General features: G+C 49.3%; 4 protein-coding genes across 11 annotated transcripts; 2 read left to right on the top strand and 2 right to left on the bottom strand.

Annotated features, from left to right (window-relative positions):
• Positions 1-12,260: 12,260 nt before the first annotated feature.
• Positions 12,261-24,267, top strand: Csrnp1 (cysteine and serine rich nuclear protein 1). 3 transcript variants are annotated; one of them, XM_034484301.2, is made up of 5 exons: positions 12,261-12,541; positions 18,780-19,163; positions 21,847-22,106; positions 22,641-22,955; positions 23,147-24,267. In XM_034484301.2, the coding sequence occupies exons 2-5, from the start codon at positions 18,821-18,823 to the stop codon at positions 24,101-24,103; spliced, it is 1,875 nt and encodes a 624-aa protein (XP_034340192.1). In that variant the 5' UTR covers positions 12,261-12,541; positions 18,780-18,820; the 3' UTR covers positions 24,104-24,267. The 3 variants fall into 3 exon arrangements, with proteins under 3 accessions (XP_034340192.1, XP_034340191.2, XP_076773858.1); XM_034484300.2 differs by lacking the exon at positions 12,261-12,541 and adding an exon at positions 13,123-13,416; XM_076917743.1 differs by lacking the exon at positions 12,261-12,541 and adding an exon at positions 17,721-17,860 and having other exon boundaries at positions 23,147-24,248.
• Positions 24,268-28,834: 4,567 nt separating this feature from the next.
• On the bottom strand, positions 28,835-63,306 carry Ttc21a (tetratricopeptide repeat domain 21A). 2 transcript variants are annotated; one of them, XM_034484117.2, is made up of 29 exons: positions 63,146-63,306; positions 61,491-61,620; positions 60,278-60,388; positions 59,461-59,627; positions 57,448-57,570; positions 56,179-56,336; positions 54,293-54,377; positions 52,344-52,442; positions 50,858-51,050; positions 45,980-46,077; positions 45,654-45,854; positions 44,730-44,859; positions 41,749-41,906; positions 41,315-41,530; positions 38,767-39,005; positions 37,751-37,823; positions 37,539-37,649; positions 37,134-37,272; positions 36,900-37,006; positions 34,023-34,211; positions 32,739-32,849; positions 32,135-32,216; positions 30,780-30,930; positions 30,452-30,613; positions 30,112-30,304; positions 29,793-30,017; positions 29,301-29,421; positions 29,105-29,172; positions 28,835-29,023 (listed from the first exon to the last, which is right to left on the bottom strand). In XM_034484117.2, exons 1-29 carry the CDS (start codon positions 63,170-63,172, stop codon positions 28,946-28,948), a joined length of 3,945 nt encoding a protein of 1,314 aa, XP_034340008.1. In that variant the 5' UTR covers positions 63,173-63,306; the 3' UTR covers positions 28,835-28,945. The 2 variants fall into 2 exon arrangements, with proteins under 2 accessions (XP_034340008.1, XP_076773856.1); XM_076917741.1 differs by lacking the exons at positions 45,654-45,854; positions 45,980-46,077; positions 50,858-51,050.
• Positions 63,307-63,330: 24 nt separating this feature from the next.
• Gorasp1 (golgi reassembly stacking protein 1) lies at positions 63,331-73,791 on the top strand. 4 transcript variants are annotated; one of them, XM_034484561.2, is made up of 9 exons: positions 63,331-63,438; positions 67,219-67,299; positions 67,730-67,819; positions 70,152-70,238; positions 70,356-70,486; positions 70,715-70,925; positions 71,515-71,653; positions 72,044-72,196; positions 72,369-73,791. In XM_034484561.2, the coding sequence occupies exons 1-9, from the start codon at positions 63,379-63,381 to the stop codon at positions 72,629-72,631; spliced, it is 1,215 nt and encodes a 404-aa protein (XP_034340452.1). In that variant the 5' UTR covers positions 63,331-63,378; the 3' UTR covers positions 72,632-73,791. The 4 variants fall into 4 exon arrangements, with proteins under 4 accessions (XP_034340452.1, XP_034340451.1, XP_076773861.1 ...); XM_034484560.2 differs by having other exon boundaries at positions 67,730-67,933; XM_076917746.1 differs by lacking the exon at positions 63,331-63,438 and adding an exon at positions 64,072-64,264 and having other exon boundaries at positions 72,369-72,780.
• Positions 73,792-75,525: 1,734 nt separating this feature from the next.
• On the bottom strand, positions 75,526-105,032 carry Wdr48 (WD repeat domain 48). 2 transcript variants are annotated; one of them, XM_034484559.2, is made up of 19 exons: positions 104,926-105,032; positions 97,820-97,960; positions 96,638-96,716; positions 95,702-95,784; positions 95,489-95,618; positions 93,692-93,780; positions 93,130-93,231; positions 90,953-91,177; positions 89,457-89,531; positions 88,197-88,299; positions 87,070-87,167; positions 84,000-84,107; positions 83,656-83,752; positions 82,049-82,144; positions 80,837-80,942; positions 79,857-79,944; positions 77,553-77,629; positions 76,237-76,426; positions 75,526-75,715 (listed from the first exon to the last, which is right to left on the bottom strand). In XM_034484559.2, exons 1-19 carry the CDS (start codon positions 104,971-104,973, stop codon positions 75,620-75,622), a joined length of 2,031 nt encoding a protein of 676 aa, XP_034340450.1. In that variant the 5' UTR covers positions 104,974-105,032; the 3' UTR covers positions 75,526-75,619. The 2 variants fall into 2 exon arrangements, with proteins under 2 accessions (XP_034340450.1, XP_076773857.1); XM_076917742.1 differs by lacking the exon at positions 104,926-105,032 and adding an exon at positions 104,566-104,778.
• Between the last annotated feature and the right edge of the window lie 1,714 nt (positions 105,033-106,746).

Genomic DNA, 106,746 nt, shown 5'->3' with positions numbered 1-106,746 from the left:
GTCACATGCTTTTATTCCCAGCACTCGGGAAGCAGAGGCAGGTGGCTCTCTAGACTCAAGGCCAACCTGGTCTACAGAGTGAGTTCCAGTGCAGTCAGGGCTAGATAAAGAAACCCTGTCATGAAAAACAAAAAAAGAAAACAACAAAACACTTTACAGAAGCAGTCAGCCTAGCAGTGATGGACCACTGATGGACCAAATGAATGTCATCTTAGCACATTTCAGTAAGAAGGACTGGATGATGGATGGATGATGGGTGGATGATGGATGGATGATGGGTGGATGATGGGTGGATGGATGGATGGATGTGTAGAAAGTGTGTGGGTCAGACAAGCTGTCTGCCTCTGGGCTACACCCTCAGCTATTTTTTGCAAATAATTTATCAATAAATTAATTAATTATGTTGAGTCAAATTCCCTTATAGCCTAGAATGATCTTGAACTCCTCTGTCTCCACCCCCAAAGCACTAGGGTTGCAGCTGTCAGCCACCGCAAACCAGGCATACTTCTTATTTTCCCCTTCCCTTTTCCCTCTCTGGTATTAATTTATTATATGTAAGTACACTGTTGCTGTCTTCAGACCCCCCCACCCATAAGAGGGCATCGGATCTCTTCAGACCCCCGTAGAAGGGCATCAGATCTCATTACAGATGGTTGTACGCCACCATGTGGTTGCTGGGAATTGAACTCAGGACTGCTGCAAGAGCAGTCAGTGCTCTTAACCGCTGAGCCATCTCCCCAGCCCCAGGCATACTTTTTATTTTGAGCCAAGACTTGAACTGTTTTTTGTTTTATTTTGTGTTTTGAAACAGGGTTTCTCTGTATAGCTCTGGCTATCCTAGAACTTGATTTGTGGACCAGACTGACCTTGACTCATAGAGATCTGCCTGCCTGGGCCTCCTGAGTGCTGCAAGCAAAGTTATGGATCACTGTGTCCAGCAGGCCTTGAATTTGTAATGACTGTGTCAGCCTCTGGAGTAGCTAGGATTGTAATCATGTGCTATCAGTGTGTGTGTGTGTGTGTGTGTGTGTGTGTGTGAGAGAGAGAGAGAGAGAGAGAGAGAGAGAGAGAGAGAGAGAGAGACGTGTGACATGTGTGACAAAGGATAGTGGGTACACTGAGTTGACTACTAGACAAGGCTGCCATAGCTCATTTCACAGAGACAGTATCTGGAACATTCCTCAGAGAATGCCATCCTACTCACTGCAGGTGAAAAGCTGCATTCAAAGCCACTTCCAGCCTGCCCTCTGGGTAAATTGAACTGAGTTATTGCCCCAGGCCAACTTAGCTGTTTGCAATGATAAACTAGGTACACGTGAGACCTGTGACTCTGCAGGACTGGGGAAGAATTGCTAGGCAGACAGGTGTTTCATTCAGGACATCTCAGAAGTGTGAGATCAATGATATTGTCATAGAAGTCACTGTTTTTGTAGTAGCTGTCCTGTGCTTGTGTGCCACCAGATTGGAGTTGGCCAGTTCGAGGCCAAGCTCATACTCAGTAAACAAACAAACAAACAAACAAAAATGAGGCCATCTACTGTAAGTCAACTAGTTAAAATATGCTCACACCATCTTCACACTCCTGCTACGACGGTAATGTTTTTTTTTTTTTTGGTTTTTCGAGACAGGGTTTCTCTGTGTAGTTCTGGCTGTCCTGGAACTCACTCTGTAGACCAGGCTGGCCTCGAACTCAGAAGTGCTGTAATGTGGTAGTGTGGCTTCGAATCTTGAAGATGTATGAGAGAATAAAGGTAATCCTTGCCAGAATGGTGTGCGAACCTTTAATCTCAGCACTCGGGAGATAAAGGCAGGTGAACCTCTGTGAGTTTGAAGCCAGCCCAATCAATATAGTGAGTACCTGTGTCAAAGAGGGGGTGGATAAGAAGCACAGACATGAGCACCTGAAGCTGGTGTCTGTTGTTGTTTGAACAGGATCTGGAGTAGCCCAGGTGGATCTTGAACTCACTATATAGCTAAGAATGACTCAAGTTCCCGATCCTCCTGCCTTAACCTCCCAAGTGCTGGAATTCTAGGTATGTATCCCCTAGCATAGTTTTCTGTGGTGCTTGAGGGTGGGGCACGGGGATTTGTGCACTTGGAACAAGCATTGAACCAACTGAGAGCTACATCCCTGGCCCTGTGTTATGAAATCTTGTGAAATGCTGTGAATCCCTCTGGGGCCCTGGTTAGCAGTTAGAAAACAAAGTTAGTATGTTCCCAGGACGTGGGTAAAATTAAGCGTGTGTGTGTGTGTGTGTGTGTGTGTGTGTGTGTGTGTGTGTGTGTGAGTGTGTGTGCGCGCGCTTGTGTGTGTGTGTGTGTTCATGAGGTTTTTTTCAACATGAGGGAGAATAAAGCCCTTGAAGCCTCCTTGAAACTGTTCAACGTGCATTGGAAATCACACAGTTCATTTGGGTGGGGCTTATATAAACCGAGCCATGGGTTGCTGAGAGACATTATGACCAGAGAAAAAGGGCAAGCTCGCAGTAAAATTAGTTGATCAAATAACCCATTTGGATGACACATAGAATCAGTGGCACACGCTGCCATCCAGCCCCCAATGAATGCCAGCAGATAAGAGGCTGCACTGCCAAACTGCCAAATAAAACACTGGAAGTGAGCCTCGCCATGTCAGGGGGAATTCACCCCATCCCTTCTTTCTTGATAACAGACCCTTCGCTTTGACCTGTGCACACACACTCTCCAAATCAGGCAAAAAAAAAAAAAAAAAAAAAAAGTTTTAAATCAATCTTGACCATTCCATTTCCCACTGTGACAATTCCCCTTGCTGCTGCAGGAGATGAATTCTTGGCCAATGAAATAGGATAAAATATCTGCTGAGGGTCCTCTTGTGGCAATTTTTATTTTCGTTCATTTTTTTTTTTTTCCCGAAAGACTGTGTCATGTAAACTGGGCTGTGGTGGTGCAGATTTTTAATCCCAGCACTTGGGATGCAGGGGCAAGCAGATCTGGGATGGAGTCTAGCTGTCTCTATAAAGCGAGTTCCTGAATACCCAAGGCTATACAGAGAAACTCTATCTCAGGAGAAGGGGAGGAGGAAGAGGGGGGAGGAAGGAGGAAGAGAGGAGGGGGAGGGGAAAGAGAAGGGGAGGGGGAAGGAGAAGTGGAGGAGGAAAAAGGAAGAAGAAAAGGAAGAAGGAAAAAAGAAAAGACAAAAGCCTTCACCTCCAAAAGGGAGGTGCTGGGATTACAGATGTGTGCTGAGTATCAAACCCAGGGCTTCGGTCATGCTACCATATAGGTATTTAACCCCAATCTAAACTTTTGTTTCTTAATAAATACAGTGTATGGGTTTCTTCATATTGTCCTCTCACCCACCACACACACACACACACACACAGGGGCACACACAAGTACACACACACACACAGCCCTGGGTGTGGAGTCGGTGGAGCCTGTGGGGATTGAGACCATCTCCAGTCTAGCTAAAACTATGAGTTCCATTCAGTCAGAGAACCTGTCTCAAAAAAATAAGGTGGATAATAGACTTTGTTGCTACTGAAATATTCCTTGATTGACTAAAGAACCATACGTGACGTGGGTCTGAAATGTACGTGCACACAAGAGTGCACACACACACATACACAGCACACACATAGATTAGAGTCACGCTGTGGGTCTTGATACGTACTTTTAGTCCCAACACCTAGGAAAAAGAGGCAGGCTGATCACTGAGTTCAAGACCAGCTTGGTCTACATAGTGAGTTCCAGGGCAGCCAGAGCTACATTATCAAATCCTGTCCAAAAACCAAACCAAACCAAACAAACAAAAAAAAAAAACAAGAAAATGTTAGAGTCTCACTCTAGTTTCCAGGTGGCTTCGGCCATAAATAAGTACCCCCAACAGGGAATAGGGATGGGAGGAAGAGAGACTGGGTATTCCTTCCGGCCAATCACTACGGATTATACAGCCCCCTGCCAAGAGAATTCTATAGAGTCTCCCTTCCTTCTGGTGAAGCCCGGTCTCCTCCTCTTCTTTCCCTGAGACCTATCAATGACAGCAGGTCTGACTCTTCCGGAGCTTGTCCCCCAGGGAGCTCCAGAACCTTCACTTTTGTAAATAAGCCTTCTTTATAACCCTCCTATCTTAATCTTTTATTTATTTATTTATTTATTTATTTATTTATTTATTGGCATACTGACTAGTCCAACACTAAGTCACAGATTTATTAAAACAAAACAAAACCCTGCATCTGAGTGTCAATGCACCTAAAACAAAACCCTGTCAATGCACATTCTCCTACCTAACAGCCATCTGCTGTCAGGTGACAGTCTGGCTCCTCATTTTGAAATGTACAGCACGGAAATCCAATGGTCTCCATTCATGGCCTCTGGGTATTTTTAGAGCTCTGTGTGGAGAAGTGGATGGTGTCTGCTGAGGGAAAGAGACTCCCAGGAGGGTGTGTTGTTATCTCTTGCTTTTGGTCATCCTGAGAATCTCATACTTACTTGGCAAAGTGTTCTACTATATAACCCATCATTTTTATATTTAATAAATTATATATATGTGTGTGTGTATATATACATACCTATGTGTATATATATACATACATATGTGTATATATATATATATACACAATATATATGTATATATACATATATATATATATTGTGTTTGTGTATGTGTGTAAAATTGTACAACACACTGGAGGAGGCTCTATGTACGCTTGACTGACCTGGACCTCAAGAGTCCTCCTGCCTTCCCAGTGCTGGGATTTAAGGTGTACACCATCATGCCCAGTCTGTGCTTTCAATTTTTGAGACAAGATCTCAATAAATTCCCCAAACTGGCATTGGACTTTTGATTCTCCTGCCTCAGCAGCTAAGGACACCTGTTTTGTGCTGGATTCTGTTTTGCATTCTGGTGGTGGTGTTGAACCCAGGCCGTGCCAAGTAAGTATTCTATAACCATGTCACATCCCTAGCCCACAGTCAGTATCTTTTTTTTTTTTTTTTAATTTTATTTTATGTGTATGAATATATGCCTGAATGTATGTAATTGTGCTATGTTTGTGCCTGGTGCCCTTGGAGGTCAGAAGATATCCTCTGATCCCCCAGAATGGGAGTTACAAGACAGTTTTGAGCCTCTCTGGAGCCATGTTGCCCACATTTTTTTTTTTTTTTTTTTTTTTTTTTTTTGGACTGGTGCTTATGTGGCAGCCTCAGCTCAGTGCTTCCTGATGCCCTTCAATTTGCTCTTTTACCTGAGATGTTTAGGTAACAGTATATCCTTATGTACGTAACAGTAGGGCATCCCTTCCCATATCAGCCAGTGTAAACAGCTTTTGGTTGTAAGGGTGAGTTTACCCCAGTTACACTTGCTGGATAACTGACACAGTAACCTTCTTTGTTATCTTATCTTCTGCTTTGCCTCCAGTTACAATGCAACCACTTTTATTTTGTTTACCGTGATAAGCGGTATGTGCACGTGCTCGTACTTTTGTGGCTTAGAATCTTCTCCTCCCCCCACCCTGTGGTTGCTTTTTTTTTGTAGCTATTTCTGCTAAGAAACGAACAAAGAGCTCAATTCTCCAAGGCTAAAGTTTGGCATCATAGTTTTGTCTTCGAAATCTCGGTGTCTCTTCCTCAACAGGAAAGATGGTAATAGCTTCTTCTTCAGGCCAAAGATCCAGAGGGATGCAGACACTGAACCCAAGGGCAGGAAAAGATCAATAGTCACCAGCACTTGTTACTCACTCACCACGAGATGGATCCTGGGACCCATGCAATAAGCCAGGCATCTCACATGCCCTGACACCCTAGCCCCAAGATGGACAGAGACAGGAGTGCTGGTAACTTGCTAGCTTCCAGCCTAGCCTAGAAAGTGTGAACCCCAGCTTCAAGAAAGGCTCTGTCTCAAAGAAATAGGTGGAGACAGAGGAGAGGACCCAACACTTTATTGTGGTGTGTACAGGTATGTTCCTCCATACACGGTTTCATGTACTCACAGAGACACATACATGCACATAACAGAAACACATAAACAATGCACATAAGAATTCAGTTTGTTTAAAGCACATCTTAAACTAGTAAAAACAAATACCCTTAATGGAACATCTGTATCAATCCCCCTCCCTCACTGGTCACCAGACCTCAGGGAACAGTGCAGAAGTGGGGATGGAAAGGACACAGATGCCAGAGGATGCAGAAGAGAGTTGTTCAATGCTCTCTCAGACACTTTACACTGAACTCAAGCAGCTGCAGTTACTTGCACTAGACCAAGTCAGTCAAAAACCCCAGGGAGGGGCTTAGACAGCTCGCTCTGATCTGAGCTTTTAGCTATTGCTGGCTGCTGGAGAGGAAGAGTCAGTCTTCTTAGAGGCGTGGCCATTGGTAGATTGCTGCTGCTCCAAGGGAGGCCTCACAGCTATTTGCATACTGGCAAATACCGGGACTAACTGGACTCAGCTGGTTTGTATTTCGAGACAGGGTTTCTCTGTATCTCTGGCTGTCCTGGAACTCACTCTGTAGACCAGGCTGGCCTCGAACTCAGAAATTGTTTTTTGTTTGTTTGTTTGTTTGTTTGTTTTTGTTTGTTTTTAAAGATTATCATGAAGTTGGGAGAGGGAATTTATGCAGTCAGGAGTGGGACTAGGGAGAGTTGGAAAGGGGAGTAGTGGATATAATAAAAATAAATTGTATACCTGTATCGAATCACTCACACACACAAAATAAAAACAAAGGTTGAGGTGAGAGGGCTCCATGTGTAAAAACACTTGCTGCAAAGGCTGAGAGCCTGAGTTCAAGCCCTGGGTACCATGAGGTAGGAGAGGCCCAGCTTCCAAAAGTTGTCCTGTGACCTCCACTCGGGTGTCCCGTGGCACATGCATATTCCCCCCACACAAAATAATTAATGAAAAGAAATAAAAACCAAAAATGCAAAGGGAAAGGTAAATAAGAGAAAGATGATAGTAAAATGAACAATTAGGAAGCAAAAAATACAGTAGGAATTCTATTCCTTTTCCCTGCCAAAATCACTAAATGCAAGATGGCTAGAAAGGTCAACTTTCTGTGATGGCTTCTGCTTTTAATCCCAACTCCCAGAAGCAAATAGAACTCTTGAGTTCCAAGTCTGCCTGGTTACAGGGACCAGTTATGGACCAACTATGGCTACACAGTGAAACCCTGTCTTAAAACAAAACATAGCTAAAAAGTAACATCTTTAATTTTCATTTTTCATTGTTACTTTGTTTTGTTTCAGAGACAAGAGTTTCTCTATGTAGCCCTGGCTGTCCTGGAACTAGTTCTGTAGACTAGGCTGGCCTTAAACTCAGAGAGCAACCTGTCTCTAACTTCCAGATGCTTAAAGGCATGGGCCACCACCATCCTGCTCTCTGTCTTTTACATATATGTATCAACATAAAACCATAAAGAAAAACAATGAATTTGTACTATAATGGAGAACAGAGCCCTCACAACTCAGGATCTCCAAGGTAAATATGGCAGCTGTATATGGTATTACACCTCTGTAGTCCCAGCATTTGAGAGGTAGAGGCAGGAATATCAATTGTTCATGGTTATCCCCAGGTGTATATATCCAGTTTAATATCAGCTTGAGCTACCAGAGTTAAAACAAAAATTGAAATAAAATTGCCAAACTCCTTATTTTTCCAGCAGATGAGCGGGGCCAGAGAATGCGATGACCCCCATCCAGGGAGGATCTTGGGTAACAGCCACCCCAAGCCATTTGCTTGTAAGTGAAATTGGTGAATTTCGGGAAAAGGCAATTTGATAGTATACATAAAAAGGCTTTTACCCAGAAAATCCAGAAACCAATTAGTAAGGTTTTTTGTTTGTTTGTTTGTGAAGCAGGATTTCTAGGTAGTCCTGGCTATTCTCTAAAGACTGAAGGCTGTCCTTGAACTCACAGAGATCCGAATGCCTCTGCCTCTCAAGTGCTGCAGGGATTAAAGGTGTGTGCCACCACCTGGCTGGGGGCATTTTTTGTTTTTTGTTTGTTTGTTTGTTTGTTTGAAGACTGGGTTTCTCTGTGTACCCCTTTGCTGTCCTAGAACTCAGTTTGTAAACCAGACTGGGCTTGAACTCATGGTTCTGTCTGTTTCTGCCTCCTAGGTGTTGGGATCAAAGGCATGCGCCACTGCCACTGCCCAGCTAAGTTTTTAATTCACAAGATGTATACACAAAGTCTTCCCATTTTTAAAGCTGGGCCAGAGCTGGACAGTGGTGGTTCATATCTTTAATCCCAGTACTTGAAGGCAGAGGCAGGTGGTTCTCCAAGTTTGAGTCCAGCCTGGTCTACAAAGTGAGTTCCAGGACAGCCAGGGCTACACAGAAAAAGCCTGTCTTGAAAAACTAATGAGTAAATAAGAGATAAATAAATGAATAAATAAATAAAGCTGGGCTATAGCCAGAAAAGTGAGACATGACTGGGCTGCATAGTGACGCTCTGTCTTAAAATAAAACAGCTTTTTCCTTTTTTCTAACTTTAAACTTGCTACACAGCTGAGGTTGACCAGAAACACCTGATTGCCCTGGTTCCACCTTCCAAGTGCTGGGATCCAGGCCTGTAGCTATGATACTCACCTAAGCCTTCCACTTACTCTGATAGACAGCCTCCCTAATAATTTTTCTTCCTTCTCCTTAGCTCAGTGGGTCTTAAAGTTGACAGGCAACAGGTCATGTAGGGTACTTGATATCAGAAGCTGCTGGAGCCTGCCCAGGGTTACCAACTCAGCCAGTCTAGGAGAGTCTAAGAATCATTCAGCCTTCAAGTTTTCAGAGGACAATGAAGGGTGAGTGTTCAGGCCCAGTCTCCAGCGGCTCTGCCTTAGGCTGCCAAGAGTCCTAGGAGGGTGGAGGGATGGGGGTGGGGGGATTCCTTTAAGTAATGGAGACAAAAAAAGTGGCATGGAGCTGGTCAGAATTTGATCCAGGGATGAGGAGGTCACTGGGTTGAGGCTCCTAAGGAGATAGGACTGTGGCCCTCTTTCCCAACTGCAGTCAGAGGCACTAGCGTCCCCCAGCTACTCCTCTCAGCAAAGTAACCCACAGTGGCACAAAGAGCATCTGTCCCATGAACAGAGCTTGGGCTGTGACAGCTTACAGATTCTGCTCCGGCAGAGAGCACATCTCATTTTATCCAGATCTTCACTAACCTGTTAAACTCAGAGAGCCCACTAAGCTCAGAGACCTCCCCCCCTTAACTCAAGACTTCTTACCTGTAAAGTCTATAACAGTAAGAGTTGTTGGATCTCCTTAACCGGCTTCCCCGGCTTGTAGTGGCTGATGTTTCTAGGAGTTATTTCACTCAGTGCATTCAAAAGAATATTACTTAAAGTCAGGCAGTGGTGGTGCACACCTTTAGGCCCAGCACTTGGACACAGAAGCAGGCAGATCCTGGAATTTGAAGCCAGCCTGGTTTATAGATCCGAGTTCCAGGATAGCTAGAATTACACTGAAAAACCCTGTCACCCCCTGCCCCCAATAAAACCCCTCAAAACTTATAATTTTAATTTGCCTAAATAATAAAATTCTTAGTAATTGCAGGTCTCCAAGTATTCAGAATTTCCTTGAGGATTGAGGACATATGGGTCTTTTTGCCTGCGAGTGTGTGTGTGTGAGCACATTGTATAATTGTATAGTGTGTGTGTGTGTGTGTGTGCGAGCGCGCGCCATACTTACAGATGAGTGCTCCACACCCGACTCTGCCTGCCTTGGAACAGATACTTTATTCCCCACCAACAGGAAGAGTTCAGATGAGATCCCTGAGGGAGATGTTTCCCATCACCAGCAACATCTGGGCAACATCTGGTGAGCCATCCCAGGACAGGGAGTCACTTCTCTGCAGAAATACATCACTTATTTGATTATATATATATATATTTCCCTTTAATCTCCTTCTCCTGCTTGCCAGACTCCCTCACCGGTCAGGTTCCTAGATCTAAGTCCCAGTACAGTCCTTGCCAACTCCCTGCCCTGGTTTTCAGCCTTGTCTGTCGGTTTCCTGGATACAGAGCCTAGCAGGATGCAGACCTAGGTAGCTCCAGAGAACCTCATTAACTCTAGAGTAGAGCCCTGCTCAGCTCCCTCATCAGCATCTTGCAGAATCAGAGGCAAAGAATGTTGCGGCTGGCTGGGCTCCGTGGTCCAATATTCCCATTTTATGTGCTAGAAGCAGGAGCTGAAAAGCAGCGCTTGTAGGCCTCTTCAAAGCCCTCCTTCTGGGCTGGAGAGGTAGCTCAGTCTGTAGAGTGCTTGCCTAACATACACAAGGCCCTGGGTTCTACCCGCAACACTATATAAAGTCTGCACTAGGGTACCTGCCTGCAGTTCCAGTACTCAGGAGGTGGAGGCCAGAGAACCAGAAGGTCCGAAGCCATCCTCAGCTGTACAATGAGCTGAAGGCCAGCCAGTCTGGGGTACATGAGACCCAGTCTCCAAAACAATAAACTCCTCTGCTGGTGAGGAGGAGGAAGACTGGTAGTGCCAAGACTGTTGGATCATCAAGAGCTGCAAATCTGTGGGCACAGGGAGAGATGGGCTAAACCTGGTGGTGGGGAAATGTGGGGCCTGGAGGGACAGCCCTGAAACCTATGTCACCTGTATAGACTGACATGCAGTTCTCTGATGTGTAGATTTTGTTTGCTTTTTTTTTTTTTTTTTTTTTTCTATGTAGCTTTGGCTTTCCTGGAAGTCACTATGTAGACCTGGCTGGCCTTGAACTCACAGAGATTCCCCTTGTCTCTTGAGTACTCTACCCCCAGTACCTCTTGAGTACTGGGATTAAAAGTGCAACATCATGCTAGGCCATGATTTGTTTTGGAGTTTCTTTGTGTAGCCCTGGCTGTCCTGGAACTCACTCTGTAGACCAGGATGGCCTGGAATTCAGAAATCCGCCTGCCTCTGCCTCCCAAGTGCTGGGATTAAAGGCGTGCGCCACCACTGCCCCACAGCAGCGTCTGGCTCTTGAATGCTGGAGTTAAAGGCCTACATCACCACCACTACCACCACCGATCTGCCATGTTTTATTCTCAAAATGGGCGGTGGAACACCTGCCCGGAAAGTGCCCTACCATTGAGCTACGTACATCTTCAGCTAGCTCTGTAGACTACTATTTCCTGGAGCAGACTCAGCCACTCGGCAGCTTCAGTGTACCAAAGCCCTGTATTCAGGATCTCATCTGGCCCCCAGACTCCAGATTATCACAGATAAAGGGCAGGCTGACCCCTCTCCCCCTACTCCCCTTCTCTGTACATGTACATCCAGGACTGAAGACTGAAGCAAGGACCCGCCATCCTCCCCACCCTCGGTGTCATTTAGGCACGACAGAAGGTCACCTCCCTACTGCACCCGGGGGAGGGGGGAATGGAATCCTGAGGGCTGGCCTAGCCACTGACTGGCCTTCACCTAGGACAGTCAGAAGAACCCAGAATGCAGCGGGAGCGGGGCTGGGAGGGGGAGGGTCGAGCTTCCACGAAGGCTTCCAGGAGGAGGAGGCAGTACTTGCTGAGCCATCGTAGGCGTTGTTGGGATTCCCTCAGGTGAGTAGAGAGAGGGTGAAACATTCCAGGTGGTGCAGTCAGAACAGGAGAGAAAGCTCTCTAGTTACTGGGTCGAACTGGCCCCGCCGTGGGCCGACGAGGACTCGGGTGGGCTCGTGAGAGAGAAGTTGACTGCTAGAACACACTTTCTTCTGCCTAGTAGTACAGGGAGTTGGCTGCGAGCTTAGGGAAGGTCTTGGCGGGAGCAGAGAAGGCAGCAGGCCTCTGTAAGTAGCCAGGGTCCTGCCTAGGAGAAACCAGATTCCTTTTTTTTTAAAAAAAGGAGGGATGGGGGTGGGGAAGCTGGTTCCTGTAATCTCTACTTTAGGTATTGTTCGGGAGTAAGGGCTCTGGCCCGAGGGCAGAGGTGAAGGCTAGGCCCTGGGATGACCTTTTCTTCTCTCCTTATCCCTGGCTGGTCTCCAGGCTGGGCTAACTTTCTGCGGGATCTGGGAATGAGAGGTAGGGTGAGGGAGGGCCCGGGAAGGGTCCTCAGACTGGATTGATAATAAACTGCCCTGGGCGGGTGAAGGCAGGGGGAGGGGCTTCCATCGCTCGCAGCCTCAGTCTACCCAGTCTGCAGCTCGGGACTGCTCGGAGTGGAGAGGCGGACATCTCTAGGACCCGGCTCTGCACGAAGCTCGGCTCCGCGATCGGAGGAGCCGAGCGCGGAGCAGCGGCGCCGGAGCCCCGTCCGAGTCCGCGGGGAGGCTCGAGGAGGGGGGAGGGGGCGGTGCCTCCGGGGCGGGGCCGCGAGCTGCGGGCTGCGGGGCGGCCTGGCTGGTGGCCCGGCGTGCGTCAGCGCCGTGAGCCCCGGAGTTTTCCAGTGACGAGGAGGGCGGAGCTGCGGGCGGGGCCGGGGCTGAGCCAGTCTCTCCCGCCGCGGCCGGACGCGCAGACCTGGGCCGGCTGCACCGACGGCCGCCTGGCCGAGCGCACTGCGGGTCGCTGCGCTCGCTGCGACCCCGGGGCCGGCACACGAGTGGCTGCGGTGTCTTGGGCGAGCGCTGCTAGGTTAGGTGAGTGCCGAGAAACCTGAGCGTCGCCGGATGGGAATTGGGGCTGGGGGCGTCTCGGGTGAGTGGCGCTGTCACTCCAGCTCCCCGCTGATCTCCCTTGGGTCCTCCGGAGGGGACGCCGGGATCAGGCCTCCCAGCCCGGCTGGAGATCGCGCGCCTGGGGTGGGAGCCCACGGCTGCGAGGTGGGGGGGAGGCCAGGCTTCCCCTCCCCCGCCTTGCTGTGGTTACCCCGAGATGTCCAGGCGCCCCAAAGCCGGGCCCAGGTGCCAGAGGGACGGGGCGCGCGTGCCCACGGGTGAGTTTCCTTTTGACCTAGTTGCCTGAGAACTTTTCAGAAGTTACTCGCGTGGCCGGGGCAGGTGACATTGGTCGTCTTCCTCCTCCGGCTCTCCAGGGGGAGGGTGCCGGAGCTGCGGCGTGTGCCGGGCGCCCCCGGCAGGCGGGGGTCAGAGAGGGTGTGGAGGGATGAGTGAGGAATGAGTGAGGCTTGGTGAGTCACGGACCCTGGGAGGGAGGGAGGGGGGAGGAGGATTGTGTCGTATGTTCACCTGTCACCGTCACACGCAGAGGCCACTGCCGTGAGTCACGGGGCGCAGCTACACCGGCCACCCGCGGGCACACGTAGGCTCTCTCCCACGCACCTCTACTCCTTCTTCTGCATGCATTTCCTCTCCTTCCTCAGTTTCCCCTTCCCGGAGGTCCTTTCGCCTTCACTTACTGTAGAAATGCCCACACCACAGCAACGGCCACACACTTGCCGATACAGTCACTCCCGGACGTAGCCTACCTTCCTCACAGCAGAGAATCCCTCCCTGTGAGATCTCTAGCTGCCCACCCAACACCTCTGGACGGAAGTCTCAGCCTTTTGCGGAGAGTAAGTCAGTACTCCCTGCCCCCAAATCTTTGACAGCCCCGCCCACATCTCTCGGGCTGACACCAAATCCACCCCCTTTTCTCCTCTGCGCTTGTCCTGTCACCTGGCCCTGCCCTGTGTGTCCTATGGGTCACACCCTCTCCTTGGCGCGGATCCATCTTTCAACCATGCAAATCTAGAATTGTCAGTCCCTACTTACACCCTTGGGTGCCTTCCTGTGCCCTCTGGGCTAACACAGGCCCTCTTAACTGCATCGCCACCAGAAGGCGCACTGGCTGTCCTTGCTTCAGCCCCTGGTCTATGCTGTGACCCCCCATCTGGAACTCTGCCAATGTCCCTCCTTCAGAGGAGCCTGCCTCGTCTCCAGTTGTACCCTTCTTGCCTATCTCCTGTATAACTCCAACTTGAGAGGTGTTGGTTGTAGGTCCTTTCCCTGGGTGCCCAATGTCTGCCATAGTGCTTGGAATCTTTTGGAAGCTTAGCCAGGATTTGATTGATGAATGAATGAATGAATGTGAAAAACTGGCTTAAAGCAGAGGAAGGGGAAACTGTCAAATGCAGTTTTCCCTGGGTAGAACCAAGTATTTCATATAGCCAGCAAACATTTGGCACTTACCCAGGGCAGGGCCCTGGAGACTGAATCGAAGGAACTGTCCCCTCCCCCCATCACTTTCTGAGGCATGGATGGGGGAGGGGTACGTCAGGGCTTCCTGTCTGCTGTCTCTTGAGCTGCCCAGCACTTTGTTTCCGTGAGGTCCAGAACTGCTTGGAGGTGATTTTCCGCATCCCAGGAAGCCCTTCAGGAGGGTCTGGGGTTCTGTGACCCTAGGTGTTGGGGGTGGGGGCATGACTGATCAAGACCTGGGGTTCTGAGGTCAAAGGACACATTCTTCAGATTCCTGGAAGGGGGATAGAGGCAGCTAGGGGGCTGGGGACTGGAGCACACTGGTGGGCTGAGGCTTCCCATAGCTGCCCCTTGTTGCCTGGGCGGAATAGCCTTTGCTGGTTCAGTGTACTAGATAACTATGGTCACTAGACTGGGGTGACATTCCGTTCTCTGGGCTGTCAGCGCCTGTGTGTGGTGGCAGGAAGGGGGCGGCCCCAGATTCTCAAGCTGCTACCATCCCGGAAGGAGCCCAGTTCTCTTTGATTCCGGGGCCTGCCTCTGGGGCTCCTCAGGGGGTGTGGTGTTTCTGTCTGAGCCAGCTCCTGGGAATGGCTTTTCCTTCCTCCAGGACCCTAGGACAGGACTGTGTTCACCCTGGGAACAGGATCTTGATTCCTGAGTCGCTGCTGCAGCCCTTCCCCCACCCCCTGACTCACTGTCTGGCACTTTTCTGGGGCTCTTCAGCTATCTTTCACTCCGTTTTCTTTCTTGGCCTCCTCTCTGCTGCGCAGTCTTTCTGTCTGCCTTCTTTCAGCCTCTGGATCCCAGGTGGCACTCTTCCCTCCCTCCGTCTCCTCAGACCCAGCCAGGGGTCCAGCACTCATGCCTGAAGCAGCCTTGCCTTTCCAGAACTCTGCCCGAAGCTTTGAATGTTAACACTCTTCAGCCTTAGCGCTTATCTTGGGTACACTTGACTGTGGATCTCTGTCCAGTCCACACCTACCTCCCTGACATCTGTTTACTCTTGAGGAACCCGGAGCCTCTGAGATGCCACCTCACACTTGCACCCGAGTGAGCCAGTGTCCCTCCCCCTCCTCCTCCCCCTCCATCCCCAAAGCCACCTTTGAACACTGTTCTTGCTCAGCCAGCGCTGAACCTGGCTGGGGGATGGGCATGTGTCTCCTCCTTAGATTAGCTTTCAGGGGCAGGAAAATGTCACACTAAGACCCCTGGGCTAAAGCACTGTCTGTATGGCTGTCCTGCCCACTCTTCTGGGCCTCTCTCTGCCAGACTATGGCCATGCAGAGGTAGCATTTAGCCTAGCCTTGAGGGAGGAGAGGCTGCTACACCATGGTCACTTACAGCTCTTAAAGAGTTGAACCCAGGGTTTCATGCGTGCCAGACAGCTGACCTATGTCCCTGGTACATGTGTCTGGCATCCCAGCACTTGGGGGGTGGACACTGGAGGATCAGAATTGAGACCATCAAGGGCTACACAGACCCTCTCTCAATCAAGATCTATTATTTTCCTAAAGCACTTGCCTCCAAGGTCATGGCATGGGTCTTTGATTTGGGACTATTTTTGTTGGAAAGTGTTCTGTCCATAGCAGTATCCCAAAAAGGCAGAAAGGGGGGGGGGGGGCTTTTGAGGTTCTTTTGGTAATGCCTTTTTGGAGGAGGACATTTTTCTCTGTAAATCAGGTTGGCTTAAAACTCCAGGCAATTCTCCTGCCTCGTTTGTGATTGGATAAATGTGAGCTTCGATACTCAGCTCAGAAATGACTTCTGGAAGGGTGTAAGGCTCGGTGGGCTGTTCCAGTCTGTGGAAAACCCTGGGAGGGTAGTAGGGACATGGCCTTGTGGGGAACTACAAACAGTGGTGTTCAGCATGGGGACTGCAAACAGTGGTGCTTAGTATGGGGGACTGACTGCAAACAGTGGTGCTTAGCATGGGGGACTGACTGCAAACAGTGGTGCTTAGCATGAGGGCCTGATGCTCAGCATGGGGACTGCGAGGTGGTGTTTCTGTCATTTGGCTGCAGGGTACAGGGTAGCTCAGAAGAGACACGGGTGGTAGCAGGTGGGGGCAGAGACACTGAACAGGTGAGAAGCTCAGTGTGTGTGCTGAGAAGCCACCTCAGGGCTTTGCAGGAGCACTTCAGGGAGCTCCACCATCAGGTGACCTACATAGAATGCATACAGTATAGGAATGTCACTTGCAGTGGAGGAATTGTTAAGCATTTAACACCCTTGCAAACTACCACCCAGGCCAACCTCTAACCATCATCCTATACACACACACACACACACACACACACACACACACACACACACACACCAGGAAATCCCCTCACAACTGTCCCCAGGTCACACACACCCCCTCCTGGACTATCCTGTCCTCTAGCTTGGCTGTGTAGAGGGCGGGTACAGTGCCCCTCTGATTCTGTTCTCCCCTTTGTCAATCTCTGCTTGCATTTTCTGGTGCATTCACCCCTGTGTCTCTGCTCATGGGTCCTAGGGCTTACTATTTTTTCACACTCACTGAGCACAAGATTCACTGAACTTGACATGTGTTGATTTCTGTATTCCTCCCCTCCTGGTGAGGTTCTAATGTGTATTTATTTCCTTCAGGTCTCAAATAGCAGAGGGTGATCTTGAACTCTTGATTCTCCTGCACCTACTGAGTGCTAGGATCTATATTAAGTGTTCACCATCCTGTCTGGCCTTCTGGGGCCTTCAAACAATTAGAGACAGTGACTTAATGAACCTGGCCAGGATCACCCAGCCAAGGTCCAAATTCAGGCAGCTGATTTGGGCTCTAGGATACCTCTCAAGTCTGCCTATCCTGTAGGTGAACTTCCAGGACTAAGGCTGCCTGGGTGTGGGTGCAAGAAGAGGGGAGGGAGAAGCTGAGGGTGGCTGCAGGCTGCAGGTTTCTGGCTTGAGCAACTGGGTGGGTGGCAGCAGTTACTAAGACAGGGAACACAGGAAGAGGAACAGATGGCATGGGGGGGGGCAGAGAGGTTCAGTTTGGGGCCTGTGGAATTGTGTATTTCCAGAAGTGGGTCCTTGGTTTTGGGGGTCTCAGACCTGTGCCTTTTGTCTCATGGGAAGCAACTGGAATTGAGGGGGGGCTTCCTCCCTTCTTCCCCCTCATGCATTAGGCTGTGGTGGTGACTGGATGTTTAGGGGCTACCTGTCAACTTGTGTATATATGAGTGTGTCTGTGGTAAGGGTGCGTGTGCACGTGTGTGTGTGTGTGTGTGTGTGTGTGTCCGACCAAACACCCTATCTCCTGGGAGAGTCTACAGGTTAGCTGGGCTGTTTGTGTTTGCGGTTTGACTCTGGGAGGTCGTGTAACCTAGCCTGAGAAACTGCCCCGGAAACACCTGCTTGTCGTCCTTCCCCCCAGGCCTGGGGTGAGGGCTTGGCCTGGTAGTAAGACTTTCTTGAGCCTCTCCCATGGCTGCCTGGAGGAGATGGCTGTCACTCTCATGAGTACTTTTATCCAGTGAAGTTGACAGCTGGTGCCCTCGGATTTTGGGACCTGCTGGAAGGCTAGGAGAATGGACCAAAGGATAGCTCAGTGGAGGAGACCTAGACAGATTTCTGCTTAGTTTTCCTGACTCTTTCACTTCCTGTGATGGTGGTGGGGGAGGGGTCCCCAGCTGTGGGCATTCAACCCTGAATGAGTGAGCACCCGCAGACTCAAGCCAGTCACACAGCAGGTAGCTGCACTCAGCCACCATCCTTGAACCCTCTGAGGGTCCCCAAGTCCTGGACTTGTCCAAGCACTGGGGGGTTAGGGAGGGAGCTTTCATCCCTCCAGCCTGACTGGTAAGTGATTGCATCTTAACAGGATCCAGAGAAGCGTAAAAGAGTAAGGGAAACATAGGATAGCAGCTTTCCTGGTTTGTTTCACTATTAGAGGTTTTGTTTTGTTTTAAGGAGAATTAACCATAGGGGTTAGATATTGGAGGTGAGTTTAAGATCAAAGTAAAGTCTCCTGCCACAGTCCAGCCTAGAGTAGGGGACTTTTCTCCTGTGGCATGGGGGTTTCTGAGGGAAAGTCTAAGCTCCATCCCAGGGAGGGGAGGGGCTGGGGAAAGTCCTTCTGCTGGGAATTGAGACAACCAGTCAAAACCAGTGCCTGTTCTCAGAGCTCCTGGTCAGCCTGGCCCAGGAGTGCTGACCAAAGCTGTCAGTGGGCAAGGCGGTGGACCTGTGTCTGTGTGGTTGGAGAGGAGTGTCCTCCCCCCTAGAGGGGGGCTTTGCAGATTTCAGAAGGCCCTGCACAGACAAATGTACGAAGACCTGAGAGTGCCTGTGAGTCAGTGAGTCAGCCTCCAGGATTCCTGTGAAGATGAGCCAGGCTGGGAGTTCTGTCAGTCCATCTGTTGGTCTGTCTGCTTGCTGGCTCGTGTGTGTGTGTGTGTGTGTGTGTGTGTGTGTGTGTGTGTGTGTGGAGGTGGCAATGGGGGAAGGTACCTGGCTGTTTTCCAGAGAAGGCTTGTTATCATGATGGGGCCAGGTCTTAGGAGGCCAAAGTCTCTGGGATTTGGATTTGCATGTTAGACTCATTTGAGGGAGGAGGTACTGTGTTGTTTGGGGCTGGAGACACTACCATGAACCTACAGCTTCTGGCCAGCCTGGAGGGTCCAGAGTCTGGGAGATACCATGGAAAGTAAGCTGAGGATGGGGAAAACATGGCTAGGCTGGAGCCTGCTACTTAACAGCTCCATTATCTTCATTGCAGGCCGTCTGTCCTCAGCTCCTGGAACCCCCCAACATCCCACTATGGCTGGGCTACTGAAGAGGAAGTTTGACCAGCTGGAAGAGGACGACTCTAGCTCCTCCTCCTTGTCCTCTGGCAGTCTCTCTCTCTCCTGTTCCCCTGCCTCTTCTGCCTCCTCTGCCTGTTACTCCTCCTCCTTGTCCTCTGGCAGTCTCTCTCTCTCCTGTTCCCCTGCCTCTTCTGCCTCCTCTGCCTGTTACTCCTCCTCCTTGTCCTCTGGCAGTCTCTCTCTCTCCTGTTCCCCTGCCTCTTCTGCCTCCTCTGCCTGGAACTCTGATGAGGAGAGACCGAGTGGTCAGGCACCCCACCCTGATCAGGACTCCTGTGGCCTCCAGAGTTTCACTCGTGAGTCTTCATTCTGGGCACCCCCCCCACACACACACACCCCTTCCTCCTTCTTTAAAGCTGAATTTGGCCTTTTAGGCCCCCTCAGGGCGCTTCCTTCTGTGAAGTCTTATGACTGCCCCACTCTGCAGAGACACCTTGACTTCCTGTTGACCATAGGGGTTGTGCTGTCAGAGACATTGCTCCCTGAGTGGCTCTGGGGCCTTTCCGGGGCACACCCTGCCCCTTCCAGGAACCCCGCTGGGGCTCATCCCTCTCCTCACACACCCCATGCACAAAGGCCTGCTAAGCCACTTCCGTCTTCCTTGCTTTTTTAGCTTTTTTCTGATCATCCCCCAAAAGGGTTTTTCCTGAATAGTTTTCTTCCTTTTTTAAAATTTTATTTTATTTTATTTAAAGTTTTGAGAACAGACTCTCGTATAATCCATGTTGTCTTCCAACTGCGTGGCATCTGCCTCCTGAGTACAGGGATTACGGATGCGCTCCACCATGGCTGACTTCCTGGTTATCTTCCAAGCTTGTATAATTTTGATTTCAAACTGAAAGATGGTTCTTGTAAAACAATGACTTTGGTTTTTGAGATATATAATTATATCGTTTACCCCATCCTCCCCTCTCTCCAAATATTCCCATGTATCTGTTCTTACCCTCTTTCAAATTCGTGGTCTCTTGTTTATTAATTATTGTTACAGAAGTCTACACAAATATTTTCCTAAATATATAACTACAGCCTGCCTTGTCTTTATAATGTAAAGACAGCCTTTGATTTTCATCATGCTCTTTCTACTTCAAGAACCATTTTAGACAGTTCTCCCCTACAAGGGGAATTTTTTTTTTTAATGTATGTGATTACACTGTCACTGTGTTCAGACACACCAAAAATGAGCATCAGATCCTATTACAGATGGTTGTGAGCCCCCTTGTGGTTGCTGGGAATTGAACTCAGGATCTCTGGAAGAGCAGTCAGTGCTCTTTAACTGCTGAGCCATCTCTCTAGCCCAAGGGGAATGTTTTTAAACATAGGATTACGTCTCCCTATGAAGTTTTGAAACCATAGCTGTTCCCTTCATCCTTCTATGTCTTGTATGCATACCTGTGTGTTACATATTTTTTTAAAAAAAAACAGTATGATTTTTAATGCCCAGAATCTAATATTACAAACAGAGAACCTTTAGAAGGAATTTTCTCAGGTAGTTGAGCACAAAGTTAATATGTTAAGTTGAAATCACTCAGTGTAGTGGCAAACACCTATAATCCCAGAACTGGGGAGGCAGGAGGCCTAGGGACTCAATGTTTCTTGCTATAGAACCAGTCCTAGCCAGCTTGGGATAAACGATGGTGTATGCCTTTAATTCCGATTCTTGAGAGACAAAGCCTGGTGGATCAAGGCCATCCTGGTCTATGTATCAAGTTCTAGGACAGTCAGTATTACATAGTGAGACTTTGTCTTAAGAAAGCATAAACAGGGCTGGAGAGATGGCACAGTAGTTAAGAGAATCTTGCTCTTGCAGAGGACCCACGTTTGGTCCTTAGCACCCCCATCCGATGACTCACAACCTATAGCTTCTCACTCTAGGGATCTGGCACTTTCTGAGTTTCAAGGGCGCCTACACCCAGACGGCACACATTCACACATGCACTTGGTTTTGTTGTTGTTTTGTTTTTCGAGACAGGGTTTCTCTGTGTAGCCCTGGCTGTCTGGAACTCACTGTAGACTAGGCTGGCCTCGAACTCAGAAATCCACCTGCCTCTACCTCCCAAGTGCTAGGATTAAAGGCATGCACCTCCACTGCCCAGCACATGCACTTACTAAAAATAAGTTTGAACTGAGTGGTGGTGACACATGCCTTTAATCCCAGCACTCTGGAGGCGCAGAGACAGGCAGATCTCTGAGTTCAGGGCTAGCCCAGTCTACAGAGCAAGTTCCAGAACAGCCAAGGCTACACAGAGGAAACCTTGTCTTGGGGGAAAAAAAATCATGTATAAAACCAAATAAATTTTGAAACAACAAAACCATTAATACCAGTGAGGTGGCTCAGCAGGTAAAGGTGCTTGCTGTGGCCAAGCCTGATGTCCTGAGTTCAAACCCACCTGGTGGGAGAGCCAACTCTTACAACTTGTTTTTCATATGTAATCAATAATTTCAAAGAGAGAAGGAGAAGGGGGCTTTCTGGGTCTGTTGCAGAATACTTAAACTATAAAGAAAAAGATCAGTAATATATGTTTTTTAATTTATGTGTATCTTGCCTGTGGGTATGTCCATGTACCTGAGGAGGCCAGAAGAGGGCGTTAGAGCTCCTGAAACAGTTCCTTGGATGCAACCTCTCATGTGGGTGCCAGGGCTCTTAACTGCTGAGCCATTTCTCCAGTTCTTTGATATATGTTTAAACACGGGATTATATTGTCTTTATTACATATGAAGAATAAAAATTACAGAAAGCTATTCAAAGGATTTATGAATTCCGTGGTAAGGATGGCAAGACACTTCATCTTTGAATGCAGTTCTTTGGGCTAATAAATGACAATAAGCCAGGGTTGGGTTGGCTGGGTTATTAGTCTCCAGATCCAGCCAGGCCTAACTTTTAAGTCCAGATCTAAAGTGGGTGGAGAAAGTGAATGGGTACACATCTTCCTAGAGATTTCACAGCATAGAGAACTCAATCCCCTCTCTTGTCCCTTTCAGCCCTGTCCATCCTGAAGCGGGCTCCTCGGGAGCGTCCAGGTCACGTGGCCTTTGATGGCATCACCGTCTACTATTTCCCACGGTGTCAGGGATTCACCAGTGTGCCCAGCCGTGGTGGCTGTACTCTGGGCATGGCATCTCGTCATAGTACCTGCCGCCTTTTCTCCTTAGCTGAGTTTGCACAGGAGCAGGTCCGGGCTCGGCGTGAGAAGCTCCGTCGTCGTTTAAAGGAGGAGAAGCTGGAGACGCTGAGGTCGAAGGTACGGGAGGCCCAGGATGCCGGTTACAAGTGCAGAGTTGTTACCGGCCTGTGTTGTTGTCAGGCGAGGTTCAATGGCCGGGGCTGTAACTCAGGCAGGAAGAGTGCCCGCCTAGTGGGAAGGAGGTCCTGGTGCCCGTCACCATCACTGCATAACCCGGGCGTCTTGGTGCATTCCTGTCTTCTTGGAACTTGGGTGGTGAAGGCCGAGGAATCTGGAATTCAAGGTCATCCTTAGGAAGCTTGAGGGCCTTTCTCAAAAGAAAAGTAGTCGACTTTAGGCAAAAGAGTAGGGCCTGGACCTAATGCTTGAATCTTTCTTTCTAGCTGAATCCGATCAGCTCTCTAGACTGATCTGACACTGCCAGTACGTGGATCTAGTTAGAGAAGGGGTTTGTGTCTGAGCTAAGAGGATGTAAGAGCTCCTTGGAGATGCTGAGGACAGTGTGTTCCCCTCCCCCACGTACACTGAGCGCCCCTCACTCTGGGAGAGCTAAGTCTCTGTATCTCTCACGCTCCTCTCCTGTACTTGTAGCTTTCAGTGGCTGGAGTTCCGAAGTCAGGGGCAGGCGTGCCTCTCACAGTGGATGCCATCGATGATGCCTCTGTAGAGGACGACTTGGCAGTGGCCGTGGCAAGTGGCCGCCTGGAGGAAGCGAATTTCCTACAGCCCCATCCACCTCGGCAGCGACGGGCCCTACTTCGGGCTTCGGGTGTTCGAAGGATTGACCGAGAGGAGAAGCGTGAGCTGCAGACACTGCGCCAATCGCGGGAGGATTGTGGTTGTCACTGTGATGGCGTCTGTTACCCTGAGACCTGCAGTTGCAGCCTGGCCGGCATTAAGTGTCAGGTGTGTGGTTGGACTGGGTAGGATAAGGGGTTGTGCCTATAATCCCAGCACTCAGGCGGGTGTCGGAGGCTGGTGGATTTCTGAGTTCCGCAGCAGCCAGGGCGACACAGGGAAACCCTGTTGGTGGGGAGCTGGGTCTGCTGGCTTCTTGCACCCCGAAGTCCTCACTCTCGGGTTGTCTTTCTCTGCAGATGGATCACACATCCTTCCCCTGTGGCTGCTGCAGCGAGGGCTGTGAAAACCCCAATGGTCGAGTGGAATTCAATCAGGCAAGAGTGCAGACACACTTCATCCACACGCTCACCCGCCTGCAGATGGAGCAGGGTGCCGAGAGCTTGAGGGACCTGGAGTCCCCCGTGGAGGACACTCCGGTTGAACAAACGCTGGTTTCTCCCTTTCCGCCTTCCAAGCCCCCTGTGAGCAGTGAGCTGGGAGACAATAGCTGCAGCAGCGACATGACAGATTCTTCCATGACCTCGTCCTTTGGCAGCAGCGAGCCTCCAAACCACCTTGCCCACCCCAGCCTGCCAGGTCCCAGCTTCCGGTCTGGCGTAGATGAAGATAGCCTGGAACAGATCCTGAATTTAAGTGACTCTGACCTCGGTATTGAGGAAGAAGAGGAGGAGGGAGGGTGTGTGGGCAACTTGGATAACCTCAGTTGCTTCCATCTGGCTGACATCTTTGGTAACGGTGACCCCGGCAGCCTGGCCAGCTGGACTCACAGCCAGTCTGGCTCTAGCCTTGCACCGGGCATCCTAGATGAGAATGCCAACCTGGACGCCAGCTGCTTCCTTAACAGCGGACTTGAAGAGTTGAGAGAAAGTAACCTCCCTGGCAGTTCTGGGTCCCCTGAGGGGGAGGCCATCCAGAACAGCTTATCCTCCTGTGACTCCTTTGAGCTTCTCCAGGCTCTGCCAGATTATAGTCTGGGACCTCACTATACTTCCCGAAGAGTATCTGGCAGCCTGGACAGCCTTGAGGCCTTTCACCCTTTGCCCAGCTTCTCTCCACCAAGGGATGCCAGTGCTTGCTTCCTGGAGTCTCTCATGGGCCTGTCTGAGCCAGTTACAGATGTCCTGGCACCCCTTCTGGAGAGCCAGTTTGAGGACACTACCTTGGCACCTTTGATGGAGCCTGTGCCAGTGTAAGGATTTAGGTGCCTTTTTCCTGCCCCGAGACCCTGTTGCTGCTTTTTCTGTGATCTTGGGGTTCCCCGAGGTCTATGTATGTAACGGTCTCCCATGGGCTGGTCCTGCCCACAGTGCCATGTGGGCACCCTCTATTTTTACATTAACACTCTGAATTTATTTATTTTTTTATGTTTTTCTGTACTGAAGGGAGGGTGGGGAGGGTAGTCCTCTTTCAATGCCTGGTCTCTTTATGTCCAAACAGAGGTCTTCCACCTCCTACTGTATGCCTGGAGGAGGAAGGGGCGGGGGTTCTCCTGGAGCCTTGCATATCCCCTCTCTGTACTGTAAGATGCTCCTTGGTTCAAAGACAGCGACAGCTGAAAGCAGGGCCTTCCGGTTTCCTGTGAACCATAGGAGCTAGGTCTTCTGGACTGTGAAGATGTAATTTATTTCTGTAATTTATTTGGAGTCCTGACACAGAAGTGGTTGAGCCTCTCTGTCAGGTGGGCAGTGTTGGGGCCCAGTCTTCAGTGTACCCTGCCAGTCTTAGGCTTTGGTGTGGCGTGTGGGTTCGAGCTTCTGATCTCCTATATCAAACAGTGGCCTGGCTCAGCTAAGCAGCCAGAGGCTGTGCTTGACCAGCGGTGACCAAAACCCCCCTCTTCTCCCTTGCCCAGACACTCTCCATGCTCTCTGTCCAGTTCTCTCTCCCTCAGGCCATGGGTTATAAAGCCCCTCTGTAGGATGGGGAGCTAGAGGCCCCAAGAGGGGTAACAGGCTTGCCTAGGACATGAAGCATACCCCAGATTGTTGTCTTAGGCCTTTCTGGGCACTGAATCCATCCTGGCCCACCACACGCCCCCAGGCAAGTTGGCAAGGGGTGGCTCTTGAGGACTTTGATGCCCTTCATTAGCTGATGTCGGATTTTATATGCATTTTTATATTGTCTCTAAGTGTCAGAACTATAATTTATTCATTTCTTTGTGTGTGTGTGTGTGTGTGCCAAGAAATGCAGGCTCTGGGCCTGCCTCCTTCCTCAGGAGGCCTTGCCAGCCTGTGTGCTTGTGGGAACACATTGTACCTGAACTGACAGGTACCAATAAAGACGGTCTATTTTTAAGTGTGGTCTCCTTGGTGGGGTGGGAAGCATGATGAACCCCCCAGGAAGCATGTGGGGTGGAGCACTGCAGTGTAGCATGGACAGAAGCTATACTGAGGCAGGAGGACAGCATGTTGGGCTTCCTTCCAGGCGGGCCAGTCAGGCTGTAGGCAGAGAGCCAGCTGAGAGGTTGGCTGGGCAAGTGGAACAGTTTTCCCTCTGGATTAACTCATTCCTCCATGATGCTGTCTGGAGTTGTAAGGAGGCAGAGCTGTCTCTTTGGGCTGGGTGAGGGTACCCTTCTTTGCATACATACACTGTGGTCTGGGTCCAGGAAGGGCAGCCTAGTGGAGGCCTGGCCTGGTGACAGGCTGCTCAGGCAGCTGTAGTCCCTGGGGACTTGAGCTCCGGAAGTATCTCTACCAGCCAGACCTGCCAGACCTGTCCTGAGGCAGCCAGAATAGGGCTTAGGTCAGGGGTGCCGAACAGGCTGCTGCACTCCATTCTGGGGAACCCGTCTGGAGTCTGTTTGCTAGTGATTTGCACAGGTCCTCCAGAGAAGGACCACAGACCACAGGAGAGAGCCTTTCTATGCTGTAGCTCCTGTGCTGTGTTGTACCCAGAAGATGGATTCAATCCCAGCTCTCACTGCCCAGTGAGGCTATCTGTAGATTACCCACTTAGAGCCTGGGTTTCTCCAATCCTGTGCAAATGATTCCTGCTCCTCTCAAACTGGCTTGGTTCATGCGCGTGCAGCATCTTGAATGCCTGGGTCACGATTCTGTTTGTGACTTCCTGCTTTTGACAATCAGGGACTTATGGCAACACCAGTGACCACCAGAGGGTCGAGGGCTTGGAGCATTGCCTGTAGTGGGGCCACGTGTACCTGTGACTGACTTATTTGTTTTGACCTCTCGGGATAGTGCTCTGGAACATCCTGTTGTCCTGTCTCCTCTCTATCACTGGGGCTGGGGAACACTGCTTGTCCAGAGATGGAGCTGGTATATAGCATCTACATCTCTTCCAAAGGCTCTGGAAGGTTTCTCTGGTAGTTCAGGGCATCTGGTGGGAGCTTCATCACTCCTACCGACTCCCCCACAGACTCTGTCCCTCATCAGACTGAGGCCTTCCCAACTCCCATCTAGGGCCGTAGGGTCAAGTCCTGGGCAATCTTGTTTGTGGAGTTAAGCTTGTTTGTGGAGACAGATAAAACATGATCAACACACAATCTCTTTATGGCAAAGCTCTCCCAGAACAGACTTAACTCCTAAACCTGTCTCAACAAAATGGCTGTGAAACAGATCATGGGAAAAGGAACCTGGTGTCCCTATAGGAAAGGGTAGGAACCTGGGGGAAGTGTTTTTGATCCACTCATGTGATGTCAGCAGCAATGTTATAGAAAGGAGGACCAGCTGGGGCTGGAATACCAGCCAGACATCATCCAAGCCCTTGGTTCTAGTCCCAGCCTCAGAAGAAAAACTTAGTAGCCTTCCAGGCAACTCAACTTCTAAAACTGTTGCTGGGTAGCTGAGGGTGACCTTGAACTGATCCTCCTGCCTCTATCTCCCAAGTGCTGAGATTATAGCAAGTTATCCCAATACACACATGTACGCAGCAAACACACACTTTTTGAGACAAGGTCTCATGCAGCTCAAGCTGTGCTTGCTTTGTTGTGGATGAAGGGTGACCTTAAGCTCCTGCTCCTCCTGCCTCCACTCCCCAAGTGCTGGGACAGTAAGGAAGCACTTGTACCAGGGTGGCTTTGGGAAAACCACATGTACATTCTACCGCACTAAGGCTTGTTTTTAGACTGCTTTCTTTATTCATTAATTGAATCATTATTACATTTTTATTTTGTGTATACACCCGAGTTTACACATGCTACAATTTGCATTACAACTGCTATGACTTGCAGTTGGTTCTCTCCTTCCATTGTGTAGGACCCAGGGAGTCAACTCAGGTCATCGGAGTTGGAACAGGAACCTTTACCTGTTGGGCTAGCTCACCTCTCTTTTGCTTTGAGGCTGCATCTGGCTACATAGCCCTGGATGGTCCTGGAACTCACTGTGCAAGCCAGGCTGGCTTTGGGCTTGCAGCTGCCCTCCCTATGCGCCTCCCCCCCCTCCCCAAGCTCTGGGATTGTAACTGTAGAATTATACCATGCTTGCCTGTCGTTTTCCTTAAATAGAATATATCAATAGCCTTAAAAGTGAGAGATCCTGTTCAACAGTGCCTAAGAATTCCTAAATGTGTAGCTATTATATAAACATGGATAAGCACAGGGTTGTTCAGTTTAAGGGGGGTGAAAAGTATAGCTTGGGGGGTACAGAATATACCCCTCATTTCAACCCCAGGACCATAAATAAAACATTTTCTAGATATTACTGGCAAAGCATGATACAATGATTTGAGAGCTAGAGTCTTCTTTTATTTTTTTCTTTTTTGAGACCTGGTCTCATCTACCCCAAGACAACCTCGGACACTAAGTTAGATAACCCTGACCTAATGACTTTACTGCCTCCGACATGCTAGGGTTCTGGGTGTAGACCACCAAAGCCAGTTTAAGTGATGCCGGGGGTTGAACCCAGGGCTTCATGCATCCTTGGCATGTGCTTCGCTCCACCAACTGAGTCAACGTGCCCTGCCTGGGTCTAGTTTAATTTCATGCTGAAGAAGAGGGCACTGAGACCTAGAAAGCGCAAGCACTTGGGAAGGGTACACGGTGAGAACTTGGGCCTCCAGGTACCCAGTTCAGAGTTCCTTCCCCTGAGGCTGGGGTGACCCATAATTCTATCCTGAGAAACAGGAACCCAGTTAAAATGATTAGCCACCTGAATTCGGACCACTGTGTCTGCCCCAAGTGGGATCCTGGAAGGCGAGCTGGTTGGCCAATATCTTTTTGTTTTGTTTTGTTTTTGAGACAGGGTTTCTCTGTATAGCCCTAGCTGTCCTGGAACTCACTCTGTAGACCAGGCTGACCTTGAACTCAGAAATCCACCTGCCTCTGCCTCCCAAGTGCTGGGATTAAAGGTGTGCGCCACCACTGCCTGGCTGGCCAATATCTTTTACAAAAGGCAAAGTATGGTTGTGTATAGGGGGAGGATGGGGCTTAATGGTAATCTGGCTTGTCCCAAACTGGTTCGGTCCAGCTTGGAGGAGGAAGAACAGAATGTGGGGACAAAGAAGCCCAGTGAATGGACCTTGAAAAGCTGCTGCCTTCTTGCACGGGGCCTTAGCTTGGGGCCATGCTTCGGCTGGTCCTCCTGTCTGAGCCCACTTCTGGGCAGACCTGATAGGCACCATAGCAGAGAGGGGTAGTGCTCCTCTAGCTCCGAGATGCTGGGGATTAGATTGGGGTGGGGGTACACTTTGAAGTAGCTATAGGATACTTTCCTAGCCATCACTGTGCTGGGCGGGGCGGGGCGGGGCAGGGCGGGGCGGGGCGGGGCGGATCTCTGTTCCATGTCTTCAAGAGTCTGGAGCAGATGCAGGGTCCGTGTGAAAGACCTAAGAGTCCCTGGCACAGGCTAAGCCAGCTGTCTTCCTTCCCCAGGCAAAACTACTTCTTAGGCCTTAAAAACCTAAAAGCTTCCAGACACCCTCGGGCCACACGAGGCATGAATCCAAATAAAGCACAGACGATACTGAAATGGGGAGAATATGCATTTCTCACTTGTTTCTCCACGGCTTCACTTCCTACTCTCCCCCTGAATCGTCTATAGACTGATGCTTCTCCCGGCCCAAGCCCCTTCCAGCCACAGCTAGGGCCTCAAGGACCCCTGGGCTTTCTCCAAAATCTCCTCCCTGATCTTGGGGTAGTTGGGGTGCTCCGTCAGGACCTGGTACAGAGAAAGATCAGATGTGTGGGATCAGGCAGGGTTCCCACCATGGCACCCTCCCCACCTGTGTTGGTGACTTACACTGTGACAGACTTCAATGGCATCTACGAACTTCTTGTCTTTCAGGTAGTTGAAAGCCAGTTTGAAACCTGTCCAGGGGTAGGAGGGAATGCTCTGGTGACTGGGAAGCCCACGGGGGCTCCCTGAACTGCCAGGATTCAGGGCTTGAGTTCTAGGATCGGGGCAGTAGCCCTGCGTACCTTGGCCTTTGTCTTACCAATGGCAGGGTTGGCCTGATGACTGTACTTCCAGGCCAGCTCATAGTTGGTGGCTGCATCCTTGTATGACTGCTCTTTCTCCATGATGAAACCCATGTACTCATAGGCCCTGCAGCAAGACTGCGGGGAAAGCCAGTTAGCACCCCTGCCCAGAAGCAGCCACCATAGTGCTCAGGGTAGGGACCAGGAGGGGCAACTGGATGGCGGTAAGCAGCAGTGCGTAGGGACCTCTGAAAGCACCTTCAGGTTTTTGAAGGGTTAACTGTATACCCACTCTACTCAAAAGCCCCTCTAGCCAACAATCCCACCTCCCAGAAGCTAATTCTTGCATATGGCTCAAGCTGACATTGTTTTCTTCTCTTCCTGGCTATGCCTGACCCTCATAAGCTTGGTCCTTTCTTGGCCTGTGGCTCCTGGTTCTGGCTCCTCTGGCTCTACCTCTCCCCACCTTGCTTACCCCTCCCTTATTCTCCCATGCCAGTGTTCTTTGCCTTGTTATATTGCAGGCAGCGGCGCAGCAGCTCTGAGGCCAGGTCAAATTTGCCGCCTTGGCAGTAGATGTCTGCCAGCAGAAGCCAGCTCTTTTCCAGGTCTTCAGCGTCGTCCAGGATCCATGGGACTTTGGCCAGGCGCTTCAGCTGCGTTCGGGCCTTGGGGACTTGCTTCAGGAGTATGTAGGCCTGTGCCATGGCCAGCAGTGCAGGGATACTGTCCTTCTGCACACAACCATGGGAAGCAGACATTGGGGCACTTTGGCAGTTACGCCCATCTTGACCCCTGCCCACCGGAACCCGTCCTTAGCCCTCGCACCTCAGCCTGGGCCATCTCGATAAAGGCGCCCAAAGCCACCTCTATATTCGCCTTCTCCCTGGTGGCTAGCAGGCACATGCTCTGCAGCAGCCGCAGCTGGGTCTGCCCGGATTCCGAGTGCGGGTAAAATTCCCGAAGTAGCTTCTCTGCAGTGCGCACTCCGTGCTGCTGAGACTCTTTCCTACTGGCAGAACTGTGGGTACAGGACTCGTGCTGATAGCCTGATTGTGGGGCACTCACCTGGCTTCCGCTCAGAAACTGAGCCTCATCCCACCCCTCGCCCCGCCCCTCGTCCCGCCTCCTCGTCCCGCCTCCTCGTCCCGCCCCCTAGTCCTCTTACTTGCTGTCACCCACCAGGCTCTCAAAAGCCTCTCCACCAACAATCTCGTTGTCAGGGTTCAGACAGATCTGTACCATGTAGCAGGTGGCAAGTTGGCCCCAAGTGCTGTCCTTTCGGGCTTTGTTCAGAAACCTTAAGGCTTCATTGGGCTGTCCTATGTGCCTGCAGTGAGCGGAAAGAAATGCCAGGAGCCGTGCGGGGAACTGTGAAGCCAGGGGGCATGGACACCAGGTCTGAGGGCTTCTGGTCCTGGAGGCTGCTCTGTCTCCCTTCTACTGAGCAAGACACTAGCTACCTGCGGGGGTGGGGTGGGGGGAGCCTCACTCACCAGCAGTAAATGCCTTGGCAGTAGTTAAACCCTGGCTCCAAAGGCACCCGGCTAGACAACTTCTTGGCTAGTTCAAAGAAAGCAGGGGCCTCTTCAATCTTGCCGCTCCGTCGTAGCAGATCGATCAGTTTATTCAATACCAAGAAATTGTCTAAAATAAGAGAGCAGAAATTTGCAGCATGTAGTGGCCAGTAACTGATGTGTGTGTGATGGGGTCTGTTGGGGGAGGGGTGCTCTGCACCAGGTTGGTGTGTCTGGTGGGGGAGGGGTGCTGGACCTTGAGGAGGCCCTAGGAGACACTACTTGTTAAGGCTGAGCACAGATAAGTCTGTATGCAAGCGTGAGTAAATTATATAGTGCTTGAAATAGCTACAGCAAGGGGCTGGGGAGATGCTTCCATCAGCAAAGTACTTGCTGGACAAACATGAGGACTTGAGTTCAAATTCCCAGTGCCCATCTAAAAAAAGCAAGGGATGGGCTGTGAGTGTGGCCACTGGTCTCCTGAACCTCAGGCTTTCGAGGGTACAGATGGAAGGGTGTCTGAGGCTTGTTGGCTTTGGGCCAAGTTCAAGTTCGGCTAGAGATCTTTTCCCAAGGGAACAGGATGAAGGGGGGGTAGAGCAGGATCACCCAGTGTGGTCCCCTGACCTCTAGCCACACTCTTTGTGCCTGTCTGTCTGTGTGTCTTTCTTACACACACACACACACACACACACACACACACACACGGTGACTGCACAGTTAACTAGCATTTACACTATACCTGACTCTGTGTTCTGCCTGTGACTTATCTATAAATATTCTGTCTCCATTTGACAGATGAGGACAAAGTGCATGAAGGAGTAAAGTAGTTTTTCAAAGGTCACACAGCTAAGTGATATCAAGATTCAGACCCAGGTACCCTAACTCTAAGACTATATACCTAACCACAATCGCTGGGCCTGTGGTGACTACTGTGGACTGGTAGGGCCCGTGGCTTGGGCTTCAGGTTTGACCCTTGAAGCAGCTGTTTCATTCAGTAGCAAGTAAGGGTGCAGCTACAATCAAGAGAGAACATCTAGTGTCTTTCAAGTGGGCGTGACCCTAGAGGAGACTGTTCAGTCCCAGTGGCTGAAGAGATATGGGGACAGACAGGCTATCCTGGCTCCAGTGCCAAGTGCCTCGGTCCAGGAACTGGCCCCTTGGATTCAGGAAGGGCTGCCACGTTCTGGGTTTTATCAGTTTCCTGCCTCTCTGGGAACAATTGGGAAGAAAGGGGCTTCCTCTGACTAGCCAGGAAGGAGGAGAGAAGGCCCACCCTTCTCTGGGATAGCCGTGCTGGCTGGGTAGGGAGGCAGTCTGCTGGTCCTAGTTACCTGGAGCTTTCTCCAGCACTTGGCGGTAGAGATTGATGGCTGTTTCGTAGTTTTGTTTTCTAAACATCAGGTCAGCCAGCATCTATCAGAAGACACACAAGCTGTGTATTCCTGACAGCAGCATGCATGGGGGCTGGCAGAGAGGACAGGAAGAAAAGACTCCCTGGTCCAAAGAGCCTCCCTGGTCCAAAGAGCCTGTGGGACCCCAGGACACCCTATCCAAAGGTGAAAATCGCAGGTTACTTTCTGACTCTGAAAGGTGTGAGCCTGGGGCGGCCCTGGAGAAGGCGTGAATAACAGACAAGCTAGAAGGCCTGACCAGGGAGGGTTATTTCACAGACTTTCCAGTCATCCGACCTTCACCTTCAACTCATAGTGGGTGTGGTTTCCCCTGAAGTCCGTTCAACCACGCCCCGCCCCACAGCCTGGCGCAGTGGTTGCTGCTGCCCTCTGCTGGCCTGCCCACCCCTCCCTATTAAAGGCCGAGCGGGAGGCTGGGGGCAGGGTCCCAAAGCCAGTGAGGCATCTGAGGGTCGGCAGTTAGGAAGCAACCCAAATCTGGTCACAGGGCCCCCGGGGAGTTGTGAAGCATGGCATCTCCTACCACAGCAGCTCTCTCGTGGGTCTGCTCGATTTCTAAGAGGGGGGCACAGCGCTGTTCACACAAGTCGAGCTGCCCCTGAAGCAGATAGAGCTGCGCCAGCTCTAGCACCACCTACGACCAGACCAGACAGAGCAAACAAGCCAGTGCCGGCTCGGGGAAAAACCTGCAATCACCTTAGACTCCCACTTCCCTCCTAGTGCCTGGCTTCTAAAGCAGGCCCGTTGCTGCGAGCTGATGATGGCTCTTGCCCTCCCGTCCCACCAAATTTCCCTGCCATTCTGTCGGTTTTAGCAGCAGAATGAGATGGGGCCTGGCTAACCCGCTAATCTTATCCTTTGGCCTCTGCTCCTTCCTCTGGGGATTCCTCTGTGTCCCCACATAGATGGCAGGCAATTCCCACACACTTCTCACTTTCCTCTCGCCCAAAGGAAATCTTTAGGCAAGACTCATGCCCTGCCCTGCTGTCTCTAAGGCCTAGAACCATACCTGCTACAAACCTGGGATCTGTCAAAGGATGAACAGTTACCAGCTTCCCCCCTTCCCGAAATACATGTAGGTATATATTTGAGACAGGTTTTCATGTATCTCAGGTTGGCCTCCAACTCATTGTGCAGTCAAGGTTGACCTCCTGCCTCCACCTCCCAAGTGCAGAGATGAAAGGTTTGATGTGGTGTTGGGGACTGAACCCAGGGCTTTGGGCATGCTAAGTAATCACTCTTCCACTGTCGCCTTTTCTTCTGTGTGAACTTAGCGTGAACTGATTCCTCATCTGGAACCACACCCCACCGACAACTCTCAGCTGGCTTGGAAACTCAGCCTGGGCTCCATTCCCACACAGCCTGGCAGCCACAACTCTTACCATCCCCCCTCACCCCAAGTGTCGGGAACCTGCAAAAGCTAGGCAAATGTGGCTTTCAGAGGTATCTTCCCCATTCTTGGGTCCATGAATGGTCTGAAGATGGCCATCCTAGCCTTCCTCTAAGAATTGTATTAGTTGAGGACCCAGAGTCAACCGGGGCCACTTCCCACCCCGGAGGGGAGGCCTCCCTCCCCCTTTAGACCTGCAGCTCCTCAGAGAAGAAAGGCCTCATTCAGCAAGGACACCCCCAAACTCCTGATCCTGCCTCTCTACCTTCCAAGGGCTGGGGTAACAGATGCATACCATCTTACGTGGTTTGTAAATTACTGGGGATTGAACCCAGGGCTTTGTGAATGCTAGGCAAGTTCTTTTATCAGCTGAGCCACATTCCCAACCTTCAGGCTGTTACTCTGAGGGCCACACACCTGATTGTCTGTGGGTGAGTAGGCGAGGGCATCCTTATAGGATTTCACGGCGCTGTCGTAATCTTTCTCTGTGAGGTGATGCTGTCCAATCTGGGTGCAGATGGAGGCTGCCAGCTGGTTCTGGAAGGGGATCATTTCTGGTTGCTCCAGAGGAACCCGCTTCAGTATCCGGGACTGGAGGTCCAAGGCCTTGGAGAACCAATGAGGTTAGGTTCAGAAACCCTTGAGCCCAGGTGCCAGAGCACAGGCATTTCCAGTGTTCCACGGCTGGCAGGGTCAGAAAGGGTGCCTTGAGGAACTCAGGGCCATGCCCTCAGCACGAAGGAGGCAGGCTAGCACTGCTCCTGGGGGCGGAGCAGAAACTACTGTACTCACTTGCCTGCCTTATCACACTTTGAGACTGTCTCTAACTTGCTTTGCTGTCTTGCAGGCTGGAGAAACACACAAGAGGTTGCACAAAGCAGGCTGTTTTTGTTTTTAATAACTGGTGGTGTTTTACCTTTGAGATGGGGTCTCATTATGTAGCCCTGGCTGATATGGAACTTGTTATGTAGACCAGGCTGGCCTCAAACTCACAGAGATCTGCCTGCTTCTGCCTCTAGAGAGCTGGGATCAAAGACATGCATCACCGCACCTGGCTCAGGCTAGGCTGCTGTTGTTGTTTGGAGACAGGCAGGCCTGGAACCTATTATATAATCAAGGATGACTTTGAACCTCTGATCCTGTGCCACCATGCCTAGTTTACGTGGTACTGGAGACAAACCAAGGGCTTTGTGTATGCTAGCAACTAAACCATGTCTGCGGGCTGCGCTTTGGTGGGCACATTTGCTCCGTGCTGCTCTCCTTTCTAGAGTCGGAGGCACTTCTCACACATCTAACATGTGAGTGGATGAGGCAAGGAGCAGGAAAGACAGGCAGGTTTCAGAAAGTGGGTACGGACTAGCACTGGGCTCCTTGATGACAGAGATGAGTGGGTACTGGGTGGTAAATAAGAGAAGTCATCTCAAGTGGTGGCATTGGTGGTGTCTCTCTCTAGAACCACACAATGCATCCTGGGAACAAGTGAGAGCCTGCACTTGTGGGTGGGGAGGCAAGGCAGGAATAGCCAAGGATACCTGGATCAGGGATGGCTTGGTATGGAGAAAAGACTGTTGGTACATGCAGACGTCACATCTTAACTTCACCTCCCTGACTTATGATAAACCCATTATAAGATGGATACAAGTAAAGGATACACTGGTCCTACTGTGCTGGCACACGCCTTTAACTGTAGCACTTGGGAGGCAGACACAGGAGGATCTTTGAGTTCCAGCCGGGCTTAGTCTATTTCAGTGGTTCTCAACCTTCCTAATGCTGTGACCCTGTAATACAGTTCCTTATGTTGTGGTGACCCCCCCCAACCATAAAATTATTTTTGTTGCTACTTCATAACTGTAATTTTGCTACTGCTATGAATTGTAATGTAAATATCGGTGTTTTCTAATGGTCTTAAGGCGACCCCTGTGAAAGGGGTTGAAACCCAAAGGTTGAGAACTCTTGGTCTATATAGTAAGTACTAGGCCATCCAGGGCTACACAGTAGGAGCCTGTCTCAAAAATAAATAAATAAATAAATATTCAAAAATTTTAGGCTGGAGACACGTCTCAGCAGTTAAGAGCACAGGATACTCTTGTAGAACATCTGAGTTCAGTTCCCAGCACCCATATAGGCAGCTCACAACCACCTATAACTCCAGTCCAAGGGCCTGGTCTGGTCTCCATGGGCACAAGACACACATGTGGTGCATATACATATGTGAAGGTCAACACTCAGACAGATAAAATAAAAAATACATTGGATGTACCTAACCGCCTGAGCATCACAGCTCAACAACAGTTACACCGTAGCCCATCGGGTGAGACTGAGAGTGAGCGGCCAATCGGAAGCTGCCGCCCACTGCTGCTGTTAGCATCTGAGGCAGCATTATATACCTCCAGCCCAGGAAAGGTAAAAGTTCAGAACTCAAAGTACAGTTCCTATTGAGTGAACGCACACTGCTTTCGCACTATTGAAAGTTCTAGAACTCTGAGTTAAATCACTGTAAGCCCTAGACATCTGTCTGGACTTAGCTTTGGACTTAAGTCTTCTTGCCTCTGAGCTTATCTATTAGATGGGAATGCCACAATGTTTAGCTCAAAGGACTGCTGTGAAAATTTAAAGGAAGAGCAGAGAAGCCAGCCATAGATGGTAATGCTTACCTGAGAGACTACCATTCAGTTGGAGGATGACCTTAAGGCTAGCCCTAGGCTACATAGTGAACTCAAGACCAGCCTTGTAAACATACTAAGATCCTGTCTCAAAAAAACTCACTGGATGAGGACTGGAGAGATGGCTCAGTGGGTTAACAGCACTGGCTGTTCTTCCAGGGGTCCTGAGTTCAATTCTTTCAGTAAAGCAGGGTGTAGTGGAAAAACCATGGAAATCCCAGCATGAGGGAGAAGCAGGAATATCAGAAGTTCAAGGTGATCTTCAGCTAGGTCGTGAGAATCCTAGGCTAGCCTGGGATACCCCTTTCTCAAAAGGAGGGAAGGGAGGGAGGGAGGTATTGAGCACGGGAGGGCAAGAGGAAGGAAGGCGGGAGGAGAGAGGGACAAACTAAGCTAGCACACAGCTTTCAGTGCAGACAGCCACTGTAACACCTCAGAACGCATCACCCTCCCTAGAAGAGAGGACAAAGCCTCTCTTCTAGCCCTTCTTGCCCAGCTCAGCCCAGCCATCACTGATGAGCAAAGATGTGGAATGAATGAGGAGAGGTGAAGTCTGCCTGTGGCCCTGGCAGACTGTGGGGCAAGCTGCCCCTTCTGCAGCCCTCAGGAAATAAAGACCTTGGCCAGTTACCTGATGCAGTGTTTCCATCACATCTTCCTTCTTGTGGCTCTTGTAAACCTTTGCCAACAAAAGCAAGCACTTGACCTCATTCATCATGGATGGGATGTCCTTGACCCCTAGAAGGAAATGCCAGTCAGTGTGGTCTGGCCCGTGGGCTTACGGGGAGGGCTGGGTTCAGGTCCCCAGCTAACGCGGGAGGGTCCTGGGGGACAAAGCTAGGAATGAGTTCTGATGCCATCTCACCCGAGTCTCGCTCCAGGGCCTGCTTCAGCACCTTCTCTGCCTTGTGGTATTTCTTCAGCTTCAGGAGCAGCTCTGCCAGCTCGCAGCACAGGAAGTCCTGCCCGCTGATCTTCTGGGCCGCCTCGTAGTAGTTGATGGCCTTTGTGCAAACAGGACATCAGGGTCCTGGCTCTGCACGGGGTGACTAATGCCACGTCCCTTCAGCAGCTACTGCATTAGACTGTCCCTCAGCACACAGACTGCCTCAGTGGAGCAGGCTGCAGTGTAGGCTGGCTGAGCTCACCACTGGTCACATCTCAGCAGGTAGCTGGAGTGGAAACACTCTGTCCCGTCCCATCTAGAGCCTTGACACATGGGCTTTTTTTCCTTCCCTGTATGGCTGGACCTTCCCCAGGGCAACCTCACCTTGGCGTACTGGTGGATCTTCACGTAGGCTTGTCCAATCCTGCTGACCAAGGAGGCGTCGTGAGGGTTCTTTCTATACGCCTCGTCATACACCTCCAGGGCCTTCTCAGGCTGGCGGGGAAAGTATGGAAGGGGTTGTCTTTTTCTCCCCCCACCCCCACTGGAGGAGTGATCCTGGGAAGTAGTTAGCAAGGCTAGGTTCCCCCACTTACCTCCTGGATGTTCATGAACGCGTCACCCAGTAGCAGGCTGCTGTGGGGGCCGGGCAGATGTTCACAAAGCTCTCTATAAGAGAAACTTATAGACTGTGGACCTCAGGCCCAGGCCCGCCTAATGCCCACCTGTTCACCATTCTTGAGTCACAGAGATCCTGGGGAGCCCTGAGAACCATCTTAGACAGGCTCTCACCGCCATTGGGCCATGGCTGGGGTCCGCCCTAGCCCTCCAGCCCCTCCCTATGAGCAGCCACACCATGGCTTTCCATGTTTCTTTGTTAGGGTTTGGTTGGATTTTGAGACAGGTTCCAAGTGTGGGATTACACTCACGGCCCGCCCCACCTGGTTCTATGTCACACTGAAGACAGAGCACAGGGCTTTGTGCATATGGTATACAAGCATTCCATAACCAAGCTACATCCCTGGACACTCATCCCTTTCCTGAGGCTCTGGGATGGAAGCCAGTAAACGCCTGGCAAGCAGCCCCACACTGCTCCCGAGAACGTCCAATCCGGACATGCTATGCTCAGTTTCTACACTCTCGGTTCTCCAACCTCCAAACTAGTTTTTACTAGAGAGAGAGAGGCTGGGAAGTCACCCCTGAGGTCACAACACCAACTCCTGGGAGACAGGGGGATGGGGCCACCACCTTCTACTCTCTCCTCACCCAGACCACACTGGTCATCCCCGAGGCCCTGCACCACAGTTCTTCAAGGAAAGGCAGAGTGAGGAGCCAGACTGTGAATGTGTTCTTGTGATGCCTTTGGCATCAGTGCTGGGATCCAGGCCTAGATCCTCCCACCAGAACATAAGCAGTGCAGGGCAGAAATACAGGGGTAGGGCTGGGAGCAGGTCCTCAGAACTCACGCACAGACAGGGATACCTACCAGGTGCTCATAACCTTGGTCTAACGCACTCTGGGGTTACACTCTGGAGGGAGACCCAGTTGAAGGTATACAACCTGAGGAACCCCCCCCAGCAGCCGGGGGGAAGGGTTTGTAGACGCAACTTACACGTAGCAGCTGATGTAGAGGCGTACATCCTTGCGGGTGTGCAGGTAGATGCTGGCCATCTTCTCCTTGGCTTCCGTGTAGCAGGGTTGCTTGGGCGTGATGCCCCTTAGCATGTTCAGCGCCAGGTCCACATTGCCCTTGCTCAGGGCCAGGTCCACGTTGGCGACCGTGATACGCATCTCCTCTGGCGTGCCACTGAACTCGTTGATGGCGTCCTGCATGATCTTGGTGGCCTCGTGCTACAGTGTACGGGACCAAACAGACCCTCTCTTTGGTGTTAGCTATTACAGGTGACCCAAGGAGATTTATACCACCTTCCCCATCCCTGGGTTCAGCTCATGGCCTGGTGCTTCTGAGACAACATGGCTCTCAACCATCTGCAGAGCAGCTGTGGAGGCAAGGACTAGTCTTTATAACCCACAGAGTCTGCTTCCCCATCGTGTCTCCTCTAATGGGGACAGTTCATCCAATCCCACCCTTTCCCCCAGGAGCTTAGCTGGGAGGCCAGTCAAGACGATGGACACCTGCAATCCTAATACTTGAGAGGCTTGAGAGGTTGAGGCAGGAGGATCATGAATTTCATGCCAATCTGGACTACATAGACAGTTTAAAAAAAAAAAAAAAACCCAAGGGGTGATGAAATGGCTTAGCGGGTTAAGGTGTCTGCTGCTAAAGCTGACGATGTGAGTTCAAACCCTAGAACCAATATGGTGGAAGGAGGCAGCCAACTTCCACAATTTGTCCTCTGATCTCTACTCATGCATGATGTGACATGCGTTACACCATGTGTACATATGCACACACAGAATGATAATAAACTAATGGTAAATCTTCAAAGTTAAAACAAAAACAAAAAACCAAATTGAACAGTCAAATACTACCCAGCTTTTTTTTTTTTTTAAAGAAATATTTATTTTTGCTGGGTGCTGGTGACACATGCCTTTAATCCCAGCACTCAGGGGGGGACAGAGGCAAGCAGATTTCTGTGAGTTTAAGACTAGAAGCCTGGTCTACAGAGTGAGTTCCAGGACAGCCAGGACTACACAGAGAAACCCTGTCTCGAAAAAACAAAACAAAACAAAACAAAACCAACCAGCCAACCAACCAAACAAACAAACAAACAGAATAGCCAGTGCTCTTAGCTAGCACATAGTGAGACTTAACCACACATAGCACATAGTGAGACTCTGTCTCAACCAAACCAAACCAAACCAAACCAAACCAGAGTCATCTTTCTAGCATGTATGTATATATGCTAAAATAACATAATTATATAAACATAAATAAAATTATATATATACAATGTTTCATTGTGTAGCCCTGGCTGGCCTGAAACTCACTCTGTAGACCAAGCTACTATCCATGCTGGCCTCACCCCTTTTCTCAAGGCTCAAACCTATGTCCTCAGGCTTGCATGTGAAGCGCTCTGCCAGCTGAGCCACCTTCACAGTCCCTGTATCTTGAAAGAGTGAGCAGTTGTTTGGTTTTGTTTTTTTTTGTTTTTTGTTTTTTGTTTTTTGTTTTTTTTCAGGCTAGTTTTCTGTCTTTATCAGGCTCCTCACAGGGGAAGGCTATGGGCCCTGGTCACAGAGATGGTCCAGGACAGACCACATCCTGTGCGCTGGCAAGGCTACTGAGGCCAGGGCATCATAGAGACTCTAGCTCCTGTAAGTCTTGCTTTTACCTCTTGCCAAGGCTGAGGGATGTATGAGTTTGAGTTCCAGGCCAGCCAATCACACATAGTGAGACCCTGTCTCACCAAACCAAACCAAACCAAACCAAACCAAACCAAACCAAACCAAACCAAACCAAACCAAACCAAACCAAACCAAACCAAACCAAACCAAACCAAACCAAACCAAACCAAACCAAACCAAACCAAACCAAACCAAACCAAACCAAACCAAACCAAACCAAACCAAACCAAACCAAACCAAACCAAACCAAACCAAACCAAACCAAACCAAACCAAACCAAACCAAACCAAACCAAACCAAACCAAACCAAACCAAACCAAACCAAACCAAACCAAACCAAACCAAACCAAACCAAACCAAACCAAACCAAACCAAACCAAACCAAACCAAACCAAAGCCTAAGTAATATCAGGCACAGAACTTGGCCCCCAGGCTGATCTCCTGGAACCTCTAATGTGCTCCAGGGGAGGGGAGCAAAGCATGTCTTTCTCTCTTTCTCTTTCCTTCCTTCGTGTGTGTGTGTGTGTGTGTGTGTGTGTGTGTGTGTGTGTGTGTGTCTGTGTCTGTGTGTGGTGTGCATGCATGTGCGCATGCGTGTTCCCACTGAGGGGTGGGGGCATGAGTGTGCTCACTTCGCTCATTCATATGTCTGCGTGAGGAGGGAAGAGCCTGACAGAAATGTCTCCTTCAGTTGTTCTCCACTCTATTTACTGAGGCAGGTCTCTCACTGTGCCTAAAACCCTGGGATGAATTGTGGGTTCTGGCGATTTGAACTCTGGTCCTTAGGCCTTCACAGCAAGCTCTTTCTCCACCGAACCCAACCCCCAGCCCCAAGCACGGGCATTTCTTACCAGTTCCCCATTCAGTCGGAGGGCCTCCACTAGCTCCAGTAAAATGGATGCCCGCTCGCTGGGCCGAACAGAGGGGCTTCGGGACTTCCTGCCCTCCTCTGCCTTCGAGGTGGGCACCTTTATGATCATTTTTAAGGTCTTTATAGCCTCGGCATAGTCTCCAGTCTTATTGAGGGCCCTGGCTTTGATGAAGTGGTAGAGGGGATGGTCTCGGACCTAGGAGAGGCAGAGCAGAGTTGGGGCTAGCTCACCTCTGCTGCTCAGCTGTAGAGCAGCCCCAGGAGCTTCTCCAGGGGAGCTGGGGAGCCAGCCCTGCCTGTGGGTTAGCAGAGGGTCTGGGGGGAGGGGACCTGTATGCCTATAGGTGGCTTTCCCCTCCCCCCAGACAACTGTCCAAAACAGTTGAGAGGCCACAGAGTGTGGAGAGCTCCCACCTGGAAGTTGTGGCTGACACCCAGCTCTAGACAGTGGGAGCACATGGCGAAGTTGCCCTGGGCCAGATGGATCTGAGCCATGAGGAGGTGAGCGTCCACAAAGGTGGGGTCCAGCTCCAGGCAGCGCTGCAGGGTGCTCAGTGCGTTTTCCAGCTCTCCTGGGAACATGAAACCAAAGTGTGCATCCAGCGATCTTCAGGAGCCCCCACAAGACCCGACAAGTAGAGGGAGGGAGGCCGGATTTCACAGGTGCAGGCATTCTGAAGTCTCAACATTGGTGTCTTACCCAGTTTTAAAATTTTGAGTGTGGGTGCGTGTGTATGCACGCATGTGTGTGTGTGCGCGCGCGTGCACGCGCAGAGGATAACACCTAGTGTTATTCCTCAGGAGCCATTCACCTCGTGTTGAGACAGGGTCTTTCTCTAACCTGGAGCTCACCAAGGAGGCTAGACTGGCCAACCAGCAAGCCCTTGGATTCCATTATATCTCTGTTTCTCCAGCACTGGTACTACAAGCATGGGGTCAGACTCCGGTTCTCTGATTGCAAGGAAAGCACTTTAGTGACTGATCTTTTTCCTCTGCCCTGAAAGACCTGTTAGAGAATTTAACTTAAGCCAGGAGGGGTGCTGTGTGTCTATAATCCCAGCATTCAGGAGGCAGAAGCAGAAGGAACTCTGTAGGCCAGCCTGGTCTACAGAGGATAGCCAGGGCTACACATAGAAACTCTGTCTCAAAAAAAAAAAAAAAAAAAGCAAGCAAGCAAGCAAGAAGGAGAGAAAGTCTAACTTAATATTCGCATGACCCTGTAAGGTTGGTATTCTGATCCTTGTATTTTATCTTTATTTTTGGTGGTGCTAGGAATCGAACCCAGGACCTCAAACTTGCTAAGCAGGCACTGTATCTGCTTGGGCCTTGACATACTATCTTTTGGATGTGGAACTTGGGATGTAGGCATGTAGGCCATTTAGCTGGAGGAAAAAAGTCTTCATTTAAGAAGACCTCTCTTCATGGAGATCTGAACTCCCAACACTGAGAGATTTGGGGGCCTCAGTCAGGCTGCAGGGGCTGGAGGGATGGCTCAGTGGTTAAGAGCACTGACTGCTCTTCCAGAGGTCCTGAGTTCAATTCCCAGCAACCACATGGTGGCTTACAACCATCTGTAATGGGATTCAATGCCCTCTTCTGGTGTGTCTGAAGACAGCTACTGTGGGGAGCCGACAGAAGGCGGCTATCATCCTTGCAGCCAGCTTGAGCCATATACCCTGACCAGAGACTTGGTTGCATTAGCCTACAACAGCTGAGAACACTCTGATAACATCTTGCTTTAGATACCCAGGATTTTCCCTTGGGTGTGTGAGACTTAAAGGTGTGTGACTTAAGGGAGTGACTTAGAGATCAGATTTAGAGATAAGACCTAAGGGTATGATTAAAGGTGTGACTTAGAGGCGTGGCTTAGAAGTGAGACATATAAAAGGCGAGAGGCAGAAGAGAACAGGAGTAGTTAGCAGGCACTTGGAGTAGTACAACTTGGAGTTAGTTACTAGGAATTAGAGTACAGTACAACTTGGAGTACAACTTGGAGTAGGAATTAGACATTAGGACAGTACAACTTGTAACAGAATCAGACACTTCAGAGAATACAACTTGGAACTAGGAATTAGGTTAGACAGTACAACTTGGAGTTAGTTATTAGGCATTAGGTAGCAGGCACTTGGAAGAGAACTTGGAACTGGAAACTTGGAACTTGGAGGCACTAGGGACTAGGAACTAAGGACTAGGAACTCAAGACTTGGGACTTGGACTAGGAAGAGAGACTGAAGAATAAACGGGATTGAATCACACTCTGTCTGGTCTCCATTCCTTGTGTCCGTCCTCTCTCTCTCTTGCTGAACCCTGCCCCCCCCCCCACCTGCAGACTGGAGCAGCTTGGGGCAGTGCGGGCTCTAACAACTTAGCCCCCAAGGCTTTTGGCAGTGCGGGTCCCAACATTGACAGAACGGTCTGAGACATTTTGGCCCCCAAACGTGGGGTAGAACGGTTCTCAACATTTTTGGCCGCAACAAGCTACAGTGTACTCATATACATAAAAAAAAAAAATAAATCTTAAAAGAAGAAGGAGAAGGAGAAGGAGGAGGAGGAGGAGGAGGAGGAGGAGGAGGAGGAGGAGGAGGAGGAGGAGGAGGAGGAAGAGGAGGAGGAGAAGCCAGGCTGTAGTCCTGTTCCTTAGCAGCAGCTTAAAGCTGTGGACTAGGAGGTGCACTTCCTCCTTCTGTAGCCAGGCCTCTCCACAGTTGCTGCCTGGAGCCTCTCACCAGGAGACTGGGTCCCAAACTCCCTTATCTTTTCTTGCGTGCTGTGGAAGGTAGAAGTCACCGTGGCAACCTAAGCATTTGGAGACTTCGCTTTTGGTCCCAAACCTGTTGGTAGCTGCCAGGGCCTCTGGGACAGTCCTTCCATGGTCTTGAACCCGGGAGACCTTAAAGCTAAGAATAAACTTGGCACGGAGACCTTGAGGATGAAGACTTAGGAGCCCTCGGATGAGCAAAACCACTTAACATAGAGCCGACTGGAGACCAGGGAAGGGCTGAGTGTCAGAGAGAACAACTGGGCATCCGTGAAGCCTGCTTCTCTTTCTCTCTGGTGTCTGAGCTGTGACACAGGAGGAGCTGGCAGATTGGGCGATGGCCTCAGTGATTCTCTGAAAGTCCCACACTCCGGCGCCTCACCAAGACACTCTACTTACCCACATGTCTGCCTTTGCTTCCTCCACAGCAGTGGTCTGTGATATGTATGTATGTATGTACGTATGTATGTATGTACGTACGTATGTATGTATGTACGTACGTATGTATGTATGTACACATGTATGCAGGTGTATATGTATGCCACATATACACATAGGAAAATTATCCCAGGCAAGGTTATTTCCCAGAATATAACCCTAGGGCAGAAGTCAGTGTCTGCTGGATCTCACTGCTTACCTGAGAGAAACTTGACCTGAGCTGTCACATACAGTGGTTCCATCATGGCCGGGGCCACCTTCACTACAGGACTCAAGATCATGGCAACTTGTTTAAGGAGTGGAGACACGAGCTGGCCGGGTGACCGGGGCTGTGGGGACACCAGGGGATGTGTGGTTTGCGTTAGTCTCTCTCCTACTTCCTCCTCTTTCTAAAAAGCTTTCCCCTGGATAGGGTCTTACATAGCCCATGACAAACTTGAATTCCTTATGCAGCCAAGGACAATCTTGAGCTTTTTGTTTCTTAAGATTTAGTTATTTATAATACACACACACACACACACACACACACACACACACACAGAGTATATTTATTGTGTTTTTGTCGTGGATGTCTATCTGTACACCAGAAGAGGAAATTGCATCCCATACAGGTATAGACAGTTGTGAGCTGCCATATAGGTGCTGAGAATTGAACCCTTGACCTCTGGAAGAGAAGCCAGTCCTCTCAACCACTGAGCCATCTCTCCAGTGCCAACATTCTTGAGCTTTTCCTTTCTCTACCTCCTCGGTGCTGAGATTACAGTTCCTGTCAGGATATAGACAGGTGCATGGCCAGTGGACCACTCACCCAAGGATGGTCCCTGCACCACACCTTCAGAAAGGCCTGGAAGCTCGTGAGAGACATCCCGCTCTGTACTAGAACAGCCTCTGAGGTCACCTGGCTTCAACTTGGTCTAGTTTGAGAAGTACTGGGGCTGGGGCTGTCGCTCAGTGGGTGGGGCACTTGTTTAGTTAAAGCACCGAGTTCCACACCCAGCACCTCATAGACAGGATGTGCTTACAGCTCAGGCTGGCCAGGGAAAGCCCTTGCTTCTATCCTTCATGTGAACACCCATCCATGCCTGTACTTTAGGCCCCTGCCATGAAGATGGGTTCCCCTAACCTGCTTGGGGCAGAAATGCAGATACTCCTTGGCGATGCAGACCAGGAAGAGGGGGTCCAGCTTTTCAAAGTACTCGGGGCTCAGGGCCAGGCCCTGCATGTTGGAGAAGTGCAGTTCCACTGCCTCCTTGAGGAGGGCTGTGGTCTCTTGCTCCAGCTTTTGCTTCTTAGATGCTACAAGGGCTTGCAGGAAAACCAGCACCTGTGCAAGAAAGGCTTGGGCTCAGGGTGAGGCTGGCCTGGGAGCTGAGGCTGGCCCAAGCAGTAAGGTGATTGCTCTCTGCTGGAGAACCCCCATCCCAGCCATTCTTGCCCATTAGCTCTGACCTCAGACTTCCCAAGGGACTGCTGCACCTCTTTGAGGAACTCCAGCTGGTGAGCAGCCTCCTCCAGCTGGCCCTGCAGGATCTGGCACCAGATGCTCCCTGTAGACAGACAAGAAGGAAGCTGGACGGGTGGGCAGGCAGGCAGGCAAGCATCAGAGTCAGCAGCCCTGCAGAGCCAGGGGCAGGACCGAGGAGGAAGGAGGGACCCTAGGCTGGTGTTCTCACATCTCTACAAACTGAAGGAGTCAGGCATGTGAGGGGCAGGGAACTGAGGCAGAAAGACAACAACGATCCCTCATTCATGTTGGCTTTAAGTAACGGTCATTAATAGCCTCCATTAAGAACTTGGGGTTTGGTTTGGGTTATGGCTCAGTGGTTAAGAGCACTGGCTGCTCTTTCAGAGGTCCTGAGTTCAATTCCCAGCAACCACATGGTGGCTCACAACCATCTGTAATGGGATTTGGTGCCCTCTTCTGGTGTGTCTGAAGACAGTTACAGTGCACCCATAAATACAATGAACAAATTAAAAAAAAAAAAAAAAAAAAGACCTTGGGGTTTAACCCTTCAAACATTTTTGTAAGTATTTGTTATTAATGTACACACAGCTACTCAACAATCTGCATTTGGGGGTTCGGGGTATAGCATGCACAAAGCCCTGGGTATAGGTGTGCACGCTCACGAGTGTGTCTGCCATGTTGCATCTGTGAGGGTCAGAAGGCCACCAGCGGCAGTCAGTTCTGTCCATTGTGGGGCCTGGGGGCTGAGCTCAGGTTGTCAGGCTTGAAGGGGGCCACTTTACCCACGCAGCCATCTTGCCTTCCCTGCTACGAATTGAAACATATCCTTCCTTCCAGTCTCAGATGCATTTCAATCTTTGCCAGTCTAATGTGACAGGAGGGGCTGGAGGTAGACTCAGCCAGTAAGGGTGCTGCAGTTCCTGCAGAGGACCTGAGTTAGGTTCCTAGTACTCACAAGAGGGTCACAACTGCCTGCAACTCCAGCTCCAGGGGATCTGACACCCTTTTCTGACCTCTGTGGGCACCTGTGTTCTCTCCCCCCCCACCCCCCACCCCCGTTCCTCTGTCTCTCTGTCTCTCTTTCTCTCTCTGTCTCTCTCTCCCCCCCTCCCCAGTCAAAGGATGAGTTTTAATCCATATCCTTTTGATTATTAGGGGGAATGTACATTTTTACATTTTTTTTTTAGTTAGTGATTTTTTTAATTAGATTGTGAATTTCCTATTTGTAGCCCCACCTTTTATTTGGGGTGTTTTTTTGTTTTTTGTTTTTTTTTTTAACGGTGTTGGTGGCAGACACTCTACTAGACTATGACCACCTATTTCTATCTTTTTTTGGTGGGGGGAGGAGTTCGAGACAGGGTTTCTCTGTATAGCCCTGGCTGTCCTGGAACTCACTCGGTAGACCAGGCTGGCCTCGAACTCAGAAATCTGCCTGCCTCTGCCTCTGCCTCCTCCCAACTGCTGGGATTAAAGGTGTGCGCCACCACTGCCCGGCTACCTATTTCTTTTTTTATGTACTAGGGCAATTAACTTGTTTTGTAATCATTGTTACTTTCAAGACGGTGTCTCATGTAAGCTAGGCTGGCTTCAAACTTTATGATGCTGAGGGCGATCTTGAACTCATGATCTTCCAACCTCTTCTCCTTCCTGCTGGGGTGACAGGCGTGAGCCAATATGCCCAGCTGATGGCGTCCTTTACTTCAGTCACAGGGAAGTCCCAGGCTCTTTGGGGGTTGACTTTGCTCCTCAGAGGTCCCCCGATTTGCATGACCCACTGGACAACTCCTACCCTGCACACTGCTTGCAGGTGAAGAAGCACAAAGATGTAGCCTGGGGTAGCTGAGGTAGAACTTGTAAGCTCAGGCTAGCACTTCCCTTTGACTTGCCACTCTGGGTCAGCTTCACTGCAGCAAGTGAAGGGCTGAGCTTGTAAGGCTAGGATTTGTGTAAGACAGACTTGCAAGCAGCTGGCTTGTCTCTGGCTGCCTGCTGGGGCTTTCCCTGAAGTGAGGAAGCCGAGAAGGAGTCAGCCAATGCTTCAGGAGATTTGTCTGTGTGCTGAGCAGTGCTGAGACTTTCATGGTGGTGATGGGGGTCCTCTGGGGTAACACTCTCCTCCCTCTGGTTTTCTGTAAGGATCTCCTTGAATGTTCTAGCAATCCACTTCCTGGATGACTGTCCTACTGTGAGCTTTTGCTCTCTGCTTCTGATACCCTTGGGCTTGTGTTTCTAATTTTCTCTGGGACTCTTTGGAGAAAGCTGGTCTGCTCATTTTGTTGCTTTCTGAGACAGGGTCTCTGTGTGGGGAGGATGGCCTTGAATTCAGAATCCTCTGCCCCAGACTTCAGAGGGCCGGGATGGCAGGCATGGGCCACCATGACCAGCCCCGATCTTTAGCAGGCTCATCTCTGCCTATGTTGGCTTACAGATTTCTAGTCCTGCTTGGAATTCCCATGCATTGAAACTGTTTGCCTTTGAGGTTCTTGAAACTTCTGGTCTACTAAAGGCACTTTTCTTCCATGTTTGCAATGGAGTCTTCTTTTATATTTGTTTGTTTGCTTGTTTGTTTGTTTATCGTGTCCCTGGCTGTCCTGGAGTTCTCTATGTAGACTGGGCTGGCCTCAAACTCACAGAGATCTGCCTGTCCCTACCTCCTGAGGGCTGGGATTAAAGTCATGTGTCACCACATCCAGCTTGGAGCCATCGGGGCAGGCGGATTTCTGAGTTCGAGGCCAGCCTGGTCTACAGAGTGAGTTCCAGGATAGCCAGGACTACACAGAGAAACCCTGTCTCGAAAAAAACAAACAAACAAACAAACAAACAAACAAACAGAATGCCATCGGGGCTGGCCAGAGTGCTCAGCAGATAAAGGTGCCTGCTGGGTAAGCCTGGTGACTTGAGTTTGATTTCCTGGGGCTGACATAAAGGTGGAAGAAGAGAATAAAAGATGACCTCTGATCTCCATATGTGTGTCATGGCTTGCACACATGCACACAGGCAACACACACACACACACACACTAATAGACACACTAATAGGTAAAATAAAAGCCTTCATGGTATATGAATATAATGCCAACACTTGGGGGCAAAGGCAGGAGAGCTGGTTCAAGGCCATTTTCAGCTGTATTAAGTTTGAGGTCAGCCCTTGCTACGTAAGATCTTCCCTGTAAATAATAGACAGACAGACAGAAGACAGACAAGTTTTCCCCGGATTCCAGATGGAGGAGAGGTGTTGGTGTGGGAGCTAGCCCAACGTGCTGACCAGAAAGTTGTAACTACTCTGATAATTACACACTTCCTCAGGGAGGCTGGAGCCTAGAACAATGGACCTCAATCCTCAGCTCCTCGGGGCTAGCCCAGAACAGCTGCTCCAAGCACTGAGCCAGCTTCCTCTGCCCCAAGCACACTCTGGTGCCTCAGAGAATACATCCAGATTAGAGCTGTTTAAAAAATTTTATAGAAAGGTCAGGGATGCCAGTTGGGAATAAAGGAAAGGGTGATGTCACTTACTTACTTAAAATTAATTCTTCACTGTGTACAAAGCCTTGTGTTAAAAAATATAGCACCAGCCAGGTGTGGTAGTGCATACTTTTAATCCCAGCATTTAAGAGGCAGAGGCAATTGGATCTCTTGAGTTTAAGGCCATCTTGGTCTACAGAGCGAGTTCTAGGACAGCCAGGGCTACACAGAGAAAACCTGTCTCAAAAACCAAACCAAACCAAACCAAACCAAACCAAACCAAACCAAACCAAACCAAACCACAACAACCACCAAGCACCATATAAACAGGGCTCGGCAGCGCACACCTGTGATCCCAACACTTGGAGGTAGAGGCGGGGAGATCAGTAAGTTCAGAGTCAGCCTTGGCTACACAGTTAATTCCAGACCAGCCTGGGCTACAGGAGGACCTGTCTCAAAAACTAAAATAAACACAAGAACCCTGGGTGTGTTGGTACATGCTGTAATACCAACATTTAGAAGGCTGAAGCAAAAGGACCACCAGTTCAAGGCAAGCCTGGGTGGCATAGTGAGACCCAGCTTCAACAAACAAACAAACAATTTTTAAAAATCCACTGGCTGGGCAGTGATGGCGCACGCCTTTAGTCTTTAATCCCAGCACTTGAGAGGCAGAGGCAGGTGGATTTCTGAGTTGGAGGCCAGCCTGGTCTACAGAGTGAGTTCTAGGACAGCCAGGCTTACACAGAGAAACTCTGTCTTGAAAAACCGAGATACAAAAACAAAAAACAAAACAAACAAAAAACCCAAAACAAAACAAAAAACAAAACAAAACAATCCACTGAAAAATAGAGCTTCTCCTGTGAAGAAGCCAGAGTAAGACTCACTGTTAGGAACGGTCAGTATCCACTAATTTAAAAATAAAAAGTAGGGCCTTTGGAAAGGTGGTTTGACACTTACACACACAGGACAGACAGTAAAGAAACCTGCAGGGGGCTCTCCTGGTGGCTTTTCAGCTCCAGGATCTGCACAGAGAGGTCAGGATGTGCATATAAGGGCTGTGTGTGTATGGGAGGTGGGAGGGGGACACCTCCATTTCTGACCTATGGGGACCGAGAAAGGGGCAGGGCCACCAGAATAAGCATCAGACTACCAGTCTTCTGGTGAAATAGGATTCAGGTGCCATAGCTGTGACATGGGTCAGTGTGGGTAGGGTAGTGGTTCCAATTGGTCCTGACCCTTCCATCTGTATTAGTGGGTTCACAGGAAAACCTCCATGGTACAGTAACCCCCAAACTCACCCACAGTCTGGAGAGAGTGTTCCCAGGCACACCTCTTTGAACCCAGGGAGGACACACCCTGCTGGGCTATCACCCTGCCCTGCCCATCCCAGCCTTCAGAGACCTGCCAAGGCAGCCAGCCTGTTCTCCTCCAGCTTCATGGCTTCCTTGTACCACAGACAGGCTTCCTTCACTTGTTGCTGTAGGATGAAGAGGTAGCCCAGCTCTGTGGCCACAAGGGCAAAGGAAGGCTTGGCCATGAAGATGCGCTCCAGGAAGCCACTCACAAGCCGATGGACTACCTGGTGCCTCCCACACTGCCAAGAGTGGACATACGAGAACAGAGAGTCTTGTCAGCCCAGCCTGCCTGGGTGAAGAAGTGGGGTGTGTGTGTGTGTGTGTGTGTGTGTGTGTGTGTGTGTAGGGGGCATTTCAGCACAGTTGGGGAGGTCCTAAAGAACCCAAGGGGTATCTGGGATCTCTAGCTAGGAAGCTTTGTGTGTCAAACTAGCTATCCATGTCTTGAGGAACCTGCCTTCAGCCACAGGGTCTTTTGGACATACCCTCGGCTGGCCACAGTAACTGATCTTAGTAGTTACCTACAGGTTATTTTGTTTTGGGGACAGGGTCTCCTGTAGCCCAGGCTGGCCTTGAACTTGCTATGTCGTTGAGGCTGGCTTTGAACTCTCTATCCTCTTGCCTCTACATCCTGAGTGCTGGGATCACAGGTGTGTACCACCATTCTCAGCTTCCTACCAGGAAGCGTTTGCTTTTGTTCGTTTGTTTTTAGTTAAAGTTTGTTGAAAAGCTACTGAGCTGGTTTATGAGAAGTAGCCATAGCAAACCACGTCCCATTGCCAATTGAGGACAAAGCTGAGAAATTCAGACACTTAGATTCACCCATGGAGGGCTGGTGAGATGGCTTAGTGGTTAAGAGCACTGACTGCTCTTCTGGAGGTCATGAGTTCAAATCCCAGCAACCACATGGTGGCTCACAACCACCTGTAATGAGATCTGATGCCCATCTGATGCCCTCTTATGGGGTGTCTGAAGACAGCTACAGTGTACTCACATATAATAAATGAACAAAAACTTAAAAAAAAAAAATTCACCCATGGAGGGTGACAGTCACCCAGTGGCTCCTAGCAACCCCTGTCTGGTTCCTGCAGCCCAGGGTTGGCCTGATTCTTCGGTTTTTTTCCCCTGTAAACCTTGTTTGGGGAGTGAAGGTTTTACGACAGACAAACTCTATGGCAACGTGGTCTGTTTGGTCCTTTGATGTCAGAGGCCCAGGTGGAAGGTGGGTTAGGGCCTGTATGGTTCTGCATAGCTGATGTACCTCTCTCCCGAGTAGGGCCACCCCTGTAAAAGCCCTTCAGACTCCAACTCCCAGGCCACTTTGGCGCCTCCTAGTGGCCGCATCATGTCATTGTTTGCAGTCAGAAAAGGACAGAGGCCACAGGGATGTGCAACCCAGGCAGAAGGTCCAGGCTTGAGCAGGAGTGGGAAGAAGAGGGAGGGGTTGGGCACTTAGAGCATAAAGGGAAGCCAAGGTCTTCTCTTGGGGCTGGGGGAGGGGGTAGGCCGGAAATGAAGTGCTACCTACTTACCAGCCTGCCGACTGCAAGAATCTTCTTAAGATGTAGGTTTGGATTGTGGGGCTCTCCGGTCTCTAGTGCCTTGATTAGGTTTCTGACACGATCGGCAGCCTGCGGGGACAACAGGCAATGTTGGGGGCACAGCTCAGCTGGCGGGAGTGCTTGCCTGGCATGCATGAAGCCTGAACTCCACAGAATAAAACCAAGCGTGGTGGTGCAACCCCGTAATCCCGGCACTCAGGTGGTACAGGCAGGGGTGGGGGGTGGGGGAAACCAAGGTCATTCTCACTAGCAGGAAGTTCCAAGCCCTACCTGTAAGTGGAACAAAGCAAAATGGAACCCCAAAACAGAACCAATGCTGGGTGGGGCTTTTAAATCCTGGCTGTGGATTTTGCCCTCTCCTCTTTCCTCGCTCTGTTCTGATGTCCCCCCAGCTTTGCTTTCACCCATGGCCCAGGCATCAGAACTGTTTCGAAACCCCACAGGTGGGGCTGGAGAGATGGCTCAGCAGTTAAGAGCACTGACTGCCCTTCCAGAGGTCCTGAGTTCAATTCCCAGCAACCAAGTGGTGGCTCACAACCATCCGTAATGGAAACTAATGCTCTCTTCTGGTGTAGCTGAAGACAGCAACAGTGTATTCACATAAACAAATAAACAAACAAACAAAAAAACCCCAAGGGGTTATAATAAAATAAACCCCATGGGGTTATTTTCCCCATGTGGATCACAGTGTCACCCTTGCCTGTAGCCTGCGGCAGCCAAGTCTTTCTGACGTGTGCTCCCCACAACCTGCCACTCTAGTGGACCCCCTACAGTACTGTGAGTGAACGCTGCCATCCAGACTCCCCGGCACAGCAGAGGAGGGGCAGAGAGTCTGGGCAACTGCTCTGAGGTGACCCAGCTACCCAGGCAACTGATTCTGAAGCTTCAGTCATGTGCCCGACTCTCCAGCGTACACCCTAGCTAGGGGCAGCAAAGCTTAGTCAAAGGAGAAGCCCAGGGGCCAGTGAGAGGGTTCAGTGGGTAAGTCTGACATCTTGAGTTCTAGCCTTGGGATGGACCCAATGGCAGAGGAGAAGGTTGAGTGTCCTGCAGGTTCTTCTTTGACCTCTACACACTTGTACTCTTTCTCATCTCTTCTTCCTCTCCCCCCTCTCTCTCTGACACACACACACACACACACACGGATCAAGAGAGCAAAAGAGAGGGAGAGAAAGTGGAGAGGAGAGGAGGGGGGCCCAGTTGGGTCTGCTCTCCTCAGTAAGACAGGATTAGAACTGGGCAGCAAGGCTGGAGCACTTGGGACTCCCAAAGCTTGAGGAGGGGGAGAAGACAAAGCATGGGATGCTGGCCCTGACTTGCCTTTATGGTGACCCTGCTGATGTCAGGTCTGAAGAAGGCCTGGCCAGGAGTGGGAAACAGATCTGTGTTCTTGTTTCCCCCCAGGGATGATGCCAGGGTCCTTTTCAAGGGTTTTCCCCTGGTACAGGCTGTTTCTCTCTGTTGCTTCATTTCAGAAGCCCACATCTCAGAGCTCTACAGATGGGAGGAGCCAGAACTTCCTTCCTTCTGCTGTGACCCCCTTAGGACTGTGTATGTCCCATTATTCCAAAGCCAGGGCTGGGGCTAGGGGTGGGGGTGGAGTTGGGGATGGGACTGGGGGGTTAGAGTGGGGCTGGGCCAGGGCTGCGGCTGGGGTGGGGAGGGTGGGGGCGCTGGGGTGGGGTGGGTGGTAGGTCTGGGTCTGGGGGTGGGTCTGGGGCTTGGGGTACAGTGGGCTCCTCTTTGTATCATGTCTGTTCATTGTTCAGTCTCCCCCTCTCAGTGTCTCTCTGTCTCTGTCTCTCTCTTTTTTGGACAGACAGGGTCTTGACCTGAACTCATATCTGATCACCCTGCCTCTGGCTCCTGGGATTACAGATGTGTCCCCGGCTGAGCTTCTGAATCTCGAGGCAGCTTACTCTGTCCATGTTTCCTTCTTTCACGAGCTCATGCACGGCTAGAATCTGCCAGGCATCAACGTTGTTTTCGTCTTTTTCAAGGATTCTGAAATAGGAAGAGAAGTCACATGAGCTGACCGTATTCACAGCGCAGCCAGGATACAATGGTAGAACTATCGGATTACCTTTTAATCCATTCTTACTTTTTAGTTTTAGATTTTTTTAAAAAATAATTTATTAATTTTTATATTGTGTGCACCGGCGATTTTGCCTGCCTGTTTGTCTGTGTGAGGGCGTCAGGTCCCCTGGAACTGGAGTTAAAGACAGGAGTGAGCCGCCATGTGGGTGCTGGGAATTGAACCCAGGTCCTCTGGAAGAGCAGCTGGTGCTGTTAACTGCTGAGTCATCTCTTTGGCCTCTTCAGATTTATTTTTTATTATTTTGTAATTATATGTATTTGTGTATGCCTGAGTGGGTGCGGGACCACCTGAAGCTTGAGCTGTTGTAGCTCCAGATGTAGGAGCCTCAGAATCCTCCCACTTCCATCCTCAGAGAGTCGGGTTACAGATATATGCCGTTGCACTTAGCTCAGGGTTACTCACATTAACAGACAAAATAGCAATGTGAATAGGCATAACCAACATTGAAAGAGGTCTAGCCAGGGCTAATGGTTCTGAAAGCCCTGGGAATCCCAAGGAAGGAGCTCTTGAAGTTTTTTTTTTTTTCTTTCTTTCTTTCTTTCATTTGGAAGCCAAAACCACAAAACAAAACAAAACAACTTTTAGATGGCTTAGGGGGTAATGGCACTTGCCATGCAAGGGGGTTCCATCCCCAGGACCCATATGAAGGGTCAACTCCACAGAGCTGTCCTCTGACCTCCAAACAAACTTGCCACGGAACACTCGCCATGACATTTGTGAGCATGTGCATGAGCGCATGCGTGTGCACAGACACACACTCACACACACATGTGCACGAGAGAGATAGAGAAAAGAGAGAGAGATATCATTGCAGGAGTAACCTGTGCTCTTACACTCTGAGCGATCTCCTGACTCTCATCTGATAGTTTTAAAAACTGAAGTGGAAGGGCTGGAGAGGAGGTGGCTCAGTGGTTAAGGGTAATGCCTGCTCTTGCAGACGACCCACATTTTATTCCTAGCACCCACACAGTGGCTCATCCCCACCTGTAACTCTGGTTGCATGGGATCTGATGCCCTCTTTTGACTCTCTTGGGAGCAGAGACACCAAGTTCAAGTACAGTCCGGGCTTCATAGTGACACTTTGTCTCAAAAAATAAGACCCTGAGTCTAGTGCAGGGCTCACTAGGAGGCTCCATTTGGGCAAGCCTAGAACCCATCCCTGGGACCCAGGCAGGGGAGAACTGGCTCTGAAAAGCTGTCTTCCGACCTCTGCACACATTTACTGATGACTGTGATAATAAATAAGAAACACAAAAGAAAACAAAAACCAAACAAGCCAGGAGTGGAGGCTCAGCCATGAAATTCCAGCACTTGGTAGGCTGAGGCAGGAGGATTGCCATAGGTTTGTGGCCAGCCTGTGCTACACAGTGAGTTCCAGAACAACCTAGACTACAGTGAGATCCTTTCTCAAACCCATACCAATCCCAACCAAACCACCCTGAAAAACAAGCCAGTCATGGTGGCTTAAGTCTATAATCATGGTTACTTGGGAGGCTGAAGCAGGAGGGCACTGCTAGCCTGGGCTACAGAATGAGCTCAAGGCCAGCCTGGGCAACTTAATGAGAACCCAACTCAAAATAAAATTTAACGGGCTGAGGCTATAACTCCGAAACAGAGCTTATACACAAAGCCCTGTGTTCCATTTCCTGTACTCCCAACTATCTAAAAGGGAGGATGCCTATGCCTGGCAGATGGCTCTTCCCTCACCTCTGTCCGGTTTCTATCGTCTGATCCCAATCCTGCCGAGCCAGGAACAGCTTCATCTTCAGGACTAAGGCTGGCAGGAAGTTGCTGCAGGCCAAGGTGACCTGGTTCACCACCTCCAGGGCCCCGGAGAAGTTCTGTTGTGTCATGAGGTATGTTGCCTGGGGGAGCCCGAGAGAAGACCTTCCATGTGATACTGGGCCCTGTACACTTGTTAGGGGCTGGGGGTCACAATGGACAGTGCAGACTCTTTTGACTGGGCCCAAAGTCCAAAGGCCCAGAGTTTAACTGTGGGGGCCTACCTGGCAGCTAGGCTGGGAAGCTGTTTATTGTTTGTGACTGGGGACCATGGCCTCTGCAGCCCAGTGTTAGTTACTATTCCCCTGGGGTGTCCTACCAGGAGTCCTGAGGGCCAGAGCAGGACTTTCAAAAAGGCTTAAGGGCCTGGGAGGTAGCTCAGTTGGTAGAGTTCTTGCACGTGGTGTCCCCGCCCCTCTCCTTTCCCTCTCCTATGACTTAAGGATTTTGTAAGGACAGACAGACACACAGAAGATAGTAAGAGAACAGTTTTCTTCTCTCAAAGATTGAGTCAATGAGGGTCATAAAAGAAAGAAAAAGAAGATTTTTATTCAAATTAAGATCAGAATAAAATCAGAAAATTCAAAACATGCAGAGTATATGCCTTCCTTTTCTTGTGGCCATTGGGTAACTTTAACAAGTGGGGAGAGAGATTAGGGGGTGTGGGGGAAGTAAAAATCAGAGGTGCAGAAAAGGGACAGAGTCAGGCCAAGGAGGGTCAGAGATCACCAAGAGGGAGGAGGGTCAGAGGTCATAGCCCCTGGTAGGACCAAAAGGGTCTGCCCGGTCCCTCCCACTCTTGTCTGACCAACATTTGTGTCCCACCAACATTTGGGAGATTGAGGCAGGAGGACCTGGAGCTCAGGGCTAGCCTTAGCTACATAGTGAGTACTTGGATATGTGAGGACCCAACTCCAGACAGGAGTCAGGGATGTAGCTCGGTGGCAGAGTGCTTGCCTAGTGTGTGCAAAGCCCTGGGCTCAACTCCCTGGCACTCCAGACAATAGGACACACACCCGGAAGGGATGCACACAAAGATGGAGGGAGTGGGCTCTGTACTGCTGTGACCCTGGGCTGCTTGCTGGCCCTTTCTGGGCCTGGATCTCAGATCTGGCCTGAGTTCACCTGGCAGACCTCTACCTCCAGCGATCAGGCGGGGGAGACCCCACTCCCCACCCTCTCCCCACCACCCACCTTGCCCATGAACCCCAGCACATCTTTGGTGTCTTGAGTTCCTTGTTCCAGGTACTTGATGGATTTCTTCACAACATGGGGTTTACTGGAGGTGAGGTCCACCCAGCCTTTGAGCACATAGCCCTGGGACAAGAACGAGGGAAGAGGTGAAGTTCTGCATCCTGCCCAGCCCAACCTCTACCCCAGCTAGTTGGCGGCCTGCCCTTCACCATCTCCACATCACCCGGTAGGCATCATCTTGTGCGGATCCCGGTGGGAGGCTCCTCTGCCAGATGGTGTCCCCTGCGTGCACTGCCTGTGACACCCTGCCACCTCTTACCTTCCAGATCGGGCCTCATACATCTGGTAAAGGACTTGGTTGCAGCTTAGCTTGGGAGCCCCCCACCCCCACCCCCACCCACCCCGGGGTGCCTGCTTTTCACACATTGCTACCACTCTCCACAGCTCTCCATCACTCTTTACTGAGACCCTCTTCCCCTCTCCCCGTGGACTGGTCAGGGCAGTCAGGTTAACCAGTACTGGGGCTTGGGCGGGGCTGCTCTTGGCTTCTGCACGTCCTCTTCCAGTTACAGGGAGGGCTGGGCCTCGGGAGTGCACACCACCATATGGGTCCCGGAGATCAAACTTAGGTCATCGTGCTTGGCAGCAAATACCTTGGCTCAGCAAATGCCTGAGCCATCTTGCCAGACAAATTGTCTGGTTTTCTACACGTCAGCAACTAATTCAAGATGTTTAAAGAGTGCGGTGGAAAAAGGTCCTCGGAAGATGGCTCAGGGGTTTAAGAGCCTTGGCCTGCTCCGCTAGAGGACCTTGGTTCTGTTTCCAGTACCCATACGGGCGCTCACAACCGTCTGTCACGCATGTGGTGAGGACATATTTGCGGATGAAACATCCATACAGGTCAGAAATAAGTGCAAAACCAAAATGTGAAAAAAAAAATGTTGTACTGAAATGGATATGTATGGGGAGTGTGTGGGAAGCCCTGGGTTCCATCCTGGTGTGGAATAAGACCAGGCATGGAATATGCTTAGAATCTCGGGACTCTGGAGTTGGAGGTGGGAGAGAATCCCAAGTTCAAGGCCACCTTTGCTACAGTGTGAACTGTCTGAGACTTCGTCCTGACATCTTGTTGCAGAACCCAGGCTGTTACCGCCCATCATCAGAAGCAGCTGTGGTCCATCACAAACTGGGCTCGTGGCTGGAGGAGGAGTTGGGAGGGTCATTTAGACCTGCCTCCGACTCACTGAGGCTCACTGCCAGGTGTATGTCTTTGATCCAAGCCCCCACACCCCAACCCCACCCCTCCAGACAGGGTTTCTCTGTAGCCCCTGCTGGCCTGGAACTTGCTCCCTCTATATAGGCTGGCCTCGAACTCAGAGATCTGCCTGACTTTGCCGCCAGGGATCAAAGGTGTGTGCCACCACCTCATGGCTGTAATTTTGCCTTAATTGCACTTGGTCTTGTGGTCATGGGAGGTGCTAAGGTACATATGGGGTGAGGCGGGGTGGGGGTGGGGCTCCATTCCAGAGAGACTGTGTCTATGCAGTTATGGGGAAATGGTTATTCAGGTTGAGGCGAGTTTGTTTCAGTCTGTGTGGCTGCTTTGGGGTCAAGCCCAACAGACTTATTGCTCTACCAAATTGAACTTTGGAAGAATTTATACTTTGGTTTGTCCTTGATGCCCTCTTTGGGGTGAGTGTGTGCTTGTTTTTATCTCGCAGGAAAAGTTTATACAATAGACACTGTCAAAAAAAAAAAAAGAAAGAAAGAAAGAAAGAAAGGAGGAAAGAAAGAAAGAAAGACAAATGGAAGGAAAGAAAGAAAGAGGTGGGCCATAGAAAAGCAGTCTAGAGACAGGACACTATGATGCATGAATAGCAATGTGGTTCTAGACAAGGAATGAGGAGACACCCAGGGTCTGATGCCTGGGTGCAGCCCTGGTTCCTGGGCTCTCTGGGAGTGAGCCCACTATTAATGCTGCTTTGCTTGGCCGTGGCTGACACATTCCTGTACCTCTTTGGAGCCACCGGAGACCTTCAACATGTGGTCAACATACTCCCTGGCCTTGTCGTGGTGGCCCATGAACCAGAGGAAGAGGCTGGCGTAGTACAGGGCGGTGTCACTGGCCGTCCTGCGCATCTCCTTCAAGCTACACTCCAGCTCCTGAACTGCTTCTTCGTCTACATCGAGAAGAGGAGGAGGAGGAGCAGGAGGAAGGAGAGGAGGAGGAGGAGGAGGAGGAGGAGGAGGAGGAGGAGGAGGAGGAGGAGGAGTGAGGACCAGATGTTCTCTTCTGATGCAGCTTACTCTCTCTGCATCATGGCCTCCACCCACTGTGTACACCTGGACCAGTTTACTGTCTGGGAGGCCCCACCCCATATCTACCAGGGTGTTGAGCAGATGGACTAACCCTGAATTCCTGACCGAGGCCCACAGTCCATCCTGTGTGAGAGATGGGAGTCTCCACTAGCACCTCTCTCTGACTCCCTAGAGACCTCAGATTGGGGGCACAATTATTTAGAATGGCTGGGTTTATTTTTAAAAATATCTCGGCGTGGAATGAAGATGTTTTCAACACTCTTGGTCTGAGGGGATGAGCCCTTTTGTCATACTTTCTGCCTGCTCCCCCTCCTCCCCTGAGTTGTTTTCCGACATTAGGGCTTCTCTGAGGCCTGTGGAGTGAGGGTGAGGGATAGCCTGTCTTGGCCGGCTTACAGCGGATCTAAGTTGCCTGTGTATGGTGCCTTCTTCAATGACTCTTGCAAGCCTGCGTCTCTGCTGTTGGCTTTTTCTCCCCTTGGGGTCCAGTCTACCACACAGCCACACTCACCAATGGTGTCACAGCATTTGTGAGCGTAAAGCAGAGCGATGGCCGCGCACAGGGACGTGTCTGGGTGGCTTTGGACTCTCTCCAGCTCACTGATGGCATCGTGGATGTGGTCTGTAGAAAGAGGGTACAATACATAGTTTGGCCCTGGGGCTCCAGACATACGACACAGGATTCCTGTTGGTCACTGCCTGCTTTTCACATACTAAATCCAGAAACAGGCTGATGTGAGAGCTCCCCCGGAGAGCCTGCATTTCCTGGAGGGTGAAGGTCCCTGAAGGCCGTTGCCACTGTGGTCCAGGCCGGCAAGGGGAGGTCTGTGTGTGTACCAGTGGGTGGTGGTCAGAGGACAAACTTAACTGGTTTTCTTTAGGCACCATCTACCTTGTTTGATAAATAACGAAATTATTTTATGTGTATGCAGAAGGCCAGAAGAGGGCGCAAAATCCATAGGAATTTCTAGATGGTTGCCGGCTGCCTCGTGGTTTCTGGGAACTGAATCTGAGTCCTCCCTAAGAGTAGCAAGTGCTCTTAACTGTGGATCCAGCTCTCCAGCCCCCACTTTCTATTTGGTTTTTGGGAAAGGTTCTCGTGTATATGAGGTGGCTTGAGACTTGATATGCAGTCTAAGATGATGTTGCACTTCCAGGTCCTCCCGCTCCTAACTCCCATGGGCACCGCTACATTTGGCCGACTGGTTAAGAACCTTGAAATCTAGAGATGTGCCTGAGAATGAGCCTGGGCATCTTAGAGGGGCTGGAGTCAGTTCTGAGGAACAGGGCATTCCCAGCTAGTTACTCAAGGGCTTTTAGTCACCAATGACAACTACCCCACATGTCCCTAACACTGGCTACAGGCTGCTTGGACAGTTCTCAGCACAGGGCTCTGTTTAAGCCCCACCCCCTGTCATCTATACCTCCTGTGCTACCTCCTGTGCTCACACCTCCCTCTTCTCTTCCCTCGGATCCAACTCTCAGCTTCCAAGTCCGAGAAGAGTTCAACAGTCATTTGTTGAACAACCCATTTTACAGATAGGGATACTGAAGCTCACAGCAGGGCCAGTGAGCCAAGATCTCAAAAGCTAACCTGATATAGACTCTACAGGTTTCTGTTTATCAATGAGGGGTTTCCATGGGAACATAGCTAGAAGCAGGCATCCGGATGCTGCCAGAGGATAAAAGCTAGGATGGTACCTGGGGTTGGAATAATGCCTTACCTTCCCCAAGGATGGCATAAGCTCTGAAGAACTGCAGCACAGGGTCGCTGCTGTACCGCTCTAGGCCCACGTTTGCAGCCTGCAGCACATGGTGGAAGTACTTTTCCTGGCTGTAGTAAATGATCGAAGCCTGCACGGAAAAAACAAACCAAAACAAACCATGGTTGTCAAAGCCCCCGTCCCTCCATGTTTGTTCTGATCCCGATGGGGTGAGACCCGGTCCTGTTGAGGTGCCCCATTCCTTCTCAGTTCTACAAACAGGAAGAGAAAGGCAACACTCAGGCCTCGCCTTCTCCTTCGGCAGCCCTGGGAAGTAGCTCCAGGCAGCCCTGGGAAGTAGCTCCAGGCAGTCTGGCTACCGCAGAGGTTTTAGGTGATAGGGGATGGCTGAAAGATTCCAATTAATACATGATGTAAACGTCAACTCAGGCTCGTCCTAAGCGTGGAAGGAAGAGGACCGAGGAGCAGTCATTGGAACAATTAAACCAATAGTGACAGCGATAAGCTAGGGGCCATGTTCAGGGGCTCCACGTCTGCTACCATACACATCTTGGTATCTTTCACAGCTAACGAAGCTGAAGCCTAGGGAGACACAGCCCATGGAGAGCGCACAGTGGTTGGGGCTGAGATTTCAGAGCGAAGGCTCACTTCCTCTAAGGTTTGTGGGTGTTGAGTTGGGGATAGATGTGGTTAGGTCGTAAAAGCCCAGTGGGCCATTTGAAAGAGCCTAGACATCATCACAAGGTGACAAACAGGAAACAGCTGGAATGGTTTTAAGTAGGGGAGTGAGGTCTTCAGATTTTTAAAACTTTTGGCAGAGCCTCGTGTATCCCAGACTGGCCTCAAACTCAACTACCTTGAATTTCTGACCTTCCTCCTCCACCTCTCCAGTGCTAGGATTAAAGGCACCTACCACCACACCTGCTTTATGGCCATCAGGGCTTGGTGCATACTCTAGGAACTGAGCCAGATCCCCAGGTACCTCAAATGTATATATTCTAAAGAAACGACTCTGGCTGTCGCATGCAGCGATGTGTGGGCGGCTGCAGGTGGTGCTCGGGTAGGGTCAGGCAGAAGTGCTGATGCAAAGAGCCCCAAGTAGAGAAACTGAGCCAGAGGTGTCTAGGGGAGAACATGGTGGCTCTGGCTCAGGTGAACCTTGGAGACATTCGGAAGCTGACACTTCTCGCTGGATTAGGAGCAGAGTTGGGAGGTGGCAACTACTCATAGCATCTACTGTGGTGGGGACAAAGAAGAGGCTTAGGTGGGAGGCAGATGTGATAAGCTGACAGACATGGGCTTGGTTTGGGGGATACGATTAGGTCTGGGTGCTAATTTGAGGCTACGGGTGTAAAGGACACTGGGAGAAATGCATTGGTTAGGGAGTTGGGGAAGATGGAAGGACTTCTGGAGGCTGCCAGAGTAGTGGACAGAAAGGTAGAGGTGGCTGGGGGTGGAAGTGGCAGGAGTAGAGATAGCCCGAGGACAGGCAGCAGGGTGGATAATGTGGCAGAGGTGGCCCAAGGGCAGATGGCCAGAGAGCAGAGAGGTAACCCCAGAACAGAAATGGCCAGAGAGCAGAGAGGTAAACCCAGGGCAGAGCTGTCCTGACTGCAGAAGTAGCCCGGGACGCAGGCTGCCCAGCGCTCACGCACCATGAGGGAGGAGTCATCGCTGCTCATGGCTGCAGCCCGGCTCAGGTGATGCCAGGCTGAGCGGGATTCCCAGCTCTGGCCGCCCAACTCGCAGCCCAGCTCACGGCCGGAAGTCCAAGGCGCGCGCGTCCTTGGCAACCTGGCTGCCGGCCTGTTGCTAAGAACTGTGACATCCGGGAGGGCGTGGCTCGGCCTCACGTGACCAGGCCACGCAGCAGAGGGAGAGGGAAGCCATGGGGCTGGGGGCAAGCAGCGAGCAGCCGGCGGGCGGCGAGGGCTTCCATCTGCACGGGGTGAGCCGGGGCGGTGGGCGGTCACCGGGGAGGGTTGCACAGCCCCGAGGCCTGCAGTGACCTCCCTGAATGCCTTGCGAGGCCCAGAGCGTCCAAGATCCGAGGCCCCTTCTGTAAGGCGCATTGCAAGGGGCTGGGGGAGGTCGTAGGCTTTGGGAAGGCTGCAGAGGGGTGAGATGGCCAGAATGACTGGAGCCAGTGTGGGCATTGGGACCCCAGAGTGAAACACCCCGAGCCTTGGATGGGGCTCTACGTGTCACTTGCAGGGAGGTACGAGCGAACAGGCTTCTGGGAAGTATAGTCTTGTTGATAAAGAGAGCGATATGGAGTTGGGGATAGGAAGATCCTTGAACTCAGCTCCCCCATTTTGCCCCCTTGAAAAGCAGGTCGATGCAGAGCTGTGTGGAGGCGGGCAGGTTTATCAGGTTGTCTGGCTGTTGGGTCAGCCTGCCTGCCTTCATTCCTTCAGACAGAATCTTAGTACCTGGCTCATGCTGTTCTCAAACTCTCAGCTGCTCTTTCTCGGCCTCTTAAATTTTAATTTTTTTTTTTTTTTTTTTTTTTTTTTTTTTGCCGTAGTCCCATTATGTAGCCCTGAATGGCCTGGAACTTGCTATGTAGACTAGGCTGGGCTGAAACCTACAGAAATCCATCAGCATCTGCCTCCTGAGCCACTATGCCTCTCTGGTCTATGTCAAAGCATCAGGGCTTGGAAGCGGTTCCTAGCTGGAGAGCCACGTTGGCTTCACAGACCAGAAGTGACAAGATTTGTGCTTGGGGATTGGCAGACATTGGAATGCATCCAGCCAGGGGTGTTTTAAAGCAGGTTCGTGGGAAGACAGGAGTTCAGGATATTTGCACCAGGGTTGTGGGAGGTGAAGTGGTGTTGGTGGTGGACCGAGTGAAGGCAAGGGTTGAAGGGGAAACAGGTTGATTAGGTCAGAGGATGAGATCCCATTACAGAGATGTACTTTTAGTGTATGTGTTGGTTTTGTGCACATGAGTGTACGAACCAGAGGTTTCAGATCCCTTTGAGTTGGAGTTACAGGCGTTTGGGAGCTGCCACGCTTGCATTCTGGGAACTGAACCCAGGTTGTCTGACAGAGCAATAGGCTCTTTTAACGGCTGACCTATCTCTCTAGTCCCTTTGTTTGTTTGTTTTTGATATAGGATCTTATGTTGCTAAGGATGGCCTTGAACTCCTGATTCTCCCGCTTCTTCCTGAGCATCAGGAAGTGTGCTCCAGTATACCTAGCTATAGACATGTTTTTGAACATATACTGTATGGCAGGCAGAGCTTCGCTTTGGGTACTAGAAATAACATAGTAGACAAAGGACTTATATTTGGAAGCCAAACTGGAGAGAAGGGCAGGCGTAAAGAGCTATGTGGAGTAGGATATTTAAAGGTAAAGGCAGGAGGACTCCAAGTTTAAGGCCAGTTTATGTCATCAAGGCTTTTATCTCAAAAAACATACACAGTGAGCTGAAGAGATGGCGCAACAGTTTCTGACACTTGCTTCCTAGACAACCCAGGTTTAGGTCCTGGTATCATGTGTGCACACAGGCATGCATGCACAAACAAAGCTCATGCCATTGGGTTGTTCTCATCTGCCTGTAACTCCAGCTTCAGGGGATCCGGGGCCCTCTTCCGACCTCCATAGGTGTACCCCATACACACCGGGCATCTGTATACACTGGCATACATGCATACAAAATTTTCTTTTGGTTTTTCAAGGTAGGGTTTCTTTGAGAGCCTTGGCTGTCTTGGAACTAGCTCAGAGAGCCACCTGCCTCTGCCTCCCGAGTACTGGGATTAAAGGTGTGCCACCACCACCGGGCACACCGCATAAATCTTAAACATACAGTAATGTTGCTGAGCTTCCCCAGGGCCTAGACTTGGCATTTTATTTGATATTTATTATATGGAACTGTAGAGGACTTTTGTCACTGTTTTAGATTTGTTTATTTTCGTTTTATGTTTAAGAATGTTTGTCTGCATGTCTGTATGTGCACTGTATGTGTCTGCCACCTACAGAGGTCAGATGAGGAGTTAGGTCCCTGCAATTGGAATCATGGATGGTTGTGAGCCACCCCGTGGGTGCTGGGAACTGAACCCGGGTTCTCTACAAGAGAAGTACAACCTCTGTCAGGAGATTATAAGTGGAGGGGTGACATGCTACACACACACACACACACACACACACACACACTCTTTATTCGTGTGTGGAGGTCACTAGAACTTGGGTTTGAATGACCCTTTCACAGGGATTGCCTAAATACCACCGGAAAAGTTTGTGTTTTTTTTTTGTTTTTGTTTTTTTCTTAACAAAATCTCAATTATTCACTTTTACCAGCGAAAACTTGGGAGCCAGATGCTGGGGTGAAACTCTGCTAACTCAGAGAGGCAGAGAAAGCACCCAGCTGACCTTCCTCCTCAGCCTAGATCCCAGCAGCAATGCCCTCCCTCGTTCACAGTCTCAAAAAACCTCTTTCAAACTGAATGTCCCTCCCTTCTACTTCCTGTGCGTCTCTCTATCCATCCTCCTGACTCCATCCGACCCTCTATGTTTTTTTTGTTAATAATCCTCTGTTCACTTCCTGTCAACTGGTTGCTTGCTCCACCTCTTGATCTATGGTTGACTGCATTTAATCCTGTTTACTGTATTCAAGCAGAAAATTCTCAGATTGAAGGTGTGTGCTAAGGATGAGCCCCACCACAACTAAAAACAGGTTTTCCAGTAAATAACACAATCTCGGGGTTCACAGTGTGTTCCTCCCTCTGAAGGCTGTGGCAGCTCTAGCAGGTGCCACTCAGGGACTCAGTCGCTGCTGCTGTCCGGGAGTTTTTATGCCAGGGCAAACTGGCCTTGAACTAGAGGCACCTGCAACACCTGGTTCTCTTCAGGCTCCTGAAGGGTTCTTCAGCTTGGGGAATCTTGTGTAGGTATTAAGAATCTGAGGTCACCTGTGTCCTGTGCCCTGTCATCTGGACTGTTGCCTTGGGGCCTGGTGGATGCCTGGCCCAAGAAGTTATCAATTGTTCATAGCAAAAGTCTTGAGTCAAAGGCCTGGGTGCATCTCTGGAGTTCAGGGCCTGGGGGGAAAAGGTTGCTTTGTTTGAGCGAGGCATTGGAGGTGGGGCTCGGAGATGTGTTCCTGGTACAGCTTGTGATGGGGGAGCTGGCTGTAGTTTGGAGACAGTGGTAAGTTAGTAATTGAGAGGGACAGAGAGCACCCAGAGGCCTGGGGAGCACCCAGAGCAGAACTGTGGCTGGGTGCCGCTGAGCGCATGGAGAGGCCAGTCCTGACCCTGGGATCTGCTCTCCTTCACTGTCAGGCTGTCCCTTGCCTGCTTGACTGGAGCTAGGCTGCCACTCAGGACCTAGGTTCTTTAGGATCTGGCCACAGGCTGCCTTGCCCAGCCCTTCCTTAGAGTAAGGCCTGGCTGCATTTCTCCTGCATGTCTGGGCTTTCCTGCCCAGTCCCTTCGGCCTCTTAGCCAGCTCCAGTCCAGTTTTGGGGCAGGGGGTTAGTATTCTCCAGGTGCCCCTTACCCCCAGGGCTGTTTGAGTCCTTTCTGGAAGCATTTGTGTATCACAGTCTGGAAAAGTCCTTTCCTCAGAGGAAACTTGTGTCTGGGAAGAAGGTGAGTGGAGAGGTGGTTGATCAGAGCAGTCTGTGCAGAGGTGAGTCCTTTCCATTGGTTCAGGATGGGGTGGCTGGCTCCTTGAGCCTGTGTGAGTCATGTCTGGGCCGGGACTCACCTCTGCCCTGTAACAGGTACAGGAGAACTCGCCGGCCCAGCAGGCGGGCCTGGAACCCTACTTCGACTTCATCATCACCATTGGGCACTCGAGGCTGGTGAGGCTCCCCGCTGCCCCGCCCCCACAGGCTATTCATGTCTGCTTCTGCCTCCTTTTCTCTTCCTGGTGGGTGGACCAGGGCCACAGAGGGGCATTTGGAGGTGGCCGCCAGGCCTAAGAAGGCTGCCTTTCAAGGCATATGAAGCCTCCGGACACGGCCCTAAGGGGCCTTTTGCTTGCTTTGTTAGTTTTCTGGAAGGCTTGGGGAACAAAGCTTGGGGTGCCCGAACTGGGGGATGCTGGTGGTGCTGGTGCTGCCTGGAGCTGGGTGGTGGCCATGGTGGCTGCAGGCCCAAACCTAGCCTGTGAAGCTGGGCCCAGTGATTGTTTCAGCTTGCCCTCCCTCATACCAGGCCCTGACCTGTCCAAGGGTTCTGGCCCAGGGGTGGGAGGTCTCCGACCGAGCCATTTCCTCCCTGTCCCTTCAGAACAAGGAGAATGACACGCTGAAGGCGCTGCTGAAGGCCAATGTGGAGAAGCCGGTGAAGCTGGAGGTGTTCAGCATGAAGACCATGAAGGTGCGCGAGGTGGAGGTGGTGCCCAGCAACATGTGGGGCGGCCAGGGCCTGCTGGGAGCCAGCGTGCGCTTCTGCAGCTTCCGCAGGGCCAGTGAGCACGTGTGGCACGTGCTGGTGAGTCCTGGCAGCGGGTGTGGAGTGGGCGGGATCTGGGACTTGCAGGAGCAGGCTGGCCAGGGCTGATGGGTGGGGCAGGGATCAGAGGTCAGTGCTGGGAGATCTAGTTTTGTTCCAGTGTCCTCGGAGGACAGTGGATCCGTGCTTTGTTAGCTGTGTGACCTTGGGCATACTTGTTTCATGTTGTTGTTTGTTTCACTATGGAACCCTGGCTGGCCCGGGATTCACTATGTGTAGCCAGACTGGCCATGAACCTACAGAGACCCACTAACCTCCGTCTCCTGAGTGCTGGGATTAAAAGTGTGTGCCAGCATACCTGGCAACCTTCGGCGTTCTTACCTTCATACCTTAGTTTCTTTCTTTAAAGTTTTATTACTTTGTGTCTATGGGCATTTTATCTGCATGTATGTCTGTGCGCCACCCGTGTGCAGTGCACCTGGAGGCTACACAAGGACCTTGGGTGCCCTGGGACTGGAGTCACAGATGGTTGTGAGCTGCCCTCTGGGTGCTGGGGATCGGGCTTGGGTCTTTTGCCCGAGTAGCCAGTGCTTGACCTCCACAGGCTCTGTGGCTTTGTTTTTTTTATTTGAAGGGTGGGCCAGCATGAAGTGCCAGAAGCCTGCTGCAGTGTTTCGTGTTTATTTATCCAGGCGGGATAGAGAAAGATGACATCGTAGCATCTCTGGCCTGTTGCTATATAACAGGTACATGAGAGAATCTTAGTGACTGAGCTGCCCAAGATGTTGTTAGCATTAGGTCTCAGACACACACACGCACACACCTGACGCTGTGTGTATCGGTGGTACACTGGAGTTCTGCGATGCTCCGTCTCCTGGCTCTGTGGAGGGAAGGTGCCCCTGCTGGAAGGTTTGCTGGTTGGGGTTCTAATCTGCCTGTGCAGAATCTTGTGGTCTGCACGCAAAGGTGTGCCTGTGTGTAGAGAGCTGAGCAGGCCGACTCCAGAGCACTCAAGGGTAATGCGGTCGCTGCAGGACTGTCCAGCTTCTGGCTTGGGGTGGCTACTTGTTTGGGGTCACATGTTCCAGGGCTTCTCGACTTGGTGGTTTTGAGAGCATGTTTCTGTTTACTTTGTGTGGTGGCGTAGTAAGCGTGATGTTGTCACACGAAGCTCATGCTACAGGGCCACATGGCCTAGTTCCAAAACACAGCTCAGAATTAGTGCTTTGTCCCTATTTGCAAACAGTACATTTGTCTGTGTGGCCTGGCACTCGTGGAGGTCAGAGCACAGCAGTCCTCGCATATGAGTTCCTGGGGACTAAGCTCAGGTCTGGTCGACATTATTTGTGCATTAAGCTATCTTGATAGCCAATCCTTTAAACAAATAAAGTATGTGTGTGCCTGTGGACACGTGCTCATTCTGTGTGTGCCTGTGGACACGTGCTTATTCTGTGTCCAAGATATCTTTGGGTGTTATCATTGGGAATCTTGTTCACCTTCTTTGAGACAGTCTCTCTTTGGCCCGAGCTCAGCAGTTAGACTACATGGCTGGCCGGGAGTCCCTCGGAGCTGCCATCTCCCACCTCCCTAGCCAGTCACAAGTGCACACCACCTGGGTTCTGGAGCTTGAACTCAGATAGAGGTGAACACCCCCAAGAGATTGAGCCACCCCCAAGGCCCCTCATAATGGTTTTAGTAGTTTAGGGCTTTGGGTTGGACTGTAGTGTGACCATAGGCCATGTGTAAGACACCCGTGCTCCATCAGAGCTTTTCCAGGGGAGAAATGAGGGAGCCTTCTGTTTAGCTTTCCCGTCACAGTTCTAGCTTTTTCATGGCTACTGGGGATCCAAACCCAGGACCTCAGGCTTACACGTAGATGACGATGGCAGGGAGATGGTTTTCTTGAAACAGGGTCTCACTATGTAGCTTTGGCTGACCTGGAACTCTGTGTAGGTCCAGCTAGCCTTGAACTCAGAAAGATCCACCTGCCTCCAGCTCCCGGGTGCTCGGGTCTAGAGAGATTCAGTAATGTTTTCCTGGCACAGGCCTGTGGCCCTTGGGGCAGTGAGCCTACAGTTAGATTCTAGACTGTGTGCAGTTGCTGCTGTCCGTTGTAACTTGGGCGAGGGAAGAAACGGGTACCCTGTAAAGAAGTCTTGCTTGAGGTCCCGCTGGGTGATAGAGGATAAGTGTCCTCCCTAGAGAAGCCTCTTGTCTCTGCTTAGCAGTGAGCTTTAGTTTACCATTCTCACCTCAGGACGTGGAACCCTCTTCACCTGCTGCCTTGGCCGGCCTGCGCCCGTACACAGACTACATAGTTGGCTCTGACCAGATTCTCCAGGAGGTAAAGAACCCATGGGGTGCCTGTCTCCAGGCCCCCTGAAGGGCCGTGGGCAGATGTGTTGTGCATGTGTCTCAACGCTGGGAACACCCCTCCGACACGACGCTGTCTCTCCCCTAGTCAGAAGACTTCTTCACTCTCATTGAGTCCCATGAGGGGAAGCCCCTGAAGCTGATGGTGTATAACTCTGAGTCTGACTCCTGCCGGGAGGTGACTGTGACTCCCAATGCAGCCTGGGGTGGAGAGGGCAGGTACTTCCTGGGGTCAGAGGGCTACAGGGCTAGGTGGGTGGGCTGTCCTCGCGGGCATGGGCTTCTGGCATACCGTGGAGGAAACAGCCCGGACCCCAGAGCCCTGAGGCTCATCCTTGCCCAGGATCCTTGCTTAGTCACTGTTGCTGGTTGTGGGTGGGGGTGGTCTAGGTAGGGAGGGCTGAGGTGTGGACTGCCCTGATTGAACACACATCTCACCTTTCACAGTCTAGGGTGTGGTATTGGTTACGGGTACCTGCACCGGATCCCAACACAGCCCTCTGGCCAGTATAAGAAGCCACCCAGTGTCTCACCACCTGGCACTCCAGCTAAGACCCCACAACTTAATGCCTTTCCTCTTGGTGCGCCATCACCTTTGTCCATTCCTCAGGACTCTTCTGCTCCAGAGTTGGGTTCCAGGCAGAGTGACTACATGCAGGTAGGTGGGAGCATCTGTCAGGCCACGGAAGAGAGGAGTGTCTGGGGCATTGGGTCTGCCACCTGGAGGCTATCTAGGGACCGAGAAATACTGTCTGTGGGCCTATGAGGCCCTTGACTTTAAGGGGCCCATCTGCTTTTGGCATGTGGAAGTGGAGAGGTTCTGTGTGGCTAAAACATGCTTTTGGCTCTATTGCTGCTGAGTGGAGGTAAGGCATGGGTAGTCATTTGTGAGTGGGAAACTGCGACTTAGAAATGGGTAGGACTTTGTGCCGTGGTGAGGTGGGGGCAGCCAGACTAGTGCTGGACATGGTAGGCTGCTTGGTCCCCATATGCTCCCGTATTCAAGGGAAGTTCAAAGAACAGGGGTAGTATCTGTGAGTACCTGGGAATCGCCTCAGGGAGCATCAGAAAGCTTCTCCAGTGTGTGTTTGTAGGGAGGATCTGACTGACCTCCCATCACTCTCAGAGAGGAAGGGCAATGCTTCATGCAAGAGTAGGCTGCAGTTAAGTTGAAGTGAGCTGGCTCTGCACTGGATGTTTCTAGGCACTGGCCTAACCCTCGGTTTCTCCTTTCCTGGTACCTCTAGGTCCCTGGTAGCTTTATGGAAGGACAGCTCCTTGGGCCTGGGAATCCTAGCCATGGTGCTGCTGACTGTGGGGGATGCCTGCGTTCCATGGAGCTTCCGCTTCAGCCTCCACCTCCGGTGCAGCGGGTCATGGACCCAGGTATGGGACAAGTCCTGGAAGAGACTGGGTACCTAGAGCCTGATGCTAAAGTGAGCTATGGGCTCACAGCTGGACTTGCACAGCAGGGCCTCAGCTTTCCTCAGGACCTGCTAACATGTCAGTCCAGTCCAGAGGAGAGGAGGCCCACTCTGGGTGACTTTGCAGATAGAGGTGAAGCAGGATCTTGGCCCATTGCCATGGTGTTCAGCTCTGGGTTCTTTCTGTTCCTCAGGGACAGGCGGTCGTAGCCTCGATGGGGTTAGAGAGAGAATATCTGGGTCTGAGGGCAAGTTAGGTACTCCAGGAATATGGCAGAGGGGAAGATAGGCTCCCACGTTTCCAGTCGAGGTTTTACACCAGCAAAGAACTGGGTTTGCTTTCCCTCCGCAGGCTTCCTGGATGTGTCCGGCATGTCCCTCCTTGACAGCAGCAATACAAGTGTGTGCCCCAGCCTGTCATCTTCCACAGCGCTCACCTCCACAGCTGTTTCAGCCTCAGGACCAGAGGACATTGGTTCCAGCAGCAGTTCTCATGAGCGGGGTGGTGAGTGACCTTCAGTGAGAAATCTGGGGAGAGCTGCCCCCTGAGTTCCCCAGTTGGGTTAGAGGTTGGCTGTGTCAAGGGATTCACGATTGACCTTTTAACTCTCGGCCAAAGCCTGGGCTGCAGGGGTAATCATGAGGGTGGGTCTCCTTAGCCCCACCTTATATTTCAGGTGAAGCCACGTGGTCAGGGTCAGAGTTTGAGATCTCCTTCCCAGACAGTCCAGGCGCCCAGGCCCAGGTGGACCACCTGCCCCAGCTGACTCTCCCTGATGGCCTCACATCTGCAGCCTCACCTGAAGAAGGGCTGTCTGCAGAGCTGCTGGAAGCACAGACTGAGGAGCCCGCAGACACAGCCACCCTGGATTGCAGGGCAGAGACTGAGGGGCAAGCCAGCCAAGCCCAGGGTGTCTCAGAACCAGAGCCTGGGCTGTGAGAACGCCCCTGGTGACATTTGGTGTGGCTTCGCTGTGTAGCTCTCTAGGGTGCGGCCTCTAGTGAGGCACGGGCTTTGCTGGAGTACATGGTCCTGGATTGATGGGGCAGGACACGGGAGCAACATCCAGCTTCTGTAGAGGCAGGAGACGGAATCTAAGGCTGTGTCAATGAAGCATTGGAACTTCATGGGGAGGGAGAGGCAGCAGGCCCCATCCCAGTTATCATGTGAAGATGGGGTGAGGGACAAGAGGCTGTGTTCACAAGCAGCCATACCTGTACTGAGGTGGACCCCAAGTCCCAGTGCCCTTCCTCATCCCAATCCTTAGATTGGATGAGAGGTAGTATACTTGGCCCTTTCTTTCTAGGTCCTTCAGAGGGATCTACCTCTGCTGGCTGTACACTAGCCCCAGGGAGCGGTGGGAAGGAGACATACTCCAGTTCTTGTGTCCTATGCTCTCTCCCTTCAGCCTTTACATGCAGACATCAGGCTGAATACACAGGGTATAGCTGGCTCTGATGGTAGACAGGTCAAACTACGCTTACTGTCAAAACCCCCTACCCAACCCCTCTTGCCCTGGCTTCCCCCAGGAGAGCTGGATGAGAGTGGGTAAGGCCCCTCCCATCTGTCCTCAGGGTAAGGGAAAGGTGCCTTTAGAGGTTCAGGCTCTGAGGGGACATCTGCGATGCTGCCTTGCTACAGATGGCACCAGGCATGTCCTCTGCAGCTCCAGTCCCGTGTCCTTGCTAATCTTCGTAGGCTGCCTTCGGACTTGTTTTCTAGCCTTTGTCCCACCATCCACAGACGGTGTAACTGTTCAGGGCACTTGGGCTGTTAAGCCAAGGACTCTCTCTGTTCTAGGAAGCACAGGCCAAGTAGTATAGTGGGCTAGGTCCCTGGATGGGCGAACACAACCCCAAGCACTAACTAGGAATACATTTATTGTGGGGCCCCCTAGGGCCAGTTTAATTTAGCTCTGTGGTTAGATACCTTGACCACCAGCTGCCTTCACTGGAAGATTCTGCTCCCCAAGACCCCCGTAAGTGGGGTGAGATGGATGCTGATGCTGTTTTAAGTATGAATCTCCAGATGTTTCATTCCTTGTAATCTGTTGTGGGGGAAAGTGACAAGTAAAAAAATAAACATGTCCGGCACACGGAGATATTTGTAACTAAAGCTTTATTCTATACAACTTGAAATACAGACTGACCCTTTTGGCATTGCAGACTGTCCAATTTCTGGAAACATTACTGATTTTTGACTAGAGGGGAAAAAAGTACAACCATGCTGGGGTAAACTCCTCCATGGGGCACACTGCCTGTGGGTCAGTACTGCACCAGTGAACCAACAAGCAAAACCTATGTTTAGTGCAGAGGCCCCTCCTGCAAACACTACCACCCCACCCCTTGCTTTTAATTTACAGCTATGACTAAAAAATATGCACCAAAAGTGCATTGTTGTGTCCAACACATAGATATAAAGGACTTCTGTAAAAAAGAAGCTGGCTGCTCTGGGGAGGGAGAGCATTTTAACACCTGGAAATGTCCTTGCTCACTCGAGGGTGTGGAAGCCATGGCATGTCTGTGTTCCATAGTTATGGTGCGGACACCCTATTCTGCAGTTGTACGGATTAGAGCCTCGAGTTTTAAGGGATGGATCTGGGCCCCTCAGCTGTCCCCAGCAGAACCTGTGAGATATAGAGAAGAGAAAGAAACCTTCCTTCCCCAGGCCCCCTCCCCCTGCTCCTGTGGGGACAGACCACACACGAGGCAGGAGCAGCTGGACAAAGTAAGCTGGCCCCCCACCCCCAAGGCACGTGTGCTTCCGCTGTGCTCAAAAGGCTCCTCTGCGATCTCACAGGCTGACTATTCATCTGTCTGAATGTAAATGACCTTGGAAAGAATCCAAAGTAATTTTTTGCCAAAAGTTGAAGTGTTTATCCCCAATAAGTTAATATTCTGTACAAGATCCAAGTGAGTCTATGAAAGCTTTTGACTGTTAGAAAGACAGCAGAAAGACCTGGAGGAAGGCGTAACAAAAGCCCGTGTATAAAACTGGAAAAACAAACATGGACCACAATATAAATATCAAACCAACTCACTGTGAGATCTTTTTACTCTAGTAACATAAACTTTAGGTAGCATCTGAATGAAACTGAAACTTCAGCATGGTCCTAAGTTCTGACAGCTCTCATGCTGCTCACCCAGAGCAGGAAGCTGTGGTTCTCGCTGGCTTTGCCTGTGAGGAAGACGGTGCTGGCGGAAGGAGAGTGGCCACAGCTGCTTGGGCTATCGCACAGCCAGGGCACCATGGGGCAGCACTGCGCAATACAGGCTGTTGCCTGCAGGTCCAAGTGCTGCGCGCCAGCCCTGGGGTTGCAGACGGCCTTCCTACAAGAGTGTAGCTGAGATGCTGTATTTCAAAAGTAGCCCAGCATGGTCACTTCTTACGACATGGGCTGCCTCTTGAATTGTGCAACAGTGATTTCCATTAAAAGTAACTCTTATATGGTGAAAACAACTTGATTTTTTTTTTTTTTTTTTTTTTTTTTTGGTAATGACAAATTTGGAAAAAGCCTTCATAGGTACTGCATGAGTGGAATGTACTTGGAAAAGCTGCAGAGCCTGTGGGTTTGAAACTGAAACATGGTGACAGATGTGGCCCTGCTGATGTTTTCTAAAAAGTGCTAAGAGACAAAGGTGGGTCCTTCAAAAGGAGTCAGCGAAGTCTGCACTGGCCTGTTGTAGATTCTCTGTACATCTCCCAGGACAGTACCAGGGGCTTTTCTGTCCCTGCACTCTTGAGTCCCTGGGGACACCTTAATCTATGCATGGAGCTTGGTTTCTATATTACATCTCCGTTAGTCACGTCACCAAATTGGCCGGTTGGAGGTCTTGCTCCCGTAGGACGTAGTGGGCTTCCTAGGACTACTCTTGGGGCCACAGAGGAAGGTGGTTGGTGAAGAACCCAGGAGCTTGAGCCCACCCTTCACGTGGACTTCTGACGGTAATGGAGGGTGAGGTCCCCACCACTCTTCCATATGAAGTGCTTTACTGTCCGAAGGTCCATATTTGGGTCCAAAACCTGAATAGGCAAAGTGAGAATGTCAACATCACTAGCAGCTAAAGACATCTTAACCAGGGACTCTGCCTGCTGGCCCAGCCTGCTCCCCACTCTTCCTAGAGCCTGATATTTGCTTCCACACACGGAGTCTGAAATGTGCACCTCTGCTACTCACTAGCAGCACCGGCTCGGCCCTGCCAGCTGTGGCCACTCTCCTGCTCTGTCTTGGCTGAAATCTGTCTCTTCACCACCCACCTCCACTCCAAGTTCTATACTGTGACAGATACCACCCTGCAAGTTAAGACCACCTTGCCTGGTTTACCCAGCACAGCCCTACTGTGAGCATCAGGAAACCTGTGTCTTCTTCCCGAGCGCCTCCCGCAGGTGACGAGGAGCTTTGGGTGTGCTGAAGAAACTTTCCAAGAGACACAGAGCTCTTCAGAGCCTCGGAGAGCAGACACCTTAGAGGTCGTCAGCTTGAGACTATGCATGTGACTATGGGCACCTCTGCAGGGAGAAGCTATGCTCTTCAGACCACTCACCTGGTCCTGGCACAGAAGTTCAATTTTCTCCTCTGCCAACACAGCGATATCCTCCTCCTTCTCCTGCTCTGGTTTTTCATTATTAGAAGAGCTGGTGGTTTGGGACTCGTTATCCAGGTTGATAATCTTCTCATACACATGCTCCATCACCTTCCGGACCTGCAGCATGTCACTGGCAGAGAGCCTGTCTCTAGAAAAAACGTGTGTTGACATCATGAAAAAAGTCTCTTATTTTTCATTTGTGTCAACATCTAAGATAAATGTCGCACAGACACCTGAAATCAATACATGTTTTCAGTCACTGCCCCATTCACTTGAGAGCTGTCAGGGGAGTTCCTGTGCTGCCTTCAAGGGCTCATGCACACACAACAGCCACTTGTCTTGTATGCCTCCAAGTCTACGCTTCAAGCCTAGGCAGACCCATCAATTAAGTACCACGGGCTCAGTGTTATCTCCTACTGCTGTAGCTTCAACTAGAAGGAGACAATGAATAGCCCAGGCTAGACATTAAGCCACAGCTTGCTTCAGACCACAAGCCTAGGATTTGCAACTGAAGTCCCTCACTTCCACGCCCTTATCTCTGATATCAGTAAACTATCATGATATCTCACAGCTACAGTTTAAACTGTACTAGGATCTTGGAGTCATTAAATCCACTTTAAGTGGTGTCTATGGCTTGCTATAGTGATCCAATGTATACATGTGGAGGAGGTGGTGGGGCAGGCAGCGGTGTGGGTGGAACACTACAGTCTCACAAAGGTCACTCCTCAACTGTTTGCTGGACCAGCAGGAACTTGTCCTCTGTGAGCTTGGGAATCCCTGTGACAGTTTTAACAGCCTTGTTGACTTCACTCGCTAGCCATACATACGGATTATGGTTCAGACTTCAAGTTCCCTGCTGTAAGCTTCGCTCCAAGCCACTTCTACCTATCAGGAATTTCTAGTGGTTACTGGATGCTCTGGGACCTGACACTGAAATTCCAAGTCATGAAGCCTGACTCCAGATCCTCCTCTATGTACCTCCAAAGAACAGGGATTACAGGTGTGTGCTATCGTACATGGCTACTTGGTTTTGCTATGTAATCTTGGCTGGCCTGGAACTCACTCCATTGCCCAGGCTGGCCTTGGCCTCTGCCTCCAAGTGCTAAGATTAAAAAGGCATGTGCCAGCAATTATGGGTTAAACTTAATTTTGACAGGAGACAAAATTCATAGCTATCAGCCTTCAACCTTGCACCTGTCTCCCATATTATAAAGTGAGCTAAAGGACAGGGACACCCGCAGTGACCAGAGTAAGGAAGTACAACAGTTACTTACTTTTTTAAAGTTTTTGCTCCTGAAGATGCATGAGGTTGGAGGTAGAAAGGAATTTTGTTGAATTTGGGCATATTTTTCTGAAATATTAAAAGTGTAAGAGGTATAATATAGTTTCTGTTAGCTGATGAAACTAAAATGCTGTCAACAGGAAAACAATTTATAAATAACTATTTTTACAATAAAAATGACTTTTAATGAAATTTATAGTAAGTTATCAATAGAAGTATGCCTTAGGAGAAAATTTCTCAGAAAGTATGATGTTTAGTTTACAATAAAAATAGATGAAGACAAATTATATGTAGTATTAGTGTCAAAAATAGTGGCATAGCTCTTCTGAAATTATCATTCAAGGCATTACAAGAAAACAAACCTAAATTTTGAAAGCTCCATAAATCAAAATATTGGGGCTGATGACTAAAGGCCCCAACAGAAGTTTGTGTAAGTATTCTGAGAAAGCCCCAGGACGTTCTTTTGAGCAGATACTTGGGCACTGGTGGGCCCATCATCCAGTGGAGAGGCCATCAGGCCCTCCTACCTCTGACAGAGGAAGGTCTACTGTGACGGCTGAAATCCAGCCAGCTTTTCTGGAGCCCATATCATAGTGTCACTAATGCACTCAGGTGAGTTCTTATGGGAGCCTGGACAGGGAAGGCCATGGAATACCAAACAGGCGTCACACTGGCTCTAAGTACTTGGGGTGTATCTGGGGTAGAAAACAAGTTTCAAGAGATGAAATTCCTTTTCCTACGGCTTTAAGAATATACAAGTAGTCAAGAGGACTCAGAAACGTCTAGAAACAGACTGTGTCTGCAGAAATTTAGTGCACTATACAGACGGGACAGCATTTCAAATTAGTAGACAGGACAGACTCCTACAGAATGCACTGGCACACAGCTTAGTTCTCTGGAAAAAGTTAGAATGTCAGCACACAGCAAACACAAGAATGGACAACAGAGCTAGAGGCAGATAAGGAAATGATAAAGTACGAGAGCTCACATGACAGACACTGTGAATCGGGAGTATCTAACAAAACATGGAACTCAGAGCTCATATGACGGACATTGTGAATTGGGAGATACCTAACAAAACACGGAACTCAGAGCCATAGAAACTCAATTTGATTATACAAAAATTAAGTTTTCACCTGGGAAAGAACCTTGAACAAAATAAAAGTTTAATGAAGGCACAGAGGAGTCAGATGAATTGGCAATGAAAGATTCACTGTGAGTCAGTAAGACTATGACCCAGTTAGAGAATCGACAAAGGACACAGACAGGAAGGTCACAGCAGAGACACACGGTCAGTATGAAAAGACTCCTAACCTCACCATGAATAAACAAACATCCACACTGAAGTCACTAGACAGTATTTGCTGATGGTACAGCAAACATCAAGTGTCCAGTGAGCCATGGCTGTGGCAATCGGGAATTCATATACTGTTGGCTCAGTGTCTACTGCCTTTGTGAGAGGGCAATTTGGCATTATCTATCCAAATTTAAAATGTGCATACTCTTTGATCCAGCAATTCCACTTGTAGGAATTTATCCTAAAAACTACACAAAGATACATATACAAGGACGGTCACTGCAGCACTGTTTGCAATACAAGACATTGGAAACAACCTGAGCCCATTAATAAGGGGCTGATCAAATAAAGAACGACACATTTACACAACAGAATAGGGTGCAGTCCTTAAAAGGGAATAGTCCATAAGTACAGACATGAAGAGATGTCCAAAACTTTTTTTTTGTTGTTGGTTTTTTTTTTTTTTTTTGTTTTTCGAGACAGGTTTCTCTGTGTAGCCCTGGCTGTCCTCGAACTCAGAAATCCGCCTGCTTCTGCCTCCCAAGTGCTGGGATTAAAGGTGTGCGCCACCACCGCCTGGCCAAGACTATTTTCAAATAAAAGAAAAAAGTTGCAGCACACTGTAAGAAATTTCGTGCAAAATTAAATGAACTATACACTTACATATGCACACAAATAATATGTGCTTGTGTAGGTGCAGAAAGTGGCAAAGGCTGCACCAACCTCCTATTAGATGCTCCCTCTGGGAGAAGGATGGGTGGGAAGAGGTGGGACTTCAAACACTGATCACATTATAGAATAAGCATATATTACTGTTCTGACTGAAACCAGACAAAGATAAAAGTTGCTATGTAAGTAACTATCAGATCCATCTTTAATTTTGGAACTTCAGGACTGCAGACAGGATTCCACTGGGCAGGTGATTTTTTTTTTTTTTTACAGTGTAACATGGTCTGGGAAAAGCAAAGGGCAAAGTGGGAATGAAGAGAAGACACTTACATCCACAGTGATGTCAATCACCCATTGTGGCACCGTCTCATTGAGAAGCATTGCCTCAGTCTCGCCCCCAGAATCCCGGCAGAGCAGCCTAGACACAATCCATCAGGTAGTCAGTGTCATGACAAGCAGGGGGACATCAGAGGGGGAGCCCTCACAGCGCTCACTGAGGACAGCAGAGGTGATGGGAGAGTAAGGAGACCTGGGCCCTGATCAAGCTGCTTCTGAGTCCTAGGTCACCACAAGAAGCACTTAGCCCAGGGTCTAGCCAGTGCCATGCATGGCACAGACTTCGCCTGCAGTAAGAGCTGGAGTTTGGTTACTACGCTCAGGAACTATCACAAAAGAAGAAAGCCTACACTCAAGGGAAAGGGAAGCATCATCCTCACTTCTGACCACCATTTGACAGATACTCTAACACTTCGCCCTTCTCCACCCTCCACCGGGCTTGCTCTCTTTCCTAGAGGGCCCAAAGAGTCTTTCCCCACACCCCAGGTTGAATCAGTATAGATCAAAACAGTTTGCAGGATCAGCCTTGCCCTCTTGCCTGGCTCAGAGGGAGGGAGGGAGAGAGGGAGGGACAGTGTGTGTGTGTGTGTGTGTGTGTGTGTGTGTGTGTGTGTGTGTGACTTTTACCTGGGCCCTTTGCTATTAACATTCAGAGGGAGGGACAGTGTGTGTGTGTGTGTGTGTGTGTGTGTGTGTGTGTGTGTGTGTGTGTGACTTTTACCTGGGCCCTTTGCTATTAACATTCATTGCACCAGGACGGTGTGTGCGTGTGTGTGTGTGTGTGTGTGTGAGACTTTTACCTGGGCCCTTTGCTATTAACATTCACTGCACCAGGCATTAAGTATCTCAAGGAGATGACACTCATTATTAACGACAACTGCTCATGTCTCTTTGGGCAGCATTTCCTAGCAAGAGGGTTGGTTTATTAAGCAAGGCCTTTCTCAGGTAGGGCCTCTAGTCCTTTTCATCCATACCTGAATAGTGTGCGACCTCCAGCTTCTCCAAAGATCACAGGGGTATGGGGGGGCACTTGGAAATAACCATTTCCCTTCTGGACTCGGCCCTCCTGCTCCCCACTCACTAGGAGAGATAGGCAGGCTGTTAATGCTGAGACCTCAGCTTCTAAACACTGATCACACAGGCTGTAAACACTCCAACATTTTAAAAATAAAAAATCCTGGGGCTGGAGTGGTAGCTCAGTGACTAGAGCACTGGCTGCTCTTCTAGAGGACCTTGGTTTGGTTCCCAGTCCCACACAGTGGCTTATACCAATCTGTAACCCTAGCTCCGGGGGATCCAACACCCTTTCTGGCCTCCTTGAGCACTAGGCATGTAAGTGTTGCCCATACATACACACATGCAGGAAAATTGATATACATCAAATAAAAATGAACAAATCTAAAAGAATATTTAAATCAAAACCCTGTTCCTCGGTCAGTGTTAGAAATCTGAGTGGAGGCAGCTGGAACAAAGGCTCTGCAGATTAAGAGGACTGAGGGCTCTTCAGAGGACCTGAGTTCAGTTCCCAGCTTTCTAGGTCCAGGACATCTGATGCCCTTGTCTGGCCTTCATATATACCCACACATAACTGGCATACACATAAAATTTTTTAAATATTAAAAAAAGTAATAAAGGTATAAACAAGTAGGAATTAAATTCTTGAAAAAAGAATGTGGTATTCTATATATAAGAGCAGAGAATCTCATCAGAGGTCAGTACGCTGCCCACTGTGAAACAGCCTCCTTTGGAGGACTTTAATACAAGAAATAAATGTAGTTGACCCAGTGCCTGAGCTGCACGCACAGCCCCTGCCAGTCCTCAGCTCCCTGAACCTGAGCACAATGGCACCATCTAGCACTTGGGAGGATCTATGACAACTGTGAGAAATCTGGGACTGTAAGAGACTTTTCTCAAAAGGAGGAGAAAGGGCAGGGAAACCGCTTGTATAAACATGTGTCTTAAATGTACCGGTGCAGAGGTAACAGCCCCTGTTTCTGTTCTGAATATCAAACGGATATGGGGGTTTCTTTTATCTGTGAGAGCCACATCCCACAGTGGTCTCATCTCCACTCAGATGCAGGAGAGACAACTAACGGGCAGACCACAGGCCACGTCAGACTTTAGCATACTATGTTAAGTCCCCCTGGCCCATGCAACTGCACTTTTCTGAACAAACACACACTAACCATGGTTCACTTCATTCTCTTCCTCGTCCATGGGAGTCACATGTGTTCTGGGCCAGTACTCCAGGAGCGCCTGTAGTAGAAGTCCTCCTAAGTTCACTGTGGGTTAAGAGGAGAAATGGGAGAGTTTGTTAGCTCCAACCTAAGACAGGAAGTTGTCAATGTACACTATCGGCAGGGGCGGCTATGAACAGGGCAGTTATGGACACTTGGAGGCAGGGGTGCTTCTCAGGATGAGGATCACAAGTGAGGCCTTAAAGAAGCTACCCAGAGGCTTGGTGGCTTCTGAATCAGCACTGTTCAAATGTTACGACATTCTTCTTTCTTTTCTTTGTGAGTTCAGCCTGGCCTTTGACTCATCTTTTTTTTTTTTTTTTTTTTTTTTTTTTGAGACAGGGTTTCTCTGTGTAGCCCTGGCTGTCCTAGAACTCACTCTGTAGACCAGGCTGGCCTCGAACTCAGAGATCCACCTGCCTCTGCCTCTGCCTCCCAAGTGCTGGGATTAAAAGCGTGCACCACCACCACCTGGCGTTGACTCATCTTCTTTCTTACTACTCTCAAGTACAGGGATTAGAGGCACGTGTTGCCATGCTGGGGTACACATGCTGCGGCGGTTTGAATAGGTATGTGCCCCTCATCCAGCCCCAGACTCATGCATTTGAATGCCTGGCCAACAGGGAGTGGTACTAGTGGTCTTGTTGAAGGAGGTGTTAGAAGAAGCATGTCTCTGTGGAGGTAGGCTTTGAAGCTTCCGATGCACAAGCTAAACGCAGTGTGACATACACGGTCTCTCTTTTCTGCCTGTGGATCAAGATGTAGAACTCTCTGTTCCTTCAGCACCATGTCTGCCCACGTGCTGCCATGCTTCCTGACATGATAGTGAACTAAACCTCGGAAACTGTAAGCCAGGCCCAATTAGATGTTTTGTCAGCTTTGTTAAGAGCTGACATGGTCCCTGTAGGGCAATGAAACTCTTAACTAAGACATAAGACACATCCTCAGGCTCCCAACCCAAGACCAGAGACAGGCAGGTTTTGGTGCTTGATCTCAGAATCAAAGCTGCGAAGAAAACACTACCCTGCTGTTCAGCGGTCACTCTTTTCCATCCTTTTGGTGGAGACAGGGGTTTTACATTGTAGCTAAGGCTGCCCTGGAACTCATGACAGTTGTCCAACCTAAGCCTCCTAAGGGCTGAGATTACAGCGTGAGCCACTATGTCTGGTTTAAGCTGTTCTTTAAAACAAAATAATAGGATGTTATTCAGAGATACTCCCCTAAGCCAGCAACCTTGTGTTTGTAATGTGTTGGATTGTTACACACAAAACTCTTATTAGAAGAGTGCTGAATGAGATACAGTGTTAATGATGTGCTTGTGCAGTGGTGATGTACATCTGTAATCCCAGCACTCAGAGGCAGAGGCAGGTGGATTTCTGAGTTCGAGGCCAGCCTGGTTTACAGAGTGAGTTCCAGGACAGCTAGGGCTACACAGAGAAACCCTGTCTTGAAGGAAAACAAACAAACAAACAAACAAATGACAGTAAGAGTCATGATGTGGGGGATGCTTATGAAGATGACCAGCCTCCTTCTTCAATCAAAGACACTTAACTCACGTTTTGGGTCTGACCCATCGGGACTGCTGAAGCCAGCATCTTTCGCAGAAACCCAGGCAGCAAAGCAGTCACTTTCATCCAGAGTAATGGTCAGCATCTGTTGGAGGTACAGTGTCAGCAGCTCGCTCTCTCTCCCCTCCTCTCCAGCATCTGACCCTGAAGCATTTGCACACTAGACTAAGGTTAAACTCGCTTTACTCAAGCTCCAGGCTTAAGTGACAGCATATTAAGACAGGGAAAGCAACTGCATACATTTAAAAACAACAAATTCCTTAAGAATAATTAGGACATGGAGGGGACCTTCAATTATCCAAAATCACATAAATACTGATTGCCTAACTCACCCCTGTTTTTAGGTCTACTGAGAACCAATTTGGAACATACACCATTTTAAATCTTTTCTTAATTTCATCTTCAAAGTCCACTTTGCCCAAATCTTCCACTTTGCATGCCTGCATAAGAAAGCACAATGGTCAGGGTCAAGTAAGGACCGGATGGCTCATCCTTCATCCTCCAGATGTCACATCTGCTTAATAATTCTAAAGTATATTTCAAAGACAACATAGCCAACTTCTTTTATTCTAAGGCTTTTAAATATCTACCTGCTAGTAAACTTTTAAATTAGTGAGTTGGAGGGATGGCTCAGTGGTTAAGAGCACCTGTCGCTCCTGCAGAGAAATGGGTTCAGTTGCCAGCGGCCACCAGCTTCACAACCGTTCAGTTACTCCAGGTCCGGGGAATCTGGCGCCCTCTTCTTATCTCCCTGGCACCAGGCACATACATGGTGCACAGACATATATGCAGGCAAAAGCTCATACACATAAAAAAATCTTAATCTTTTTTTAAACTGAAAATAATATTTTCTATTGTCGTGGCTGTAATTTAATTTTTCTAACACTAAGTTCCTTTGACACTCACCTAGAAGCACTATCAAGTAAAATTTTCAAAACAAAGGGGAGAAAAGTAAGCAAGAAACATATTACAAGCGCTTGCTTAACGAGTGCTAAGTCTCTTTCCCGAAGCAGCTGGCTCAGGGAATAACCAAGAGCTTTCCACTCCTGACCCTCTTAACACTTCTATGGCTGGAGGGATGGCTCAGTGGTTAGGAACACTTATGCTTGCAGAAGACTCAAGTTCAATTCCCAGCACCGATACGGTGGCTCAGAACCACCTATAATTTCAGTTCCAGGGAATCTGATTATCTCTTCTGACCTCGGTAGGTACCAGGCAAACACAGTTATGAAGGCAAAATACTCTTACATACACAATTTAAACAGTTTTTTTTAAAAATGAACTTCTGAACACCTCTCATTCTAAAAATGTAGTATTCCTCCAAAGCCTTAAACATCTTTGGTGCTAGGGTAGTTTCCAGTTACAGTTCTCTTTAGTGATGAACCCAACACAGAGTGTCTGCTGACTGCTCAGTTCAGCGTTACCATGGCTTCTAGTGTCCCAGTAACCTCCTCACAGGTAGACATGAACTCTCCCGCATCCCACTGCTCCATAATGTCCCAGGGAAAGCGTACCCCACTGTAACATACCCAAACCACAGGAGATGCCCATTTCCCAGAAGTCTATGTCATTTACTGTACCGTACACATATTCCTTGGTCCCAGCTGGTACCCCCAGACCACTCTTCCTTAAATCTCTGGAAACCCAAGCCCCATTCCATTCAAATGCAGTCACAGATGGTTATGTCACCCCTCAGACCTCCATCATATCTGTCACCATAAAGTCACTGTCTCTAGCTACAACTGGACCATTACTGCTATCTGGAAGTGCATGTGTGCATGTGAGTATGTGAGCAAGCCTGGACTCCTTTTGTCCTCCTCCCAGAGCAAAAAAAAAAAAAAAAAAAAAAAAAACCCAAAGGTGCCATCTGGTTGTGTTCTGGTCTTCCCTTGGAAACTTATGGACAGTCCCTACTCCCAATGGATTCCTCTCATGAGTAGTGAAACAGGCTCAAATTCTTCCACCCTAAACACACACCTGTACACACCTGTACGTGTACACACACACACACGAGTAAAAACAGTCTCCCTTGGCTCTTGCTCCTAACCCTTTCCCGACTACCTCTCTCTGCCCCACTCCTGTAATCCAGTAAGACAGTTTCTTTCTTCATTGCTGTTAACACTGAACCCACTGGCTGCTACCTGAAGCAGCAAAGTCCCAGAGTCCCACTCTCATGACTCAGGTATTAATTAACTCAGCTCCTTTCTGAAATCCTCACTTGTCCTTGAGCTTTCACTGTTTCCTGGTTTTCTTATTCATCTTTCTCACACACTGGTGGCTAGCTTATTCTCTTCTTGGTCATATTTCTTGGAAGTCCTGACAATCCCATGACATCATCTGTACTGCCCATGCTGAGGGCTGCTGTGTGTCTAGCCTGCGCCGGTGTCTGCTATCAAGATAAACTCATATGTACCATTTTTCCGATAGCTGGGCTGTCAGTCTGTCTCTACCACTTCAGTCCACAACAGAAGTGCAGGACTCATCCTCACGTCTTCCCCTCCTTCACACTCTCCACTGTCTTTCTTTTGTGTCCACCCATCTCACTGTAGCGGATTCCTATGTGCTGAGCCCTGTGCTGCAGTTTTGAAATATGCCCTTTATATCACCAGAAAGTGGTTGCCCTTATTTCTGGGTTGAAGCCACAGGTTCCAACAAGTCCAGCAGGTCATGTAACTGGTCACTGGCTACAGACTAGAACACAGCTCTGCCCTCTCCTTCATGTCCCCAGACTTCCTTGACTTCTTTACCCTGTTAGGCTTATTATTTACCAGATCATGTGACCTCGGACTTTCAAGGTTCATATTCAGACACGGGAAGCTGTTGTTTGCAGACGACAACCATGACACATATACCCTAGAGCTCCACCAAGTAGAACTCTATCTCATCCAGACAGCAGGGTTCTACTGAGAGCAGCTACCAGACCAAGAACAAGGGACAGAACCACAGGTAGAACCAAACTGCTAGTTTAATTAGAGACACAGTGTGGCAAGACTCTTGGGTACTGTGGAGACAGACAGTGATAGGGAAGGGAGGGAAGTCTGTAAAGAATCAAGCAGTTTTGCTGATGAACAATTAGGGCTTTTCTGGATCCTCCCAGTTACCATGGGACCCTTTTGTAAAAGAAAGGACAGGACAGAACATCTCTCCTTACACCCACTGAATGATCCAGCCTAAATGCCAATAGCATAACGATGAGAACCTTCCAAAGTAAAGTAGCATTCGATATGATTTGTAATACAGTGACCAGTGAAATGGTTTACATGCTTAAAAAGGTTAGCTACTAGCATACCATCCAACATCCAAAAATATCCACCTCCAAATAAAGTATTAATGCAAATAAATATTATCATGTACAGAGGAGGAAAACTAAGAGAACTACACGACCCAACAACAGGCACTCACCTTCAACACGTCCCAGTATGCCACATTGTTATTCGTATCTTTGGTTAATATGTGCCGCTTATCATTTAGGATGTGGCACTGAATGATACTAGCGCCCCCTAAAGGAAGAAAAAAAAACAACTGGCAAAAGACAGTCAAGTAGCACCTATGTGCAGGTCTGGTGACAACTCTGGAGTTAGTTCTTCCCTTCTGTCTTTACATGGTTTTGGGGAGAGAAGCCAGGCTGGGAGGACTGAGCAGCAAGTGCTGAGTCAGCTTGCCAGCCTGGCCTCTACTCCAGCTTCTCACCTTCCTCTCCTCTGTAACTCCTCAACAGTATTCTATTCCAGAGGTTGCTAAGAGCTACAGATGAATGTGCCAGGCAGGATGCTAATCCTAAGTGCAAACATTAAATGCATTCCCCTCCCCCTTTAAAACTCCCATCTGACCTTCTCTGGCTTGTGCCCAAAGACAAGATTAAAGATATTGTACCCTGCTATTGTGTTGTAGGGTAAAATATGAACAAGAGAATAGTGCCACATTATAAAGGCAGCCCTTTTGTATACTGAAAGCAAAAGGTGTCATGTCCTGTTTGCAGCAAACAGAGCAGCAAGGTTCTCACACAGCTCCAAACACACAAAGCAACCCTCAGGTCTGGGAGAACAAATCTCATCTGTGTACACGTACTGAAGCACCCCACGCAAGCCCTCATCTGTACCAATAGCCATTAATAGAAATATCAAAAAAAAAAAAAAAACCCTCATTTCTTGTGGCTGCTGGTAGGTGGCCCATGGGCCCCACACCCTTGTCCACATGGGCAGCACTGATGGGACCCAGTCAGTTACTTAAAAATCACTCATGAAGGGAAGAGGAGACATTCTGAGGAGGTGTGAAGGGACCAGAAGAGATGACCCAGGAGTGGATATAATGACATGTGATACACATGGCAGAAACAGTCAAAGAACACATCAAACATGTTCTTAAACACCCTTCTCATCTCTTACCATTACTTTCTTGTGTTAAAAGCAAACCCATGGTACTGGGCTTTTGTCTGTAGCAGCACTGCATTTAAGCAGAGGCTGCCACTTTGACTGTCATCACACTCATTAACTATAACCTCATTAAAGTCTGCTTGCCTATGGCCTTACCTTTAATAACTTGGTCGGGCTGTGTGCAGAGGGGCGTTATGGGGTTTGTACAATCATTGTCATAATCACCAGAGGCTCGAAAATTATGAATTCCCTTCAGTGTCTAAAGGAAGAAAAATTAGTAATTTCATCATCTTATGTTCTCTAGGCTCGTCAAGTGTTGAGAAGTTACAGTTGTAGAACTAGTAAATGCTGAGGTATGGCAGCTACACAAGACACACCCAGTCATAGCAGGGAACCATGGGGTCAACCAGCAAGAAATCCCTGACAAATATTAAGAAGAGAATGTTGAGCTTTCTAAAAAAGAAAAACTTAAATACAAAAACCAGTGCCCTCCAAACAAACAACAAATGCACAAGACCCTGTGGTGTTTGAATGAGAACGGCTCCCATAGGCTCATATATTTGAATGTTTAAAGAATTAGGAGGTGTGGTCTTATTGGAGCACCGAGGGTGTGCCTTGTGGTTTTAAAAGCTTATGCCAGGCCCACTTTCTCTCTGCTTGCAACTTTTGGACCACCTGTGAGCTCTGAGCTATGGCCCCACCTGTCTGCTACCACATCCCCACCATGATGGTCATGGACTAATCTAATCTACTGATTAGTCCCCAGTTAAATGCTTCCTGTTGTAAGGTGTCTTCACGTTTTATCACAGCAACAGAATAGTAACTAAGACAGCCCCAAAGCAGGGCACTATTCTAGTTAAGATTTTAACTGACTGGCACAAGGGCACTCACATAAGTTCTGCAGCTGACCTGCATACAAACCCTCCACCTAGCTCCCAGAGTCAGCCATGCAAAATAACTCAGCTCCTTAAGTTTGATTACCTTTAGAAAAATGGTTATGTGGACTGTCTGCTTCATTCTTTTTGTGTGTTTAATTGAAACAGTGTCTTGCTATGTAGCTCAGGCTGGCCTTGAACATGCACCACTCCTATCTGTCAGTCTCCCAGGTAGGAGTGCAGTCATATACCACACACATGGCTGGACTGCTTACTCTCAGGTGCAGTATTATAAGGTCAGAAGCTGTCTAACACTGACTGGTTAGTGTTAGACAGGCAACACTCTGTTCTAAGTACATCAGCTCATATCCTAGCTGGTAAAAAGAAACAGAAGCTTCATTTTGCCCATGAATGTCAGGGTTACTCTCAGAGGTATGTGGATAGGGCCACACTGAGCCTCTGCTGCTGGTAACTGGTATAGCTGAGATAGCAAGCCAACCACATGTCTACAGACTTGTCACAAGCATAGCCATGTACTTACCCACTTATTTACTGTGGACTTTGTTGTTGCAACCCAGATTGCAGGAGGGGGATCTGCTGATCTGTCAAGTTCCATCTAAAAACCAAACACAAAAGTCTTCTTTGTCAAGGGTTGATAACTCTGAGCTGTTAGCCTAGAGATGAGCTATTTGCACAGTGACACCTCAGGGAGCATCACTCCTTTGTCCACACCTGTACACCACCTGCACCAGGCTTGCAGCAGTAAAGCTGTAGATGCACAGGGAAAGCAATCTCCAAAGGAGTTGCATCTTGCAGAAGTGGAGAGGCTGCACGGCAGGCGAGCACCCTTCCACCAGAGAGCTACTTGCAGCTGCTCCTGCGCACGTATATGTGCATGTGTGCACTTGGCTCACAGTCTTAAATTAAGTTAACTGTTGAGACCTAAGTGGACTCAGTCAAAAGGACAAGGACTTTCTGAAACAAAAGCAACATTCTGCTTCTGCCATTCCAGTTTTTATTCTGTGTGTGTCTGTACACTTTTCTGAGACAGGTTCTTGTATGCCTTCGAAGTTAGCCTTTGGTGGCCACCATGCTTAGCTTACATTCTTCCTTAAACCGCAGTTAAATCCCCCCCCCCACTTTTTTGAGAATGCTTATAGAAACCCCCTAATACAGTGAGTATGAAGTCAGCCTTTACCCAAGGATAGGTTCACCAGGATCACATCACCACATGCCCTCTGGTCCTTCCCAAATGTTGTACACTGAATATAAGACATGTATGTACACTCATAGGAAACCACTCCTCTTCCAACATCAGGAGACTGCAGCTGGAGGGGTAGGAAGCATTTCTTGACTCTTGGCTACCAGGAATTCTCAGTGACTGTTTTCAAAATACAGGTACCCTGGGCCGTCTTCTTTAGCTTGCCATCCACAGGCAAGAGCTGCCAGCAGTGCTCACATGGCCGAGTCTCTTCCATGGTTGCTTCTTCTGCTTCCCTGGCAGATGCTTCCCATCTGTACCGACTCCACCAGGGTTGCAGTATATTTGCAGTCGAAAGCAACTGGCTCTCCTCCTTCAGGAGACCTTCCAGTGCTGAGGCTGAGGGCTTAACATCCAGACCTTTTTGCCTTTCTGTCTGTTCACAGACACCCTTTTTTTTTGTTTTTTTGTTTTTTTTTTCGAGACAGGGTTTCTCTGTGTAGTCCTGGCGATCCTGGAACTCACTCTGTAGACCAGGCTGGCCTCGAACTCACAGACACCCTTAACTGCTCATGTTCTTCCTTTTAAGGACAGGAGAGCCAGGCAAACTCTACAGCATGCCTGACATAGCTTCACTAGGATTTACCAGTAGAAAAGTCATCCATGCCCCAGAGATGTACTTCAGATGTCACAACTTGTGTACATTGAGACTCTTCCTACCCTGTTGAGGATGGAGGGTCTTCTTGACCCCTTATCTGGTCCACATTCAGTGCAGATTCTGCTGCAAATACCCAAAGCTTACAACCTCACTTGGGAAACTCAAAAACTCAACATACCTTGAGAACTGGTGCTTTTTCTTCACAAATTAGCACCCGAATGTCAGGGTTCCTTAGGTCTGTGCAGTAGATCTTCCTGTCCCGTCCTCCAGAATATACATGTGTGAAGGCATCGTTGACCTGTAGGGCCCAAACCCCTTCATCATGGACTCGGTATGTTGCTATACATCTCTGCTGGCCAAGGGACCACAGGCGAATCGTCCCATCAGAACTCCCAGAGAGGCACTGCAAACAAAGGAAACAAGGTGAGGGTGCTTCCAGGAGCAAGCCAGTCTGAAATGAGCAAACCCAACATACATCCTCCAGCAGTGGACGCCAGAGCAAATTTGCCCTTGTCCTCTCTATCCAGCTGCCTTCTGGTTCTGTCAACACTAACAGTGAGTTCGAAAGCAGCTAAAGATAAGGTGGTAGTGATCTCAGAACAATCATCTTCCCTGGGAACTTAGTAAAAACATAAACTCTTGGGCTCCATCTGGACCTAAGGAGGCAAAAGTCCAGCAGGATCACCAACGGACGCCTAGCAGGCTTTCCAGGTAACTCCCACACTGTAAGTCTGATGGCACTGCTCCAGGCCAATGAGCCTGTCAAACTGTAGAGAGGTTTAATTAGATGAGCAGACTAGATGGCCTCCTCACAAACTGTGAGGAGCACTGGGAATTTATTCTCCTCTTTTAACTAGCTCACAAGGGAAGGACTGATCCAACCTGGACGTGGGAGAGCTGGGACATGGGACAGGCCCAAGGAGGGGTTCCCTATGTCGAAGAAGATACTCCTCTGAGGTGGCAATACTCTCAGGAAAGCTCAAGTCCTGCATCCTAGAACATATGTCTACAGACAGCAAGGACTGGCAAAGATAGTGTTTTGCAAGTCCACTTAACTTAATACTGTGCAACAGCTAAGGACCAGATGCAGACTGCACAGCTAGAAGCAGAGGAGAAAGCACAGATGTTGTAGCAAAGAAATACATAACACAGAAAAATCTCTCAGCAGCTAGCCTTCTACTGCTAGGGAAGCAAGTCACAGTGAGAACAGAACAATGGCTTTTAAAGAGCCATTTCCACACAGCACAGCATGAGGCAGTTAACAATGTCCTGTTATTGTACACACCCCTCCCTACCCAAGGACCCCCTTAGTACCCGCTATCTTGTAGGAGCTAGCAGAACCAACAAAACATTTCTCACCCTCCATCCTCACCTCTCTTCCATTGGCTAAAGATGTGAGATGTCCAACAAGAGATGATTTCAGAGACAATGCAAAGCCCCACACTGTTCGCTAAACCACACTTACTCAGACAGCTCAGGCATTACTGGTCTCCCAATGACAGGAGTAGGAGGCACCTGTGTGTAGGGACCAGGTTACTATTGGAGAAGTTGCCTGATGCTGTGATCCCAGACCTCTAAGATAGGTTTGGGACTTGAATGAACAGAAAACCCTGTGGGTGGCAGGTGACTGCAGCTGAAGACCCAACAGGTAGCTTTCAGAACTGAGCCCTGTTGCAGTCACAGCTTAGAGCAAATAAAGTTGACTTTAAGGGGTCGCCATCTGATAGTTAAATCACCTCACACAGAAGCACATTACAACTCATAAAGAAGAAATGATGAAGACTGCAGTGGACAGGAAGAACACTAGGCTTTTGAGACCACTACTAGAGACTTAAACCTACAGATAACATAGCAACAACAAAACTGCCTTTTCAAAACTTTCAAAACTGGGGTTTGAAAAGCAGTATCCCCCATAGACTCCTGTGATTGAATGGATGGCCATAAAAAGTGGCACTATTAGGAGGTGTGGCCTCGTTGGAGGAAGTGTGCCACTTGTGGGGCAGACTTTGGGGTCTTCTATGCAGTGGAACACAGTCTCCTTCTGCTGCCTGCGGGATCAAGATGTAGAACTCTCAGTTCCTTTTCCAGCACCAGGCCTGCCTGCACAGAGGCCAGAAGAAGGAACTGGATGCTCCTGGAGCTAAAGTCACAGAAGGTTCTGAACTACAGACTGTAAGTGGGGAATGGAACTCCAGTTCTTTGCATAGGCAACAAGTGCTCTGAACTACTGAGCCACAAGTTAGTATCCTCAACACTGAAAAGTAGGATGTAAATCACACGTGTAGCTTATAGTTCAATCAAGCTCTCCAGCCATGTTTAGAGTGGGAAGCTGAGGCCACACATCACGGCCCTCACCTGTGTGCCATCCCTGTGCAGCAGCAGGGCCTTCACATTGTCTGTGTGTCCTTTCAGCTTCATGAGTTTCGCGCACGTTCTCGGATCCCACACTCTTAGAACCTGCCAGTTTGTATTTACAGAGTATTAGATAAACCGGACTGGACACACCCAGCTTCTGAAAGCCCCTGACTTTTATATCAAATGCCAACTATCACATTCTGGAGGAGATGCTGCTGTAGCCAGTGCATGCTGTCCGCACACTTAAGAATACTTCTCTAATGCCAAAACCACACAGCCCCATCACCATATGCACATGCAATTAATAATTCTTAATCACCCCTAGACAAAATTACAGGTGTTTTATTATTTTTATTTTTTGGTTTGTTTTGAGACAGGAATTTGGCTGTGTTGCCCAGACTGGTCTTGAACTCCTGGACTCAAGCAATCATCCTGCCTCAGCCTCCTGAGTGATGAGACTACACATGCTACCTCACTGAGCTCTGTGTATGTGTTTAAGAACTGAACAGATGCAATGACTCCATTTTCTTGGGTTCAGAGATATTGGCAAGGCCTCTCTTACCTTCTCAGTGGACCCTGATACAATGATTGTTCCCAGTTGGTTCATGGCCAGGCTATAAATGGAATCTTTGTTCCCACTTAAAGAAGAAGCTATTGAGGATAAAGGGAGTTCAATGTTAACAAAATCACCAGGTGGTCAGCAACTTGTCAGCAAAAGTCACAAGCTTACACACTTGACTTAAAAAAAAAATCTTATCTTTACATATACTTTAAGAAAATAAAATCTATCTATAATAGAGATAATTCCAAAGTATCATCAAAATTAGTGTTTTTTTATTTTCTGGATTTGAGTATGTGCAAGTGCTTAATATCTATCTGCTAAATTGAACTGTGCTGCCATTTAAAATTGACCCACATAAGCAGTATATTTCCAAAGATGGGCTTGAACCCATCAGTCACTATATTATTCAAAGAAAATACAAATGAAAAAAACATTTCACATACAAATCAGGTCAAACAAACAACCAAACCCCAAACAAAAATCCAAGGCAACGCTTTTAGCAAGAACCATGTCCATGCCCTTTGATTTGGAAGCCAAAGTACAACTCTTTCCTCAGTGACTGATTCACAAATATCCCTGAGTGAGAGAGTTAGCACATGTGAGGGCTTATGAACACCTGCTTCTAAGTATTCAGCAAACGTTAACTATTACTAGTTTGTTGCTATGCTCATAAGCCTCGAAGCAAGTCCAGCTGAGGCAGAATCTATGTCACTAAGTCCATGTCTCTGACCTTCCGTATTTCAGAGGCAGGCCTTACAAGGGGGAGGGGGAAGGGGATAGGGGGTGGGGGGTGGGGGGTGGGGAGGAAGCAAGGATACAGCAGTCAGGGCTTACCTGCTTTGTCCCTGAAAAACAAAATAAACAAAACCAACCAACCAAAAAAAAATCTCCAAGGAAACAAGGGAAAGACACTCTTTAGATGTACGCATACTTCTGGGCAAAACAACACTGAATGTTATAAGCATTGAAGACGGTATAAACAGTGGTCTTTCCATCTGCTCTTCCTGGAACAGACTAAGTCATTCTAACTCTGTAGCCACACCATGGGAGCACCCGAGTCACACACTGAAGTCACATACCACTATGTCTTGAACACCTCCTCTGGTCTAGGTTAGGGCAGACTCTGCTCCTATAAGAAGTCCTCAGAGTTTCAGCCTGGAGGCTCCCATAGGCTGGCCTAATGCAGTGCTGAACTTCAAGTCTAGCTGTGTGTAAACCTGACCCAGAGTTTATCAAGCAGCCACACTGAGTGTCTCTACACTTCCTCTAGAAGCACCCTACCTACCCTGGCTTTTCCAGAATTGCTGGATTCCTTCGAGTTACTCCAAAAGCCCTTCTCAGCTGCTACTGGAAACATTCTTTCCCTGGGTATTTCTCATTGTGGCCAATAACTAAAAAGCTTGTAAATACAGTAAGACTTAGAAGTCAGAAAAGAGCTTGCATTGCCAGATATCACCTTCTTAAAAACATCAGTTATGTGTGTCTGGGGCAGGGACATGCCATGAGAGACAATGTGGTAACACACAGATTCTTCTACCTGCAGGAACTCACACCTTAGCCATGCAGCCAACATATACACATGCACATGGGTTAGACATGTTCCAGCTGGAGAAGGTATTAAGTTTACAGTGCAGTGATGAGCTAGCTCCTAGTTCAATCACACTCAGACTAGAAACTGTATGCAGAAGTACTCTCAAAATATAAAGCACTGTCTTGATGCAAAAGTATGACTGAAATTATATAAACCATTCTTTATGTCAACTTAGATGGCTTTCAGAGCTGTTGCAAATGCCTTACTTGTGACGGTGTTGTTTGAGGCAGTCAGTGCTGTCAGAGTGTTCACATCCCAAAGGAATATCTGTCTATCCAGCCCAGCCGATGCTACCAGCTCTTTATCCTTGGCATACGCTAAGGCCTTTACATAGTCCTGTAACAGAACAGACACACTATGATCTATACGGTAAGAACTGAGTTCCCAACATGACAGGAAGACCGAAGTGTGGACATTACCTTATGCGTCCTGAGTGTGGACATGCAGAATCCTTTATGTGCATTCCAGACTTTTACTGTTGTGTCTGAAGAAGCAGATATTACTAGAAGAGACAAAGAGAATGTCTTGCAACTTGAAGATTATCTTCCAGCAAACGGATGCTACTTTAAGCAACTGTTTACATATGCATGCTCAAAAGTTCTTACCACAACTTACTCAACAATGCCTCAGAGAGATACGTGAATGTACATACGTATTATTGATTTTAATTAATTAAATGAACTATTCTAATCTCCCAGGTAAAAAGTTCTTAATTTACTTGAGTATAATTATGCAGACTGTAGAACCAAAAAATGAAGCTTACTATAGTAAGAAAAAGGTCATACTAAAAACACACACGCATGCACGCACACACACTCACACACGCGCGCACACGCACACAGCGCAGGCACAGTATGGGGGTCTATTTATCTACAGTTAGAATCTGAGTAAAACTGTAGTGATCATGTCAAATGACTGAAAGGAAGGCACTTGGTTACTAGCACTCTGCTATAGTTTACTGTGGTGTCAGCGATTGTGCATTTTTCTGCATCTGTGTTGTGCTTTTAACACAAGTCTTACAGGCATGGTTCACTGCCTGCCTCCCGTTTCAGCATCAGGTATCTCCAGCACCCACATAAAAAGCTGGGTGTAGAAGCACACACCTGTACCTACTATAACTCCAGACCTGAAAAGCTCAGGTGTTAGCCAATCTAGCAAATTAGTGAACTCTAGATCAGTGAGAGCCTTTGTCTCAAACACTACGGTGTAGCATGATAGAAGACACCAGATATCAACCTCTGGCTTCCATGTGCATCCAAATGGGCACACACAAAAGATTTACATTTAAAAAAAAAAAAAAAAAAAGAAAAATGTATCAAACATTTTAAAATGTAAGAAGCCTAAGAAGAACTTACACGTTTTCCCATTGCAACAGAGCACGACATCATTCACCCAGTCTGTATGGTGCTCCATAGATGCTATGTATGGATCTTGCTGAAATGGAAAACCACAGAATTTACTACAGAGCAAAGCCCTCAACATGAGTCCCCATGACGTGCAAAGGCAAAGACAAGTTCTTACTTTCATGCTTTTGACACTGCCATCATCTGCTCAAGAGCTTAAGGCCTGCTGGACGGAGTCTGCTCGCCAAACCTTACCTGGTGGCTGTGCCAAGTGCCCTCATTCTGCACTGAACACTGGTTTGTAGAGCAGGCTAAAAGACAGACTTAGAAAACAGGCTCCGGCACCAGGGCTCTGAAGTGCGTCTGAGCTCCAATTCACTGCCACACCAGGCATTTAGCCATCAGGATTCTCAAGTGCTAACAGTCTTGAGAGAGACTGAAAACTCAGATCATGGCGAGCATGAGGGGACAAGGCACAGTTAAGAGGTCAGTAAGTACCCCCCACATTGTTTTCTACATCATTCACAATGAAACCTTCAAAAAGCCCAAGAGCTCCTCCCATTGATTGCAGCTCTCTCCCTTTCTATGCAGTTCCGTGCCCCTCCCTGCTTAGCAAGAGGCTTTCAAAACTGAGGTGTAGGCCCGTGGTGGTAGGGTGCTTGTCCAGCATGCACAAGGCCCAGAACTTGATGCTCAGCACTGCAACAGAAACAGCAAAGCCTCGGGAAGCCCTAAGGAGCAGGAGAGAGTAGCCTTTGCAGCTTCACACCTACCACATTAGGCAGGAAGACCCTAGCGTGTGATGAGGTCCTTAATCACTTTTGTAAAGCTACACACTCCACATCTTGTCCTTCTATTTTCAGCACTGTTATCAAGAGACTTTTCAGATTCATAACTAAGCCAAAATCCTGTGGAAAGTGCTCATTCCACACCAGCTGAATATTTTTACTCCTCTGTGGCAGGGAACTCTTAGAGCAAACTAATTTATGGCACCCCTGAGTTAAGTAAAAATACTTGTGAAACTTTCCTGGAGGCGTTTTCTCACAGGCTTCCAGAACTCTGGTGATGTCTTTATAGAATCTATTAAGAAGCTCGGTGCTCAGAGATTAAAGCCAGGACTGAGGTAAGAAGTTCCAGCCGACAGAGCCACTGGTCCAAGATGGGAGTCAACGCAAACGCAGACTCTTGCCTTACCTTGTGCTGATTGACACTCCATATTCTTATGATGGAGTCTCGACCTGCCGTGAAGAGTCTGTTGAGTGCTGGGTCCAGCTGCAGGGCATTGACTCCATTTCGATTATGCTTCTCCACTTCATCTCGAATTACATAGGAAACCTGACAGGCGCCAACAAAAGCCAAGCCACGGTGAGGCGTAGCCTACTAGTGCCAATTCCAACACTAAACTAACTTCATGCTAATGTAGTTTGTGTTTATCTTTCTTCAGGAGAACTGAAGCGCTTGAGAAGAATAGCATTACTGACAGCCTGGCTCAAGATAAGCAAGTCTGTTTGTGGCTAGTGATCCAGACACCTAAGTCCTCAGGCCTCCTCTCTGCCCTTATTTGTCTCATCCATTTTCACCAACCTTTCAACAGTATATACTGGAATATACCCAATATCCCACTGAGGCAGGATAATAGAGGAAAAAAGTCAGAAAATAGAGGAAACGTGGGAAGCAGCAGCCACCCCCACCAATCCTGATCTGCCTCTCACTGGCTGACAGACACAGGACAAGATCTGTAGACCCAGGACAAGATCTGTAGACCCTTACAAGTAAGACTGAAATGGCTGGCGCCCTGTGCTGTACATCTGAATGCTTTATCCCAGCACATCCTCCTCCGTGGCACGTATGGCTGCAGTGCACATAAAGGCCATGGGCGACAGAACACTAGAGAAAGCTTTCCTTAAAGCCCCAAAAGCAGACGGAGCAGCTTGCCTCACTCATGGCTGAAGAGCAAAAATGTACAGGAGGTGATGAAGTCCTTGCATAATTGGAAAGGTCTCTCTTCTACCCTCACACTTGAAGTAAATAAAGAAGTTTGGATTTGAGGGCTGATTGAGAATTGCCTGACATGCCGAAGGCCTGGGCTTTGTCTCAAGCATGACAAACAAATAAAAACAAAGATGGATGTCTGTGTACAAAGCTCCTTTAGTTTAGCACCTACTGTCACCACCAAACTCTACACCGTCAGTGTCTACCAACGAGACCTCATTTGTCTTCTCTCCCGGACACCTTACCCTACCCCAGGCTATCCCCCAAGCTTTTAGAATCTTCTTGTGTTTGGCATTTCTGGATTTTTGTCCTTTGCTGTGCATTTAGAAAGCACTTTCAATCTAGAAGTTGTGGTGCTTCATGTCTGCAGAAGAGGCCTGTGTGGATACTGTTGTGTCTGTTTCTTTGTTCTTCTTGAGTGTTCTTCCATCTTTGGACAGTGGAATTTTCTAACTGACCCTTTGTCTTTTATATAATCCATATTATCTCTTTCTATTTACTTTTGAAAGGACCTCTCTTACTATTTTCATAACTTTTAATATTATTCACCATGTAGCCCAGGCTGGCCTGAAACTTTCTATATAGCTCAGGATGGTCTTGAGTTCCTAATTCTCCCACCTCAGCTGCTCAAATGTTGGGACTACAAGTATGCTCTACCATCCCCAGCTTCTACTATTGTTATTTTTTTCAATAAATTATAGTACAATGAAAATCAGAAACAATATCTTTAATAAGGAAATGGCTACACTACCATACATTAGGCTGGCAAGATGGCTCATCAGGTAAAGGTGCTTGCCACACAAGCCTGGAAACCTGAATCTGACCCTTGGAATCTAAGTAAGGTGGGAGGAGAGAATCCACTTACAAAGGTGTCCTCTGACCTCTGCAGGTACCACGGCATGTGATCCCCACTCCAACAATAATAATGAAGATTTAGAAAATTTACTCTACAAACATTTCTATGTTGGCATTAAAGGGAAAAGTAGAACTTATACAGTGATTGGTTCCTAAGACATTTCACATTAAATTTTATTCAAGTCCAGCAGGACAGAATGTGCCTCTTGTTTCACAAGAGCAGAAGAAATACAAGGGCCTGGGGCAGAGCCCCAGTTCCCACTGTGAGATGTCCAGGACGACACTAGAACCCCCCCAAGGTCTTTAGTCATGAACAAATGCTAGTCTTGTGTGTTGGCCTCCACTGTTCTCTGCCAGCCTGTGAAAGAGGAAGCAGGGTCTCAGAAGGGGGCTCCCCAGGAACAACAACCCCTGAATCAAGATAAGCAGGAAATCATCCCAATAAACTCATTGTGGTTATTTTAAAAAAAAAAAAAAAAGTCTAGACACAGAAAGACAGAAACAAACCCGGACCTTTATTTTTATTTTAATTATGGGTATATGTATGCATTTGTGCATGTGTGAGTATACTGCCTATCGAGGCCAGAAGAGGCTGCCAGAAGCTGGGAGTTATAGGTGGTTGTGGGAACCGCCTGACATGGGTCCTAGGAACCAAGCAGAGTCTTCTGTAAGAGCAGTATGTGCTTAAAACTGCTGAGCCATCTCCCAGGCCTGGGATTTAATACTCTAAAAAATTACTAAGTAAGTACCCACCAATTGCCAGGTACATCACTGACGGTGAGGGGGTTGTTGGGTGTGATTGGTTCCTCACCCCACCTATACTTTACTGCAGGACATGAAGGCCACCCCCATTTGGCCTGCAGCCACTTCTCTGACAGCATCTACTACTCCTCTTTCTCTGACCCAGGTCTCTTTTCTGCTCCACAAACAGGCCTCATTCCCACCTCAGGACATGTGCATTGGATATTCTCATTGGAATGTTCTCAAGCTAGATGGCTTCATGATTGTTGCCGAAGCCTTTCAGGTCACCTTCTCAAGTGAGGCCTTCTCTACCCACAACAAAAATTTCACTTCTGCTCAGCATGGTGGCACAGGCCCTCAAGCCCAGCATGTGGGAGGCAGAGGTAGGCCAGTCTCTGAGTTTCAGGCCAGGCATATTGAGTCTAGTCTCAAACCACCGGCACCACCATTCTGCTTCTTCTACTGCCGACTATGATCGGTTTGTAACCTTTAGAGTCTATCTGCTGTTTGAGAGAATGATATAATTACACAGCACACACCTACTGTACGTACATTTCAGCTCACACTTTTGACATTTGCCTTATTGAATCCATCTATTCATCTGATTCATCTTATCCTCTCACATCTTTCAAACAAGCAGCACATCAATGACACTTCTATTGAAACTTTAGGCATGTGTCACTGTCTAGATGTTTTTACCTTTACTATATAATATATATATATGCTCATGTAAAATTTACAGTGAAACACACCATAGATACTTGTGACAAATCAGTTCACCCGTGCAATACATCATCACACCCTAAAAAGTTCCCTTCTCTCCTCACTGTGCACTCTATCCACAGAAAACCTAACTCGACTTTTGTCACCACAGTATCCTGTTAATAGGAGCATACAGCTCCTGAGCAAGGCTGCTTCCAGATAGTAGGTTAGTCTAGTCCAGTCCAGGAAAGCCAAATATAACTATTATCTTACATCTGCTCTTCCTGTCTTGTCCCAAGCTATGAGTTTCTGTTTGTAACTCTATTTCAGCTGGTTCTTAAACAGTATTTTAGGGCTGGAGAAATGGCTCAGTGGTAAGAAGCTTTGCTTGTCCTGCAAACATTAAGCAGGAGGCAGAATTCCCAGACACCACACACCACCAGGTGAAGCAACACACATCTGGAATCCCAGTGTTTTCATAGTATGATGGGAGGTGGGGATGACAGAGGTCCTGGAAGCTCATGGGTAGCCAACTGCACATGCCCTGGTGAATGACTGTCTCAAACAAGATGAAAGTGAATCTGGACAGCAGAAGTTACTCTGATCTCACGTGTGCTATGGTATACCCAAGTCTACATTCACATACATGGACAGACACTAACTCTTTAGGACACGCTCTAGCTTGCCTTCTTCTAAACCAGGGGTTAGCAACAAGTGCCTAAAGGACAAACCTCGCCTAAATCTTGTTTCTGTGAACTAGTCTTGCTGGATAATTGCCAAGCAACCTACTAGATGAAAATACATTTTGTTTGGAAAATGCTATGGCTCTGTTTAAAGTAAAAAGCCACGTCAGGTAGCAAGCTGGAAAAGCACAGGCATAGCTCTAACCACTGTCAATTGTACCCTTAAAAGAAACTTTCTACCTGGAGGTTACGGCTTGTGAGGCACTATTACATCTAGTGGGCAGAAGTCGGGAATCCTAGACAACTTAAAACACACAGGGCAGGATCCTCACCTGCAGGGAAGACAAAGTGACCCTAATGTATAAAGAGTGAGCAGGCTGAGAAGTGACACAGGACACTACATAGTTGCTGTTCTTGAGACAGTGAGGACAACTACAATGTATAGTTTGCACCACTTGTGGGTTCTTCTTGCAATGCACATGCATGCATCCCTTCTGTGCAGTAGATGAAATCAGTCTCCGAGGCGTCTAACATTGCTCTGTACCTACTGCACACATTCTCTTTAGCAGGATAATTTCAGCTCTTTATAGGAAATAAGTGTCTAATCACAATCGGCTTGCTGTTGAACAAAGTGCTAAACACCAAATTCTAGCCTTATTCTCTGGCCAGCTAAGCATGGAATGAGCTCCTCCCTCGGTCTAGACGCACCGGCCAACATCTAGCTTATTCAAACACTTCTTTTTTGCCACCTGATGTGATCTATTTTCTTCTCCACTCTTCTCTGTTGTGTGTGTTGTTTTTTTAAAAAAATTTTTTTTAAAGATGCTAAGGACAGAAGGGCCCTGTGAAAGGCAGGCACATGGTCTACACTGAGGTGTATACCCCTAGAATCAAAGGATAACTTGGAGCTAGCTCTTACAGTCTACCTTGTAGGTCCCAGGAATCAAACTCAAGTCTTCAGGCTTGGCAGCAAGCACTTTTCCCCTCCAAAGCCATCTTGCCAGCCTTTGCCTTTTAAGTCTTTACTGTTGAGAACCGCAATAGCCCCACGTTCAGGCGGCCACTGTATCCCGGCCCAAGCTGCCGCTCCAGTCCACGGGTCGGGGTTCAGCAAGAGAGAGTGTGAGGGTGTTCGCGAGGAATGGAGACCAGACAGAGTGTGTTTCAATCCCGTTTATTCTTCAGTCTCTCTTCCTCTAAGTGTCTCATTTTCTCCAAGTCCCAAGTCCTAAGGTTCTAGTTCTTAGTGCCTCCAAGTTCAAAGTTACTTCTTCCAAGTTCTCTTCCAAGTGCCCGCTTCTCTGTCTTCTCTCTGCTGTGTCTGATTCTCTGTTCTGTCTCTGCCTTTTATATGTCTCACTTCTAAGCCATGCCTCTAAGTCACACCTTTAATCATGCCCTTAGGTCTTGTCTCTAAATCTGATCTCTAAATCACACACCTTTAATCTCACACACCTTTAATCTCACACACCTTTAACATCACACACCCAAGGTATCTAAACCAAGATTATCAGAGTGTGCTCAGCTGTTGTAGGCTGATGTAAAACAAATCTCACGTCAAGGTATATGGCTCAAGATGGCTGCAAAGCTGATAGCTGCTTTCTGCTAAAAGCTGGCCCCCAACACTTTACCCCTAAACTGAAAGAACCGATAGTCCTTACTCTATGAAGAGCCACCCTCCTAGTGCGTGGAACATGACTAAGTTACAACTTAGTTAGAATCGGTGTTCTCACTCCCTGGCCTGGAGGCTGGGGTTATTTCAGTGCCTTCAAAAGAAAACCAGTACCCACTCAGGGAAAGCTAAGGGAATTTTAGATTCTTGTCACTTCACTCATACTTTAACATATTTATTATTTGTGTGTGCATGTGTGCACACGCACGTAGAGGTATAAGCACACACAGACACATGTGTGTACATGCAAGTGGAAGTTAGAGGTTGGCCTGGGTACCTTCCCTCATTGCTCACTCTCCACCTGGTTTTTTTCACGAGACTTGGAGCTTACCAATCAGCAGGACTAGCTAGCCATCAAGTTTCAGGGACACTCCAGTTTCTGCCTCCATAGAGTTGAGATTCCAAGTACCAAGTAACATGTTAAGCTTCTTTTCAAGTGAGGGCATAGAGATGTTTAAGTGGGGACATAAAATCAGATTCACATGTTTGTGCTACAGACTTTTTACCAGACTGAGCCATCTCCCCAGCCCAATTTAAACCATTTAACAACCATCTAGTGAGTACACAGGGCCAACAAATGGAGGCAGTCGTACAGTACAAAGAGGACACTTATTCGGAAAATGTCACAGCTTTACAGCCTTATGCTGGGGTTACTCACCTTTGGCCCTCACTTCTGAACACTGAGTTCAATCTGGAGTGTTTACTGACTGCTAACTGTTCAGTCTCTTCTTCTTTTAGGCGAATCTATGCACTCAGTCCACATTTAATGACTGAATGCATTTTTTTTTTTTTTTTTGAGGCTGTGTGTCTCAAGTAGCCCAGATTGATTTATCTCAAACTTGGTACGTACTGGAGGATGACCTTGAATTTCTGATTCCTCTGTCTTCACCACAGAAACACACGCCAGTGCTAGAAGGCAGGTACCAACCAGGCCTAGTTTGATGTGTTGCAGGGGGGTTGGACCTTCCTCAGGACAGGAAGGACTAAGCTAAGTGAGCTCCATCCCCAGCACAAAAGGCAGCAAGCAAAACTCAAACGTACACCAATCCAAAGTGACGTGGGGAAACCCAAAGCACCCACAGTGTGGGTTAGCGAACTCATCACTGGGGATCCCGACGTTAGGGAGACTAGGACTAAAAAGGAAGACTGAAGATGCATAGTGAGGACGGTGGAAGAAGGAGGCAAAGCTCACTGCAAACGAAGGGAAACTGTCATTTCCTCCAGCGCAGAGCACCCACGTGCGACCCGGCCCCGCCACACCCCCGCAAGGCCCCTCGCTTCCCGGCCTCACCCACCCGCGGGCGCCGCGCGGCCTCCGCCGCCGGGTCCCGGCTGTTCCGGAGGAAGGCGGCTGAGAGCAGAGGCAGATGAGCGGGCAGCAGGCCCATGGCGCCGCCGCAGGCCCGGTGCCCCGGGACGGCGGTTCCCCGGGACGGCGGGTTCCCCGCGGCCGCTCGTGAGGCTCGCGCGCCCAGTCCGCCCGCCACCACCTCAGGCCGTTGGCGCCGCGGCCCCACCCCTCGCGCCGCTGCGCCCCGCCCCGCCATCCTCCGGCCGTCGAACCCCACCGGTCGCGGCCCGAGGCGTCCGCCCGCCCGCGGGGGGACCCGACCCGACAGCAGCGTCGCCAAGGCCGCGGAGCCGGGCCGCCATACCTGCACTTTCCTCCGCCCGGCTGTGTTCTGCCGGTGATGGGCCGCCATCTTGCATGTTGACACTCCGACGTCACTTCCGGGAGAGTCGCGGCGCCGGCGGATGTCCCGCCCTATTCTTTGGTTGGGTAGAAGGTAGGTAGGGCGTAGGCTTTCCGGGCTGGTTGCGAGGGAACGCGCTTGCCGAGAAATAGCAAAGTGTGGGCGGTGGTGCTAATGGAGCCAGAGCCCAGGGACCGGTCCTGGTCTGCCTCCGTGTGCCTGAGCCCCAGGACCGCCCCAGCGCCTCTTCATGCAGAGGGAAGCGCTCAAGAGAGGTGTACCCCAGCCATTTAAGCCAGTGCTTAACCGCTGAACCACGTCCATATTTATAGGTTTTTAAAATAATTTAAATATTTGTTGTTGTTAGTTAGTTGAGGCATGATCTCCCTATGCTGGCTGACCTCAAACTGCGGATGTCAGAGGACAGCTTGTGGTAGTCAGTCCTCTTATTCCAACTATGTTGGCCTTGAGATTCTAACTCAGGCTTGGCAGCAGGCACCTTTATCCAGTGAGTCATCTCACCAGCCCCCCCACCCCCCCAGGATCTTACCCAGACTCTCCAAGTGCTAGAATTACAGACTTGTGCCTGTACAGCTGGTACTATGGATCTTAGGATGTTCAGTGAGATGTTAGCATAGACCCTGCTATATTGAAGACAATAGATTTTAAATGATCAGCTTGGCAAAAACATGACCAAAGTACTATAACCCCTATAGAAACCCACTACTTTTGTAAACTAATTTAAAAAATGCAAAGGGGCTGGAGAGATGGCCCAGAAGTTAAGAGCACCTGGGTTTGGTTCCTCGAATCCACGTGGGAGCCCATGAACTGCTGTAAACTCCAGTCCCACAACGCCCCCGTCTGGCCTCCACGGGTACTGCACGAAGGTGGTACATCCACACACGCAGGTTGCCTACCAAAACCAAGTGGTAAGACACTATTGCTGAAGACACCATATACTTCGGTAGCTGAACATAGAGACATCAAAGTGGAGCTGACCCAAAAACTTGTCTCTGATGACTAGCTTTCATAGTGGTCGAAGGTGCTGTGCAGCCTGCTAAGGAAGAAAAAGCATCGGTGATATAGCAGCAGACAACCTTGCCAGGCAAGATGTATCCACTGGTGTGGTAGTGGTGTGACGATTATGAGGGTAACCAACTACTTTTGGATTTGAGGCCTTGTTGAGCTGGAAGGAATTCAAGTCTGGAACTGTAAACCTACCTGGTCCTGTAAATCCCATGGCTCCGGGCATCGTGGCCACAGGGAGAACCCTATTACCATTGTGTTGCTAAGTTACATGTTATCAAACTTCTTTCTAGAAATTTATGTGTCTATCCATAAATCCATACTGTCCTCAGCCACGGCCAGAGGCACTTTTTTTTGTAGCGAGCAACAGTTGACGCAGAGACGTAAGATGTCGAGAATAAGTGACCGTTGAATGCTCGGCCCTAAATAGGTGTCTATATCAACCCCACCCTAAGTCTCAGAGAACTCTTAACAAAAAGGTAGAAGTAAAAACTGGAGAATGGGCAGAGTCTGTGGAATGCCGTCTTTCAGATGGCATGGCCGCTGTGCCATGAACTTGCTGCAGCTATGGCTGTCTGCAGAAGACCTGTAAACTTTCTAACACACAGCACTGAATGAACCCTGTGGGTTCTTAACACTGAAGAGAGGATATGAGGGTAAGATGTACTGAGACTTCCTAGAGTAGTTGGGTGTAGCCGCCCGAGGCCACAAGTAAACTGGGTACACCTGAAAGGGGGGCTGGGAATTGAAGGGGGA

The sequence above is a fragment of the Arvicanthis niloticus genome, chromosome 21, assembly GCF_011762505.2.
Source record: "Arvicanthis niloticus isolate mArvNil1 chromosome 21, mArvNil1.pat.X, whole genome shotgun sequence".
NCBI classification, from domain to species: Eukaryota; Metazoa; Chordata; class Mammalia; order Rodentia; family Muridae; genus Arvicanthis; species Arvicanthis niloticus.
The sequence above is the reverse complement of the archived record's forward strand: the minus strand, read 5'-3'. Positions and strand labels throughout refer to the sequence as shown.

Coding starts and splice junctions, on each gene's coding strand:
- Csrnp1 (XM_034484301.2), top strand. CDS start 18,821: ATGGCTGGGCTACTGAAGAGGAAGTTTGACCAGCTGGAAGAGGACGAC. Junction 19,164..21,846: donor TGGCCTCCAGAGTTTCACTC/GTGAGTCTTCAT, acceptor TGTCCCTTTCAG/CCCTGTCCATCCTGAAGCGG. Junction 22,956..23,146: donor TGGCCGGCATTAAGTGTCAG/GTGTGTGGTTGG, acceptor CTTTCTCTGCAG/ATGGATCACACATCCTTCCC.
- Ttc21a (XM_034484117.2), bottom strand. CDS start 63,172: ATGAGCAGCGATGACTCCTCCCTCATG. Junction 51,051..52,343: donor TTCTTGCAGTCGGCAGGCTG/GTAAGTAGGTAG, acceptor CACTCTTGGCAG/TGTGGGAGGCACCAGGTAGT. Junction 29,024..29,104: donor CCATTGAAGTCTGTCACAGT/GTAAGTCACCAA, acceptor TCTCTGTACCAG/GTCCTGACGGAGCACCCCAA.
- Gorasp1 (XM_076917745.1), top strand. CDS start 64,115: ATGCCTCTCTGGTCTATGTCAAAGCATCAGGGCTTGGAAGCGGTTCCT. Junction 70,487..70,714: donor GCCTGGGGTGGAGAGGGCAG/GTACTTCCTGGG, acceptor CACCTTTCACAG/TCTAGGGTGTGGTATTGGTT. Junction 71,654..72,043: donor GCAGCGGGTCATGGACCCAG/GTATGGGACAAG, acceptor TTCCCTCCGCAG/GCTTCCTGGATGTGTCCGGC.
- Wdr48 (XM_076917742.1), bottom strand. CDS start 104,658: ATGGGCCTGCTGCCCGCTCATCTGCCTCTGCTCTCAGCCGCCTTCCTC. Junction 87,168..88,196: donor GCCCGACCAAGTTATTAAAG/GTAAGGCCATAG, acceptor TTCTTCCTTTAG/GGGGCGCTAGTATCATTCAG. Junction 77,630..79,856: donor TGATTGACATCACTGTGGAT/GTAAGTGTCTTC, acceptor TTAATATTTCAG/AAAAATATGCCCAAATTCAA.